At 41.6% G+C, this 144,179-nt stretch overlaps 1 protein-coding gene across 1 annotated transcript; it reads left to right on the top strand.

Annotated features, from left to right (window-relative positions):
• Positions 1–50,185: 50,185 nt before the first annotated feature.
• Positions 50,186–116,496, top strand: YES1 (YES proto-oncogene 1, Src family tyrosine kinase). The gene is made up of 12 exons (XM_063451506.1): positions 50,186–50,585; positions 90,341–90,598; positions 95,739–95,838; positions 100,405–100,503; positions 101,357–101,460; positions 103,079–103,228; positions 105,311–105,466; positions 108,372–108,551; positions 110,691–110,767; positions 110,860–111,013; positions 111,468–111,599; positions 114,732–116,496. The coding sequence occupies exons 2-12, from the start codon at positions 90,346–90,348 to the stop codon at positions 114,938–114,940; spliced, it is 1,614 nt and encodes a 537-aa protein (XP_063307576.1). The 5' UTR covers positions 50,186–50,585; positions 90,341–90,345; the 3' UTR covers positions 114,941–116,496.
• Positions 116,497–144,179: the final 27,683 nt, after the last annotated feature.

Raw genomic sequence — 144,179 nt, 5'->3', positions numbered from 1 at the left:
TGTGTCAGTGTTTATATCTGTGTATCTACATTTGTGCCAGTTTGCATATCAGTGTGTCTGTGTAACTGCATGTGTGCCATTGCTTGCATCTGTGTGTCTGTATCTCTGCATGTGTGGCAGTGTTTGCCTATACATCTGTATGTGTGTCATGCTGTGTTTCTTTGTATTTGAATGTGTATCAGTATGTATATCCGTGTGTCTGTGAAATTGTATGTGTCAGTGTTTGCATCTGTGTGTCTGGGTATCAAATGTGTGGTAGTGTTTGTGTCTGTCTGTACATCTGTATGTGTGGCAGTGTGTGTATCTGTGTGTCAGTGTTTGTATCTGCATGTGTATCAATGTGTGTGTGTGTGTGCAATTGTATGTGTGGCAGTGTTTGCATCTGTGTGTCTGTGTATCAGCATGTGTGGCATTGTTTGTGTCTGTTTGTACATCTCTATGTGTCAGTGTGTGTATATGTGTGTGTCAGTATGTGTATCTGTATGTGTACCAGTGTGTATACAGTGTGTCTGCATGTGTGTCAGTGTGTGTATCCATGTGTTTGTGCAACTATATGTGTGTCAGTGTTTCCATTTGTTTGTCTGTTTATTTGCATGTGTGACAGTGTTTGTACCTGTGTGTCTGTACATCTATATGTGTGTCTGTGTGTGTATCTGTGTATTTGCATGTATGTCAGTATGTGTATCAGTATGTCTGTACAACTGTATGTGTGTCAGTGTTTGCATCTGTGTGCATGTATATATGTATGTGTGGCAGTGTTTGTATTAGTGTGCCTGTGCATCTGTATGTGTGTCTGTGTGTCATTGCAATTGTATGTGTGTCAGTGTTTATGTTTGTGTATCTGCATGTGTGGCAGTTTTTGTATCTGTGTGTCTGTACATTGGTATGCATGTCAGTGTGTGTATCTGCATGTGTGTCAGTGTTTGTATCTGTGTGTCTGTGTATCTGCATGTGTGTCAGTGTGTGTCTGTGTAGACCACATCGCCAGTAAGTGTCCCTGGGCAAGACACCTACATTATCTAGAGGTATTAGTGTCGTGGCTGCATGTATATTTAGACATAATAGTCTTTGAATATATAAATCATTTAAATTAGAATATCCAAAGTATCCAAAGTATGCATACATGCCAGAAAGGTGCAAAGTAAACTTTCAGTCATTAAGATTATCAATATTCATCTTTTCCCTTTACCTGGAGCAAATAGGGAGTTTTATTATAAATAATTATTAATGCTGCTAAATTAATCAAGATTTGCATTTTAACTGTAAAGCCAATTTGCCTTCACATCATATTAATTCAAGTTAGACACAATTAAAATAAATGGCATAAGCTCTTTCACAAGACTGCAATATTATTTATTATAACTAATTTGTATTAATAGATAATGTTCACTGAAACAAATGGTTATTTCACCAAACACCAAGAGGAGGGAGCAAGGAGGGATGTGCCATAGTTAAAAAAAAAAAAAGTGAAATGATCATGTTTATTATGATTGATATAATAGTCACCATTTAACAAGCTGATAATATTTTTAATAGGGTTATTTCAAGCAAACAGTAGACTTTGGTTCCATGTTTAATGACGCTGCAGAACTCTTGCCTTCAGACTACCCTTCTTTACCACCCCAGTCTATAAGTGGATGTCCAATCAAACTTCCCAATACAGTCTATTGAAAAGTCTTTGCAAGGCAGGTGCGCTGGAAATTGCCTGTCTTTTGACCTTAAACAACCAGGGAGTAACAGAAACAGTTGTCTGATTGACCATTTTTTTGTTAAATCATACCAATTTTTTAATCCTAGATCCCGCACATATAAAACCCATTCACATCTCTTATCACTATCTCTCCTCCTACTTCTAGCAGTTGGTGAAGTCTCTCTCCTAACCCAGGGCCCTTGACCTTGCCTACTCACATTAATACAACTAGAAACCATGCAAACCTCATTCAAATACCCTGCAGTTTATCCTCCTCTACCAACATTCAGTGTGCACTCTGGAATGCCTGTTGCATCTGTAGCAATATTAAATCAACAGCCATACACGACCTCTTCATCTCTAATTCCGTCACACTACTAACACTCACTGAGACCTTAACCTCATCTTCACCAATCTCTGTACTACCTCTAATCTCTCCAATGTTCCATTTCCTCTATCTGACCATCATCTGCTGAACTTTGACATCGGCATACACCGTACCAAAATTTCACCACCCTCAACTCTCCAATCTTGCAGAAACCTCCACTGCCTTGATCTCCAGCATCTCTCCACCAAACTCTCCTTTTACCCATCTCAAATCTCACCTTCCCTAACTCTGCAACCTCACTCTACAACTCCACTCTCTCCTCTCAACTAGACATCATGGCACCTCCTACATTTAAACGCAGCAAGCGCTCCCAATTACAACCCTGGCACACCAAACTGACCCGAAATCTCAAAAAAAGTTCCAGAACTGCTGAACACTGTTGGAGAAAGTCTCACTCTGCACCTGACTTCAACACTCTGGCTCTTTTCTCTGCAAAAGTAAATTACTTCAACACACTCCTCCACCAACCCAAATGCCTATTTCACACTTTTAATGCTCTCCTTCACCCTGTTGCTCCCCCTCCTCCTACCACCCTGTCCGCCTCAAACTCTGCAACTCACTTCACTGAGAAGATTTCTACAATCAGGCAAGAGATCTCCCTCCCCTTCCAATGCATCTTCCAATACATCACCCAACCCCACTCACTTCACTGTTCTATGCTCATTCGCACCTACTACAACGAATGAGGTTTCTGCTCTGCTTCGGTCCTCCCGCCCCACCACCCGTTCCCTCAAGCTTATTACCTCATATCTCATTTGCATCGAGTCTCCCTCTCTTGCTCTTCTAAAATTTTCAATCTCTCCCTTTCCTCCGGCACATTTCCTTCACCCTTTAAACATGCAACCATAACGTCAATTCTGAAAAAGCCCAACCTCGACCCTAACTCCCCATCCAACTACCGCCCAATATCGCTACTGCCGTTTGCCTCCAAGATCCTTGAGAGAGATGTGTATGCGAGATTGACAGATTTCCTCCAATCCAACTCTCTGCTTGACCCACTTCAGTCTGGATTCCGCGCTCGTCACTGTGTTGAAACCAAAGTATCCAACAATTTAATCGCTGCTAAATCTCGCGGCCATTACTCTATCCTAATTCTCCTAGATCTTTGCCTTGGACACTGTTGATCATCAACAGCTTATTCTCATTCTCCGTAATCTCGGTCTACGAGATATTGCTCTCTCTTGGTGCTCCTCCTACCTCTCACAGTGCTTTTTCAGTGTTTCTTTCTCTGGCTCTGCCTCTTCTCCCCAACCCCTCTCTGTTGGCATTCCCCAAGGTTCTGTCCTTGGTCCCCTACTGTTCTCCATCTATACTACATCCCTTGTTAAATTCATCAGCTCCTTTGGCTTCCATTATCATTTATATGCAGATGACACGCAAATCTACCTGTCCTCTCCTGATCTCTCTCATCCCATCTTGACTCATGTCTCTGGCAGCCAGAAAGGAAACCATTTGAGGTGTGTTATGCATTGCAGGGTCACAATTAAAGGGCCAGTGCACCCAGACCACTTCATTGAGTGAAAGTAGTATGGGTACTCTTAGTGTTCCTTTATAATGGTGTGAGAGAGTTTCCAGTGGTGAAAGTACTTTGCCTGTAAAGGGTACAATTTTTTATAGCATTGATGAAGTTGTTTTACAACTTTCATAACCGTATGAATGGCACTGAAAATTATACACTGCTATCATCATAACAACTTTACATATGTCAATGTACGTCAATATCATACTTGGTCCCAAAATAAGTGCTCTTCTAAGTGATGGGTGTGGAACAAAAGTACTTAACTTATTTTGGTAATTTGAAATAAAGCATTCCCAGGGGATGTCCCATTATAGAAACAGCCAAAATATAGAAAAAACTTTTTTGGGGATACAGCTGTTAGTCTAAAAAGCAAGAAAGCAATAGCATAGTGTAATAAAGTATGACAAATTGATACACTGCGCAGATAGATATCCACTCACAAAATGGATGATGACAATCTTGCCTCTGGGTGTCTTCCTTTGATTCCTGGGGGGGAATCCAGTGTTCCTTCCTACTCTGGATCATAATCAACTTTCCAGGATGATTACCAGAACTCAGGATGGTGTGCAAATTGCTGCTTTATTTACCAATTAAATATATATATAAAAACATATAAAATCAAATTTGGACTTCTTCATAGGCCCGAAATAATATAAAATAAATTAAAATACAAAATAAATTATCCTCAAAGGTTTATCTAGATTTTGGCCAATTCTTCACCAAGAATGAATCACATGAGAAGGATCCTTCAATTTTAATACAATGAGACATCTACCATCTTAATAATAGGTCATGGGTGTTAGGAACAGAAGGAGTCAGTGATTATCATCATCTATGCAATTTGCTACCATGCAATAACATTCACTCCAATGACAATATCCATGAGTTCCACTTATAAGCTCCTATTACAAAGTAAAATCATTTTAATAAAGTAAAAAAATGCTATTTGCAAGATGTGCTGGAATCATTGTCCCATTGGATCTTGGAGGCAAACGGCAGTAGCGATATTGGGCCGTAATCAAGCCGAATACTTTTTTTTTTTTTTATTATTCTTTATTTTGTGTTGACAAAGAGCATTTATGTGGCTTGTACGAAAGCCGTTTTTCAGTGCAATTAACCATTAATATTTACAGAAAGTAAAATTGGTTAGGTTGTAACATTGAACATATGATAGGCTTGAGGCATTCGTGTAGATTTTGGTTGCTGTCACGGTTTTTCGTTGTTTTTTTCTTTTTAAAGGTGTTATGTACCTCGAATGGGGTGAAAGGGTGGGTGATAAGGGTTGTGGGACATGCTTTTCGTGCCGCCGGTGGTTTGTGTGCAGTGTTTACTGCCTGTGGTGGGCGGCTTGGCTAGTGTCCTTGGTGGGATGTATACGTCTGTTTGTTAATTTTGCTCATGGGGTTGCGTCTATGTTTGGTCCGGAAAGTGTGTCCCGGGGGGGTCGAGTTTCGAGGCTCTGATCATGCCGGGGGTTGTCGTCTGAGGCCCTTTGCCTCGCCAGGCCAAATACTTCTGGCCAGCCGTTTTTAATTTTCTCACAGGACCAGTGCATGTGAACTGTGTTACCTTTACCTTTTGTACAATTCCAACATAGAGGATTATCAGTAGCTGTAAATTTATACAGATTCTCAGGTGAATAATGCCATCTGTGTGTTATTTTATAGTGGAGCTCTTGCATTGAAAGACATTGAGTAATTTTTGCTATTTGAAGACAGCTATTTCACCACTGTTTCTTATTTAAAGGAATTCATAATTCCCTGCTCCATGTCTCCAAGGATGATTTATTTTAATTTGAGGATCACATGAAATTGCTTTTTATTTTATTTTTTAATTTCCAAATACCATTTTTTCTCTTATTTTCTTTGGACTTGCAGCTCCTTAGCTACTAGCCTGTCAATTCAGGTTAAATTATCAATTAGCGTCCGTCTTGGGCCTTCCGTGTTGAGATTCAGTCAGTGAGCAGTAATGATTCTCCAGAGAGTAATTTATTGACTCTGTAAGAGCAGTGAAAGGATTCAGTGTCATCATCATCATTGTTCCCTGCTCTTTCCTAGCCTTCTGATGTTATGTTGTCTCTTTGTGAATATTGTAGCTTCTCTCCATGGTAGAGAAGCAAATGTTTTTCTTCTTTTTTTATTTTTTCTTCTTTTTTTTTCTCTTTTGGAGAAAACTAGAGGGGGAAGGAAGAGAAAGAAAAAAGGGAAACATGAGGACGATGAGAAACAGTACAGGGTGGGGAGGAAAAAAAGAGAAATGAAAGTGAGAATGAAGGGAAGAAGGAAAAAGGAAAGATAGAGGAAAAGGAGGGTAACAAAGATCTACAAAGTAAGAGAAACACACATTCATCTGCAAATAAACATATTGTAGATATACTTTTACAATTATTAGCTCTATGATTATGTTGAACTCTATGTATTCTTTTTATTTATTTTTTTGGTTGATTACTTGATATGCTCTAAAATATGTACGCTGTTGTTATAAAACTATGCTGGAAACAAAAAATTTAGATAAGATTTAGAAAAGCTTAGGGATACTTTATATTGTAAAAACCAAAGAAAAACAAGTTACCTGCGCTCTCTCCTTAATCCCTATGTATTTTTAAACAAATGGAGGTTTTTTAGTTACCTCCAATGGCCATGAGAGGATGAGCCCACCTGCCAACATCAAGGCAGACCCCCCCTGGGTGGGTCCTAACTCTAACCATTCACCTTGCTTCCTTGAGCCTCTGGCAAAAATCTCTAATGAGACAGAAAGGGGTATTTTTTATATACACCCCTATACATTATTAGGTATACATTATTAGGGATACTTTATATTGTAGCCAGACTTTAATGTATAAAAAGAACTACTATTTATGTGTTGCTGTTACAATAATAAATGACTGAAAAATTAAGAAATGTATAAAGAAGTAAATAAGAGAGAGATAAATGGAGAAAAAGAAAGAAAAAGGAATGAAATGTGACTATACGTTTGGTGAAAATGTAAAACATGTTTGATATTGTAACGGATTATTACTATAAAGTCAATTCATAAAACAATAAAATATTTATTAAAAAAAAAAAAGAAATAATAGATCAAACCCACTGTGATTTATGCCTACATACATGTACATGAAGGAAGTTACAAAGAGATACATAAAATATATTCTTTCATCAACTGAATAATGATGTGTAAATGCTGATTTTAAAGGCAAAACTGAATTTTCGGGTGTATTAAAGGTTCAATGGCAGTAATGCACTGAATTCTTTTAATTGCCTACAGATTCCACCGTTGCCATTTGTTGTATTGCTCACAATGTCCCATATCTGCAGTCAGTGACAGATGGAAGCAAAGAGTGCATTATCAATATTGGCAAGAATGTTCTTGTACAATTCAAGAATTGACTTGTTAGACATATGGTGAATTTGTGTACAATCCACCAGTCATCTGACAGTTTATGATTTAGGAATGACAATGATTTGCTGAATTAGACACCTACATTAATAATTTTTTAAAAGGTGTGAATTGTAGATTTGCAGGGAATGTTTAGAAATTCAAATAGAATTTAAACTTTTAGGCCAAAATAGCCAAAATTTTGCATAAATTAACATAAATTACTTTTCCCAAATGTACCAATTCAGCTAGTGTGTGCATTGCATTAAATAGCGTTTGTTTTTTTTTTTAAAAAAGGTAAAAATTCCCTATCACCCTCCCCTCACTGGCTCAGTATGTGCGCATGCGCTCTGAGTTGGCGAAATGGTCTAATCACAGGCTTCACTATGAGAAGTTTTTTAGTGGAGCGTGTGAGAGCAGGGATGCCGTCAGACGGGGCATGGAGGTGAGTGCTGGGGAATTTGCCCAGTACTGGATTCCAGGTAAGTAAAAAAAAATCTTACTTTACGTTTACAGATATTATGGGGGGAGGTGGAGGTGTTAGTCATGCCCAATAGGACATTGTATATAGCAAAATAACAATTTTTAAAAAGGATTTGACTAACCTGTAAGATAATGCAATTCTGTCATTTAACCAAAATATTTTTGGTCCTCTACAGTTTTGCCATGTTTTACCTGATTAGTAGCCTAGTTCATTCTGTAGATGTTTACCCTGATTTCAGACTTTTTTAGATTGCAGAAACAATATAGTATTAATGGTGAATAAAATCAGACTGTCGAGCACCAACATCTGTCTGTCAGAAGATGATTAAAAAATACTACAGGTTACAGAACTTGCTTTAAATCCATGATTACTTACCTTTCTTTTCTCACCACCAAAGTTTCAGAGCTAAATGTGCGGTGCCTGGCTAAAATTTATGGTATTTGGATAACTTCATATAGAGCAGGTTTGCCAATTCGTGTCCCCCAACATACCCAATATACTGAAGTCTATGAGCACTCATTTCAAATTAACATGAGTTCAAATGAAATATGAGGACTTGTATTTTGAGAAAATTGGTAGAATTTTGGAATATCTAGGCTGGCTAGTCCCCATCTGAGTTTCTCCAATTTCCACCATTTTTAAAAAACGTTTTTGATTGAGTAAAGAAGCTTCATTTTCACTGCTTCCAGAGGCAGAGATCTCACATTTACCCTGACGGGACTGAATAATTACTTCAAGGTATAATTACAACTAGAGCAACTATTGGGTTTGTGCCTCTCGATCTAACCCCTGACTTGAATTAGGAGCCTCTTTCAATAAAAAAAATATGGACTCAATGGCTTTAAAATGGATTAACATATAGATACAATTATTTCACAGCAGTTTTATCAAATTACTACCCTCATCAAAATGAATAAAGAATAATATGGAACTTTAGATATAAAATTCTAAAATTTTATTTATTTGAGGTATATCATTAGAATCAGGCAACCACAAAGCTATTCGGTGCATTATATGTTACTTGTCTGTTATACAATTAAATAAAAGTACTTTGGTGCACAGTAAACTGTGTCCTTTTGCTACAATATATTCTATTTGCAATTGATCATTCATTTATTTTCTGTTACACTATAACAAGTATTTACCTGCAGAGATGTAGAATTAATACAACAATTGTAAAGAAGGAATAGAAGAAAAATGAAAAACAGACCTTGTTCAACTTATCCCAAAATGCAAAGATTGTTTTATTAAAGGAACACTATCACTTATACTAGTAATACAAATATTATTATACTATTTCTAATGCTATAGTGTTCCTGTCCATACTTGCATGCAATTAGTTATCCGTCCCTGAGCAACCCTTCTTTCTGGAGGTCGTTGCATCCAATTCTGCACAGAAGCTGTGACATCACAGAGAGATGTTAAAACATAGTTATTACATCATATGGCCTTCTATTCTATACAAATTAACAGATGCAAAATCCAATTATGAGGTGGGAGACAAGGAGATATTAGCCTTCAAGAAAGCATTTGAAGAATGGCGACACCTACTACAAAGTATAAGACGGCAATTCTTGTAGCCTTATCTTCAGCAAGACATCAAGGACTATAACAGTTCCTGTGTCCCTTGTTTCAGTGCTAAAACAAACACATCCAAAACTGCTGGATTATTACAACCATTACCTGTCCCATCCAGACCATGGAGTCACTTTACAGTTGACTTCATCGTAGACCTACCTCACAAGGATACGATATCATCATTGTTGTTGTAGACCGTCTTACCAAAATTTTGTTCGAGTCAAGGGACTCCCTACAGCCAAACGGGCTGCCATCCTTTTTTTCAACAACATCTTTAAACTGCATGGAATTCCCGAATCCATCCTCTCAGATAGAGGAACTCAATAACTTCCCACTTCTGGAAAGCCTTCTGTCAGTCACTTAAAATATCCATAGATCTATTCACTACCTTTCATTCCCAAACTAATGGATAGACCGAGAGAACAAACCAAACACTGGAAGCATATCTCCATTGTTACTGTACTCATTTACAATCCGATTGGAGAGAGTTGTTATCTACAGCTGAATTTGCCTATAACACAAAACAACATGATTCCACCCAAGAATCCTCTTTTATGTTGAATTATGGTTTCCATCCAAATACCCTTCCAGGAAGTCCCTCACTTACGCCTGTTCCAGATGTCATGGTCCATTTACAGCAACTAGCTCAGGGTTGTACGAGCCCAATTGACACCGCAAGAGAGTCAAGAAACCTATGAAAAATATGCTGACCTCAAAAGACAAACTCTGCCGACTTACCAAGAGGGCCGACTACAAGATACTTGAAATTACCCTGTCCTACCAAAAAAATGGGACCCAAGTTCATTGGCCCTTTCGTATTTTCAAACTTGTCTCTCCTGTCATTGTATCACTAGATCTACCACGTCCGTATCGAATACAGCCTTCATTTCATGTTTCTCTGATCAAACCTGCCATAGCAAATCCTTTTCCCAACAGAGATATAACACCCCCTGATCCCATAACAGTTATTATTATTATTATTATTATTATTACCATTTATATAGTGCCAACAGATTCTGTAGCACTTTACAATATTATGAGAGGGGGATATAACTATAAATAGGACAATTACAAGAAAGCTTACAGGAACGATAGGTTGAAGAGGACCCTACTCAAACAAGCTTACAGTCTATAGGAGGTGGTGTATAAAACACATTGGGACAGGAAATATCAATCAAATGAGATGGGAGTTAAGCAGAGCTGGAGGAGAGAGTAAAGTGCTACCCTTTAGGAGAGAGCAAGGGACAGGTATGTGAGTTAGAGGTTACTCTGGGAGGCCATAAGCTTTTCTGAAGAGATGGGTTTTAAGGCACTTCTTAAATGATTGAAGACTAGGGGAGAGTCTGATGGTGGTAGGCAGGCTATTCCATAGGAAGGGAGCCGTCCGCGAGAAGTCCTGCAAGCGTGAGTTGGCCATACGGGTGCGAGCAGCGGAGAGGAGAAGGTCATGGGCAGAGTGGAGAGACTGAGAAGGGACATACCTATGGATCTGTGAAGAGATATAAGAGGGGCTAGAATTGTTCAGTGCTTTATAGGCATGGGTTAGCACTTTGAATTGACTGCTATAGGATACCGGAAGCCAATATAAGGACTGACAGAGGGGTGAGGTGCGAGAGGACTGACTAAAGAGGTAAATCAGTCTGGCGGCAGCATTCATCACAGACTGTAGCGGGGCAATACAGCTTTGTGAAGACCAATTAGGATAGGGTTACAATAATCAATGCGGGAAATTACTAGAGCATTGACAAGCTCCTTGGTAGCATCTTGTGTAAGAAAGGGGCGGATACGGGCTATGGATGGAATCTACAGGATTTGGCAACATACTGGATGTGAGGCTCAAAGGTGAAGCTAGAGTCAAGTATGACGCCAAGACAGCGCACTTGCAAGAATGGACTTATGTGGATACCACTAACTTGAAGGTAGAGCGAAAGAGGAGAATCAGTATTAGGAGGAAAGACAAGGAGCTCAGTTTTAGAGAGATTGAGTTTCAGAAAGTGGAAGGACATTCAGTCAGAGATGGAAGAAAGGCAAGCAGTGACACGTTGCAGGACATCAGGGTCAGAGAGGTCCGGGGAGGAGAGATTTATCTGGGTGTCATCAGCGTACAGGTGGTAGTGGAATCCAAATGAGGTAATTGGTTTTCCAAGAGAGGCAGTATAAATAGAAGGAGACCAAGGACAGAGCCTTGGGGGACTCAAACCGAGACAGGATGAGGGGAGGAGGTATCATTAGAAAAGGAGACACTGAATGAGCATTTGGAGAGATAAGGGCAAAACCACAAGAGGGTCACAGAGACTGAGTGATTAAAGAGTTTGAAGAAGAAGAGCATGATCAACGGTGTCAATGGCAGCAGAGAGGTCAAGAAGAATTAGTATGGACTAGTGACCTTTGGATTAAGCTGCAATTAGGTTGTTAGTAACTTTGATAAGAGCAGTCTCAGTAGAGTGGAGAGGGCACAAGCCAGATTGAAGAGGGTCAAGGAGAGAGTTGGGATTGAGGAAGTGAGACATACGGGTAAAGGCATGTCTTTCCAGAAGCTTTGAAGAGCAGGGATATGGGAAGATAGTTAGAGGGGGAGGACGGGTCAAGAGATGGTGTTTTCAGGATAGTTACTACAGTGGCATTAAGGTCAACAGGGACAACGAAAGAGAGAGAGAGCAGTTAAAGATGTGTGTTAAGGAAGGCGCAAAACAGGGGGAGAGAGATCTGATAAGGTGAGATGGGACAGGATCGAGCGGGCAAGTGCTGGGGTGAGAGGAAAGGAGAAGCGCAGCCACCTCTTGTTCAGTAGCTGGGGAGAAAGTCTGAAGTGTATGAAAGGCATGATCTACGTCTGGTTGAGAAAGGGTGCAGGATGTCACAGCATGGTGCCACAGCAGGGTGAAGAAAAGAGTTATGGGAGCATGAACTAGTGAGAGAGGAAAAGTATGACTGTTTGGCAAGGGCTGCGCTGTATGAACACAATATGAATCTATAATGGAGATAGTCTGCCTGGGTGCAAGACTTCCTCCAGGAGCATTCAGCACAGCAGAAGCATCTTTACAGGTAATATGTTGATTTAGTATGCCACAGTTGGGGGCGTGTCCTCCTCGAGGTACATGTTTGGAGCGGGGCTGCAGCGTTCAAGGCAGAGGTGAGTAGTATCATATGTGGAGATGGCCAGTGAGGGACCGGAGAGGAAAGGGATGGATAGCAGTTGTGAATCAATATCAGCTGACAGCTGCTGGAGGTCAATAGAATTAAGGTTCCTCCTGAGTTGAGGGGGGTTAGGCTGAGGTTATTGTGTGAGGGGGTACTTGAGAGTAAACGATAAGAGGTGGTGATCAAGGAGTGTTGCAGATATTAGATACTGTACATGCAAAAGAGAAAATGAGGTCAAGGTTATTGCCAGCTACATGGGTGGGAGAATTAGCACACTGTGATAGCTCGAGGGAGGACATAATTGAAAGTAGTTTAGAGGCTGCTGAGGTCAAAGGTGGGTTAATGGTAATATTGAAGTCCCTGAGAATTAGGGATAGAATATTAGAAGAGATGAAGTAGAGTAGCCAGGCAACAAAGTGGTCAAGGAAGATGAGAGGGGAACCAGGGAGGCGATAAATAACGTCAATTTTAGCAGAGAAGGGTTTGAAAAGGTAAATCAAATGAAATTTAAACGATGGGAAAGAGAGGGAAGGGGAGGGTAGAGGTTTGAAGGAGCAGTGAGGTGAGAGGAGAAATCCTACACCACCACCTTTACATTCAAAGTGTCTTGGGTTGTGAGTAAGTTGGTCAAAGTAGAGTGTCCACCACCATTACTTATTTAAAACTCTCTCACACAATGCCCATGAGTGAGGGTATGGGGGGGCTATGTATCAACTCATGTTATTTCACAGACCCCAACCCCATGGGCTAACTCTAGGCTTTTTATGATTTATTTATTTTTAGCTTTGCTTTACCTTTTAGAGCTGTGCAAGGCAAAATATTTGTTTCGGTTTGGAAATTCGGGACTTCGGCAAATTAGGACATCGAAATTCGGCACTTCGGTTCGGCACTTCCGAAATTCGGGACTTCGGCAATTTGGGATGCGGCAATTCCGCAGTTCAGGAATTCAGCAATACCCAAACCCTACCCCCAACCCTAACCCAAGGCTAAAAAACCTGCATATAAAAGACATTCTCTAGTGGGAGGAGATATTGCTCGTTTGAGAAAGCCCCAGGAGGAGGGGCGAAACGCATCACGTGACCACGGGACCAGGAACAAGGAAGTGGATACAGCTTGCACACCGGCAAGGATTGCTACAACAAGAGGGAGGAAGACGGCGATTACTGCTATATTGCACTTTACTCCCCATAGGTTGGTGAGCAGACGGTGGACATTTATTTTTTGCTGTTTTGCTTTTTTAATTCTACAATAAAGTATTTTTTTACCTGTTACCCGGGTCACCAGAGCATATATTGGATCCCACGTACTCTAGGGACTGATTACACCACTCCTAATTTGTGAGTTTTATCCTACTAGGGGGTTTTAGCTGTTTATGCATTTTAAATGACTTTATTGCACTAGGAGTGCTTCCCGTTTTTTTTTTCTTCTCCTTTTTACAGATACCTACAGTGCATATTGCCCAGTGCATATTGTACAGAGTATACGTATATGCATGTGTGTGATTGGTATAGGTGGTTGTCAAATGGGATAACACCCACTCCACTTATGTAAGCACTTTAAGATATCAATTACCACTTAAGGTTTTATAAATATCTTTTGCGCATCAGCATTTTACACTTTTGTCTTTTTGTACCTCTTTACCAAGGTTTACAGCTGGTGCTGCATATCACAAAAGTTTTCTATCATTCTGTTTTAATTATTTATGGTTGCGCCGATTTTATCTATATTGTGTTATTGTCTCCCCCTAACCCTACCCCTACCAACCCTAACCCTACCCCCAACCCCAACCATATCCATCACCCTAACCCTACTCCTACACCTAACCATACCCCTAACCCTAGGGTTAGGGGTTTCCCAACCTTTCCTGTTTTGCCACTTTTCAGGAATCGAAAGACCTTCGGCACTTCTGAAATTCAGTACTTCGGCAATTCGGTTCAGCACTTCCGAAATTCGGGACTTTGGCAATTCGGCAATTCAGTTCGGTTCGTTAACTCCGAAATTCGGCACTTTGGCAATTCGGCAATTCGGAAGCATCCTATTAATTTTTAATTAAGCACCTGGCTAGTAAGTGCTACCCATACATTACATAACTAACCATCACACTGGTCAGGGTTTTATAACTATTTTCCTATTGGCTGCATAAAAGCAAGTGAATGATAATCTGCAAACGTGCACCATCTCAGATGCATTGGTTCCCAAATTCTTTTCAGACTGGTGCTTTGTAGATCTTTCATATCCTATACTTTGTATAGGATTCAGATGCGAAAGTACTGATTTTAATCCAGACACTGAATGCATCCAGGCGAATGCTACTGATTTGCTCAGGGAGAAGTGAGTATTGCCAATGCGGTCTGAATTTGGTCATTTCTTTAGAAAATAATCCCGTATGGCAAAAAAGGAGACAAAACAATCATTTTGAGAATGTTTGTGAACAAAAGAATTTCAAAATATCTACAGTGGACAAACATCCACTTAACAAGAATTTAAGTCTATGCTAAATTTATTCATAATCAATTAATATAAGTTAATCAACAAACAAGAAGTTAAACTTAACTAGATAGAGACCTTTCATAGCAGCACTGCTTCTCTATTCACAAACAAGTAAATGTCCTTCATTAACCCTTGTCAGGAGAATACCAAGTTCTGTGACATTTATTTATTTATAATGTATTTTACCAGTAAGACAAAAAGGTCAACAAAGCCATGCATGTGTTTGTATTTACTAAGATTTCACTAATTTGTGAACGTATATGTCATGCAAAGTGTAGCTGTATGGCCTAACATGACTTGGGGTCACTTTAAATAGAATTACATTTCATCTGTACACTGTGTGCTAGAAGAATTGCGTGTATGTGTGTGTGTGTGTGTATGTATGTATATATATATATATATATATATATATATATATATACAGGGAGTGCAGAATTATTAGGCAAGTTGTATTTTTGAGGATTCATTTTATTATTGAACAACAACCATGTTCTCAATGAACCCAAAAAACTCATTAATATCAAACCTGAATATTTTTGGAAGTAGTTTTTAGTTTGTTTTTAGTTTTAGCTATTTTAGGGGGATATCTGTGTGTGCAGGTGACTATTACTGTGCATAATTATTAGGCAACTTAACAAAAAACAAATATATACCCATTTCAATTATTTATTTTTACCAGTGAAACCAATATAACATCTCAACATTCACAAATATACATTTCTGACATTCAAAAACAAAACAAAAACAAATCAGTGACCAATATAGCCACCTTTCTTTGCAAGGACACTCAAAAGCCTGCCATCCATGGATTCTGTCAGTGTTTTGATCTGTTCACCATCAACATTGCGTGCAGAAGCAACCACAGCCTCCCAGACACTGTTCAGAGAGGTGTACTGTTTTCCCTCCTTGTAAATCTCACATTTGATGATGGACCACAGGTTCTCAATGGGGTTCAGATCAGGTGAACAAGGAGGCCATGTCATTAGATTTTCTTCTTTTATACCCTTTCTTGCCAGCCACGCTGTGGAGTACTTGAACGCGTGTGATGGAGCATTGTCCTGCATGAAAATCATGTTTTTCTTGAAGGATGCAGACTTCTTCCTGTACCACTGCTTGAAGAAGGTGTCTTCCAGAAACTGGCAGTAGGACTGGGAGTTGAGCTTGACTCCATCCTCAACCAGAAAAGGCCCCACAAGCTCATCTTTGATGATACCAGCCCAAACCAGTACTCCACCTCCACCTTGCTGGCGTCTGAGTCGGACTGGAGCTCTCTGCCCTTTACCAATCCAGCCACGGGCCCATCCATCTGGCCCATCAAGACTCACTCTCATTTCATCAGTCCATAAAACCTTAGAAAAATCAGTCTTGAGATATTTCTTGGCCCAGTCTTGACGTTTCAGCTTGTGTGTCTTGTTCAGTGGTGGTCGTCTTTCAGCCTTTCTTACCTTGGCCATGTCTCTGAGTATTGCACACCTTGTGCTTTTGGGCACTCCAGTGATGTTGCAGCTCTGAAATATGGCCAAACTGGTGGCAAGTGGCATCTTGGCAGCTGCACGCTTGACTTTTCTCAGTTCATGGGCAGTTATTTTGCGCCTTCCACACGCTTCTTGCGACCCTGTTGACTATTTTGAATGAAACGCTTGATTATTCGATGATCACGCTTCAGAAGCTTTGCAATTTTAAGAGTGCTGCATCCCTCTGCAAGATATCTCACTATTTTTGACTTTTCTGAGCCTGTCAAGTCCTTCTTTTGACCCATTTTGCCAAAGGAAAGGAAGTTGCCTGATAATTATGCACACCTGATATAGGGTGTTGATGTCATTAGACCACACCCCTTCTCATTACAGAGATGCACATCACCTAATATGCTTAATTGGTAGTAGGCTTTCGAGCCTATACAGCTTGGAGTAAGACAACATGCATAAAGAGGATGATGTGGTCAAAATACTCATTTGCCTAATAATTCTGCACTCCCTGTATATATATTTATATACATGCACACGTAGCTCTTAGAATTACATTCCATCTGTACACCTGTACACTGTGTGCTAGAAGAATTTCTAGCACACAGTGTACAGATGAAATGTAATTCCATTTATAGTGACACCAAGTCATATTAGGCGATACAGCTACACTTTAAATGAGATATACGGTCACAAATAAGTGAATTATTCAAATATATATATATATATAAACAAACCAGAAAAGTGAACTGTTCGTATTCGCCTCCAGGATAACTGTCATAGAGGAGCATTGAGCACCTTAGGCGCACTGCCTAAGAGAATCATTAAATACAGTTTTTTCTATGGCTTACAGTGACGGCACTGCACATGCGATGTTATAGAATGTTACGATATGAGAATCTGGAAGTAAGATGTTTAGCTCTCCTACCCAGAGGGCTTGCAGGAGTGGCGTGAAGCAGAGCTTCAAAGCCCTCTAATTAGTGTACTGCAGGGATTTGGGGGTAGGTGAGGGGGAACAGGACTGCTGGCACTATGACAACTTTGATAAAATAAAGTTGTTGAAGTGCCTATTGGATCCCTTTAAAGAAGCACAGTCATATATCCTTTTTAACATTTAAATAAAAGTTTATTTGCCTCTGAGAGTGTTTGTCAAATGAATCTCTAAATTGGAAACAATTGTTTAATTTTACAACTCTCCTGGCTTCCCATCTTTAAGGACCATAATAGTCACTCAGACCACTAAATCTCACTGAAGTAGTGTGGGTGCAGTGGTTCCATCATTTTAACCTTGCAATGTAAAACATTGCAGTTTTTAAGAAACTGCTCTGTTTACATTGCAGAGTTAAAGGGACTCTCCAAACCCCTAAGGAACTTTAGCAGATTTCAGTAGTAATAGTCACTTTTATAAATAATACACCTCTTGGCTGTCAGTCATACAACTTCCTGGTTGCTTAGCTCAGTGATACTAATCTCATGAAGCAGACAGTTGCTCCGAGCACCTGCCTTGCAATGACTTCTCACTGAGCTGCATTAGTAAGTCTGTGATTGGACAGCCACAGAGAGTCTTTGAAGAGTTAGAAGGGGAGGGCTTAAAAAGGCTTTACTGTGTGTATATCTACTAAACAGTGATTTCTATAAGATTTTTATTGGGACAGTGGACACTTTAAATCCTTCAGACTGAGTAAAATTCAGTCTGGGAATAAAACCCTGCTGATAGCAGCATTTATCCTTTCTCCTATACAAGACTTGTCTGGCTCTCCTATGTCTCTTATTTTGCCAAATAAAATCGCCTATTGCGCTCTGTAACGGTACCAGTTGAGATTTTGTGACTCGGACAGGCAGAGCCTGAAATAGGAACAGGAGACGGGGTAGAATGTTCATTTTCACAGAGTTAATTTGCCCTATCCAGGAGATAGGTTTATCCGTCCACTTGTCTAGGTCACCTATCAGCGCCCGTAACATGGGTTCATAGTTATCAGAGTACAGCCTTCCGGGGTCTGCCGTTAGGTGGACACCTAAATATTTTAAAGAGTTCGGTTCCATCCGGATTTGATACTTTTCCTTTATCAGGGAGACATCGGCTACCGGTAATCCTATTGACATTGCACTGGATTTCTAGATATTCGCTTTGTACCCGGAGAGTTCCCCGTAGACACGTATCACTTCCTGTAATGCAGACAATGACTCAATCGGGTTCGTGACTGTCAGAAGGACGTCGTCGGCATAGGCGGAAACTGTAAATTCCTTATCCCCCACTCTGACCCCTCTGATATTCGGACGCATACGTATTGCCTGTAGTAAGGGTTCTAGAGCCAGCACGAATAGGAGGGGAGAGAGAGGGCACCCCTGTCTGGTTCCGTTGTGCAGCCGAAATGAGCGCAGTGGGGCCACCGTAATCTGTTTTTGAGCCCGTACGTTGTGATACATTGCTCTGGTGACTTGCATGTATTCTTCCGGGAAGCCAAGATGTTTCAATACTGAGAACAAGAATCGCCACCTGACCCTATCAAAGGCCTTCTCTGCATCAATGGAGACCACTAGAGAAGGTACTCCGGTGGCCACTTGTTTCCAAATAAGGTCAACGTTCCGCCTGGTGTTTTCGAATAATTGCCTACCTGGAATGAATCCGACTTGATCCGCATGTATAAGTGAGTTCAGAAGCGGATTCAGCCTTTCCGCTTGTATCTTCGCCAATATTTTCAAGTCATGGTTTATCAACGATATAGGTCTGTAGTTTTCAGGATGAAGTGGGCAATAATACAATAGTGGCCAGTGCCATCTCCGGGCCTAGATGTTCCCCGTGTCTCAAACGGTTGAATAGCGTAGTCAATTGAGGCGCAAGCTCCTCTCTGAAGGTCTTATAGTATGTCCCGTCGAAACCGTCCGGTCCCGGCGCTTTGTTACCCTTCAGGCTCGAAATAGCACTGTCGACCTCATCCTCGCTGATTTCTGCCGCTAGATTAGCCGCTGCCTCTCCGGTCAATTTGGTCAGACCGAGGCCTTCCAGATAGCGCAAGATGTCGTCCTCCCCCTGACCCACACGGGTGCTCTCGTCTGGTGTGTGATTGTATAGTTGTTCGTAGAATTTCTCAAAAACCTGTGCGATATCTGCTGGATTAGTTTTAGTCGTGCCGTCCGGGTGTCTAATGGCCGTGATGTGGGGCCGGGATTGCCTAGGCCGTAGCGTCCTAGCCAGAAGGGTGTCCATTTTGTTGGCCTTGTCAAAGAAAGTGCGTTTCGACCATGTCATAGATCTGGCCGTGTCGTCTAGCAGTAGGGTACGTATGTTCCTCCTAACTGCCCCCAACTGTTCGTATGTCGCAACATCCGGCACGGATTGGTGTTTCTGCTCAAGATTCCTCAGTTGTTTCAGTAGAATTTCAAGCTGATGGTGCTTCATTTTCTTCCTCCTTGTGGCCAACTTAATTAAGTTCCCCCGTATCACTGCCTTATGTGCAGCCCATACAGTGCTGATGCTTGCATCCGGGGTGATATTTGTGGCAAAGTATTCTGTTATGTCCTTCCGAATTTGTTCCAGTATCTCAGTGTCCCTTAACAAAGATGCGTTTAGTCTCCAGGTCCAAGGGCTCGCCACACATAAGTTACCAAGTATAATGGAGACATCCGCGTGGTCCGACCAGGAAATATTTCCAACCTCCGATCTCACTATCCTGGACATACCCGTTGCATTGACCAGGAACAAGTCTATCCTGGAGTAGGTGCCGTGGAGGGCCGAGTAGAACGTGTAATCCCGATCTATTGGGTGTTGTGCCCGCCAGACGTCTACTAATCCTGTACCTGCAATAAATTCCTTCAGTATCCGGTCCTGACCTCCCCTCCCCTGTGACCTCGGGCCTCCGTCTCTCGAGCTCCTGTCTATCGCCGGACACGGGGCAGCATTAAAATCCCTCCCCATGAGAATCATGCAATGAGGCAGCGCGGCTACCTTGCCTCGATCAAATCCCAAAAAGCAGCGTCTGGTTGGTTCGGTGCGTAAATATTGATTAGATGAACGCAGTGTGAGTGCAAAGTGCCAGAAACAAATATATATCGTCCCTCCGGGTCGACGTCTTGAGTTAACATCTGGAAGGGGCAAGTACGTTTAACCCCTTAAGGACACATGACATGTGTGACATGTCATGATTCCCTTTTATTCCAGAAGTTAGGTCCTTAAGGTGTTAATAACAATGGCAACTCCATTACGCTTACGATGTGATCTAGCTTCGAATGAACCCGTAAACATATGGTCCCGTAGTCTAAAGGCGGCCTGTTTAGGTAGGTGTGTCTCTTGTAAGTAAGCTATTTCCGAGTTCATCCTCCTTAATTCCTTAAATAAGAGGCGTCGCTTCTTGGGGGCGTTCAGACCCTTAACATTCAACGTGACCTTGAGCTCCATCATGGAGTATGTTCAGCACTACCAAGCTACTGCTTTTCTGTATATGTCTGGTGAGCCCCAGCCGCGCTACAGGGCACTCACATGGTACCAACACCCCGTACGCCACCCCCAAGAGTAAGGATACAGGATAGAAAGAAATAGAGGAAGATAGGGAAGGAAGATAAGAGAAAAAAGATAATGGCATCTGGACCATGCCCGATGCAACGGTAATTCTGGACTCACTAATCGCCAGAATATAGTGGGTAGCGTGTGCCCACGTCTCCGCCACGATCAACGTAAGGAGGAAACTGAGGATCCCTAAAGCTCCGTCACCTACGCGCGCGTCCGATCCTATTTTGACCTCTAGGCGTCATGGAGCCCGACCCAATCCCCTCTTACGTGTCCACCCTCTACTGCGGTAGTTGCATAGGGAATTTCTGGGTACCAATGCTCAAAATCCCTACTCCCCATAGGGGGAAAATAGGGGGAAATGGAGGTGTGATGGCAATCCAGACTCAACCTCCTCTCCTGTGCCACTATACTCTGTCTATCCCCTTACCTATGGAAACATCTAAACTCCCACTTGGCAGGGGCGCATTAAAGTGAGTAAGGCAGGCTAGGGCTCCAATCTTGTACATTATCATATATAACAGTAATAGTGACCTTGTGCGCGGCTTTAGTAAAGTCAAATCAAGACTCTTGGTCATCAATATAGAGATGGAAATAAAACAAAACCCAATAAGCTCAGTGAAACAGAGACCACAATGGTTTACATCAAGGCAACATTTTCATTAGAACATATATGACCTAATTCGGGGCAGTGCCCCTACTCCATTCGGAGGCGGCTGGAATCGGTGCCGTACGCCTTAATAGGGGTCCCTACGAACAGCGTGTGTGTATGGTCCCCGGCCCAGCCATGCAGGACCTCAGTGAGGGCTGTCGTGAGTTTACATTTGTCCCTCCTCCCAGTGGCCCCCCTTGGCATCTGACCCACCCGTCAAAGGGCAACCCAAAGCTCCCTTAAGAAAACAAAAGTGCTCCAGCTCAGGGACGGGGTGTAGGGCATATAGCAGTAGGCGGTGGGATTAGGGGTGTCTCAGAGTCGATCTTGGAAATGTAGAAGTAGGTAGCAATATAAGGTTGTCTCACAGATTGGGTTATATATTGTAGGTTCCTTACTTCCCTTTGACCCTTCTAGTGCTAAGAGTTACGTGTATTTTCAATGCATGGGCAGTGTATGGTTCTAAAACCTGTCTTATCTTAGATGGGGTAAAATGGAGTGTCAGCAAAATTCGTACATAACTATAAAACTACAGATTTCAAACCAGTCGTGTGTCATCTCCCCTTCCATTGCAATGTGCTACCTGTGGTCACCCCCCCTTGACAACAAAGCAATAGTAGAATTTTGTGTTTTGTGTTTTCTCCCTTTGTCATCATATGAAGTAGTGTAGTAGTGCTTATCCCTTCACGATGTGCGGTGTCTATGGTTACATTTGTATTGTCGCTGTATATTATTTTTATTGTTATTTTTATTTTTTATTATTATATATTTTTTATCTTTATTTATTTTATTTTTTTGTGTTTCGCAAATTGCTATTTTTGTTTTTTGTGTGTTTTTTTTTTTTCCATTTTTTTTTTGTGTTTGTTTTTTGGGGTCGCCTAACTATGTTAGCAAAGCTCAAATCCCCCGTGGGTATGCGAGGGTCCTATGCTACCCTGCTGCGATATTAACTCTGTAGCTCTCAACGAAGTGGAGGGAGGGTAAGAGCCCGTAAAGGCCGTGGCAGACGAAAGGAACGCATCCCAGGGGGGAGCCGCCATACATATCCCAGAGACAAGAGAAATAAAGAAAAAAAAAAAAAACTGCATAACAATAACTATATAAAGCTAAAGTCCCACATGGAGGGGCATTCCATATTCAGCATAGTCCCATAGCTTGTGGCAGAGTGTCGGTACCCAGTCCGGGCGGGCCAAAACATGGGCAGCTTGAGCAATACCCCCCCGTCCCCCTCCCAACCCAAATGGTCGCCACCCCAGCTGCTCCACTGCGGCCTGATCAAGTCCCCGTATGGAGGAGGTGTAGGACCGGAGTCCCTCTGCAACCCACGTATATCAGAAAGGGAGGCCTCTTCCCGGGCCTTCATTATTATTATTATTATTATTGCAATTTATATAGCGCCAACAGATTCCGTAGCGCTTTACAATATTATGAGAGGGGATTTAACTATAAATAAAGAGATGGGTTTTAAGGCACTTCTTAAAAGATCCAAGATTAGGGGAGAGTCTGATGGCGGTAGGCAGGCTATTCCATAGGAAGGGAGCCGCCCGCGCGAAGTCCTGCAAGCGCGAGTTGGCCGTACGAGTGCGGACAACGGACAGGAGGTGGTCACGGGCAGAGCGGAGAGACCGAGAAGGGACATACCTATGGATCTGTGAGGAGATATAAGATGGGCTAGAGTTGTTCAGTGCTTTATAGGTGTGAGTTAGTACCTTGAATTGACTCCTATAGCATACAGGAAGCCAATGTAAGGACTGGCAGAGGGGTGAGGTGTGAGAGAAACGACTAGAGAGGAAAATCAGTCTAGTAGCAGCGTTCATTATGGACTGTAGGGGTGCAGTACGGCTTTTGGGAAGACCAATCAGGAGAGGGTTACAGTAATCCATGCGGGAAATTACTAGAGCATGGACAAGCTCCTTGGTGGTATCCGGTGCAAGAAAGGGGCGGATGCGGGCTATGTTTTTAAGATGGAATCTACAGGATTTGGCAACATGCTGGATGTGAGGCTCAAAGGTGAGACCAGAGTCAAGTATGACGCCAAGACAGGAGGAGGAAAGACAAGGAGCTCAGTTTTTGAGAGATTGAGTTTCAGAAAGCAGGAGGACATCCAGTCAGAGATGGAAGAAAGGCAAGCAGTGACACGTTGCAGGACGGCAGGGGAGAGGTCCGGGGAGGAGAGATATAGCTGGGTGTCATCAGCGTACAGGTGGTAGTGGAATCCAAAAGAGGTAATAAGTTTGCCAAGAGAGGCAGTATAAAGAGAAAATAGAAGGGGACCAAGGACGGAGCCTTGGGGGACTCCAACCGAGACAGGGCGAGGGGAGGAGGTATCATTAGAAAAGGAGACACTGAATGAGCGTTGGGAGAGATAAGAGGAAAGCCACGAGAGGACAGAGTCACAGAGACCAAGCGATTGAAGAGTTTGAAGAAGGAGAGCATGATCAACGGTGTCAAAGGCCGCTGAGAGGTCAAGAAGAATTAGTATGGAGTAGTGGCCTTTGGATTTAGCTGCGATTAGGTCGTTAGTGACTTTGATAAGGGCAGTCTCTGTAGAGTGGAGAGGGCGGAAGCCAGATTGAAGGGGGTCAAGGAGAGAGTTGGAATTGAGGAAATGAGACACACGGGTAGAGGCAAGTCTTTCCAGAAGCTTTGAGGAAAAAGGGAGCAGGGATATGGGACGGTAGTTGGAGAGGGTGGATGGGTCGAGGGATGGTTTTTTTAGTATAGGTACTACAGTGGCATGTTTGAGGTCAGCAGGGACGATGCCAGAAGAGAGCGGGCAGTTGAAGATGTGTTAATAAGAAACACAACTACTAACTGTAATAGAAAACAGAAAAGAGGGAGTCAGCCTGTTAGACAAAAGCTCTGAAACTGGAAAGGTATAGGGATTCACCAAAAAACCTAGGAGAGAATATAGACAAATAATGGCTACTATGCAAGATAGTAACCGTTTATCCAGGAGCTTACTTAGTAGTGTGAGTGAAATAAAACAAATGAAAAATAGATAGAAAATTAGTCAAATTGAACTGAAGAGTGAGAAGAATGAGAAAAATAATGATCTAAATAATGATCTAAAGTGCAGGTTACGTGACTTCCTTTGATATACTTAATATGGATTAACCCTTAATCGTTTGATTTAATCATATAATTAGACCCAGTTATGTGGGACCCAAATGGGTAGGGAAGGTATACAAAGAGAATGAGATAAAATGTAACTCCAATACTTAGTTATAGAGAAAAGTAAGAATAAGTATCTATTTAGAGGATACAGTAACCAAATGGTTAAAATGTGTCACAAAGTATCCAATATCTTCTATTTAAACAAATGATTTCTTAGAGTGAATAGGCTTAGTATAATAAAACTATTCTGTATTAGGCAATATAGATATATATCGCTAAAGACAACTGTAGGTATAAAAGTATTATTTATTAAAAATATAAAAAAATCCAAATATTCAAAAAATAAAATTAATAGCACATCCAGTCTATTATGGGTAAAAAATGCAAGACCACCGTGTTAAAAAGTATGGATGGATCCGGATGCTGTAAGTGATCCTCTTGCCCAGATCCTGGTTGCCGGTGAGGACGGCGTGCGTTCCACCTCGAGCCTCACTTCGGGGGAACAGTACTGCTCTCGCGGCGGTGTCAGTAATGCGCCTGGGATCCGGGACAGGTGAGTGATTCTGCAGAAGTACCCTGGCTGGATACAACTTGTGTGGATGTTCCTTCTTGCTGTTCTAGCTGTCTAACGCGTTTCGTAGAGAATAGCTCTACTTCATCAGAGACGGATGAAGATGTGTGTTAGAGAAGGCATGAGACAAGTGGAGAGAGATCTGATAAGGTGAGATGGGACAGGATCAAGCGGGCAAGTGGTGGGGCGAGAGGAGCAAAGAAGAGCAGCCACCTCTTGGTCAGTAGCTGGGGAGAATGTCTGAAGGGTAGGAAAGGCATGATCTATGTGTGATTGAGAAACAGAAAGGCAAGGAGGGGAGAATTCTTTCCTTAGCTGTTCAATCTTGTCAGTGAAGTAACATGCAAAGTTATCAGAAGTAAGGTTAGTTTTGCGGGTGGCCACAGCAGGGCGAAGAAGAGAATTAAAGGTGTCAAAGAGACGCCTGGGGTTGCGGGAACATGAACTAATGAGAGAGGAAAAATAGGACTGTTTGGCAAGCGCAAGGGCTGCACTGTATGAACACAATATGAATCTATAATGGAGAAAGTCTGATTGGGTACGAGACTTCCTCCAGGAGCGTTCAGCACAACGGGAGCATCTTTGCAGGTAGCGCGTTGATTTAGTATGCCATGGTTGGGGGCGGGTCTTCCTTGAGGTGCTTGTTTGGAGTGGCGCTGCAGTGTTCAAGGCAGATGTAAGAGTAGAGTTATATATGGAGATGGCCAGTGAAGGACAGGAGAGGGAAGGGATGGTCAGCAGTTGTGAATCAATGTCAGCTGACAACTGTTGGAGATCAAGAGAATTAAGGTCCCTCCTGAGTTGAGGGGGGTGAGGCTGAGGTTGTTGGGTGAGGGGGTACGCAAGAGCAAATGATAAGAGGTGGTGATCAGAGAGTGGATATGGAGTGTTGCAGATATTAGTTACTGTACATGCATAAGTGAAGATTAGGTCAAGGGTATTGCCAGCTACATGGGTGGGAGAATTTGCCCACTGCGATAGTCCGAGGGAGGAAGTCATTGAAAGTAGTTTAGTGGCTGCAGAGGTCAAAGGTGGGTTTATTGGAATATTGAAGTCCCCGAGAATTAGGGATGGAATGTTAGAAGAGAGGAAATAGGGTAGCCATGCAGCAAAGTGGTCAAGGAAGAGAAGAGGGGAACCAGGGGGACGGTAAATAACAGCAATGTTAGCAGAGAAGGGTTTGAAAAGGCGAATTGAGTGTATTTCAAATGATGGAAAAGAGAGGGAAGGGGGGGTGGGAAGAGGTTTAAAAGAGCAGTGAGGGGAGAGGAGAAACCCAACACCACCACCTTTACATTCAGAGTTTCTTGGGTTGTGGGTAAGTTGGAGACCACCGAAGGACAAAGATGCAGGGGTGGCAGTGTCAGAGGGGGAGAGCCAGGTTTCTGTTAAGGCTGGTATATCTATTGAACGAGAGATAAAGAAGTCATGGACAGCAGTGGATTTAGTTATATTGCAAACAGAGAGTGCGTTCCAGAGGGCAGTATTGAAGGAGGATCTAGAGGAACATGAGATGGGTATGAGATTAGTGTGGGTCCTTGGGTTAGTATGTGCTGTGTTAAATGGCTATGACCCGGGCCTGGAACACCCGCAAGAAAGGCCTTTACCTCCGCTAGTTTTGCCAGAATGGTGTCTTGGCCACTTGGGGATGCCTCTCTATCCGCACAAGGCGAAGACTGCGGTGACTGGTCGGCGCCATCTTGGGTCCCTTGTCGGCCCAGCCTTTGCGCCGTCATTAAATCGAGGACAGTACGCCCGGATTCGGTACCCCTCCTTGGCTGTTTCTAGGAGAGTCTCTTCTCCATGGCAGGGATCACCGTGGGGAATTTTGCGGATGAAAAAGGTCGCTTTTGTTAGCTTTTTATGCGCGGTTGAGCGGAGCTCTAGTGAGACACGTCTAGTCTCATCGACGGTCAGACCACGCCCCCCGTTAGTTTTTAAAAGCAAAGGAAGATGGACAGAAGGGAACATAGTTTCCCAAAATAGCAATTGTTATTTCTGGCACTGTAGGTTTGCTTTAATTGTTCTGTCTTGGGAGGACTTGCTACCCAACTGTAAATCATTCAAGTAACCAAGTACTGACTCATTCACCAAGCGATGATTCCATTCGCAATCAGTGTTATATTGAAGATTGAATGTGTTATATTAAAGCTAGCTCAATGCAATGTTTGTAAATTATATTACGCAGAGTAGGGATGCGCATGGGCAAAAGATTCGGTCCGGTTCGGTTTGGAAATTCAGGTAAGTGAAAAAATGTGTCTGCTTCGGCAATTTGGACCAATGGCATTCGGTTCGGTTCGGCACTTCCAATCTACCGAACTTCGGCAATTTGGAACTTCTGCAAGTTTTCTTCACATTAGTCATTTAACATTTGAACATTGCTGAATCTGCCGGAACCTACAAACTTTCAATGAATGCAACCTTGAATTCTGGAGATTCTATATATTTAAACGTTATTACCCTATCAGATTTTGTTCTGTTTTGTGTTTTTAGGTATATCCTACTTTTGCTATTTGTATTTAAAGATTGAGAGGAATCCTTTGTATTTGAAAGGGGTAATTACCTTCTTGTATTTACTGTATTCACGCTGCACCTGGGTGGTCTATATATTCACCTTTTAGCTTTGCATAATTTAATAGTATGTGTACATTTTCCAGTACACTGATAGAAGCATTTTCCCGCCACTTGGTCAATGATCACAGATCAAGTGAGAAAAAGTAACTAATAGAAGAAAAAAGAAGAGGAGAAGTAAAAATAAATAAATTAATTTAGAATCACAAATCAAAAAGTTAAGAATCTCAAATTAAAGCAAACATGCTCAGCCATTGTGCAAGTCTTATGTTTCGGTTTAGGCTTAAGTTTTTGGAATTCATCCAATCACATGATGGGCCCAAATTCGGACAAACTGTAGTTCAGACAAAACGAATCTCCAATATAGATATATAGAGAACGATGGATGTTGATAAGGGGTTTCTGTGTTCTGAGGGATTGGCTGAGGGAGGTGTGTCCAAAAGAAGGAAGGGCTATCCTGGACTATCCTGATAAAAGCCCTGTGAATACCACAATCTCTCTCTTATATTACTCTCATCAGATGATCAATGGAGTGGTAACTGTATTACGTGTCTACGCCTGTTTCACTATGTTAATTTAGTTTACTTTCCATTTACTCAATGACTAGTTTTGGTAGCAACATATTCTAGCCTATTTCAAATGTATATGTATTGTTTATCTGTTTGATTAGCCTCTTAATAACTATTATTGAATTGCAGAAAGCAAGGAGTGTGGACTTTGACTTTACACTCGGTTTTTAAGTTATTATTTTTGGTTATTAATTTTATTATTAATTCCAAGTTTTCTCCAACTAGCGAGTAAAGTTTACTACAGTTTCCATAATGGTTTTTAAGGCAAGCTGCACTTGCGTCACTGAAAAGGGAATCCTGTGACAGTTTTCATTACATCATATATTGTTAAGCTACACATTTCCATGTGTAAAGATTTTTTAAAGGTACACCTACAGGATTTACTACTCACTCAATACAGTGAAACTAACAACAAAGAAACAAATAAATATAGAATGTGACAGTAGATAAGAACCATTTGGCTCATCTAGTCTATTTTCTAAATACTCTCATTAGTCCCTGTGCTCATCTTAAGTCTAAGGTAGCCTTGTGCCTATCCCACACATGCTTAAACTCCCTCACTGTGTTAACCTTTACCAGTTCAGCTGGAAGGCTATTCCATGCATACACTACCCTCTTTGTAAGGTAATACTTCCTGATATTATTTTTAAACCTTTGTCCCTCTAATTTAAGACTATGTCCTCTTGTTGTGGTAGTTTCTCTTCTTTCAAATATAAAATGATGTGGTATTTTTGCTGATAAGTTGCTCATACTTCTGCACTACATAGTGAATTGAAAGGAGTTTTACTAAAATAACCAAGCTGGGACTACAGTGAAGTTACTGCATTTATCAAATCAGCAATTTTTACCTAAATTTGGCAGTTTGGTTTCTCATTCACTACTATAAATGGTTTATCAAATAAAATCCATTGTGTTCGCTTTTAAAATAAATACACACATGTAACAAAATAATGTAGCAGTTGTTCTATCATTTGCAATAATGTACACTGTGATGAAACCCAGAAATGGATCTTAATCTGCGTTACCAGTCCTTCTCTCTCATCTTTGACCTCAGCACTGACTATACCGTGCTCTGAGTACAATCATATAAACTTTTTGTGATTTATTTTCTAAGTGTGCATTTATTTTGCCATTTGTTCAGAATGATGCATTATTTGTGACGAGTGATTGATCTTAGCAGTAACTCACAGTTTGTAATTGACATAGCTGTAATTTAAGACAAGGGAAACAATATATTGTTTTTTGTTGCTGGACACATTACACAGTAAAACAGAGTGACACCATAATTTAGTGGTTGTTTCATTTTTGATTTTTGGACAAACATGTAATCTTCAAGAGTTATAACGTTATTACGGTAGTTTGACAACCCAATGAAAGGGATTATTACAGTCAACTGTTTGAATGTATGGTAAAAATAAAATCAGGGCATGTGATTTATGGCAGAGACACAAAACAAAAACCTTTACTCCTCAAGAAGAAATAAAAGTGACATAGTGGTCAAGCATAGTGATAGAGCAAAGAATCTATATACAACACACGTGCTCCCCAGTGGATAAAAAATATAAAATAGATTTACCACATGTATGATTGTAAGAAGAACCTTCAAATCGTCTTGATACAAATATAGAAAAAATACTATCTACAAAACGAAATGAACATAGAAGAACATAGTGTATTAAATTAAAACACCAGAAATGCGCTGATTTAAATTGCACTTACAAAATAGAAGTGCAGTAAAGGCGTGTAACAGTCTTGATGACTTGACGGATAGCAGTTATCTTCTTTTAGGACCTTATCAGAAATGGAGAGACACACCGGACATAGTGCACCAGTATAATATAAAACAGTAATATTTATTTGATTGCACTTACAAGAAAATAGTAGAAATCCAGCAAATCAATCACTTTTAGGAATCCTCCCAAAAATGAATGTAGAAAAAATAGCCAGTTAAAAGCCATAAAAACAACAAAAAATGAAAAAAAATAAAACAAAATAATTTAAACAGTGAATAAAATAAATGTTCAAATGAATATGGTCGTGGACCCTCCGCCCTACGCGTTTCGTCTGAAACCGGACTTCCTTAGGGGCAAAAAATAAGGTCTGTAGTTTGAAATGTTTTCTGTCCGTCTTTTAAACCGGGTGTTGGATATCCCGCCTTCCGGATAGCCAATCACGTCGGCGCTGCCAATAGATTACGTTGTCCTTACACCTGAGTTCCAATTAAGTGTGCCAAGTCTCTTTTTCATGTTGATGACATGTATCAGCACTTCCGGTATCTCGTGGAACGCAAGTGTTCGCAATATATACATAATGTCAGGAAAGAAGGAAAAAAGGAGTCAAATCTTATTCAAAACCAAAAGTAAAAATATAAATATGATATAAATCTAATAAAAATGATCAAATAATGTAAAAGATCAATCAAAATTCATAGATACATATTACAAATTATTTTAGACTTTTAGATCGTAAAAAAGATGGTGATTCAGTATAAAACATTCTAGATGTTAAAAAATTGCATACAAAAAACTAATAAAAGATTACAAAGGTAATTTTTTTTTTAAATCATGTTAAGATTATTATAATAAAACAGAAAAAACTTTATAAGTTTTTGTTTGATACATTAGCAAAATAATGTCACTTCATGAACAAACAAGCATTTTACGCTGGATCCCACAGCAAGACATCGGGGTTATTCACTAAACGAATTCAATTTCACGTTGTAAGGCAAAATTTGTGAAATGTTAAAAATCTCCAACTCCTATATCTATTCAACTAAGATATTTTAACCTGAACAATTCTCTGGTCATTTCTTAGTAGTACTTGACCTAACAAATAACTCTGTCTGATTTGATATAACATTTGGAATAACCAAGCGAAATTCCACAAAGATGTTGCAGAAGAACTGGAAACAAGCAGTTCGTAATCAAAACCCCACAGATGTTAATCATTAATGTCCACCATCCCACTAAATCACACCATTTACACGTACAGACACGTTCACACATGCATACATTTACATACAGACTCACACACAAAAGGACACACACACACATACATACAGACTCACACATAAAAATACCACACCATACAGACTCTACAACGCAGAGGCAGACACACGTACAATGTGGATGTGCAGGGTGGGCCAAAATGCAGAGCAGGGTTTGAGGAGTCAATAATCTTTTTATTAATGAACCAATTTCAATGATATTACATATAATGAATGCTTACCGTATGGAGATTTGCATTGTTCATAACATTAGTTAATTTTTGAGGCTCAATCACTCAAACTTCTGCATGGATAGTCTCCTTGAGCTGCTCAAATGTACACAGTTTGTTCATGTACACCAAGCATGTCAAACTCGCGGCCCACGGGCCGCATGCGGCCCACAAGGACCATCTTTGCGGCCCAGCGAACCGCGAGTGCATGCTCAGTGCTATAGCAGAGTAGGCACCTGCTTTCCCCATACTGCAGGTGTCTACTCTGCTAACATTTACCAGGCCGAGGAGAAGGACCGCGAGGGAGCTCAGTGTTCCAGTTCCTCACTGCTCCCTCGTGCGTGCCGACTGAAGTGAAGCCGGGCGCCGGAATATGACGTCATCACTATACGCGCGCGGGGGCAGTGAGGAGCAGGAAGGACCCCAGGGAGATGAATTTTCAAAGAATCAGTTATAATATGTACCTGCAAGATCAATTTAACTATTAGCAGATAAGTTATTTACCGGTTATATCCTACTCAGAATTTTGGCCCACCCTGTATATGACTGCAGCATCTGACAAACCCCAGGTAAGAAGTCAAATCATTCTAAAACAGTTTGACTATTTATATTACCACTACTACAATCTTGTATGATTCACAATCCATTTTCTTCTTTTGAATCTCCTGGACTCCCCATCACTCCATTGTATATGTCTCTGTCACTCCATTTTGCAAGTAAGACACACACAAGGGAAGGGGCCACTTGCAGGGCCAGTGCAAGGATTTTTGCCAACCGAAGCAAAAAAGATTTTGCTGCCCCATTTGCTTTTTTCAAATTTTATTTATCTTTTTACACTACTTGGGGGGGCAGGGGGAGCTGAATCTTTGTACGGTCAGAAGCACTATAGTTTTTGGAAAACATGTTTATATTCCTAACACTATAGTGTTCCTTAAAAAGTATTGTTTTGTTTTTCTAAATTAAAACTGTAATTTGTGCACAAATGCAATCACTGACACATACATACATACACACAATCAGTGACTCATGCGCGGATAAATTCACTGACCCATGCAAACACACACACACACACACTGACCATGTAGACACACACACAGTGGCGTACATACCGGTATGTACCCAGTGTGGCCAGCTTCTTCTCCGGGCGCGCGAGGGAGCATTCTCCCCTGAGTGCTTCCTCTTCAGCTCCCTCGCGCTCAGCACTGATACCGGAGCGGAAGATGACGTCACATTCCGACTCCAGCATCAGTAAGCCCACAGGACCGGCCGCCCAGCAACACCACTGGACCGCAGGGAATCCCTTAGCTCTCCCAAAGTTAAGGAGGCAAACGTGTGTGTGTGTGTTAGTGTTAGAGTGTGTGTTAGTGTGTTAGTGTTAGAGTGTGTGTATGTATTAGTGTGTGTGTTAGTGTGTGTTAGTGTTTGTGTCAGTGTGTGTGTTAGTTTGTGTGTGTCACTGAGTGTGTTAGTTTGTGTGCGTCTGTTAGTGAGTCTGTTTGGTGTCTGTTAGTAAGTGTGTGTTTTGTAAAAGAGTGTGTATGTGTCTGTCTGTCAGTGAGTGTTTATGTATGTCTGTCACTGAGTGTGTGTGTGTCAGTAAATGTGTGTGTCTGTTAGCTAGTGTGTATGCGTCTGCTCGTGAGAGAGTGTGTGTGTGTCTGTTAGCTAGTGTGTATGCGTCTGTTCATGAGAGTGTGTGTGTGTCTTCAGCACTTACCTTTCTCCAGCGCCGGACTCCCTTGGTGCTGGGGATCCCTCCACCCGATCCGCCTCTCAGCTCCGAATGCGCATGTGCGGCAAGAGCCACACGCGCATTCATACCGCCCATTGGAAAGCATTACTCAATGCTTTCCTATGGACGTTCAGCGTCTTCTCACTGTGATTTTCACAGTGAGAATCGCGGAAGCTCCTCTAGCGGCTGTCAATGAGACAGCCACTAGAGGCTGGATTAACCCTCAGTGAAACATAGCAGTTTCTCTGAAACTGCTATGTTTTCAGCTGCAGGGTTAAAACTAGATGGACCTGGCACCCAGACCACTTCATTGAGCTGATGTGATCTGGGTGTCTGTAGTGGTCCTTTAAGTGTATGTGTATCTGCATGCACTGGCGTACATACCGCGGTTGCAGGGGTTGCAGCCCTGCGACCAGGTGCCCGCCACCATGTGTTGCGGCCCCGGCCCGCGCAGAGTAAACACGGGGCGGGGGGCCCACGGATCAGTTTTCGCACCGGGGCCCCATGGGTTGTGTGTACGCCACTGCACACACAAACTGACCCATGTAGACACACACACACTGATCCATGCAGACACATACACTGATCCATGCCGACACACACAAACTGATCCATGCAGTCACACACACACACAAACTGATTAAGCAGAGACACTAACACATGCAGACACACATACTGATCCATGCAGACACACACACACTGACACAAACATATACACTGAGCAATGCAGACATATACACACTGGCCCATGCACACACACACCCTGACACAAACACACACCCTGAAACAAACACACACTGATCCATGCAGACACACACACTGATCCATGCACAGACATACACACACACAGACACAAATACACACACTGATCAATGCAGATACACACACTGACACAAACATATACACTGACCCATGCAGACATATACACACTGACCCATGCAGACACGCACCCTGACACAAACACACACACTGATCCATGCAGACACACACACTGATCAATGCAGAGACATACACACACACACAGACACAAATAAATACACATACTGACCCATGCAGACATACACACTGACACAAACACACACATTGACCTATGCAGACACACAGTTACCTTCATTTCATATATCAGTTGCATGTTCACACACTCAAAGCATCTTGAGGGCGCCTAGAATCCTGTCACTCCCTGCATCCGCCCCACTTAATTTTGTGCTCCTGCCCACTTTTCACCAAGTAAAGGGCAGAGGGAGGGAGCAAGTGAGAAGTAAACCCTACTGGGACACTCTGTGCCATCCTGCCCCACTTCCTGAATCCCTCCCTCCCATGTCCCCATGCACAATGAAGGGGGCGGGAGCGCATGGACGCCGGGCCCCCGCGCTACCTTATGGGATGAAGATCAAGTGCAGAAAAGTGCCGGTGTTCTATCAAATTTCCCTACCTCGTGAAAATCCCCTACCCTCGTCACTTCTGGTGAGGGGAATCAGCTGGATCCTGTGCTGCACATGCGCGCTAGCACTCCTGCTACTAGTTTTACACTTTCATTATAGTTAGTGCATTCACTAAGCTTAGGCACACGGGACATTTACGGTTAAGTGAGGGTTCAAATTAGGGTTAGGTAAGTTATTTTAACCTCTCTCACACTCTATTCTTACCCTAACCCTTGGGGTAAGGGTTCAAATAAAGTGTGAGAAATCACTATTTATAGATATTCCTCTTAATGTGAAATATCACTAAATATGAACAAGTCCCTAATCCTGACCCTAATTTGAACCCTAACATTAACCCTAAATGTCCTAAGCTTAGTGAATGCACTAACTATAATGAAAGTGTAAAACTAGTTTCCTTACCTTCCAGGACCTTGCTGTGGAGGAGTAGCAGGAGTGCTAGCATGCATGTGCAGCACAGGATCCAGCTGATTCCCCTCACCGGAAGTGACGAGGGTAGGGGATTTTCAAGTGTAGGGGAATTTGATAGAACACCGGCCAGGAGGTAATTCAGCATCTTGCTGTAACGGCCCTTGTGCCTGGCTGCCATGAATTTGACTGTTTCTGGACATTTGCCCAGTTTTACAACCCGTTGCCGGGTCTGTCTGGGTGATCCAGTTGCTCCAACAGACCCAGACACCATCAGCTGGAGGTTTGCTCAAGGCACCTCCAGGGAACTGGCGACCTGGTCCTAATGTAAGTGCCGGCCCTGTGCGTATAATGGAGATGGATATGGGGTGGACTGGAGAAAGAGGACCAAAAGTCGGAAGCAATGGAAAATCAGTGTCACAAGTGGGGTTGGGATGGAGACAGAAGTCTTAGATAAGAGTTGCACAGAGACAGATGGTCAAAATGGGGATTAAATGAAAATGGATATACAAAACTGCATATGGTTTGAAAGAATAGGGTCAAAAATGGGGGAGTCATGGCAGAAAGAAGCTCATAAGTTGGTGTGTGATGAAAACCGGGGCAAATAGGCATGGCCAGCGCTTCCATTAGGCCACTTAGGCAGTGGCCTAGGGCGCCAGTTCCCGATAAATAAAATCTGAAAAAAGCTAATGGGGCAGCTAAATGTTTTTTTTTTTTCTAGGGGGGCAAAAATACTTGCACCGGCCCAATATACCCCACTTATGTGTATCTTTTTTTATAAACCTCTCTTTACATCTCTCTGCATCTACAAGCTTTTGCTAGGGCTTGCAGTGATGGTCACACTGTAACTGGCAGCTTTAGCCTATTCACTTGTACTGCTCATGGCTGGTGCTCGGAATGAAGGTGACAAAGTTATGATGTAAGCCTGCTCTCATATTAACAGCTAACAGAGCAGCAGCCCATGCTGGGATTGTAATATTAAGAATGTAAAAAAGCCACATTGCCATCTACATAATTCCCAGAGGTGATCAATCTGTAGACTGAGATTAACCTTTTGGGCACTCATAATCTACTTTATCTTATAACTATAGATATTTCAATCATCCTTGTATAATATAATATGACAATTAAAATTATTATTAAAGTTACTGTAAATGATGCTATATAGCCTAAAATCTGCAATACCCTTATTAATTCCCAACTGTTCCTCATTCACATTTTTTTTTAATTCATTTTTTTACAATCTTCAAAGCAACCATGATAATGCATTAAAAAGGCAAAAATCATCTGCTGCTCCCTAAAACAACATTTTAGCTATACAGTTTAAAGCAGCTCGGATGCTCGCATGCAGGCACGCACGCACGCACGCACACACATGAAAAAAAACAACTTATTTACTCAACTTCTATATAACTACCTTTGCCTGAAATTCTTTTTTTTTCCTGAGCGGTCTACTTTTTATAAAATATATATTCATATATAGAGGTAATGCTGACAAAATTTGACAATGGGCAGAGCTTAACCAAGGTTGTGTTTCAGTTACCAAAACAAAGCAGACAACAGACATCATGGGCAGAGGAGAATAAAATTTCAGCGCCCATATAGTGAGATCCTGTACAAGAAAAAAAGATAATATATATAAATAAGGACAAGAGGCAAGGGTAAGAGTATACTCCTTAAGATCCAGAGCAGTGGCGGATCCAGGGGGGGGCAACGGGGCAATTGCCCCCCCCGAGATTCTCCCCTGCCGGCTAATGCAGGGCTGACATTGCCCAAGTGCCAGCCCTGCATTGTGCCTGCAGACCGGGGAGGGAGATCAGTGATCTCCCTCCCCGGTCCGCAGGCACATTGCTGACAGCCGACCGGCAGGGGAGGGAGAGAGGACCCGGGAGCTGGGAGTTACCAGCAGCTCCTCCGGGTCCTCCTCTCGCGAGATTTGGAGCGTTGCCGCGGTTACCACGGCAACGCTCCAAATCTCGCGAGAGTGAACTCTAGCCCTGGAGCGCGGGCTAGAGTTCAGTCCTACCACTGGGACCACCAATGAACCCCACTGGGACCACCATGGAACGAAAGATGTCCCCCCTCCTCCCAGTAAAGGTAAGAAGGGAGGGGGGACATAACATTTATTTAATTTAAAAAAAAACAAAAACACACACACATTAAAAGAAAAATCCTTCTTATCACACAGACACACATTGCCCCTGCCCCCCATACACACACACACACACACACACATTGCCCCTGCCCCCCATATACACACACACACACACACACACATTGCCCCTGCCCCCCATATACACAAACACATTGCCCCTATATACACATACACTGCCCCCATACACACACACTGCCCCCATACACACACATTGCCCCTGCCCCCCATACACACACACACATTGCCCATGCCCCCCATACACACACACACACACATTGCCCCTGCCCCCCATATACACACACACATTGCCCCCATATACACATACACTGCCCCCATACACACACATTGCCCCTGCCCCCCATACACACACACACATTGCCCCTGCCCCCCATACACACACACACACACACATTGCCCATGCCCCCCATACACACACACACACATTGCCCATGCCCCCCATACACACACACACACACATTGCCCCTGCCCCCCATATACACACACACACACATTGCCCCTGCCCCCCATATACACACACACATTGCCCCCATATACACATACACTGCCCCCATACACACACATTGCCCCTACATACACACACTGCCCCCACACACATACATTGCCCCACACATACACTGCAATACACACACACACACACACTGTAACTGTCACACACACATACTGATCCACACACCTTCACACACACACTGCTAATACACTGTCCCCCTCACACACACACACACACTGCACCCCTCACACATTTCACCACTCACACATACCACTGCTCCTCTGCCCTACTACAGCCCCATTTCCCAGACGACCTCAGGTAAGTTGTCAAACAGTTCTTAAACAGTTTGACTACTTACTCTGGGAGGGGGTCTTGGCATTATTGGCACTATAACCACTACACTGAGCTGTAGTGGTTATTGTGTCTGGATTATTTATTTAAATAATCTACAAGTGCCCCTCCCGAGATCAGGCTCTGGATCCGCCACTGATCCAGAGGGCATAAGTAAAGGAAAAACCAGAAGAAAAAATATGACGGTTACTTTAAGTACAATGTGTAATCGAGATGGTACAATATGAAAGTGTCACATATCATAATTCCATGACAGGTACACTTTAAAAGGAAAACTGTAATTTCCCAGGGTTTTAATGTTAGATTTACTTGTCTTTGATATTTATCAATGTTGTTAGTTATCTACAAATATTGTCAGGTTCCCTTTTATGTGTTTGTCAGTTTTGTACACATGCTGCATTTTCTTATGTATAAAACAGTTACTCCACACTTTATACAGTGCTGCCTTGTCATCTGCTTTTTCTGTAGTGCGCCAAAATAACACATTTCCTGGCCATATCCATGGCAGCACAACAATAGGTAGCTCCTCTCATCACTAATTACACAGGAACCTAATTAATATAATTCCTCAGCCTTCTGTCCTTTTCTTCCTGTCCTATCCCCAATAGGCCACATTTGTTTGGGGCCATTTTGGCATTTGTTACCCCCTGCCCTAATGAAGGTCAGCCTCTCTCTTAGGAAGCTTTAGGACATGGCCCTGTGGAAATGTGTCCTCCTGAAATAAACCCTTTAGTGACCAGGGGTAACTTGTTGTGACCATAGTGGTAGCAAGTGTGGATGTGCACTGTGATATACCAACCGGCAACTTGTTTTTTTTGCTCACTCTTAGATATACCAATTTGCAAAATTAGCGCCAGTCTGGGGGGATCCATCGAGTGGCCCATGCTCTTATGTACACCTGAAAGGTATTGCTGTACAGGGGTTCGGTCTGGCGTCGCAGACCATTAAGAGTGCAACCGGACCGGTAGTCTCACCGATGCTGGAAGGAAGTCGAATACATCCTCCCAGCTTCACACAGAGAGAGCTGCGTGGGAGGGAGGAAGCGGCAGCGGCACTGACTGCATGGGAGGGAGAGGAGCAAGAAGAGAGAGCTGCACCAGACACCATACTCCCATTAACCTCAGCCAGCAGCAGGACCCCAAGCAAGCCACCCATCCCCTGCACACAAATGTATTATAAAAGGAGGGAATTTGCAAATATAAAGTGGTGCAACTATAAAGACCAAAATCTATTCAAAATAGAGTTAAAGGAATAGCGCGCACACAAAACAAGACAAAACTATTTTTTTCACATTTTTACAAGGCTACTTTACAAACAAATATGGGGATTCAGTTACACCATTTGGCAATATTGTGCTAAGCCCAGCACTGCGTCACAGTATCACAATTTTTAGTGAGACCTACACTAATTTTAACATGGGAGATTTACATGATAACTTGCAATAAAGCATAAATTGAAAAGTCTCTGAAAGCAGTTAAAGATGTAGGTATTGTGTGTGCACTGTTCCTTTACATATAAAACCTATGACATAAGTGAGGGGAAAAAGTATTTGATCCCATGCTGATTTTGAACATTTGTCCACTGACAAAGAAATGATCAGTCTATAATTATTTGGTGACCGGTGTATTTTAACAGTGAGAGACAGAATAACTAAAAAAAGAAAATCCAAAAAAACGCATGTCAAAAAAGTTATAAATTGATTTGTATGTTAATGAGTGAAATAAGTATTTGAACCCCTATCAATCAGCAAGATTTCAGGCTTCCAGGTGTCTTTAATACAGGTAACAAACTGAGATTAGCAGCACTTAAAATGAGTGCTCCTAATCTCAGTTTATTTACCTGTATAAAAGACACCTGTCCACAGAAGCAATCAATCAATCAGATTCCAAACTCTCCACCATGGCCAAGACTAAAGAGCTGTCCAAGGAGGTCAGGGACAAGATTGTAGACCTACATAAGGCTGTAATGGGCTACAAGACCATCACCATGCAGCTTGGTAAGAAGGTGACAACACTTGATGCGATTGTTCGCAAGTGGAAGAAACACAAAATAACTGTCAGTCTCCCTCGGTCTGGTGCTCCATGCAAGATCTCACCTCGTGGAGTTTCAGTGATCATAAGAATTGTGCGGATTCATCCCAGAGCTACACGGGAGGATCTTGTTAATGATCTCAAGGCAGCTGGGACCATAGTCACCAAGAAAACAATTGGTAACACACTACTCCATGTGGGACTGAAATCCTGCAGCGCCTGCAAGGTCGCCCTGCTCAAGAAAGCACATGTACAGGCCTGTCTGAAGTTTGCAACTGAACATCTGAATGATTCAGAGGAGAACTGGGTGAAAGTGTTGTGGTCAGGTGAGACCTAAATCAAGCTCTTTGGCATCAACTTAACTCGTCATGTTTGGAGGAGGAGGAATGCTGAATATGACACCAAGAACACCATCCACACCGTCAAACATGGAGGTGAAAACATTATGCTTTGGGGGTGTTTTTCTGCTAAGAGGACAGGACGACTGCACCACATTAAAGAGACGATGGACGGAGCCATGTACCATCAAATCTTGCATGAGAACCTCTTTCCCTCAACCAGGGCATTGAAAATGGGTTGTGGATGGGTATTCCAGTATGACAATGATCCAAAACAGACAGCCAAGGCAACAAAGGAGTGGCTCAAGAAGCACATTAAGGTCCTGGAGTTGCCTAGCCAATCCATTGGGCAATGGCCAATGTAGAACAGCTTCTAGTTTATGAGGGTCCATCCGAAAACCAGAGGCAGAAATGTTAGACCCCAAAAACTGTACTTCAGTCTGATCAAAGATGCATTTTTCCAAATTACAATAAAGTTGATTCTTAAGTAAAGTTTGCAATACTTGTTTAACATGTTTATGGTGAGTCTGAAGGTCAGGGGAATAAATAAGGATATCATCCAGATAAACTAGGACAAATTAATAAATATAGTCCCTGAGTACATCATTAATAAAGTCCTGGAACATGGCCGGAGCATTGCACAGCTCGAAGGGCATCACAAGGTACTCATAGTGCCCACTTCTAGTATTAAATGCCGTTTTCCACTCATGATTTTCTTTAATCCTTACCAAATTGTACGCACTCCTGAGGTCAAGTTTAGTAAGGATTTTAGCCCCCTGGAGCCTATCAAATAATTTGGATATGAGGGGAATGGGATAGGCATTTTTAATGGTGATTTTGTTTAATGCCCTGTAGTCAATGCATGGGCATAATTCACCATTGTTTTTTGGTTACAAAAAGGAACCCTGCACCAGCAGGCGAGGATGCTTTACGTATGTGGCCCTCCCTTAGGGACTCAGTAGTGTATTCTTCCATTATTATACTCTCCTGTGGAGATAAGGCATACACTGCTCCCTTAGGCGGCATAGCGCTGGGTAGCAGATTTATTGAGCAGTCATATGGTCTGTGAGGAGGTAGCATATTGGTCTGATTCTTACTGAATACCTCCTTTACCTCCTAGTATTGTATGGGAATCTCAGGAGTCTGAGGCGTAGTAGTGGGTAAAGTAACAATGCCCACTCTTTTGGTAATGGGTAATACACATCTCTCTGAACATTCTTTACCCCATTCCAGTATTTCTCCCTTTGCCCAGTCAATATGAGGATTATGCTTAGTGAGCCAAGGAAATCCTAATATAATGGGACAAGAAGGAGAAGCGATTATCTGGAATGTAATGTCTTCCTTGTGTAAAGCTCCAATAGAAATGTTAATAGGCAAGGTTTCATCGGTAATCAAGGGTTGAGAGGTCTCCTGTCAATAGCCACAACAACAAGAGGTGATGATCTCTCCTTGAAAGGTATTAACTGTTTCTTAACAAAATGTATGTCAATGACGTTTCCTGCTGCACCTAAGTCCATCAGAGCTTTGCATGAAAAGTTATTTTTGTTACACAGGACCGTAATATCAAGGAGAAACCTATTTTGGTTGTTACCAGAGGACGTATCCATCACACATAAGACCCCTTAAGGTTCTTAGGTGCAAAAGTTTTTCAGATGTATGGGACAAGCACTCCTCATATGTCCCTTTTCTACCGCAGTATAGTCATAGACCCTTTTTTCTCCTATATTGTCTTTCTGCCTCTGACAGTCTAGTGACCCCTAACTGCATAAGTTCGGGTTTGGACTGTGTAGGGAGGTCAGGAACAACAGGTCTGGAGAAACGAGGTGCCAATGACATAGTCATACATCTAGTTATGTTTCTGGTAATTTCTCTGGTTCTTAATCTATTATCAATTTGCATAACAAATGTGATAAAGTCATTTAATTTTTCAGGTAGATCTTTTGGCAGCAATCTCATCCAGAATTGCTTCAGATAATCCTTTTTAAATGCAGAGCTTAACCCGTTATTAGTCTAGTCTACCTCAGAAGCCAAGGCGCGATATTCTATGGCATAATCTGAGATAGACCGGTTCCCTAGTTTAATATGCATTAGGGCAGTGGAGGTGTCATCCTCCCTGCCTAATGGTTTGAATGTTAATTTGAATTCTGCAATGAATTCCTGGTAATTATGTGCAATACTCCTATTACTCTCCCATAACGGATTGGCCCAAGCTAAGGCTTTACCTTTAAGTTGGTTCATTAGGTAACCAATCTTAGCTCTATCTGAGGGAAAAGATCCCGGGGAGGTCTCAAAATGATACTCAATTTGATTCAGAAATCCCCGGCATTCTTGAATATTACCATCAAAATGTGGGTGAGGAGATAGGGAGATAGTAGGTGTACAATAGGTGGTGGAGACATAGTCAGAGAAGCCTCAGGTTGTAGATGTGCTGTTTGGGTAAGAAGCGTACTGAAAGCCTTGGCAAATTGATCAATACAGTGTTTATTCTCCTCTAGCTTTCTCTCGCAAGCTGTTATATGCTGACACAATTCTAAAGGATCTATGGCCCTGTCGTAATGTCAGGATTACTAAGTGATCCAGCACGTAGAATTGTATCGCGCTTAGGACTAGAAGGTAACGTCTTACCGGGCCTTAGAATGGCCGGACTTAACGTACCAAAGAATAGTCAGAATACTTGCCGAGGTCAGGGACACAGAATGGGACACAACGATAAGGAAAAACGAAAGTCAGGGATACCAGAATGAATACAGGGAGGTCACAACGAAGCCAAAGTCAATAACCAGAAGTAAACTCTCAGGAACACACTTTCGGAAAACCACTAAGGGAAACCACGACAGGGCAATGAACGTGCCCTTTGACCCTAGTACGTGTGTGCGCGACATCACACGCACGCCGATGTTGTCATCAATGTAGGCGGACGTGGGGCTATAATTTGGCATGGATCCACAGCGGCCGGCATCCATCAACATGTTGTAGGAGTCAGGTACACAGACGCATGGCTGCTGAGTGCAAACACCGCAAGGTTACACTTAGAGAGGATCTGCAAAGAGGAGTGGGACAAAATCCCTCCTAAGATGTGTGCAAACCTGGTGTCCAACTACAAGAAACATCTGACTTCTGTGATTGCCAGCAAGGGTTTTGCCACCAAGTACTAAGTCGAAGGGGTCAAATATTTATTTCACTCATTGACATGGAAACCAATTTATACCATTTTTTTTTTTTGTTATTCTGTCTCTCAGTGTTAAAATACACCTACCATTAAAATTATAGTCTGATCATTTCTTTGTCAGTGGACAAACGTTCAAAATCAACATGGGATCAAATACTCCCCCCCCCCCCCCCCTCTCACTGTACAGGGAGTGCAGAATTATTAGGCAAGTTGTATTTTTGAGGATTCATTTTATTATTGAACAACAACCATGTTCTCAATGAACCCAAAAAACTCATTAATATCAAAGCTGAATATTTTTGGAAGTAGTTTTTAGTAGTTTGTTTTTAGTTTTAGCTATTTTAGGGGGATATCTGTGTGTGCAGGTGACTATTACTGTGCATAATTATTAGGCAACTTAACAAAAAACAAATATATACCCATTTCAATTATTTATTTTTACCAGTGAAACCAATATAACATCTCAACATTCACAAATATACATTTCTGACATTCAAAAACAAAACAAAAACAAATCAGTGACCCTCATCATTAAAATCTCTCTATCATTTCACTTACCTGTTCCTGCTAACACCATCTTCATTGCTCCCTCCCTGCTCCCCTCATCTCTGTATTCATCACATGCACTTTACTCATATTTATCCAGCCTTTCTCCACACACCCCTCCTAAATCCCTTAAATACAAGCTCTCATCCCCAACATTTAAATCTTACTCGCACCTTCTCTTCCTTTCCATCCTACTACTCCTAGCAGCAGGTGATGTCTCTCCAAACCCTGGTCCCTCCACTACTCAGCCACCTGGTTCAAACACCAGAAACCACTACAACCTAATACCCATTCCATGTAATTCTCACTATAATTCCTCTTTTAAAGCTGCCCTCTGGAATGCACGCTCTGTGTGCAGCACCTTTAAATCTACTTCCATCCATGACCTATTTATCTCACACTCCCTAAACCTACTTGCACTAACAGAAACATGGCTCTCTCCCTCGGATACTGCTACCCCTGCCTCACTGTCCTTTGGTGGTCTTCACTTTACCCACAATCCAAGACAAGCGGAGATTAAAGGTGGCGGTGTAGGTTTTCTTCTCTCACCCCACTGCTCCTTTAAAACCCTGCCCACCCCCCCCTTACCTCTCTTTCCCATCATTCGAAATTCATTCAATTCGCCTTTTCAAACCCTTCTCTGCTAACATTGCCGTCATCTATCGTCCCCCTGGTTCCCCTCTCCTCTTCCTTGACCACTTTGCTGCCTGGCTACCCTACTTCCTCTCTTCCAACATTCCATCCCTAATTCTTGGAGACTTCAATATTCCCATTAACCCACCTTTAACCCCAGCAGCCTCTAAACTACTTTCAATTACTTCCTCCCTTGGACTATTGCAGTGGGCTAATTCTCCCACTCATGTAGCTGGCAATACCCTCGACCTTATTTTCTCCTATTCATGTACATTATCTAATATCTGCAATACTCCATTTCCTCTCTCTGATCACCACCTCTTATCGTTTGCTCTCAATTACCCCCTCACCCAACAACCTCAGCCTAACCCCCCTCAGCTCAGGAGGAACCTTAACTCTATTGACCTCCAGCAGCTGTCGGCTGACATTGATTCACAACTGCTATCCATCCCTTCCCTCTCCTGTCCCTCACTGGCCATCTCCACATATAACACTACCCTCACATCTGCCTTGAACACTGCAGCCCCACTCCAAACATGCATCACGAGGAGAACACGACCCCAACCTTGGCATAATAAATCAACACGCTATCTGCAGAGTTGCTCCCGCTGTGCTGAACGCTCCTGGAGGAAGTCCCGCACCCAGGCAGACTATCTTCATTATAGATTCATGTTGCTTTCGTACAGCGCAGCCCTTGCCATCGCAACAGTCCTACTTTTCCTCTCTCATTAGTTCATGCTCCCGCAATCCCAGACGTCTCTTTGACACTTTTAATTCCCTTCTCCGCCCTGCTGTGGCCACCCCCCAAACTAACCTTACAGCTGATAGCTTTGCATATTACTTTACTGACAAGATTGAACAGCTAAGGAAACAATTCTCCCCTCCTTGCCGTTCTCTTTCTCAACCACACATAAATCATGCTTTCCCTACCCTTCAGACTTTCTCCCCAGCTACTGAACAAGAGGTGGCTGCACTTCTCCATTCCTCTCGCCCCACCACTTGCCCACTTGATCCTGTCCCATCTCACCTCATCAGATCTCTCTCCCCTTGTCTTGTGCCTATCCTAACACACATCTTTAACTGCTCTCTCTCTTCTGGCACTGTTCCTGCTGACCTTAAACATGCCACTGTAATACCTATCCTGAAAAAAACATCTCTTGACCCGTCCTCCCCCTCTAACTATCGTCCCATATCCCTGCTCCCTTACTCATCAAAGCTTTTGGAAAGACTTGTCTTTACCCGTGTGTCTCACTTCCTTAATTCCAACTCTCTCCTTGACCCTCTTCAGTCTGGCTTCCGCCCTCTCCACTCTACTGAGACCGCTCTTATCAAAGTGACTAATGACCTAATCTCCGCTAAATCCAAAGGTCACTACTCCATATTAATTCTCCTTGACCTCTCTGCTGCCTTTGACACAGTTGATCATGCTCTCCTCCTTCAAACTCTTCAATCACTCGGTCTCTGTGACTCTGTCCTCTCTTGGTTTTCCTCCTATCTCTCCCAACGCTCATTTAGTGTCTCCTTTTCCAAGGATACCTCCTCCCCTCGCCCTGTCTCTGTTGGAGTTCCCCAAGGCTCTGTCCTTGGTCCCCTTCTATTTTCTCTTTATACTGCCTCTCTTGGAAAACGTATTGCCTCTTTTGGATTCAACTACCACCTGTACGCTGATGACACTCAGATATACCTCTCCTCACCGGACCTCTCCCCGGCCGTCCTGCAACGTGTCACTGCTTGCCTCTCTTCCATCTCTGACTGGATGTCGTCACGCTTTCTCAAACTTAACCTCTCTAAAACTGAACTCCTTGTCTTTCCTCCTCCTAATACTGATCCTCCTCTCTCACTCTCCCTTCAAGTCAGTGATATCCACATGAGTCCATCCCTACAAGCGCGCTGTCTTGGCGTCATACTTGACTCTGGTCTCACCTTTGAGTCTCACATCCAGTTTGTTGCCAAGTCCTGTAGGTTCCAACTCCAAAACATAGCCCGCACCCGCCCCTTCTTACGCAAGATGCTACCAAGGAGCTTGTCCATGCTCTAGTAATTTCCCGCATGGATTACTGTAACCCTCTCCTGATTGGTCTCCCCAAAAGCCGTACTGCCCCGCTACAGTCTGTAATGAATGCTGCAGCTAGACTGATTTTCCTATCCAGTCGGTCCTCTCACACCTCGCCCCTCTGCCAGTCCTTACATTGGCTCCCGGTATCCTATAGGAGTCAATTCAAAGTGCTAACCCATACATTTAAAGCACTGAACAATTCCAGCCCCTCTTATATCTCTTCACTGATCCAGAGGTATGCCCCTCCTCGTACCCTCCGCTCTGCCCGCGACCACCTCCTGACCACTGCTCGCACCCGTACGGCCAACTCACGCTTGCAGGACCTCTCACGGGCGGCTCCTCTCCTATGGAATAACTTGCCTACTGCCATCAGACTCTCCCCTAGTCTTCAATCATTTAAGAAGGGCCTTAAATCCCATCTCTTCAGGAAAGCGTATGGCCTCCCAGCGTAATCTCTCCCTTACATACCTGTCTCTTGCTCTCCTATGGGATAGTGCTTTGCTCTCTCCTCCAGCTCTGCTTCACTCCTACTTGATATTTCCTATCCTAATGTTTCTAATACCCCACCTCCTATAGACTGTAAGCTCATTTGAGCAGGGTCCTCTTCAACCTATTATTCCTGTAAGTTTTCTTGTAATTGTCTTATTTATTGTTACATCCCCCCCTCTGAAAATATTGTAAAGCGCTACGGAATCTGTTGGCGCTATATAAATGGCAATAATAATAATAATAATAATAATAATATAGCCACCTTTCTTTGCAAGGACACTCAAAAGCCTGCCATCCATGGATTCTGTCAGTGTTTTGATCTGTTCACCATCAACATTGCGTGCAGAAGCAACCACAGCCTCCTAGACACTGTTCAGAGAGGTGTACTGTTTTCTCTCCTTGTAAATCTCACATTTGATGATGGACCACAGGTTCTCAATGGGGTTCAGATCAGGTGAACAAGGAGGCCATGTCATTAGATTTTCTTCTTTTATACCTTTTCTTGCCAGCCACGCTGTGGAGTACTTGGACGCGTGTGATGGAGCATTGTCCTGCATGAAAATCATGTTTTTCTTGAAGGATGCAGACTTCTTCCTGTACCACTGCTTGAAGAAGGTGTCTTCCAGAAACTGGCAGTAGGACTGGGAGTTGAGCTTGACTCCATCCTCAATCCGAAAAGGCCCCGGACTGGAGCTCTCTGCCCTTTACCAATCCAGCCACGGGCCCATCCATCTGGCCCATCAAGACTCACTCTCATTTCATCAGTCCATAAAACCTTAGAAAAATCAGTCTTGAGATATTTCTTGGCCCAGTCTTGACGTTTCAGCTTGTGTGTCTTGTTCAGTGGTGGTCATCTTTCAGCCTTTCTTACCTTGGCCATGTCTATGAGTATTGCACACCTTGTGCTTTTGGGCACTCCAGTGAAGTTGCAGCTCTGAAATATGGCCAAACTGGTGGCAAGTGGCATCTTGGCAGCTGCACGCTTGACTTTTCTCAGTTCATGGGCAATTATTTTGCGCCTTGGTTTTTCCACACACTTCTTGCGACCCTGTTGACTATTTTGAATGAAACGCTTGATTGTTCGATGATCACGCTTCAGAAGCTTTGCAATTTTAAGAGTGCTGCATCCCTCTGCAAGATATCACACTATTTTTGACTTTTCTGAGCCTGTCAAGTCCTTCTTTTGACCCATTTTGCCAAAGGAAAGGAAGTTGCCTAATAATTATGCACACCTGATATAGGGTGTTGATGTCATTAGACCACACCCCTTCTCATTACAGAGATGCACATCACCTAATATGCTTAATTGGTAGTAGGCTTTCGAGCCTATACAGCTTGGAGTAAGACAACATGCATAAAGAGGATGATGTGGTCAAAATACTAATTTGCCTAATAATTCTGCACTCCCTGTATGTGTATGTATGTTAGTTTGTGTGTATGGGTATGTGTCAAGGTGTGTGCATGTATCATTGTGTGTATGTGAGTGTGTGTGTATAGCTGTGTGTAAGTGTGTGTATCTGTGTGTCTGTGTAGGCACCTGCTTACCTGAATGGAATGTCCCTATGCTGCTGAAATACAGTGTATCCAGGGAGGGCTGGGCATGGGCAGAAAGGGATTACTGATGTTCCTGCTTTTCCTCATTGACAGTGAGAGCATGTTTCCATAATTGCAAGTGTGTTTTGACAATGACTGTGTTGATATATGTGTCAGTGTATGTATACCAGTGAGAGCATAAGGGTCCTTCTTTGATTCTAGTCCTGGGGCCATGTTATTCCAAGTGGCAGCCCTGAGCACAGCATCTCCGCCTGGCAGACATCCCCATAATCCACACCACGCTGCTCCCAAGATGCACTATTGTGCGCAGCACAGGCAAAGTTAAAGGTTCACCAGAACCACTAAAGCTTAATGTAGTGGTTCTGGTGTCTATAGCCCTGCAGGCCTTTTAATGTAAACACGGTCTTTTCAGAAAAAAAGGCAATGTGTACATTACTGCCTAGTAACAACTCTAGTGGCTCACTCAGACGACCACTTGAAGTACTTCATTCTGGCATTCAGCGTCTCCATGCTCTCCATGGAGGCGCTGAATGTTCCCCATAGCACTGTACTGTTTCAATAAGATTCAGATTGGCACAGAGACATGTTTTGTTTTGCATGTGCAATAGCCTCCCAATGCTTTCATATGGGATAACATTAGATTGGCTGAGATCATCAATATTGATGATTTCAGCAATGGAGGCAGGATTAGCCTTTGCGAGACCGGCATGGCATGGGAAAAAAGGTGAGTAAAAACACCTTTTCCATGAGATCGGCAGGGTGCCGGTCACCTAAACAGACACACAAACTAGCAAACACACTCACTGATAGACACACACATTCTCAATTATTTGTTTTAATTTAATATAAGGGGACACTATAGGCACCAGAACAACTACAGCTTAATGCCAAGTTCTTAATTTAGCCAAGTACTAAATTTGAAGCAATCAGATTGGAAAGCAGAAGGACTAGCAGGCACATTCCATCAGTGACCCCTGCCATGTTTCTATTTCTCATCTCCCAATGCAATGTGTGCCCTGACTGTGCTTGGAATAACAAGACGTTATTTGCTACATCTCTAAACAAGACAACATATGAAGAAAATGTTAACACAAGTTATAGGTGAATTTAAATGTTTACTCGAAGGTGTAATTTCCAGAGAAGCAGTGGTTTTCCTTTAAATGGACTAATTTTTACAGAATGATTTAACATTGTGTGCTATATCTGTAAACGAAGAGCAGGTCATATTAAGATAAAATAGCGACTCAGAATTCATTTGTGGCTACGGTTTCCATTGTTAAAGAATCTTTCTCCCTTTCTACACTAATTCACATGTCTTTTTCAGTATGATAGAGGCAGCCATGTTGCATGGTATGCTTTTATTTAGCTCAGCTGCCCCTCCTCCTCTTCCCACACAGAGCTGGGAGCAAACCACGCACAGGGAAAGGAGGAGGAGGATCTGCACCTTCCACTCACACCAATACTAAGAGCCGGCAAGTTTGCACCGTGCCACCACTTGCTCCTGAGTGTGCTGCAGCCCGTGTACCCTGTCAGTGATTCATCTGCTTTCCTGCTCTCATCCCCGCCCCCTAGATATGTGAGCCTGTGTGCTGGGAGGGTGGGAGAGATCAGGCTGCAGGACCGGACCCTGGATGTGTCAGCCTCTGATTTCTGGAGGAGGAGGAAAGAGATCAAAGTGCACGGGCCAGGGATTCATCGGGAACATGGAGTGGCTGCAGCAGAACCGCACTTCCTATGGCTTCTAGATCCCTACTGGTGTGAGAGAGCGGAAGAGATTCCCTACTCCTTATCATCTGGATCTTCTTTCTCAGGGACAAGTAACTTATGTGACGGGTCTGGGGGCACACAGGTAAGAGCAGGGGTGAGAACCATGAGGCTGCTTCTCCAGTGTTGTAAATTGTATCCTGTTGCGATACATAACATTCCATGATCAAGAATCAGAGCTGCTCCCCTGGTGATTCCTCGTGTTCTAGTGTCCTGAGCTATGGCTTAGATCGGGAACTCGTGAGACAGACTAGGCCATGTATCCCAGCCCTTCCTCTTTATTCCTTCCTGATCTTATCCTCCGGAAAACCACCTCCCTAGGCCATATGGGCTAGCACGAATCCTCCAGTTTGGAAGCAGCAGGGCCCTCCTCCCCGTCTGTTTAAACTGCCAGTCGGTGTGCAGATTTTACAGTGGTGGACTGTGTGATGGTGCTTCGTAAAGGAATTAAAGGTAATTTGTTTACCCCAAATGCTGTGGTATGGGACCGGAGAACAGCGACAGGAACTTCAGGGCAACTCCTGTGTACTAGTTTTAGCATTGCTTGTGTTTGTGTTGCACAGTATGTAATGACCCTGCCTTTAGCAGACTAACAATGCGTTACATGCACTCCATGCTTTGACAAGTAACCTTCAGAACACACTGAACATCTCTGTGACTTATTTTCTGGGATATTTATGCCCCACTCATTATTAGTGCATTGTCCTCTGTATATCACTTTCAATGTTGTCATATATTATTGCTATTGGATGAATTGCAATATTCAGTTATTAGGGCAAGTTTATTTTATATAGTTTGTTTGCCAAACAATGACACTCGATTATGGCTTTTTTTTTTTTTTTTTTTTTTTATTATTAAGCAGTTAATTATCTTGTGGTTTGGAAGAGGAAATAATTCATGTAATCCTGTTTCTGACCCCCTTCCACATGAATAGCCCTTTTAGATGAGGAGGAAAGGGATTCATTCATAATAAACCCTTTCTCCCCCCTCCTATTCTATTCATACAAGTGGCCTGCTGTCCTGTCTGATGATAGCTGAGGACAACTGTTGAGAAAGAATCAGTGGTCTCTTTCTTCCCAGAATTTGATTGAAGAGGACAGCATGAAAATATTTGTTAGAGCGAAAGAGGAGACCTCTAATTGAGGTTCAGTAGTTGCAAAATGCTGAGAGTAATTGGTTCTTCTAATGGTAAATGCTTTCATTAGTATACACTTGTAGTCATATGGTGGATTATGACGTAAGGTTATTTGAAGAGATAAGGCACTTCCTTTACATGCCAAAGGCCGGTGACCAATATACATTTGCCAATTTTCTGGACATTTTGGCCTTCACGGGAGGTGAAGGAAGTGTTACTATTGTACTCTTAATGATAAAAGCAAATATTCCAGAACAACAATATATAGTCATCAGCAACTGATTTTATATATTAGTATTAAATTGACTTGCAAGAATTAATGCATTGTAATAACTAGAAAATATAATCCTGTTTTTTACTCGACTATTGGATAAAGTGAATTAAACTAAGGAAACGTAACTCCAGGTCCCTATGTGTCACATGACAACAAAAAGAAAAACAGTCGAGTAAAAAAACAGGATTGTATGGGTTTTTAAATAAAATATTCACTAGATTGAAATATTTGACAATTGTACAAAACATTATTTTTACAGTTTTAATATAGTGTTAGAATGCTAGACACTTTTGCAATCTTGACGTTTGTGGCTTGGATGCACAGCCATAATTTCTCCCGAATTCTCAGTAATAAATCTGTGTTTTGACACAGAAGATTGCATATCAGTTTTAGCTTCAGGCTTCCTAACAGGTGTGTGAGCCACAGGTATTGTGAGCTATTGTTCTGATCAACAAAGCAGAATACTGAATACAATATCTTTCAGAAACTAATATGTAGTCCATTGTGAGTCTGTTATAACGAGTAATCATTTTTGAGATAAGATGATTTTCTAATCAACTACCTGTATTTCCTTTTTGTTAAGATGACCCATTTTTGGGGGAGTCATCAGTTAGTCTGCCATCTAATTTATATAGTTACTTTCTATTATTAAAGTAGCGATTAAATCCATTGTGATATATTGTCTTGCCTCCTGAGTCTATCAGATTTGTTTATTACCTGTATAAATTCTTTACACATGTGAGCACATTGCAGAAATGTTAAAAAAAAAAAAAAATAATAATAAAAAAATAAAAATGACCTCACAATGTATTTTTGTGCAACTTTTTTTTTTTTTTTTTTTTACCAGCATTCTACGGTAAATAAAAACTGTTTGGGGAAAAAATAATAATAAAAGAATCTGTAACAAGTTGGGAGTCACCAGTTATATTGAACCCTTAAATGAACATTGAGAAACCATTCATTATCACAATGCAGTTGTACTTCGGCAGCGGAAACTACTTTTCTTATATAGCATTAGCTGCTTTGTAGTACATTTAACATCTCTAAGTAGAATGATTGTGTGGCACTGACTTTCTTTGTTACCTCAGCTGGAGTTGCATGTCTTACTTCTGGTTATATGACATAGTTACAATTCAGTCCTTGGCCTTAACATTTTCAAGTTCTTCTCCAATGCTTGGCAAATCCACAGTGCAAGGTCATAATTGCTACAAAGAAGTTGTGCCAGGCATTGAGAATTTGCAACCCTGTTTGTCAGGGGAGATCAAAAGATTCTTTCACTCCCACTTGGCATCCTGACTGGAAGTGATAATGACTTGATGTCCTCTCTGCAATCTCAGTAAGGATGCAGCAATGGATTGCAAGATAGCACTGAAGCTGTCTCAGTGGTTAAAGCATGTGGATACAATGTGCTGGAGCTCATATGTTTGCAAATACAGGGGTAGATTTGCAGTCTATCATATGACTTTTGACAGTTGTTCCCCCTTGCTATGTCAGTAGCTCTCCCTTATCTACTAAGGCTAACGGTGTAAAGATGAATATGACTTTTCACCAGTGATCTGCTTAAAGGGAAACTCCAGTGCCAGGAAAACAATCCGTTTTCCTGGCACTGCAGGTCCCCTCTCCCTCCCACCTCCCAATCCCTGGTTGCTGAAGGGGTGAAAACCCCTTCAGTCACTTACCAGAGGCAGCGACATGTCCCACGTCGCTGCTTCTTCCGCCGCTCCTCCTCTGCATTACGTCGGCTGGTGGGCGAGACTGATCAAGCCCACCGGCCGAAGAGACCAAAGGCGCATGCGCGGCAATACCGCCCATGCGCATTAGAGCTCCCCATAAGAAAGCATTGAAAATGTTTCTCAATGCTTTCCTATGGGGTATTGAGCGACGCTGAAGGTCCTCACACAGCATGAGGACGTCCAGCGACACTCTAGCACAGGTTTTCTGTGTTATGAAGCAGGAAGTGTCCTCTAGTGGCTGTCTAGTAAACAGCCATTAGAGGTGGAGTTAACCCTGCAAGGTAATTATTGCAGTTAAGGGTAGTGGGAGTTGGCACCCAGACCACTCCAATGGGCAGAAGTGGTCTGGTTGCCTGGAGTGTTCCTTTAATTATAAATAGGGTTTGGTCCTGTGAAACAAAATGCATCTGCCTGCATTCAAGCAATATGTGTACCCCTATTGCAAAATGTAGTAGGTGGTGTAAATTACCTATCCCAGGTATTGATGAGTTTATTGTGGCAAACATCTTGGTGTTCTTTGTGTGTGTGGGTTTTTTTTTCTCTCTTCTTCAACAGATATTTTTGAAGTAAAGTGAAACGGGGATAACAAATTCCTGTTTCAGGACAATGACAAACAGATATTGTCTTCACGGTGCTTAGACCTTCAGGCATGGAATTTGATTTCCTTCTCTTGGGCTGGGTGTGGAGTTCCTGAACATCTTCCTGCTTTAAAAAAAGAAACCACTGGTATATTGCTGTTACATGTGGACACAGCATTTCACATTGCAAACCACTTTCAAAGGGGTGTATTAACTGAACAATAAAGCAGGAAAAAAAATAATTGAAGTCCAAAAACATATCTAGTGATATATTCTTCCACTTCAGTTATGTTAGATTGTTGTAACACTCCCTTATTTAGTGAACCGTAGATTACTAAAATCAGACCAGTTCATCTCAATGAAGTGGTCTGGGTGCAGTGGTCCTGTCATTTTAGCCCTGCGGTATAAAACATTGCAGTGTTTTAGAAACTGCAATGTTTACATTGCAGAGTTACATCAACCTCTACATCAACAGTTGGCTGTCTTTCTGACAACCCAGGAAAGCTTCTTCTCCTTCAAACCCCAGTGAAACTCAGTCCTGGCATTTTTGATTGGTGGAGTGCAGCATTTGGCCTCGCATCCCTAATCCATTCCATTGTTGCTCTACAAAAAAAACAAAGGATTGGAAGAGATTGCGGGTGATGTCACCATTCAAGCTGACATCACCAAAGGAAGAGCTAGACTGCTAGAGGCTGCAGTGGATAAGTTACAACCCTGGAAACGGTGTTATAATTTTTTTTTTTTTTTATTATATATTTTTTTTTACTTAATTATATTAAGCAGAGAATCTATAGCTCCAAAATAAGGATTATTTTCGGGACTATTGTTTCTTTTTAAGTGAATAAACCCCAACGCACAATGTGAACATTTTCCACCAGATCAGAACACGCTTCTTTAAAACCGTCTATTTAAATGTTGTTTTTTGCTTGTTTACATTGTATGCCTCCTACTATCTGATAAAGTTGCAGTCAAGCATTCACATCTGCCCAGCCTTTGCTAATTCTTTTATTAATAGTTTATGGTTTGTTTTTGGTTTTTCTAATACAAAAAAAGACCAGTGATTTTAATCTAAATAAATATACACATTAAAGTGTTTAATTTTCTCCTTTGTTTTTATTCCTACAAACATAAACACTCAAGTTCAGTTTAATATTTAAGCAAGTTCCCAGTGTCCTTGAAAGCTTTAGACCTTCAAGTTGGCCAAGCATGGGTTAAGAGCAGCGTTCTTTACTAGCGATGAGCATTCCTGTGTGTGGGATGTAAGCATCACATAATCTGAGATCTTCACTGTATTTCTATGGTGACAAGTGTCTCTTTAGCCACAGTTGTATGTTCAGATAACAAATTGTATTCCATAACATGCAATTCTTACTGGTTTCTTTATTAGAAGCTATGCCTATGTGTCTTATTAGACTTGTAGAGAAGCAGCAAGCATATTTGTCAGGCATGAAATGGATAATCAAAATGGATTACTAATGCCACTGTGTAAAACTCCTTTCAACTGGTTTAGATCTCACTTTCTTGTCTTTGCAGTCACATTTAGGAATACCCCCTGTTCAAGTGTTTGCCTTGTTTTTGCATTCTTTCATGCAAACTGACTAAAGGAAATTAATTATAAATAGGTGTGTCTTGCTGCAGGATAATAGCTTGAGCGTTAAATCACTAACAGAACACTAGCGAACTGGCCAATTACTACTAACAGATCACAAGCAAACTGGCCAATTACTTCTTTGTTTTTGTGTGTGTTTTTTTTTTTTTTGTTTTGTTTTTTTTACCTGCAGCCATTTTAACTAGGCAAAAGTGCTATTCCAGTATGGCCATATAATAGAATAGTTCTAGTAGATCTCTTAAAGCAGTCATAAAAATAAAACCGGTTAGAGCAAAACTGAGCTGGGAAATCCTGTGAAATCATCTGTACTTTCCATTGCAGGAACCCCCCCTTCCTTTTCCAGGCTTTCTGTTTGAATGGACAAGGGAACAATAGAAGTTCCTGTAGGTTAGGTCTACATTCTGTGGCATTGGACTTTAATGACATTCCGTGACATCATTCATGCAGCCAGTGTATCTCTGAAACCTTAGGTCTCACTACTGGCTTGCTTTGTTCTGCTCTAAGACAGCATAGGGGTTTGAATTCTAAATAGCCATATATTGTTATAAACATTTATGTTCAGGAGTCAGAGGTTGAGGTCTTGATATGTTGAGTGGAGTTCATTACAATGGATGCAACCTTTTTAAATAGAGAGCACTGTAGTGGTTATAGTGCCTGGTGCCATCTGACTATGAACGATCAACTGTTTAGTAATGATTTAACACCTACCTATCAGGCACCCGTACTGCTTCCATTCTGAGCTAGTATGGTAAAGCGGGTGTATATTTTGAATGTGCTGTGATTGGTTGGAACTTTTTTTTTTTTTTTTTTTCTCTTTCTGTGTCGCACTGTTTGTTTTCTGTTTCGGTGAAGATACTCTTGTGATATATTTAATGGACGTTGGCTAGCTTGCAATGTTTCAGCTTCATCTAGAGTAAAAAGGTGTGGTTCCTTTTCTGCAATGGAAGGCAGTCTCCATTAAACTCTTTCCCTTTTCTGATAATTCAAGCAAATAAACTGAGCAAACAGTGTTTATTTTATGCTCTGTTTGCCTTAGTTAGCCATGATTAATTGGGTGAGCACAAGATTTCAAGGTCTGTGTTTTTATGATAATTTTGTTTAGAGAAAGGTTTTCTAATTGTTGAGCATTCTCTGCATACATTTAAAATTTCTTTACCATTTAGTAGTGAAGGCCAACATTCTCAATTACTATACGCACTTTTGAGCAATGCTCACACACAATGAAATACCTAGTTAACCACCCCAAAACCAGGCTGATGAGAGTAGATGGGGAGCTCCAGCACATTTTATCCACATGCTTTAACCACTGAGACAGCTTCAGTGCTATCTTGCAATCCATTGCTGCATCCTTACTGAGAGGACATCAAGTAACTATCACTTCCTACTAGAACTTTAAGTCAGGATGCCACATGGGAGTGAAAGAGAGTGGAGAAACCAAGATCGTACAGCACTGACCCAGGAAGCACCTCTAGTGGCGGTCTGGATGTCTCCCAAGGGAGCAATGTAAACACTGTCTTTTCTCTGAAAAGACCATGTTTACATGAAAATGACTGCAGGAACTGACTTTACTCACCAGAAAAACAACATTAAGCTGTAGTTGTTCTGGTGACAATAGTGTCCCTTTAACAATGAAATGTAAATTCTCTAAAACTGCACTTTTTTTTTTTTTTTTTTTACATTGCAGGGTAAAGGGAAGAGGGCACTGCACTCTAACCACTTCAATGAGATGAAGTGGTCTTTGTGCCTATAGTTTGCCTATAATAGTGGTTAAGATTTGGGCAAATTATTACCCTGTATTCCTGTATGAGATGACAGTCAATTCAGATCACTATGTGTGTTTCAGCAATTTGGAAGTTGATCGGTCCCTTGAAAATAATGTGGTCGAGCATGAATATACATACACTCCTCACTTACCAACCGGTATTCCGTTCCTACTACCTGGTCGTAGAACGAATTGGTCGGTAAGTGAGGAGTTAAGGGATTCCCTGCTCTGGTGTGTTTGTCTATATTCGGGGAAATTTCCCTGAACATAGATAAGAGGGATTCCCTGCTCTTGTGTGGTCATCTATGGTCAAGGAAGTTTCCTCGAACATAGACATGCGCAGGGGATCCCCACGACCAGGCATAAGTGTGAGCCATCATAAAACATGTAGGTCGCTAAATGAAGACCACCTGTACTGTTATTTTACATGATTTTCAAAATATTTCCCTTTCTAAAATACTTATCGGGTTCATCTGACTCATGAATTCCAAGTGAATTTCAAATCTAAGACCAAAATAGCCTTTAAACATCCTCTAAGTGAGGTATGCCTCTAGTTTGGCTATTTTGGGCTTACATTTGAAATTCACTTTGCATTCATATTGAATTTCAAAAAATGCCCACTTTAGTGAATAATAAAAATAGAAGAAACCACCCAGGTTAGCTATTGGATATCTGTCTGGCTCCCAAATTCTAAAAGATTTGTTATTTCTGGCTTGAAGTAGCAGGTGCAACAAGCATAAAGGATCCTTCTAAGCCCCAAAACATGTAGAATTAAAAGAATGCATCTGTGTTCAGGACAACTGCTAGTGAATAATGGCTCTTATTTCTGACTCTGTTGAACTGGCAACATGTAACATTTTTGTTTAGATGAGAAACGCATCTTAAAAAGGAATTCTATGTTGGATATGACCCCACATAGATAATGCATTAAAATGAGTGAAAAACAATAAATGAAAGAATATAAAGCTGATACTATTACTTAAGGGGACACTTGATTCATAAAGAAACTTTAGCTTAATGAATCAATGTATTTGTGTATAGACCAGGGGTGCCCAAAAGGTAGATCCCCACTTGTTGTAGAACTACAACTCCCACGATACTTTGCATGTCTTTAGAATGACAAAGCATCATGAAAGCTGAAGTTTTAAAGCATCGGGGGATCTACCTTTTGGGCATGGTCTGATATAGACCATGTCTCACTGCTCAGTTTAGGTTCTGAATGGCTCTGCCATTTAGGAGTTAAATCACTTTAGAGATCTAATATTTAAACGTCCTTTACTACATATTCTATTTATTTAGACTATATTAACCCTTGCCTGATAATATCCTGCTAGACTGTGCAGGAGCCTCCTGCTTGTGATTTAAAATTGAATTTACAGAGCAGGAGATAACTTACTTTAGAAATGTTTAACATCTACAATTTAACCCATTTTTGTTCTCATGCAGGCCATGTGAGTCACATCCAAGGAAGGCATTTTTAGGGCTGCATAAACTGAAACTTCTAGATAGCCAAGATTTGAGCAATGAGACTGCAAGAACATGATATATACACACACACAAACTGCCTGATTAAAGGAACATTATAGCGTTAGAAATATAAATATGTATTCCTAATGCTATAGAGTGACTAGGCCCCCATTCCGCGGCATATAAATGGTTAATTAACCATTTATTTGCTTACCTTAATCCAGCGCCGAGCTCCCTCAGCACTGGTGATCTCTCCTTCTTCATTGACATCAGCTCCTGAGTGGAGCCGAACGTGCGGCCAGCGGCGCATTCAAACCCGTCCATGGGAAAGCATTACTCAATGCTTTCCTATGGGAATCTTTTTTGACGCTGGACTCCGTAAGATGTGATTTACTCTGTGTAAATCGTGGAAGCGGCCTCTAGTGGCTGTCAGGGTTTTCAGCTGCAGGGTTAAAACTAGGGGGGCCTGGCACCCAGACCACTTCATTGAGCTGAAGTGGTCTAGGTGCCTATAGTGGTCCTTTGAACTAAAGTTGTTTTGGTGAATTTATTGTCCCTTTTACGTTTCTGCAAAACCTTATGTTGGGTAACTTTGAACTCCCAAACCAGGAAGTCCCTTAGCCAGTCAAACTCATGTAATTTTCTATAGCACTGCTGAGATTATCTAAGCTTTTGTCGGTAGAACATTGTGGCATTAGTTTGTAGCAAATGGTACATACTGCAATAGGATATTCAGGTGTTTTGTTTTTTCATATCCAGAAAAACTATAATTTATTAGAAATTGAGTAATAAAAAACATCATAACTATAACTTAACCTACACATTGCACCTAATGTGTGGGTGTCTGGAAAACTCATTCCATATAGTTAAAGTTCTATTTTATTTATATTTAGTCTTGCGGGCTGGACAGTTAGTCTTACAGCTCCTTTCTTATCTGCAAGGGGTAATGTCACTGAACTTTGAAAATAATCAGTGTTCTAAAGGAAGCGCTACGCAACGTATAACAATCGTTCGTCACTGTGAAACCTGCGGTGTTGCCGGCAGTGAATGACCCTTATGGCTGCAGTGAATGGCCCTAAATGTGAGTGAATGTATCTTGGTGGTTCGTTTTTATTGCATGATGGAAGATGTAGTGTTTTTATTTTTACATTTTTGTCCAACAGCTGCTTGCATGTGGGCTCCAACTGCAGGGAGAATAGTTTAAAATACAGCTGTATATTTTCCATGAGAATTATGGGAAACACAACCTTCCTCATAGGTTTTCTTTGAGTCCGTTATTCATTGTAGAAAAGATCCAGTGAAGGAAAAAGCATGGACAATGGTGGATCTTCTGTTGCCACATCCTGACATTTCTCATCGGCCTTCACAGATTGCTGATGACAAGCATTTTCTAACGCAGTGTACAATGCCTAAGGAAGAGACAAATAAAGGGGAATGTGGTGGCAAAAAGTAGGGAAAGCTTAAGGTAGATTTCACTTACCACCCCAACCCGAGCGCCGCCAGGCAAGAGGAAATTATGCCTTAGGAGTCTTTGCAAAAAAAAATGGAATTCAGAGACTGAAAACCCCTCAAATGTCAGTGAGAGACAGGGAGAAACATTTATTTGCAAACAAGCCTGCATACAAGATACAAGTGCATGAAATCTGACCTCAATAGCAATCTAAATCTATTTCAATCAGCAGGGTTCCATTACTTTGCACATTGTTACATTAACTGTGGCGTGTTATTTGAGTGGTACAGAGCGTTTCCCTGTCATAGAGTAGCTGTGTAAATTTCTTTAAAAAGCAATAGTTTAACACTGTGATAATGTGTTCCTGCTGGGAAAAGCGGATAACACTTTGCACAAACTACAAATTCAATTTTTATTTTTTATTTGTGTAAATAGAAAATATACGGCTGTGTTTATTCAGCAAATAAATTTTTATTGGCTACCAGAGAATCCTGTTTGCTTGGGAATGTCTGTATATTTGTTTTGTGTTTTGTCAGCTGCAGTACTATCGCTGACCCCTCCCTCAAATAATTTTACAATAGGCCTGGATGTGACGAAAGAGAGCAATAGCAAATGTCCCATGGCTTGACTTTGAACTTTGTGGTGACATGTATGCTTATATGCTTGTATGCTTGTGACACAATGGGAAGGAACTGCATCCTGGTTTGAAACTTTTTTTATTTTTTTTATTTTTTAACCTTCAAGAAATATAATACGACTAGAAAATAACAGCCAGAGTAGGAAGGCAGTGCATCAGTTGTTTACTTTGTTTACATACAGTCACAACTTTTTGCTATGTTTTAAATATGAAATAAGTATGCACGTGTGTTACCTATGTTACCTTTCTTGCATTTTCACAGGTATGTACCAGCATGTCTGTCTGAGTTATTCCTTCTGTTAACGGGGCATTATAAGCACCATATTTACCACAGTTTATTAAAGGATTTCTGATGCAGTGAGGTTATGGACCAACCCACTTTTTTTATTTATTTTTTTTAAATTAACGGTCGAAAAACAAACCTTTAAATAATTATGTATGCCTTTGCTAGATGCTCACAGAAAAGTGTGTGTGTGTGTATAATATATACATGTGATATAGCCAAATATTCAAATATGTTGAAAATCAGGAGTACGACCCTCTCCATCCCAGTCGTGCTTGGTGTGCTTATTTAAATTGTTGATGTAAAAAAGAGAGGAGAAAAAAAAGTAATATCAAGGGCATCAATTTTGTAAAAGGACAAGTGCAGTGGAATGCTGACATATATGACTTAAATGGTTACTCCGAGTGGGCGCTATGCAACAAACGGGGAAAAAATGGAGGGGAGGGGACGGGACCTATTGTCCTCTCCCCGTCCCCACCCATGAGTGGCGGGTGTGGGGCCTTAAATGAAAATGGGGGGGGCAGTGGGTGGAGACACCTATTGTCCTCCCCCGGGCCTCCACCCATAAGCGGCGGGTGGGGGCCCTTAAAGTTAATGGGAGGGAGGGGGTATTTTCGTCTTTTTTTTTTTTTTTTTTTTACTCAGGACAATAGGTTCTTCCCCTCCCCCATTATCATGATCAGCCGGTGGGGGCTTGTGAGGGGGGACACTAGGGGACTGCTCACTGTTTAGTAGACATGCCCGTACTCGCAATATTGCAAGTATGGGGCAGAATTTACTAATACTAAGTAATCTTTACTTAGTATTAGTAAATTTGGCTGAAAGACCAATTTAGGTCTTTCAGCCTTGTAGTAGATAGCCACGGGAATAACGGAGTTATCTACTAAGCGGCTGCAAGATGCAGTCGTGGCACGAATCAGAATTTCATTAATTCAAATGAAATTTCAAACTGAAAAAAAGTCCTGAATTGCATCCTAACACGAATGGAGAAACTTTTCTCATTCTGTTAGGACGAAATTCGGTAGTTTCACCGGCGTTCTGTCTAAAATGACAGGAGGCATTGCGAGATCACGGAGGAAAGGTGAGAATTGTGGGAGGAGAAGGAGGAGAAATCGCTTTGACCACAGAAAATGAAGCACACTTTGCTCCTTGCTTGTCATAGCTGGTCAGGCGTAGGAAACCTACGTAAGACATAATAGTCCCTACTTTGTCTTATGTTTTTTAAAGAAAACTAGAGCAGAGAGGAATAAATGAACAGATCCTGAGAGAAGAGGAATCCATTGGGGAAAGGTAAGTTCGGCATGACAGTGCCGCTTTAAGGGTTATGAGTCCTTTTTCATTCTAACTCGGACAGTAGCCCTTTACAGTATTCATTTCCACCCCAGACTCATGGCTTACTCGTGATATTTGTGAAATTGTACCACAACACAAAGTTTTGCACAGTCATACGATAATTGCAAAAAGCAATATTTTTGAATTAAAAAAAAAAAAAGTGTGTCCTCTATCCAAAAGCAATTGCAGTGTATTGCAATAATGAGCAGAATGTGGCTGGTGTCAGATAAGCTGGAATCCAGGAAGGGACAGAACTGCACCCAAACTGATGGAAACTGAAGCTGTGAGCAAAACAACAGATGTCCATTTCAGAGTGCAGACACGTGATTTAACCGTTGGCAGAAGGCTAATTTAGTAAAAACAAATGCTCATGTGCTGGAATGAGAGATCTATGTAGTTGCTGAGATTTAGATCATTGGGAATTGTACATAGACCTCTACAAATTGCTCTTCTACCCTTTTAAGTGCCTTGTTTAAGTTTTTAAATAGAACCTGAGCATTGTAATGCAGTACAGAAAAGATACACAAAAATGAAATCATATTTATTATTATTATTATTATTATGATATTTATAGAGCGCCGTCAAATTCCGCAGCGCTTTACAATGGGTGGACGAACAGACATGTAGTTGTAACCAGACAAGTTGGACACACAGGAACAGAGGGGTTGAGGGCCCTGCTCAATGAGCTTACATGCTAGAGGGAGTGGGGTAAAATGACACAAAAAGGTAAGGATAGTATTAGACTAGTGACAGTTGCAGAAGAGGAATCAGTTGGGAGCTATTAACAGTTTAATTGATACGCTTTTATGAAGAAGTGGGTTTTTAATGATTTTTTGAAGGAGTGGAGACTGGGTGAGCATCTAACGGAGGAGGGAAGCGAGTTCCACAGGATCGGTGCAGCCCTCGAGAAATCTTGAAGGCGAGCATCAGAGGTGCAAATCCCTAGGCAACTTATTCAGTGATGTCTGCAGAGAGGCCAGGACGTGGCTGGTATCTTTCTCCTGCCATTTGGTTTTGATTTAATTATTGGTAGTTGCCTATTCAGGAGTTTTTAAATTGTTGAAGTGTTTACTCCGTTGTGCTATTACATGTTTTTATTCCATAAGCATATCAAGATTGTGTCTACCCACAGGGGTAGTCTTTCACGTGTCCGAGACAAAACATCCCCAAACAATCTATAGCATTGTCTATAAAGTATTGTTAAAGCTACTCTAGGCATACTAAAAAGGAGTCCTCATCAGTATTCCATAATCCTACAATACGCATTCCATAAAGGTGTGAAAGGAATCCTGGGTTCAGTCTTCAGCTCCTAGAGCTTGATCTTTTAGGGTTTGGCATGACTTTTGTTCAACTGTACATTCACAAGAGGTATGTGGAAGATCATTTAGGACCACTAGATCCTCTATGGATCTACTTGCGGAAAATTCTTTCACAGGCCTTCTCTAACATGACTAGGGAAAATCCTAAAATTTGACCGCTGAAGCTCTGACTTTTCCACCTTTTGTAAACCTCAACTTGGCCCAAAACACAAATTTGTCCATACTTAGCCTTATGTTATCTATTTATTGCCTTTGAATTTAAATTAATTCTGTTTTGAAATCCTTAAAAGTGACTTACCTACTTTAAAATAGACTAAACATTTTCAGAATTTTATAATTTTGGAAAAGCAGGGCTGAATTGATTTACATCAAGTCCATTTTAAATCCTCAATCAAATCAAGTCAGAACTCAATTAATATCATGATTTGTAAACATAAAGACTCATTCATGCTGCTTGTCATCATCTTTAACCCCTTAAGGACACATAACATGTGTGAAATGTCATGATTCCCTTTTATTCCAGAAGTTTGGCCCTTAAGGGGTTAAAGGGACACTATTGTCACCTGAACAACTTCGGCTTAATGAGGTTGTTCGGGTGAGAACTACAGCTCCCTGCAGCCTTTCTCATGTAAATACTGTATTTTCTTAAAAAATACAGTGTTTACATTGAAAGCTAAGAACACCTCCAGTTGCAGTCACTCAGAGTTAACCAGAGGGACTTCTGAGTTGATGGAGGCATAATATGCCTCCATCCACTCAGATCTGCTGTGCAGGAGCATCCTGTGATTCAGTATCTCCTCCCACTGCATGCAGACACTGAACTTTCCTCATAGAGATTCATTGATTCAATTCATCTTTATGAGGAGATGCTGATTGGCCAGGGCTTTGTTTGAATTGTGCTGGCTCTGCCCCTGATCTGCCTCCTTGTCCGTCTCAGCCAATCCTACGGGGAAGCACTGTCATTGGATCAGGCTATCACATGTCAGCAGACTGCTTGTTTTTCCTGAGTCTCAGCATGCAGATTTACAGCTTCTGGCTTGAATACAGAAAGATTTTTACTATATTTATGGAGGCATGAGGGGCCCAGGGGGGCTAGATGGTCGTGTTAACACTATAGGGTCAGGAATACATGTAGTTGCACTGGTGACTATAGTGTCCCTTTATTTTCAACCAGATGAAGATTTCATATTTATAATAATAATTTTTCCAATTAGTTTAAAGGGATACTGTAGTGCCAGGAATACAAAGCTGTATTCCTGGCACTACCGATCCCTCGCACCCCCTCCTACCCAGTAAATGAAGGGTTAAAAACTCTTTATTTACTTGCCTTATATCAGCGCCGCTGGGTCAAAGCTCCGCCCCCTCCTCCGCCAGCGACAACGACCAAAAGCCCGTTACGATTGTGGAAGCCCTCTAGTGCCACTGAGGGCAGACGTAGAGCTGCAATGTTTAACATTGCAACACTAGGTGCAAAAGATACAGCACCCAGATCACCTCAATGAGCTGAAATGGTATGGGTGCCTATAGTGTCCCTTTAACGGTTATACCAAAACTAATTTTAATACAATTTTTTTTTTTGTATTTTTTTTTTTTTTTGTATACCACTAGAAATGCATAGCTAATGATGAAATTAGTGAAGGATGAGCTAATCTCCAGTTTTTTATACGTTAAATTTTATGTTTAAACATCTTTAATTTAACTTGTTCTCCATTTTGTGTGTGCGTGTTTATAGATTTGCAGAATAAAAAAGGGATAAAGTAAGTTCATTTTATGGTTTTTACTTTTTTGCTTTATAAAAAGTGCATGGTTCTCTCTGCAGACGCAAGTTTAACGGAATTCATTTACCGGAAATGTAAACCTATACAGCCTCATTCTACATAACTAATTTAAAATATCATACAAAAGCATTTTATTTAAAGAAGCCTGTTTTTTGTAAAGTATATGTATATGTGTATGGAATGTGGAATTGATGTCGCCCAACACCCGGGACATGCAGTTTTCTATTCTTTAGCACTGACGCAGGTCTGCTGTAGGATTATTGCAGTGGAAGGACTGGATTCAGAAGACATTGTGGAGCAGCTGCTCCTCGCGATACACAGAGCTTATGGCCACCGAGATACAGTATGAGGTCATATCCCTGCGGCCAGCACTCTGCGCATGGAGGAAGTAAAAGGGAATCTGTGAATTGTGCTATGTTTCACAAATTAATGAGCTTCACACTGAGCAGAGTCTGGGCCAGAGAGGGGTTGAGGTGTCCATCAAAGTTGTAAGTGTGGCATAACATTCATGGTTTGATAGTGTAAGAGCAATGTTCTAGAAACAGAATGTTTTGCAAACTGCTTCAGTTATAGGTAACATGAACATTGTGATAGACTCCATATACCACAACCTATGCAATGATGCAAGTTGTTATAGTACTTGAATCTAAATGTTTATGCATTGTCAGTTTCCATTACTACATGTAGTGAGTGTCTCGGTTTTAAATTGAATAAAAATGGAGTCCAAGCAATGACTCCGGTATTCATTTAATAAGTTAACAAATATCTCTCATTTTCTAGTAGCAGTGAGGCTGTTGCCTCGCCAACTGCTGCTGTTAGCTATGGTATGCCCTGATGTTGTCCGTAAACACCCCCAGCCTGATCAGCTGTCCGGCAGCTGTGAGCCATGGGGAATATAAAATGGCATGCAAAAAGACTGAACCTGGTTTTGCTTTCCTCAAATAGCTCTATATTTGGTTTTGACTTTTGCATCTTAAAAAAATTAAAAGAAAAAAAAGTTTAATTTCCTATTATATAGACAAATAAACGTAACTGGGAAGTATAAAGGAATGTGCAAAGTCAATTACTTTGATCAAAATACCTTTAAAATGGCTGAACTGATCTACAAACAAACCACACAATGAGACATCCACTAGAGGCTGGATTAACCCATAGGTAAACATAGCAGTTTCTCTGAAACCATGTGTACAGCAAAAAGGGTTAAACCTAGCTGGACCTGGCACCCAGACCACTTCATTAAGCTGAAGTGGTCTGGGTGCCTATAGTGGTCCTTTAAAAAGCCCCCAGACTACATTATCTCCATGCATTATTAACTCTGTTGTGTAAAACATTGCAACGTTGAATACACCTCTAGTGCCTGTATATGTGTGTGTGTGTGTGTGTGTGTGTGTGTGTGGGGGGGGGGGGGAGTTCTATAACTAAATTCAGGGAGAACATTATATCATTGGGTATGCAAGTTTGTATAACACTATAGTGTACCTTTTTCAGGTTTAAAATATAATATTGAAAACTGGTATAAACTGTCTAAGGAGATGTTCTCTCGGCTAATGCTAGAAAGTCAATGTATGTATTGTATGGAGCATGTGTGGCCAAGCTGGCCACAGCAGATGTGTGTGAGTGTAAATTAGATGGTCAGTCTGCATTGCCATGGTTTTCTGTCACTGGTATAGCTTTCTAAATTTCTCGAACAATTGCATTATTATTATTTATATAGCGCCAACTAATTCCGTAGCGCTTTACACTGGGTGGACAAACAAACATGCAGTTGTAACCAGACAAGTTGGACACACAGGAACAGAGGGGTTGAGGGCCCTGCTCAATGAGCTTACATGCTAGAGGGAGTGTGGGGTAAAGTGACACAAAAGGCAAGGATAGTATTAGACTAATGACATTATGGAACAGTATGCAAAGGGGAAAAACCCTCCTGGTTGGATTTCAATACCCATTATTTGCATGCATTATTTAGATATACTGCAATGCAAGAATAAAGTGACTTGATCCTCTTTTTCCGACAGAGCACCGCAATTATGGAATAACCTCAGGGACACAGTCAAATCTTCTTCATTCAATCTAAAAAAAATGTAAGAGATCTATGGCAATATATCTCCGCACAGAATGCACCTGTGTGTGTATATATATATATATATATATATATATATATATATATATATATATATATATATATATATATATATATATATATATATATATATATATATATATAAAAATATAATATTCCTATTGTAACAATGCAATGTTTTGTGGACAAAGACCCAGGACATACTTGAAAATGAGAGAAATCTCAATGTATCCATCCTGGTAAAATATTTTATAAATACATTTCTTCTGAGCAAACTCCTGCTTTAAACCGGAAGTTGCTGGATTGATTCCACCATCAATTTTCCTCTGCAGCACACACCTTCAAAATACATTCTTAATACTACCTCAATTTAAATGGAAACTATAGTCACCAGAGCATCTACGGCCTATTTTATTTGTTCTGGTGAGTATAATCATTCCCTTCATGCTTTTTGCTATTTATAAATGATTTGATGCACGTTGAGTTCCTGAACATTCATACACTATGTTAGAAGACATTAAAGGAACACTATAGTCACCTAAACAACTTTAGCTTAATGAAGCGGTTTTACTGCTCAATTCACTGCCATTTAGGAGTTAAATCACTTTGTTTCTGTTAATGCAGCCATTGCCTCACCTCCCCTGGCTATGATTTACACAGCATGAATGAAAAAAAACTGTTTTTACTTTCAATCAGATGTAATTTACCTTAAATAACTGTATTTCCTGCTCTGTAAATTGAACTTAAATTACATACAGGAGGCTCCAGCAAGCTATTGACATAGCAGGGGATAAGAAAATCTAAATCAAATAGAACTTGCAGTAAAGAAAGAATAAACTTGATGACTCTTTACAGGAAGTGTTTAGGAAGGCTGTGCAAGTCACATGCAGGGAGGTGTGACTAGGGTGCATAAACAAAGTGATGTAACTCCTAAATGGCAGAGAATAGAGCAGTGAGTCTGCAGGAGCATGTTCTATACACCAAAACTGCTTCATTTAGCTGAAGTTGTTTTGGTGACTATAGTGTTCCTTTAAAAGAACACTATAGGTTCAGGAACACAAACTTGTATTCCTGACCCTATAGTGCTAAAACCATCATCTAGGCCCCCTGCCACCCTAAATATAGTAAAATCTCACTTGTATTCAATTATGCAGCTGCTGCCTCTGCCCTGATCTGTCTGCTTGGCTGACATCAGAAGTTACTCTTTGAGCCAATCACAATGCTTCCCCATTGGATTGGCTGAGACTGTCAATGGGGCAAATCAAGGGGAGGACCTGCACAAGTCAAACAGTCCAAAAGGCATCTCATCAAAGCGACACATTAAGTTAATACTTCCTCTATGAGGAGAGTTCGGTGTCAGGGTGGAGACACTGAATGACAGTGCTGCCCCAGGTAGCATCTCTAGTAGCCAGTGGCGGTATCGCTAGGCTGTAATGTAAACACTGCATTTTCTCTGAAAAGACAGTGCTTACAGCAAAAAGCCTGAAGGGAATGATTATACTCTGCAGAATAAATACAATAAGCTGCAGTTGTTCTGGTGACTATAGTGTCCCTTTAATCTTTTGAGGGTAGGCAATTTTCCTTTACAGAAGACTCATGTGTACATATAATTATTTTAATTTATTCCAAAAATGTTAAATCATTACAACAAAAGATAATCTCTGAAATGTGATCATCTCTATTTTTGAAACTGACTCATCTGCAAGCTTAAATGCCTCACCTTCTCACATCTGGTTCTGTCATTTAGAAATTTGCATTCAACAATGCGAATCGACATGAGCATAATATGTAAATTTACAGGGTTAAGCAACCTTCAGGACTCCAGATGTTGTGGACTAAATCTCTCCTGAAGCTTTTTCCAGCATTATGGTTGTAAGAGCATGTTGGGAGATGTAGTCCACAACATCTGGAATGCCGTAGGCTTCCTACTCCTTGCTCTGAAATGTTAGCATTTATTCCAAATAGCAGATGCAATTATTATTTGTATTAACTGTAAATATAATCTGCATTATAATGACAAATTGTATTGTGATATTATTGAAAACATTTTGGCTTTACACTATGCTGGCTATAAAAATAATACATTTCTCATTAGTTTTTATCCTGCAAAGCAGTTTTTACCTACCTTAGTGGGTCTTTGCTAACACACCCATGGTATGTAAAGGCATTACATTAGTTTCTTGTGGTTTAGTGTGGCAGAAAATATACATAAATTGTATATTTTGTGCGTTTAAGTCCGTACATCTAACAATAAAAAAAAAAAAATATTTTTAAATCTAAATGTTCTTGTGAACATCTTTTAAAGGAACACTATAATCACCTAAATTACTTTAGCTAAATAAAGCAGTTTTAGTGTATAGATCATTCCCCTGCTATTTCATTGCTCAATTCACTGTCATTTAGGAGTGAAATCACTTTGTTTCTGTTTATGCAGCCCTAGCCACACCTCCCCTGGCTATGATTGACAGAGCCTGCATGGAAAAAAAAAAACTGGTTTCACTTTCAAACAGATGTAATTTACCTTAAATAATTGTATCTCAATCTCTAAATTGAACTTTAAAGGACCACTCTAGGCACCCAGACGACTTCAGCTTAATGAAGTCGTCTGGGTGCCAGGTACCTCTAGGATTAACCCTTTTTTTTATAAACATAGCAGTTTCAGAGAAACTGCTATGTTTATAATGAGGGTTAATCCAGCCTCCAAATCCTCTAGTGGCTGTCTCATTGACAGCCGCTAGAGGCGCTTGCGTGCTTCTCACTGTGAAAATCACAGTGAGAGCACGCAAGCGTCCATAGGAAAGCATTGTAAATGCTTTCCTATGCGACCGGCTGAATGCGAGCGCGGCTCCTGCCGCGCATGCGCATTCAGCCAATGACGTCGCGATCAAGATGGAGAGGAGGAGGAAAGCTCCCCGCCCGGCGCTGGAAAAAGAGGTAAGTTTAACCCCTTCCTCTCTCCAGAGCCCGGCGGGAGGGGGTCCCTGAGGGTGGGGGCACCCTCAGGGTACTCTAGTGCCAGGAAAACGAGTATGTTTTCCTGGCACTAGAGTGGTCCTTTAATCACATACAGGAGGCTCTTGCAGGGTCTAGTAAGCTATTAACATAGCAGGGGATCAGACAATCTTAATTAAACAGTACTTGCAATAAAGAAAGCCTAAATAGGGCTCTCTTTACAGGAAGTGTTTATGGAAGGCTGTGCAAGTCACATGCAGAGAGGTGTGACTAGGGTTCATAAACAAAGGGATTTAACTCCTAAATGGCAGAGGATTGAGCAGTGAGGCTGCAGGGGCATGTTCTATACACCCATACTGCTTCATTAAGCTAAAGTTGTTCAGGTGACTATAGTGTCCCTTTAATCACTTCATGCCGCCACTCGTCGTGTATACACAACTTTAACTATTGCAATTACTTTTGTTTGTTTTTTTATTACAAAAACTACTACTAAAACGAATTGTTTGCTATAGCTGCTAGGACAGCAGAGTCGGCACTACCATTCTAGTAGAACTCTGTAGCTTTCTACAGATTTCCCTGCATGGCCTTGCACTGCTCTCTATGCAGTCTGCACCTCTGGCTGGGAGCCGCTCTCTGGATTCAGAGGGATTTGCTCCCAGACAGCGGTGCATCCTACTGGACCACCTGGGAAACTGCTTAACCACAAGGAAATGATTATCAGAGCCCCACTTACTGCAGGAAAGGTAAACAGGAGGGCAGCGCAGCTAAAGGAAAAAAAAAATGCAAATTTGGAAAGTGTGGGGTGGGTGGACAGAATATACAGCCTTCCTACACACTATCTTCCCTTTAACCCCTTAAGGACACATGACATGTGACATGTCATGATTCCCTTTTATTCCAGAAGTTTGGTCCTTAACCCCTTAAGGACACATGACGTGTGTGACACGTCATTATTCCATTTTATTCCAGAAGTTTGGTCCTTAAGGGGTTAAGGGGTTAACCACCTTGCCAGTCATAGTCACCCAGTCACACTCACACCACACACAGACAGCTGTAGCGCTTGCTTTCACCTGTACCCTCCTACATTGGCACCTCCATCTCCATAGACTGTAACTTTCATACACACAAAATAGCCTCGCCATGAACACAACACACCCCAAAACCACAAGCATCCCTCCAAAGCTCCACACAAATACACATGTCTATGGAGATGCACAGAAACTGATATGCATTCCAGACACGGTGACAAATGCGCACTGCCTGACAGACACTCTCGGGAACATACACAGTTACACAATGCATGACATGCACACACAGGTTAGGTGTCTGTATCTGGCAATGTATGTGTCTCTCTGCATCTGTGTGCGCGTGCATCAGAGTGTATACACTGATCAACCACAACATAAAACCTCTGACAGGTGACGTGAATAACATTGATTATAGTGTTACAATTGCACCTGTCACAGGGTGTGATACATATGAGACCGCAAGTGAAGAGTCAGATCTTTTTGCTTACCCATTTTTCTTGCTTACAACACATGAAATTCAAGAACTTAGTGACTTTGACGAGGGCAAAATATTGATGGCTAGACTATTATTTCAGAACATCTCCAAAAGTCTTGTGACATGTTGGTGGTATGCGATGGTTAGAACCTATCAAAATAGTGTGAAAAAAGAAAAATGGTGACCCACCGGGCTCAAAGATGCACGTGGGGAGCAAAGCCTAGCCCTCTGATTTGATCACATTTCTGAAAAACATTATGCTGGCCATGATAGAAGGGTATAAGAACACACTTTGCATCACAGTTTACCGTGTATGGGGCTTTGTAGGCACAGACCATTCAGAACTGACGATCCCTCTCCTTTAATAGGCAATTTAGCATTCAAACTGGACCAGGGAGCAATAAAAGAAGGTTGCCTGGTATGATGAGTCAAATTTTCTTTTATATTCGTTGGATGACTGTGTGCATGCTTTTACCTGGGAAAGAGAAAGTAGCAAGATGCTCTATGGAAAGAAGGCAGGTCAGCAGAGGCAGTGTTATGCTCTGGGCAATTTGTTCCTGGGAAACCCGGGATCCTTGCATGCTAGTGGATGTTACTTTGACATGTACCACCTACATAGAAATTGTTGCAGACCATGTACAATGGTGTTCCCTGATGACATTGATCTACTTCAGCAGCACCCTATTTTCACCCTTCCATACTGGAAAAAATGTTCAGGAACTGTTGAGAAACATGTCCAATATTTCAAGGTGTTGCCTTGGCCTCCAAATTCCCCAGATCTTAACAAATCCAATCCATGGAAGCCCCATCTTGCAACTTGTAGGACTTAAAGGACCACTCTAGTGCCAGGAAAACATACTCGTTTTCCTGGCACTAGAGTGCCCTGAGGGTGCCCCCACCCTCAGGGACCCCCTCCCGCCTGGCTCTGGAAAGGGGAAAGGGGTTAAATCTTACCTTTTTCCAGCGCTGGGCGGAGAGATCTCCTCCTGCTCTCCTCCTCCGATCCTCCTCTTCTCCTCCCCGTCGGCTGAATGCGCACACAGCGGCAAGAGCTGCGCGCGCATTCAGTCCGGTCACATAGGAAAGCATTCATAATGCTTTCCTATGGACGCTTGCGTGCTCTCACTGTGATTTTCACAGTGAGAATCACGCAAGCGCCTCTAGCGGCTGTCAATGAGACAGCCACTAGAGGAAATAGGGGGAAGGCTTAACCCATTCATAAACATAGCAGTTTCTCTGAAACTGCTATGTTTATGAAAAAATGGGTTAACCCTAGAAGGACCTGGCACCCAGACCACCTCATTAAGCTGAAGTGGTCTGGGTGCCTAGAGTGGTCCTTTAACCCCTTGAGGACACGTGACATGTCATGATTCCCTTTTATTGCAGAAGTTTGGTCCTTAAGGGGTTAAACAATTTGCTGTTAATGTCTTGATGCCAGATACCTAAAGAAGCATTCGGAGGGGTGTGTGTGTGTGTGTGTGTGTGTGTGTGTGTGTCTCCCAAGAGGAAATATGGCTACAGTGTGAGGGTGATATTTTATGGGGATATGTGTATATATGAAAAGCCTGAGGAAACCGGTCTGGTAGGCAGCTAGTATTAAAGGCACACTCCAGACACCTAAAGCACTTTAAGTTGTTGAAAAGCTGTGTGTGTGAAGTGTTTTTGCCAAATGAAAAAAAAAAAAAGTGCAGACCATCTGCCTTGTAAAAACCTCTCATTGAGCTGCATTGGGAAGTCTGTGATTGGACAGCCACAGAAAGTCCGGGCGCTGTTAGTAGGAGAGGGCTTGCAAAGAAAGCAGACAAGAGAACTGCAGGTTTTGCATTATGCATAAAGTCTTCATGTACTGTTTATTCTTGGTGTCAAATTATCCAGTCCCTTTCCAAGAAACACTGCCATACTATGTTTGCATCATGTCCTCTCTGCATTGAAAATGTAATTGTTAAACAAAAATGTATGGAAAAAAAATAATGATCTCTCCGCCATGTTATTACTGATTTACTTAATAAATAATGGTTCAGGCACTCCGAGATAACACAAATAGCAGTTTTATTGGGGGCTAAAGCAGCAACGTTTCGACCCTCCCAGGTTTTTATCAACCTCGATAAAGAACCAGGAGGGTCGAAACATTGCTTATTTTGGCCCAACAAAGCTGCTATATTTATTATCCCGGAGTGCCTGAACCATTATTTATTCTGCATATCTTGGAAGGGTGGCCTGGCTTTCTAGCACCTGGGCTATTTGGTTAATGCGGTATCCAGTACATCTTTTACTGATTTACTAACTTATTAGTTTTAGTGTGAAAGTTTCACCACTTATTGAAAAAGGATCAGTATCATCTGTATTTGTACATAAAAACACACAATGAGCAGATATATTATAAAATACAAATTATACGTGTTACTGAAAAAGTGTGAGTTACACACGTTGCATTGGGGTACATTATATATTGGGGATTAAAAGGTAGAGTAGTATTCAACATGAGCAATTAAAGGGTTACTCCAACCACCATGACCACGTCTGCTTTCAGCAGTAGTCCTGGTGGAAGATGTCTGTATGTACAGCGTTTCAGCTTGAAATGCTGTAAGTATAGAATATTCTGCACTTTTGTGCCAGGGGCTGGTTGCACCCCCGGCACATGTGACGTAGGCAGCCTGGAACTGATGGTGACATCAGATGCATAGATACCAGCTTTGAGGAACAGTAGGCCATTTAAAACTAAAGATTTTATGCAAGAGGTTGCAGTCCTTATTTTAGCCCCCTCCTCCCACATCCCCCTAGAATGGCCAACCGCTTTAGTGTTTGTACAGGACCATTCTGACGTCTTTCCGTGCTTGCCTTTTATTGTGCTTGCGAATCCCAATCATCATTTTTAAAGGTCCTCAGTTGGGGATCACTACAGACCTTAAAACCACTTTAGCTAGCTGAAGAGCTTTGTTTGAAAATTGCCACTGAAAGTCTGACTGGATAAGAAGGGGGGAGGGTTTGTAAAGGCAAACAGTGTTTTTTTTTTTTTTTTCCCCAGAAATTTATTTTACTTTACGTTGTGTTTTTGGACCGTGGAGTGTCATAGTCCAAGTTACTTTGATCATATTTATTCCTCACACTGATTAACAACTAAATGAACCTCTTAAATACAAAAAGGCTAATGTGGAGTTGCATTGCTGCCACGTGGTTGGCTGATGAGAAATTTACATTAATAAGCTGGTGTAATTAATGAAATAGTTAATGCATGCATAATTGTCTATATCCTATTTACATTAGAGCATTTGAAATAGAATGGTGAATCTCAACTTTACTAATCCATGTTTCATTATAAATACACCATAATCTGTTCTATAAGGTGCCAACTGCAGTCTTAAAATTCAAAGACTTATGCTGTGATAAATGTTTTTTGAGCCCTTACATCCCAAAACTAAACCGTATATGGCGTGTGGTTGGTCACCTTCTTTAAGAAAGATGCAAGATACTTGAAATGCACTGTTGTTTGAGACTTCTTTTGTAGGTTTTCACGTGTGCACGTGAGTAATGGTGACTCATTCTCCAAGGCACATATCTGTGAGTCATTAAGGGTGAAGTTCATTGTGCCTTTATTTTCCTAAAGTACCTAATGCACAATGTAAAATGCCTGTTCTAATACAATTTATATATGTTTCTTTTTAAAATGATCACTAAGAGACAGTTAACTGCCCTTTTCACCTAAGTTGCGGCGTGATAACCAGTTGGTGTTGCCACACCATTCCTCCCTAAAAATGGCATAACCCTGAGACAATATCAGCAGAAATAAAAAAAAATGTAAATAAATTTTGAAAAAAACAGACAAATATCTTGTGAATTCTCTCAGGCGTTCAGATATTAGCGTTGGGTACTTCTCCCTCTGCTATTTTAAGTGACTACTAATAAAGATTGAAATGGTTTTATGATACTCCACCTTTTTCCCCTCTTCATTCCTAGATCACAAACCAGTTTGACATTGGTTTGATTTTCTTTTTTCTGGTAATGTTTCTTTTTCCATCTGCTAAACATTTTCAACTATATGCATATTTGTTTATTTATTTTGGAAAAAAGCTCTAAAATTAAACACACATGTTTGTTTACCATGAATGTGCCTGTAGCCCTAAATTCTGTAAATTACAGGTCCAAAATGATTATACACTTTAAATTAATTCACAACAAACCACAAATATAAGAAATGCTCACAATATTTTAACTAGGTTAACAATGTATGACTTCGATTTAAGATTTCAGGTAGCCTACTGTTATATTGATACTAAGAGTGCCTTCAGACAGTGGTCATTATAGGGTATAAATACTGACCACAGAATGGTCAGTGTCCCAAACGTGGCCCAGCTGAGACAGTGGGGAGAGTGTAGAAGTGAAAGGTTAAGGACATCAGACCCCTGGTTACTTGTTGCTAGTCCCAGCAACCACTAAATTAACCCCTGCAATCCCTTCTACACTAACACCCTAGTACACACTTTACTGCCACCACCAAGACTTTATATTCAGGCGTCTTAGGTTACTCAACACACAGTGGAATTATAGTATCACAACCTTACTTTACTGATCAGACATATGATTAACCCTTTTGGTAACGTTTATCTGAGCTTTCCTCAAAAGAATGAGCTCATGGAGAACAAAGACACAAGCTGATTAAGTAAACATTTAATCTGAAAAAAAGGATTCACCGTGCTGGGTACAAAAATACAGAAATAAATTACATACAGAAACAAAGATAACAAATTGCAAAACAGTCCATAAAATAAAATGGGAGAAAACACAAGAGATCCTTGCATATATTTACCGCTTATATATAATTCTTGTGAGAGATTCCGATGTTAAAGGTCTCCAAGTAGCTGTTAAAAATAAAATCTCTCTATCGATCGTCCAACATCCTCAATATATACCTTAAAACTAGTTGTTTCTCAGTAGGCAGACCCCTGGGTGGATCAGAGGGGTTTGGCCTGGCAGTTTATTGCTCACTCCATATTTTCTTAAATTATGTTGTCTTTCGAAGAACCCAAAGTCAGAGCATACGCATCAATACCTTTTTAGGATGCCCTGTGTCCAGCTCTGGTGATGGTTATACTAGTAGTTTTATGGCTTAGGCCTGGTGTAAGATCAAAGCCTACAATAAAGGTTATTCAAACATGTACAAAAAAAAACTTATTACATATATCAAATGTGAACTCGTGCTTTGGCATGACACTCTGGTTTAATAAAATAATGAATCACACTGCTAAATAGAAATACTAGTCTCCCAAATTTTTCTTACCGCAGTGCCAACTTTTTTTTTTTGAGTAGATCTAAATATTTTCATTTTTGGTATTTTGATATACTTGTTGATGTAAAGTTTTATAATGGTGTACAAACTTGTATTTTTTTTTTTTTTCAGTTTTCTTGTACAAAAACACTTTGCATTTGCCTAATGTATTCACTTAAAACATGGAGATGCGCATTCTGCATTGAGTGCATTGTCTCATGCTTGGACTACTTGCTCATGTACACTCTGGTATCTCCTGAGGAATGTCATTTGAGCCCATGCACACTTCTACATACCTTCCATAGTTCCTGTTACAGAGGATCATTTAATAAACCAAGAATTACTCTTTGCCCATCCCTGGTGTCCCATCACCTACTAAGTGGCCATAGCCTGTCCACACACTCAAGATTCTAATTAACCGGTTGGTAAAATACCCCCAAGAAATATCAGGGAGAGACTCGAAAGTTCAAAGCCGGTCACATATAACTATACACCAAATTGTAACTTTGCCAAAGTAAAACCTCTAACCGAGTGGTGATTGAACACCATATGGACAATCGGGATGCTCATTGGACAGAGGGTAGCTGAGGGGGTGCGCTATCCAGGGATACATTTTATTTATGGGTACAAATGTCCTGGTGAGGGATCGATCTCTAGGCGACCTAGCTGAAAGTAGCTCAGTGGTTGGTAGACTGTAATCGACCTCAGACCTGGAGGCACCAGGAAAGGATTCTGCTTTTGCCTAGTTCAGGGGTGGGGAACCTTTGGCCCTCCAGATGTTTTGGACTACATCTCCCATAATGCTCTTACAGCCATAATGCTGGCAAAGCATCAAGTGAGATGTAGTCCAAAACATCTGGAAGGCCGAAGGTTCGCCACCCTTGGTCTTGTTAATCAATCCTTGAAGGTACACATTCTATGCTGTAAAAATTATTCACCCTTTATCAAGTCTTGACTGATGATTTATGGGTAGGCTACTATAGTCACTCTAGACATCTGAGCTGAACAAGGAAGGGAGATTAGCGCGTACTTTGTTTTAGTACTAGAGCTCCACTACAGTTCCATATAGTATAATGAGAATTAAATCAGTTTGCATGGCATGCTCTAGCTATGCCAGGACAGCCACACAATCCATGACATTTTAAAAGTGAAAATCATAAATAAATGGACACTATATAAGCATGAAAACCACTTTAGTGTAAAGGAAGGGTTTTGGTGTATACACCATGCCTCAACAGTATAATTGACTAATTCTATGCCATTTTGCTTATGCAAGTCTAGTCACACCTCTTCTGCATGTGAGCTAAATAGTCTCCCTACTCATTTCATGTAAAGAGAGACCTAATGCTCTGTCCATTGCAATTGCCTACAAGAGCTATATGCAGTTTTGTGTCAGAGGCTGCCTAATATAAAATCTGTACTAAAATGAGGTTGGTCGTTGGGACCCTGGTGACAGGTGTAATGAGCAACAAGTTAAAGCTTCAGTATCCACTCCCTGCCTTCCTCTATTTTTGACAATTTTTTTTTTATTGTACTTAAAAGGCCTCTATAGTCCCCAAAACAACTTTAGCTTAATGAAGCAGTTATGGTGTATAGATCATGTCTCTGCAGTCTCACTGCTCAATTATCTGCCATTTTGAAATTAAATCCTTTTTTTTTTTTTTTTTAATACAGCCCTAGTCACAGCATGTGATTTACACAGCCTTCCTAAACACTTCCTGCATTGAGCCATCTAATGCTTACACTTCCTTTTTCATTGAAAATTCTATCTCCTGCCCTGTTAATAACTTCTAGACCCAGCCGGAACATCCTATGTGTAATTAAAGTTCAATTTACAGAGCAGGAGATAAAAACTTTTAACCCCTTAAGGACCAAACTTCAGGAATAAAAGGGAATCATGACATGTCACACACGTCATGTGTCCTTAAGGGGTTAAAGTAACTTCTAATTGAAAATGAAACCACATTTTCATGCAGGCGTGTTATTTGCAACCTGGAAAGGTATGGCTAGTGCTAGATAAACAGAAACAAAAGTGATTTAACTTCTAAATGACAGCGAATTGAGCAGTGGAACTTCAGAGGCATGATCTATACACCCAAACTACTTAAGCTAAAGTTGCCTTAGTGACACTAGTGCTCCTTTAATTTAGCATGAACGTCCTCCCCTTCTCTCCTCTCTCCCCCTTCTCTCTTTCCCCTCACTGGTTTAGAGTGCACACATTTTTGGAGAAGCAGATATTTCGGTTTGGCAGTGTAGCAGTGCTGACTAGATCGTTTTAATTCAGATAATCACAGTAACAAAGCAGAATAGAGCAAAATAAATTATATTGTATCCTTGTGCAGATGTACACTAGAATCTGGAAGAAATACAGTTACAAGCTGTGATGGTTATCAGACCCCACAGGACTTCTTAAAAGTTCTGCCAACTATAACAGAAGAAAAAAAAATGATTTTCTTTGCATGTGGATGTATCTGCCAAATATAACAAAACAAAATGCAAAACTGCAAAAGAAAAATGAAAGAAAGGGCAAACTCCTGTATTAATGTACAAACTCTTGGATGCAGTGTTTTATAGAATAGTCATGATGGCACCATTTCAGCTGAGTAAGAATTGAGTTGACCTGAAAAGCCTGAACTTATTTGTCTATGGATGTAAACTTTTTTAAATTATAGTGACACTGAACTCCTATTTAATTTCTTATGGAAATAACCTTTAATAAATCCTCTAAAAAAAGGTTTATAAGACGTAGTACAGCACAGCCAGGTAATTGCATTTGTGAAAATATGTGAATGATACTAATATTGCATTTAATAGATGGCGCAGGATAATTTTGTTTTTCTTTTGCTGAGGAGCTTTGCACACCAGGTACCATAAGTGTATCAGTAGATAAATTAAAGGGATACTATAGTCACCAACACAAATTTTGCTTAATTACGCAGTTTGGGTTTCTAAATCATGCTCCTGCAATCTTACTGCTCCATTATCTGCCATTTAGGGGTTTAATAACTTTGTTTATGCAGCCCTAGTCACACCTCCCTGCATGTGACTCACACATCCTTCCTAAACACTTCCTGTTAAGAGATATCTAATGTTTAAACTTCCTTTTATTGTTAATGTTTCATTTAGAATGTATCTCCTGCTCTGTTAAACCTTTAACCTTTTAGATCCTGCTGGAGCCTCCTATGTATAATTTAAAGTTTGATTTACAGAGCACGAGATTAAAAAGTTCTTATAAAGTAAGTTAAGATCGGATTTAAAATGAAACCAGAATTTTCATGCAGGCTGTGTGAGTCACAAGCAGAGGAGGTGTGGCTAGGGCTGCATGGGCAGAAACAAGAGTGATTTTACACCTGTATGGCAGCGAAATGAGTAGTGAGACTGCTGGGGCATGATCTATACACCAAAACTGCTCCATTAAGGTGAAGTTGTTTTGATGTTTATAGTATGCCTTTAACCCCTTAAGGACACATGACATGTCTGACACGTCATGATTCCCTTTTATTCCAGAAGTTTGGTCCTTAAGGGGTTAAGTCAGCTTTGTGCTGCAGTTACTCATTTCCAAATTGTTTTAAATAATAAGTTGCGGGCATTTCAGATCTGGACTGCCTGTATGGGTGGGACCAGTCTGATATGCTTCAGATAGATATGTTCTCTCTGTAATGGCACAAGTTGAACTAAAACCATCTTGAGATCTGAGTGGGGACCCACCGAAGGGCAAGCTAATTGAGCTGTTGTTCATTCTCACCTCCCTTGCTACCTATTTTTCTGAACAAAAATCAAGTTACAGAGACTCCCTGAGGTTTGTATCTGGGCCACGTTGGGGAAGGGGTGAGTATCTAGCAGGAGAGGAGAAATCTATGGTTAGCCCTCGTCCCCGTGCTCTCCCAAGCTGCTCCTTTGCTACTCCTGCTCAGCGGATGGTGTAACGCACGTATGGAACCTACACATCTACTCCAGTCTTTGTCATTGCAGCAGAGTTCAAACACCAATGCTTTGACATGCCTCCCGATCTTTTTCTTCTTCTTAGACACTTTGGTGACAATTTCAGTCATCGGTTGCTCTAGTCGTTCATTCAGCTTGGCAGCAGGCATGAAAAACAAGTACAGCATTGAAACTCCCTGGGACAGCATGGTGATCTCCAGTTTGTGTTCATCAAAGAAATAATCAAGAAACTGCTTTAATGTCACCTTAATTCTCCTAACTTCAAACCGGCCCCAGAGGGTCCAACTATTTTCATAGTACTTATTCTTGTGAGCTCATAATAATAATAATTTTAAACCCAAGAAATTGCTTAACATATTTAACACATTCATTGTATAGCTTTTCAAAAATGACATGATGGGTAGTGATATTGTTAATATTTTGCTTCTTTCTTGAATCCTACAACTTGTTCTAGGTATATTAAACTTGATAGAGATGATTTTACTGCAACAAAACTTTACAATGTGCAGTAACTGCTGCATAATTAGTTTGTCCTGTCCTGAGCTCACCTCCTTTCTTCTCCGTTCTAATTCTAAAACTGTCAGGAGATATCCACTTCCAGTGGAGCAGAATATAATGAATGGGCAGGAATAATCATGTAAATCGGCTCCTGATGAATGCTTCCAGAGAGATGAGCATTTGCGATAATCAGTGCATTTCATTAAAAAAAAAAAATGTAAATACAACCTTAAAAGTTTTGAATGTCCTTTAGAAGTATGTGTGTATGTATATATTACAGAATCCAGCGCACTCGGTTATTAACTAAACAGTGATTTAAAATCTTAGAGATTGTAATAGTTTTATTTAAAAACACCTCAGCTAGGCAAAAAATAATGGGGGTTTGGTTACATAATATGATCATACATTGCATAAGCATGCCAACTACGTCAAAGTACCCCATATTCGGCAGGTCCTATCCTAATAGCAGCCTAATGCTTGCTCTTATGAGATTAATCCACTTACTTGGGAAATACTTCCTTACTGGGACTCTCTGCAAGTCAAGGCTAAATAGGGTCCTGGAATGAGGCACCTGTAACAGGGAGGGGTGCAAAACCAAGGAGTTTGCCTGGGACTCCCAAATATATAAAAGAAACCAAGAGCCCTCTTGGTTTTTCTCTCTCTCTCTCTCTCTCTCTCTCTCTCTCTCTCTCTCTCTCTCTCTCTCTCTCTCTCTCTCTCTCTCTCTCTCTCTCTCTCTCTCTCTCTCTCTCTCTCTCTCTCTCTCTCTCTCTCTCTCTCTCTCTCTCTCTCTCAAACATTTTTTTTTATTATTTTGTGTGTTTTTATGCCCATTGTACAGCTTTGTGGAATATGCTGTGGTTCACAGAAAAAAAAACTAAAGCAAAATGTTTTACAGCTACACTACATCTATCCGCAATTACTATTTATTCCTCCAGTAATTGTTAGCCATTGCTGTAAAGTGGACTAAATTACTGGACTTCTTCCTTTTCCTTGTATTATGTCAAACTCCAAACCAATTAGCAATACATGTATGAGAGAGGAAACTGTTAAAGTTCTTATTGTGCAAGCTTTTTGAAACTGTGAGAGATAACAAATTGGTTTGGCTGGCAGGCTCTAGTGCAAGCATGTCAAACTCAGTCTAGCACGGGCCACATAAACAAGGTTTAACCCCTTAAGGACACATGACATGTGTGACATGTCATAATTCCCTTTTATTCCAGAAGTTTGGTCCTTAAGGGGTTAAGTTTGTGGGCTGCAAAAAAAAAAAAAACACAAACTTAAATTTTCATAGAAACGTAGGTTTATTTTGAAAATTAGTTTAAAAAAAAGAATCCCCTACTACTAAACCACAGCAACCCCTATACTAAAGCCCAGTCTCCCCCACCCTCCTCCCCCCAATATACTAAATCCCAGTCCTCCCCCTCTACTAAATCCCAGCAGCCCCCTCTAGCAAACAGCAGACTCCACTCACATTGCGCGGCCAGTATGCGACCCGGCTTCTGGTATACACCCAAATGGCGCCGTCCGCACCCTGTGCCAAATCTGATCCTCCCGCTACTTCTTGAAACCATGTGAAGGTGGAGCATGTTGATGTCACTTCGGAATTTGACGTGGCGTTGCGTGCCTCCATGCACCTCCAGGTACTCCACTGTCCAGTCGCAGCCAATGCAACACTGACACACACACACACACGTCATATTCTGGCGCCTGGCTTCACTACAGACTGCGCGCGTGAGGGAGCAGTGTGGAGCAGGACCGGGTAAGCTTTAACAGAGTAGGCATCTGCAATGTGGGGAAAGCAGGTGCCTACTCTGCTTTACCAACAAGGCATGTACTCACGGCTCGCCGGGCCGCAAAGATGTCCCTCGTGGGCCGTGAGTTTGACATGCTTGCTCTAGTGGTTAGGGTGCTTACGCTATTCCTTTAAACTTCCATCCAGTCCCAGAAGTTAATATATCTATAGGTCCTAATGAAATTAAAAGGGGTTCAAAGATGGTTCATTACATTTAAAGTAAAAATGGTTAGTTGCCATACAATTAATATATACTTTGTACACTTTTGTAAATCTTTGCAGAATGAAAACATGCCAAAACTTGGGTAACAGCCGTGGGGAAAGGGAATTCTACACAAAATTTAAAATGCATGAGCGTTACAACTTCAAATTTCATGGGGAATTATTAGCATTGCAATGTTTTCATGTTTTAACATTTAAAGTGTGCCTGCCATGGGACACACAAGCCAAGTTTGAAATTAAGCAGAACATTTCATTCTACATTGTCTTTAGGCAGAGCCACATCAGAGACTTTCCAGTGATACTGGTTTAGAGGCAGCAAGTCAGTTTGAACAGGAGCTTTCCCATATAGGCAGAAATGCCTACATTGACACTACACACGTGATTTAGGTCCCATGTAGTCCTGGACAGGTGGAGGTTGCTAATGACACATTACCAGGGCTTTCATAAATAATTGGGGGGGAGGTTTTTTTTGTTTGTTAAATATGAATGGTTCAAAAGACATTATCCCATGACAGCAGGTGCTGCTAGTTTAAAGATGCACATCCTTTAAATGTTTATGGGAAGCGTGATTCTCCTGTTAAAAGTAAGTTATTCCTGACCGCAGTAACAAATGGCTATGTAAACAGAACCGCATCGGTTATCCAAATACACAAATGTAATGGTAGCCTGAATTGGTGAGATGGGTGAGAAACATATCATGTTACGTTTAAACTTCACCCCACTAAACAGACACTTCTTTCACCATAAATCACACATTTGTCTTCAGGAATTTCAACAGCAGCTGTAAATGGACATCAAGATAATGTGTGCCCTGCTGAGAGAGGGCTATGCTTGGCTGTGCTACTTGGCTGCACAACTGTATGCCGTCTGAACACCTAGGAGGGAATAATATATACTGTATTTGTTTGTGCGTGCGCAATAAAAGGCTGCACATCATCACATATTAACTCCAGATTTAGGATTTATATTGTTAAATTTACTATGGCTTGAAATGATTTGATATATATCATCTTGATGGGATACAAACTGAAAATGTATAGATAGATGGATATAGATATATATATTCTCTATTTCTTATTTTTATTTTTTTTATTTAATTGCGTGGAGAGTGTGATCTCAAGCAGTTTCTACTTTCCTTCACAATGGAATGCTGGAAATTGGTTGACTTGTCTCTTTAAATTTTGGGTTCGTATTACTTTTTAAAATGGGATGAAGATAAAAATATTACAGTAAAAATGTTTGGCCTATAAAGTGCCACTTACACACTGAAACACTTCCAGATATTGTGTGACAATTACAACTATATCTATTATAGTTTGTCTAGATGAAAATAACAAATTGTCTGTGAGATTGACTTGACCTTATTTATGCATGTGATTTGTCTACTAATGGTTGTTGGGGATTTAGGCCGCGTTGTTGTTGTTTTATATAATTTTCCTAGTTCCTTTCCATGCAGAAGGTAATCAGCTTTAGTGTTACATAAACCTGTTTATTCTTTTGCCAATTGTTTAAAAAAATAAATAAAAAAATATCTTGGATTGTTGTAGAAGCAAGTTATTTATGTAAGGACGTTTAGAATCAACAAATGACAAGATAGCCATTTTGCATACGTGTTAATTGCTCGTGAAGGATTAGAGACAATGTGGATGACTTTTCTGATTAGAAAGTAAGCTCCTTAAATGATAAGTCTCAAAATCGTTTTCTTGAGTACTGTATGGAATAAGGTTTTAGTGAATACTATGTGTGTATATTACATTCAAAATACCTATATTTTCTCTCATTAGGATGTTGGTTTTCTTTCTTTAGAAGTCCTTTTTATTGGTGAGGATTATTTCTGATGTAGCAGGCAAAAAAATGATTTGCCAATTACATCAATAGTACTATTAAAGTGATATTTAACTCATATTTGATATTTTTCCCATTGCTGCAAGTGTGCAGTAGAATGGTCATGTGTCTTTGAAATACAAGCTATTTTACTGACTTTGGCTAATCAGCAGCTGCTATTATTGAAACAGGTGAGTGTACTGAGTCACTGCTTCGGAGGCAGAAACCCTCATCTTGATATCAAAAGTTTGAGAACTCCTCTATTGATTCCAAATAAAACTGAGCAATAAAGGATCACTATAGTGTCAGGAAAACAAACTCATTTTCCTGACACTACGTAGTCCTTAGGTACCCCCCTCCCACTGGGCTAAAGGGGTTAAAACACCTTCGGCCACTTACCTTTATCCAGCACCGGATCCCTCGGAGCTGGTGACCTCTCCTCCCCCCACCAACATCAGCTCCTGAGTGGAGCCAAATGCGCATGCGCGGCCAGAGCACACGCGCAATAAAAACGCCCATAGGAAAGCATTTCTCAATGCTTTCCTACGGATGTTCTGCGTGCTCAATGCAATTATTATTTTTCGCACTGAGCGTCGCAGAAGCGCCTATAGCTGCTGTCAGGAAGACACTAGAGCAGGGGTAGGCAACCTTTTAGCAGCACTGTGCCGATATAGGTTTGTGATGTCCCGTAGGCATGTATGCTGCCTTGAGGCATGTATGCTGCCGTATTCTGCTTGTTATTTTTACTGTAATTGCTTTGTATCGTTGTATTTGTGCGTAAATGAGCTATTATATTGTATATGTTCATTAGTAGTTTATGGTATCGTGTATGATACACATGAATGTGGGCTGTGTATGAGGGCTGCTTGTGGAATTGTGTGTGGATGGATATGTCACATTGCGTGTTTGGTAGTGTGTGTGGGCTGTTTGTGGTATTGCATGTGAGAGGCTGCATGTGGGATTGTGTGCATGTATGTGGATTGTTAGTGGCGTTGCGTTTGTGGGGATTATGTGTGTTTGTGTGTGGGCTGTTCGTATTATTTGTATGAGGGGAGGCTTATTCTGCATTTCTGTGTATATCTAGCAGTGTGGGTGGCTTCCCTGGGTTCCAGTGGGGACCAGGCTGGCCAGGTACAGGTCAAGGACAAGAGCTGCAACAGCAGCTGCGGGCTGCTCTACTCCAGTGTGGATTCCCATTCATAAGTGCTGGGAGGAACTGATTTGAGATCACTTCCTCTACGTTCTGCAATGCATAAATTGAGGATTTTCCTTCACCACCTTTTCGTATTGGCAGATATCTGAAGTTTCACTGAGACTCCTGATAGGCCAGAGCCTGTTTGGCTCTAGCAGCCTTGAGTGCCGTGGAAAGACACCTCGAGTGCCGTGCATGGCACTAGTGCCGTAGGTTGCCTACCCCTGCACTAGAGGCTGGATTAACCCTGAAATGTAAACATAGCAGTTTCTCTGAAGGGTTAAAACCTGGGAGTCCTGGCACCCAGACCACTTCATTGAGCTGAAGTGGTCTGGGTGACTATAGTAGTCCTTTAACTGCAGCAAAGCAGAGGCGGCCTGTATGCTTAATAGCACGGAAGCCCCCTTTACAGGATAAAATGGCATGTATCCTAAAAAGGTTTGTGCTTTCTGCATTCAGTATATGCATTTAATTGCAACACACTCTCTTTATACTTTAAACGTTTTACTCATAATTTATTCAGTATATTACAAATGTGAGACAGGTGCTACGTCTCAGACATTAGTCCAGTCCAGTCAACAAAAACAGATATACATTCATCTCTTCCTGTGATATTATTTTAGCTGTTGGTACTGTTGTTTCTTGTGTTTTTTGGTGTCTTGTAACTCAAGTATTGTGAAGTGACATCACAGAACAATTTAAGCTCTGTAAAATAAATACCGGTAGATGTTTCAGTTTAACCTGATCTGGCTGACGCATGCAGACCATGTGTCACCTCCATGTCCTGCTGTATTCACCGGCACACATTATAATTCATCTTGTTGTTCTCTCACACATGAGCGTGGGTACAGCACTTATGACACTCCTGCAACGTTAACATGGTGGTCGCGAGGGAAAGCTGGAGGCAAGTAAAACTCACAACTCCGGCATCCTATCTGTCAGTTTTGGGGATCTTTGCAAAATATACAAAGACCTATGAAACTAACAGATCCGCTTTGAAGGTGTTTATTGTGTGGACATAAATTTTCAGAATAACAATGGGAATAAAGTCTTCCCTAACTTTGTATGCTTATTTTATAACCTTTTCGCTTTGAAAAGTGTGACTTCTGTGCAGACACAGGTTCCGTTAATTTGTATTAATGGAAATAATTTACGGGAAAAAAAATATTGCCTGATGCTACATAAGCAAGTCCTATTTCTTGCTGAATAACGTTTGGAATATAATGTATCTTAAATAGAAACATTTTTAAATGGTTTTCTACGGAAGCAATTTATTAAAAGAAATCCAAATTTGAAAAATAAATAAATGCAATTATTAACCCTGATAGATATATATATACACACACCCCTTAAAAAAACCTTGGTGTGTATGCTAGCTTTGACTTGCAGTATGTATGTGGGACTAAAAACTGCAAATTTTGATTTAGTAATCCTAAACATTCTGCTAAACCTTCTAAAAAATAAATACATATGTTTACAAAGTGTATGTATATGTATATGTGTATATAGATATAGATATAGATATATGTGTGTGTGTGTGTGTGTGTGTGTGTGTGTGTGTATATATATATATATATATATATCATTTTTTTTTTTTATAAATACTCCTTCACTTTTATGATGGTGGAAGTGACCAGGTGTGTGTGAAATTTTTTCTAAGCAAACTTGTGTTTAAAATTAACCTGTCAAGAAGGAGCCATTGACATTTGTGAGTCTTGATAATATACCAGTGGTTCCCAAAGTTTTTAGGTTCAAGGCACCCTTAATATTTTTCCAAGGCGCCCCAAGTCAAAAACCTTTTTTAGGTTGTATATATGTAGAGCGCAGCGGCATATACTGGGCCCCTGTTCATGCCGTTCAAGCGCAGATCCAGAACCTAATCTTGGGAGGGGCACTGTTAGATTTAAAGAAATCATCCAAGCACAATAACCACTACAGCACTTTGTAGTGGTTATGGTGCCTGTAGTGCCCTCCCAGATTAAGTAGTAAAAATGTTTAAGAACAGTTTGGCAACTTACCTGGGATCTGCCAGGATATGGGCTGTAGAAGGGGATAGGGGCAGTAGTGTGTGTGAAGGGTACAGAGATTCGGAGCGTTGCCGTGGTAACCGCAGGGGAGAGGGAGGCACAAAATATCTTGCGGTGCCCCAGGGTGCCGCGGTACACAGTTTGGGAACCGCTGTTATATACTATATGTTGGTCTAATTTAAATATCTCTTGGAAACATGGCAACATTATAATTATAATTATTTGATACAAACTGATTACATTTAGACTTTTAGGGTCTTGTACTGGTTGTATTCTTCATATTTTTTATTATGTTGGCACTTCAGACTGTATTTAATCGTCCATTGTTTGCTTGTTTTTTTTTTCTTCTTCTTCAAATGCACTCTAGGTACCCCACAACATTTCCTCTGATGCTTTGCCAGCATTATATGAGAGGTGTAGTTCATAACATCTGGAGTACCAAAGGTTGCCTACCCCTCAACAGCTCTAGATTTATCATCTGTTTTTAAACTGCTCTTTTATATATAAAAGAGAAACTATAGTCACCAGAACATCTACAGCTTATTGTATTTGTTCTGGTGAGTATATTCATTCCCTTCTGACATTTTGCAGTAAACACTGTCTTTACAGAGAAAATTCAGTGTTTAACCCCTTAAGGACACGTGACATGTCATGATTCCCTTTTATGCCAGAAGTTTGGTCCTTAAGGGGTTAAATTACAGCCTAGGAATATCTCCAGTGGCCACTGCTCAGATGGCTACTAGATGTGCTTCTTGGGGCAGTGCTGCAGCACAGTCATTCAGTGTCTCCACCTTCTGCATGCAGACACTGAACTTTCCTCATAGAGATGCATTGATTCAATTCATATCTGAGGAGATGCTGATTGGCCAGGGTTGTGTTTGGCTTGTCCTGGCTCTACCCCTGATCTGTCTCCTTGACAGTCTTAGCTAATCCTATGGGAAAGCCTTGTGATTGGCTCAGAGAATCACTTCTGATGATGTTTTCCAAGCAAGCAGATCAGGGACAGAGGCAGAAGCTGCATGAATACTTGATTTTATTATATTTAGGGAGGGTAAGAGGGACCCAGGGGGGCTAGATGGTTGTTTTAACATTATAGGGTCAGGAATTTGTTTGTGTTCCTTTTAAGCATTTTTTTTTCTTTATATTATTATTTACATTTTGACTTAGATGTACTTTTTCATACAGGTATCATGGGCTGTATCAAAAGCAAGGAGGACAAAGGACCATCTATAAAATACAGGTCTGAAGCCAAACCGGACCCTATCAGCCAATATGGTGGAGAACCCACACAAACTACCCCTTCAACTGCTGTTAAAGGACCACCAACTAATTTCAACAGTCATTCCATGACGCCATTTGGAGGCTCATCTGGGATAACTCCTTTTGGGGGAGCTTCATCTCTGTTTTCTCCTGTGCCAGCTACTTATCCAGGAGGTATAATAGGTAAGCTTTATTCACTGTAACACACTAGGACAGAAGACTCAGTACTACATTGTATACATCATATAAAGCATCATTTACATATTTACAGTTAGGGAGCTATGTGTTATGGAAACACAAGATTTTAAAAAGGGAATCTGGTGAGCCTTCTAGTAGAAGACATAGACTAGTAAACATTCTATTCGACAGGTTTTGAATCTCTGAATGAATATATGTGCTGTTTTGTTGTTAATTCCCACAGGAGTCAAGCCGGCAAACTATATAAATGGTAACATTTTCACTTTGTATAAGTGTTTTGTTTAAATTAATATTGCAAATGTTGCTTCGAGGATTCCGGTCTCTCCTTACTACAGTCTAAATATATAAATAAGTGTTCTTGGAAATTGCCCAGTGGGACTCAAATTAGATCAGTTCTGCATTCAAGCAGTTGTGGTTGCAGTGGAGTCGGGTCTGAAAAAGCTCTGAGCTCATTGCAGTACATGTATGCAGGCTGCAACATCAATCTGCAATGCCATGTATAATGTAGGTAATTGTGTTGTTTCCTTTTTTTTTTTTCCTGTGAGTGTTTAGTTTGTTTTCTTTTAGCATTTTGTCAATAAGATTAGACCCCTTCAGGCAGTGGTGTATCTTGGTTTTGTGCTGACCTAGGCGAGGCTAAACTCAGGCACACCCCTAATCAGTAAAAATCAACAGACATAGCATCAATAAAAATCAACAGACATGGTGTCTAGGGATGCACCAAAATGAAAATTCTGGTCCGAAACCGAAAATTCTGAATGCCCTTGGCAGAAAAGCGAAATCGAAAATGACTTTTTTTTCCCCCAATGATTTTTTTTCCTATAATTTTATTACTAGACTTTTTAATGAATTTAATTAAGCTAATATGAAAGACTTCCCTTCTCTTTTAGTGCCCCCCCCCCCTAATGTTCCTCTTTCCCCCCTCTAGTGTTCTTCTCCCCTCCCTCTTTTTTAGTGTTCTTTTCTCCTCTCCTCCCCAGTCCCATAGTGTTTTTCCCTCCTTCCCCCGGCCCGTAGTGTTCTGTGTTTGTTATATTGTGTTTGTTTTGTTTTTAAACAGCGACCAGGGGTTTAGTAGAGGGGGATTGGGATTTAGTAGGGGGGGGAGGGGGAGGGAGGAGGGAGGGAGGGAGGGGGGAGGGAGGGCTGGCATTTTGATAGAGGGGTGCTGGGGTTTAGAAGAGGGATGCTGGGTTTGTTTTTGTTCTTTTTATACTGTAATTTTCAAAATAAACCTACATTTCTATGGAAATTGAAGTTCTTGTTTTTTTTGCAGCCCACATAAACTTAAACCTTGTTTGTTTCACCCGTGCTAGCTTTTGAGTTCGATGCTTGCTTTACAGTCTCCAAATCTTGTCTTTGTAATTCACAACATTATCATTCAGCAAGGCGTCTGAAACATTCTGTTGCCTAGAGTTCTGTAAGAATTAAATATATTTGTCTATTTATTTCTACTGATGTGATTTACCTAAATCATGTGAAAGGTGATTTTAAGGTCATTTTTGTTATGTTTATTTATCCCTATGGTTAGATTTATAAAATAAATTTAAATCTTGAAATCCACACATTTTATTCTGCAACTTGGCGCTTACATCTTGGCTCCATATCATTCACTGTATGTTCAGTAAGAGTTTATTGAAATTGATTTGTAGACAGAATGAAGAGGTAACGAAACAAAATACAGCAGTAAACATTCCCAACTAGTGTAAATAAATATTGCATATGTGTACATGGAGAAGGTTCAAACAATAAAGTGTATCGTTATGTGGGATGAATGATTGCATAATGAAATCATTATCTTGATATGAAGTTAAATAGTGTATAGTCTTGTTATATCATCACTTGATAACCCAACCCAGGTATGAAGTCAGGGAAACTCCTAATCTAACCCGGGTGATACAGCCGCAAGTAGCCGTCAAAATTAGAAGAAAGTGAGAAATTAAAAGGTATCCAGGTAGGAACGAGGCCAGGGAAGACCCTCTGGCAAAGAGATTCTCCTGTACACAACCAGAACCCAGCAGTAAGAACCCTTGTCTTTTCCGCTCAAGGCTTTTATTGCACTGGTCATTCAGCGGCCTGGCAGCCACCGGGGAGGAAAGATACTCCAGCTAGCAGAACCATTTCAAAGTACAATATTCTCGAACCTGAGCCGTTATAGCTGCAAGATCCTCGCACTGCCTAACATCATCAATCTTCTGAATCCACCTGGACACAGATGGAGAACGGAGAAGAGAAAGATGAGTGCGCCAAGGATGAGTCAGGTTATTGTACAATGCAAAATAAAATACTTAAAAACACAATTGATAATAAAACCGGTACCCAAATAGGAATAAGCAGCAGTCCCAAAAAATACAAGTCTTGAGGGTGAATGAGGATTCTTAATGGTATCTTCCTTCTTGGGATAGTAGGTTACCAAGGGCACTCAGGATTAAAAAAAAAAAAAAAAAAACTCCAATAGTGTAATAAGCCTGTAAAAGAATTCCAAATACTAACATGTTCTAGAGCTTTAGCCAGCTCTGGTGTATTGCGCATGCAGTGGTATTGTTCCCTCACTTACAGGATATCTTAAAATGTAGAGATTGTTGTCACCGGATGAGTGCCGGACCAGAAACCGAAATAAAAGAGAAACAATAGTGCTTACTGTGTAAATTAAACATGCCAGGAGTAATGCTAGGTAAAACTTACTCACATATTCCTGAGCAGGTAACACTGCTCAGTTAATAGAGCATAGGTGGTATAATCCCCTCACTCAGGATTCTCACTCAGGATTCCAACGCCCACGCCTCACAACCCCTCAACTAATGACGACACGCCTTTCAGATGGAGAACAGGACTGAGGCCAGTACAACGGAATGACTGCTTTTGCTGTGTTACAATTAAGCAATCCTGTCAATCACTTCATATACATTCTTTTGCATCTGAAAAATGGAATATTGCTATATGGCACTCCAAAATATTCCATATGTTTATGCTTGTGGCACAGGAACAGGTTCCGCATTACCCACTTCTGTAACCTTAAAGGGACGCTATAGTCACCAAAACAACTTTAGCTTAATGAAGCGGTTTTGGTGTATAGATCATGCTCCTGCAGGCTCAATTCTCTACCATTAAGGAGTTACATCACTTTGTTTATGAACCCTAGTCACACCTCCCTGCATGTGACTTGCAGAGCCTTCATAAACACTTCCTGTAAAGAGTCATCTACAGTTTATCCTTCCTTTATTTCAAGTTCTGTTTAATTTAGATTTTCTTATCCCCTGCTATGTTAATAGTTTGCTAGACCCTGCAAGAGCCTTTTGTATGTGATTAAAGTTTAACTTACAGACAAAAAGATACAATTGATTAAGGTAAATTACATCTGATTGAAAGTGAAACCAGTTTGTTTTTTTTTTCATGCAGGATGTGTCGGTCAGAGCCAGGGGAGGTATAATTGTAGAAAATAATCCAGGCACTCCAAATTGTTCCAAACGATAGGCAATTTTCCAAGAATCCCACAACGTTTCGACCCCTTTGGGCCTTTGTCAGAGCCAGGGGAAGTGTGACAAGGGCTGCATAAACAGAAAGTGATTTAACTCCTAAATGGCAGAGATTTGAGCAGTAAAACCTGAGAAGCATGATCTACACACAAAAACTGCTTCATTAAGCTAAAGTTGTTTAGGTGACTAGTGTTCCTTTAATCAAAATACTCAGCATAGCGAAGAGGAGAAATAAAATCGTGTTTTTAATTTCTGCTCTTCATTTGCATAGTTTTCCCTGGCTTTGTCAAAACTGGATTATGATGTAACTTGCCAAAAAAAAAAAATGTAAAACAAAACTTCTTGTGAAAAAACATCAATGGTATAAATCCCATATAACTGACAGCTTCCCTTTGATGAAGTACCAACAATTTAGACATTTATTTTACCATCATTTTTACATTGTGGTTCTGTATTTTTTTACCACTTATTTGATACTTTTCTTATAACAGTTTATTAGTTTATAGGCTTTTGTATTTCATGTCTACCTGGTGCTCTGTTTTTAGAATGGAAACTACCAGCGGCGTAAGTTTATAATTCTTTAGAACATCCCCTTAAGTTGTTTGCGAAAAGCCAGCCATTTAGATAACAAAGTGGGGAATCCCTGTTCATCTGGAACATAAACTGAACCTTTAGCACCTGCCTGATCAGCTGAGCTAGATAAGGAAAAAACCAATACTTTTGGCATTCTGTGAGAACCTGAGGCTGCACACACAGGCTTGTTGTTAACTCAGATGACTGTATAGAATAAAATGGATTCAGGTGAAAATTATTGGCTCTATTTATATTTAGGATAAACATTTATTAGAAACTTCTGTACATTTTAGTAGAGCATGGGCTGCAGAGGAACATTCTTAATTTAATGGGCTGCTGTGTATATCCTGGTTTTATCTTTAATTTCTCTACGTAAAATCTGTAGAGCCTGGAATTGGCTTAATTGATGTAAACGGATTAGAGATGCACTCTAAACCCCATAACCTTGTAGTGGTTGTCATTGTGTTTGTGGTCCTTGATGACTATGGTCCCTGGCTTGTATATCAAATTGTTTTTGAGCTGTTTGATATAAATCAAGGGGCTTCCAGGTGCCAGCAGTTTGGTCCCTTAATATGGAAATTCTACTTCCTCATTACCAGTGCCAAATTTGGACAGCCTTTATTTGCAGGAAGCCGTCCGTACCATCCACTTCTTGTCAAAATGGACGTTGCTAATTTGCAAATGGAACATCTGCACTAGGAATTGAACACCAGTCTAGGCCTTTTAAGCACTTGGAGTACCCTCCATTTTGCCAAATCATTTGTAAATAGTTTGACATGGATTTTTCGGGGAAAGCAAATGTTTGCAGATAATATACAGGATTGGGAAGGAAGGCTTTAACCCCTTAAGGACACGTGACTTGTCATGATTCCCTTTTATTCCAGAAGTTTGGTCCTTAAGGGGTTAAATACTGTGGTGTTTCATCAGAAATCCATTTACAGTGGACTATTAAAGATACTTGGTTAATTTTATTTCATAAATAAAGTTCAAAATTAAAAGTAAACCTAACATGTGAGAAGTTCAATGCATTTTGCTTTAATCTGAGCTTTTTTTTTTTCTTTTTTTTCCTTCTTTAGGTGGTGTTACTGTTTTTGTGGCCTTATACGATTATGAAGCTAGAACATCAGAAGATCTTTCATTTAGAAAGGGAGAAAGGTTCCAAATTATAAACAACACGTAAGTAAACTCACTGAGGTCAATATTATTCTCTGTCCGTTGTACATTATTCACATGTTTGGTCATCAGCATCAGAATTGACAATCTCCACCAATAAAACGCTTTCCCATGCAATGCTTTTCCAGGGGGCCTGGCCAATCCGCATCTCCTCATAGAGATGCAATGAATCAATGCATTTCTATGAGGAATATTCAGCATTGTGCAGCATGCACCTCTAGTGGCTGTCTGGAGGTGTCCTTAGGGGGCCATGTAAACACGACATTTTCTCTGAAAAGTCAGTGTTTTACATGAAAATGTCTGCAAGGACAGTCTATACTTACCAGAACAACTACATTAAGCTGTAGTTGTTCTGGTGAATACAGTTCACATTTATTTTTTGTTCTTTACAAAAAGTTTTCAAAATACAAGTTAAAGGGACTCTACAGTGCCAGGAAAACAGGGCACTGCAGGTCCCTTCTCCCTCCCACCCCAAGTTGCTGAAGGGGTTAAAACCCCAGTGACTATTTACCTGTATCCAGCGCTGCTGGTTCAGGGTCTGCCCACGTTCGTCATCCGGCAGGGGAGACCTATTGCGCATGCGCGGCCGGCTACTGGGGAGATCTAATGCGGCCGGCGACGCACATTAGACCTCCCCATAGGAAAGCATTGAAAATGCTTTCCTATGGGCATTTCAGCAACGCTGGAGGTCCTCACATAGCGTGAGGACGTCCAGCGACTCTATAACACAGAAAATCTATGCTATAAACCTGGAAGTGCCCTCTAGTGGCTGTCTAGTAGAAAGCCACTAGAGGAGATGTTAACCCTGCAAGGTAAATATTGCAGTTTATGAAAACTGCAATATTTACAGTTGCAGGGTTAAGGGTAGTGGGAGTTGGCACCCAGACCACTGCAATGGGCAGAAGTGGTCTGGGTGCCTGGAGGGTCCCTTTAAGGATTTGACAGTTTGGTTATCACATAAAACTGGTTGAAATGTAATTCCTTAAAGGGACACTATAGTCACTAAAACAACTTGAGCTTAATTAAACCATTTTGGTGTATAGATCATGCCCATGCAGCTTCACTACTCAATTCTCTGTCATTTAGGAGTTAAATCACTTTGTTTATGCACCCTAGTCACACTTTCCTGCATGTGACTTGCACAGCCTTTCTAAAAAAACTTCCTGTAAAGAGTCATCTACAGTTTATCCTTCCTTTATTGCAAGTTCTGTTTAATTTAGATTTTCTTATCCCCTGCTATGTTAATAACTTGCTAGACCCTGCAAGAGCCTCTTGTATGTGATTAAAGTTCAATTTACAGAGCAAGCGATAAAATTGTTTAAAGTAAATTACATCTGATTGCAAGTTAAACCAGTTTTTTTTCATGCAGGCTGTGTCAATCAGAGCCCGGGTAGGTGTGGCAATGGCTGCATAAACAGAAACAAAGTGATTTAACTCCTAAATGGCAGTTAATTGAGCAGTGAAACTTCAGAGGCATGATCTATCCACTAAAACTGATTCATTAAGCTAAAATTGTTTAGGGACTATAGTGTCCCTTTAATAGCTTGCTAAATGACCGTGCAAGAGCCTCCTGTGTGCAATTAAAGTTCAATTTACAGAGTAGGAGATAAAATAGTTTAAAGTAAGTTACATCTGGTTCAGAGGAATCGATCTTATGTTTTGAACAATGATCACATATCTTGATTACAGGTCTTTAGTGACACAGTCATCATCATTGATTTAGAATAGGGGTGTCCAAAAGGTAGATACCAAGATGTTGTGAAAGTACAACTCCCATGACTCCCTACTATAATGCCTTTTAGAATGACAAGGCATTATAGTAGTTATAGTTTTAAAACCTCTACCTTTTGGGCACCCCTGGTTTAGAAGATATCAACATGTTCTGTAGCGTTGTTCTTATACGATAGCCCTGAGGACAGGACACGTGAAACTAATGGTCTCTTAATTTAAGTTTTGTGTTTGAATGATTGATTTCTCACCTGACATTAGAGGTGTACCTTTATACCTCTGTTATGCGGCATCTGGGGCAGAATTGCCTGTTGCCTCCCAATAAATAGTAATGATTTTTGTGTTGCTCCCTTTTGTATGTCTATTTGCAACCCCCCCACCCTCTGGTGTGTAACTCCCGAACCCCCTCATTCCTTTGTAGTGACTCTAGACTCCCCCTTAGCCTAATGTTTGTCTCTCCTAATCCACAATTCTCTACTTGTGAGTCTCCGTCCAGGGTTTTGTATAAGATAAAGGACTGGTTTGCCCCACATAAATTGATGGTCCTTCACTGTGCTTGAGCTATTAAATATAATATTAATATAAAATTAATATTTAAAAAAAACTTGTACAAATATTAGGGGCCTTAATATGAAGTAGTACTGTTCTCAAAGTTGTTTTGTATTGGTTTGGTAGTCCTCTTATAGCTTCTAAATAGCCATTGTATACTTCCATAGCTATGTGATGTTTTAAAAATAAAACGGCAAATATATATATTTCCAGCTGGGCATCAAGAGTGTGGATGTGGGGTCCTGCTGGGAACATGGTTACGGTATATCAGCTACAACTGACACAGGGTTATTTGTTAAAATAATTCTGTATTGCACAGCTGAATTTAATTTAATTTGACATACACCACTCAAATACAATACAATTTAAAACGGGGTCATAATGGAGTACCTTACATATATGCACACACACACACCCCCCTTCACCCTAATGGCCGTTGGGTACCAGCGGTCAGTGCACGTAGTTGGGGCCCAGTAAGCTGTTTGTAATCCACCTGATGGGTCTGGAAAACTGTAGAGGGCTTCCACTAATCAGTAAGAATAGGGGTCCAGTCTCTAAACTGTGCAGCCCAAAGTCAGGGTGCCCTGCTGTGCACAGGGGGAGAGTATGCAGGTTTACCACACCAAATGTAATCATAGCCTGTCAGAAAGGGAACACTGCTTCTTGCTGCTTCTGGGATTTTCTCTCTCCTTCCCTGACAAGTCTCTGCCAAAGAAACCGCTCTGTACCTGAGTCAGGATGTAGATGCCTGCTGAAATCCTCCTTCCAGAGGGGTTTCACACTGGACCCAGCAGCTTTCACTCCGGAAACTTCTTTCTCCCGCTTAGTAGGGTGCCTTCCCCTTCCTTCTCTGAACTGCGACTGCCCAAACTTCCTGACAAAATTCAAATTAAGACCTACATGTATCTGGCCAGGTGCTGCTGGAGTTCCCCCTCTGCTGGTCACTCTATAGCATCTGCAGGATTGTTCTTAACCCTTTGGGGACCCGGTTGCGGTGGGGGGGACTCATCTGACATCCCAGGAAGTACCCCCCCCGGCTTCCATTCCGGCCCTCTTGGGCCATGTGATCGTGAGGTCCTTGCGATGACAATTAAGTGAATTGGTATTATCTGGTGTCTCATTAACCTATTATATGCTTTATGGGCATTGCAATGTGTGTTGTTTTTTTTTTTTTTTTTGTTTTTTTAAGGTACCTCATGACTTACATTTCAGATATTGTGCTCCTATATGTTTGTGTTATATTTGTTTTGCGGTGTTCTATTGTAGTTACAGTACTTATTAATCCATTAAACCGATTAAAGGAAAAATATAGAATCGTTGGGTGGTGCTATTTGCATACATCAAGTTAGGAAAGGTGATTGTGTTGTTCATTATGCCCAATTTGATCATCTTGGGGCCCTTTTTTTTACCGATCCAATAATGTTGTAAAACATTGTTTACAACAATTTTGCATTTGTATGCCTCTCAAAAAATATTTCAATAAAAATTGATACATGGTGTAATAAAAAAAATAAAATGAGTTTATGAGTAGTGCAACTATGATCGCTTCAACATTGGTAGTGGCTTATTATCTGCCCCTCCCCATAATTCAGGTTATCGCTTGTGTATAACAAATGTGATTGTGAGCTCTAAAATGTAAAATACTGAAAATTCTTTCTCTATCCTGGACATGTGTGCCTCCATCTTGGCTCTCTGTTAATCATTGCTATTGTGTACCCTAGCTGTGCCAGGATTTAGCTGGATTGTAATATAAGTTTCTAAATATTTAATATAATTTTCAACGAAAATTTAGCAGAATAACTTGTTTGTTTTTTTGGGGGGAGGGGGGGGATTGGTGGTGTAATTTCCAGAGAAGTCATAGATTCCTTTTTATTGCACATGAATTAAATGCATATTTGCCAATGTGAATGCTTTTTTTTTTTTTTTTTTCCCAATTTCTAAAGATAGATTGACATCAATTTTGAAGGATGAAAAGTGCCGTTCAATTAATATAAAAGCTTCTTTTTTTTTTTTTTTTTTATTCCTCCTTGAAAGATGAACAGCACAGATTTTCTTTAATGAAAAACTGATATTGGAAGGGGGGGAGGTGGGAGTTAAAAATAAATAAGCGGTTGCTTTTCACTGTTACTAATTCCACAACTATTTTTAAAGCCATTTGTATGTGAGCACATTAATTACTCATCAGCAGTGGATTTTATTATTGTGCAATTCGTTTGGTTGATTTCCAGGATGGAAAAATATATTTTGCTACTAGCATTTCCTGTGAATTATTTGTATTTTTCTCTCTTGCAGGGAAGGAGACTGGTGGGAAGCAAGATCCATTGCCACTGGGAAAACTGGCTATATACCTAGTAATTATGTTGCTCCAGCAGACTCCATACAGGCTGAAGAGTAAGACATAATATTAAGAAGTTTTATGCTCTGCGAAAATAAAAATAAAATATACACTGAATTGCAACTTTCCAAATAGAGGCACTCATGCTGTATTTTCTGTAAGCCTTGGTAGAGGTTTTATTTCATTAATATTATTCGCCTGCCTGCCTTTTACAGACCATTCTATGTGTGCAGGTTTTTATCATTATTATTATTAATTTTTAATTTGTTTTTACATGAGTAACTTGGCAGTTAACTGCATGATCAGTCATTTGTAGTAGGGGGAAAAAACAGTACTATAGCTACACTTCATCCCTCTAAAACGGGCTTCCCTAAGCTCCAGCCCTCCAGATGTTGCTGAACTACAACTCCCATGATTCTATGAATGAAATATGCTGAGAATCATGGGAGTTGTAGTTCGGCAACATCTGGAGGGCCGGGGTTTGGGAAAGCCTGCTCTAAAACATCTGTTTTTAGTCTGAGTGAAACCTTTTTTTACAAGTACCGTATTTCTTCTTGTGATGAACATTGTAGCACATTTTTCTCATCCACTGGGTCAAGTAATGGTTGTTTGGAAATGGCAAGATGCAACACGCAGAGGCTGATTCAAACTCTGCCTTTTGTCTGTGTATGTGTGTAAATTCAAGTGGTGTTTATATCTCTTAAATGCATGATTCACTTAAATTTCTTTGTGACCATGTTGTGTGTTTTTTTTTTTTTAATATAGTTCTTAAGTATGAGCCTTAGACAAAAATTCGTTTTAATAGTGTTCACTTTTAACATGCATCTAACAATTCTATACCTTGATTTTCTTTGCTTTTATTCTTTGTGTAATGCTTGAAGATAATTGGGCTTTTCTTTTATTTTGCAGGTGGTATTTTGGAAAAATGGGAAGGAAGGATGCAGAGAGATTACTTCTAAACCCTGGGAACCAGAGAGGAACGTTTTTAGTACGTGAAAGCGAAACCACTAAAGGTACTGTCTCTCCCATGGCACCCTTCTTTTTATTGCATCTGTGTGTTTTAAATGAGTCAAATGTGAAAAAGCACACACCTAAAAATAGCTTAGGTTTAAAGGGACACGATAAGAACCAAAACAACTTTAGCTTAATGAAGCAGTTTTTGTGTTTAGATCATGCTACTGCAGTCTTTCTGCTCAGTGCTCGACCATTCAGAAGTTAAAGGGAAAATATCGCCTGACCTTCTCTCTGCTCCGTCACCATAATCTCATTAAAGTGGTGGGTGTTACACTTCTGTAACTACCACCTCAAGTCTGGCCACGCTCCTCCTGTGCATATCATTTAACAAGGTTTTTCTCCAAATCTATTTCTAGCACAATATATAGGTGGCTTTTCAAGCTCTTTTAAAAGAGCTAAAGTAGTTTTAGCCTTGACAGTTTCACTTTTTAAATAATTTTGTTAGTGCAGCCCTAGCCCCAGCTCTCCTGCATAGACATACACCAAGCATGTCAAAGTGAGGAGCAGGAAGAACAGACTGCACTGCCGCCAGCTTCCTGATTCCTCTCCTCCCGTCCTGGTAAATTTAAGCAGAGTAAGCACATGCAATGTGGGGAAAGCCGATGCCTACTCTGCGTTAACAGTAAGCACCTCTTCGGGGGTGCCCCTAGGTGGCCAGCTGCCCACCATTTGGGCCCCATGTTACAATCCAACTTCTCACGGCGCCCCCCACCTTCTGGCCCAGGATCAGTCCTGCCCCCGCCCCCTATTAGTAATGAATATCTTTGGTGAGCCGCAAAGATATTCAGTTTGGGCCGCGTGTTTGACATGATTGACACACACCATTTCCCTACACATCTCCTTTAAAGAGAGATCTACTATTTAAACTTCCTTATATCACAGTCAGTTTATCACACCCATAGTTTAATATCCTGCTGGAGCCTACATGATCCTCCTGTGTGTTCAATTGACACAGCAAGAGATGCAAACTTCTGAAGTGAACACACTTTGCTGATTAAAAATTAAAGCTTTTTTTTTATTTTATGAATGCTGTTAGTCACAGCCAGGGGAGTTATGGTTAATGCTGTATTAACAAAAATAAAAAGTATTGAGGCATGAGACTGGAAGAGGCATGATCTATGCACTAAAACCGCTTCATTACGCTAAAGTTGTTTTTGTGCTTAGAGTATTTCTTTTAAGCATTGATGGAATTAATATAATAGAGTATTTTATGTGTATTCGGGTGGCTCCTGTCCACTTGCGGTATAAATAAGTCACTTTTCAAAGTAACTTGATGTGGTTACCTACATGATCTCCCTTTATGTAATACACCATATTTATGGCAGAGAAAATATATTTTGTTTATATTACTGTGTTGTTTTTTATATAAAGTGAAGCAGGCAATACTGTTTTTTGTGTGTTTTTAATCACTTTAATTATTTCAAGAACTGCTGAGCTGATCTGATGTAGTATGATTTGGACATTATATGAATCTAATTTATTGTTATATGTGGGTTTTTTGTACCTTGAAACATTGTACAGCGCTACGGAATTTCCTGGTGCTATATAAATAATGAAATAATAATCAATGATCATATTAAAGATTACAGTGATCTGAGAATCTCTTCTACCCAATAGGTGCCTACTCCCTTTCTATTCGTGATTGGGATGAGGTGAGAGGCGATAATGTGAAACACTACAAAATCAGAAAGCTTGACAATGGGGGATACTATATCACTACTAGAGCACAGTTTGAATCACTACAGAAACTGGTTAAACACTACTCTGGTAAGAGGTTTTGTTTGCATTGCCACAAAATTGTGCTGAAATATTATATATTTTATTATTTTTTTATTTATTTTTTTCCCAGACATTGTCACTAAATCTTTAACTGGCTTTCATGTCCCACTGTTTTTTATAGCCTGTTGTACTTTTTTTTTTTTTTTTCTTTATCAGTGGCACTGCTAGGTTTATTTTCTCCCTTAGACCCTTCTGTCCTTTCAGCCCCCTCACACAGAGCCCTTTCAGTTGTTTGATGTATGGTGTTTAGAAATTAGTTCTGCATGTAATAGTGTTGTGGGTGTTGTATAGGTAATATGTGTGTGGGTGATGGAATGTATTTATTCTTCAAGTATTTTACATAGCAGACGTACCTTCAAGCTACAGCATGCAGAGGAGGAGCGTTTAGTGAGGTGATGCTCCGGAGTATCTCTGCATGATTATAAATGGGTATAATGGGTATAATGGGGTATTGGATAAATTCACAGAAACCCCTTGTGTACTGCCATGACATTAGATTAGAAGGAAAGCACATGGCTGAATTTATGGCGCCTGTCTGAACTCCGCAAGAACATACTGGTGCAAAAGTCAGTGTAAACAATGTATAAAGGTGCAAGAGCTAAATCTGCACCACTTTGTAAACAAGAAGGTTGCATGGAGAAGAAGGAAAATAAATGATCCGTTATAAAAATATATATTTTTCGGTTTTATCTATCCTAATCGCCTACAAGGCAGTCATGTGGTTCATTATACCCACACCAGCAACATAATGGTGACCACTTTAAATCTATGTATGTTACTAATTTTTATTAGCTTATTGACTCTCCTTTGTTTATTTACTTGTTCTGGCTCTTCTCAACCAATCTGCACTTTTGACTCTCGGGCACATCTGCTATTCATGACACTTCACTCACCCCTGCCTTCTCGAACAACATCAGTTGTTTTAAGTGTTAACCTCCATCATATTGATCCGTATTGCTTCAGACCTGAGGAAGAGTGGAAAACTTTTGAAAGCTTGTATTTTAAGTATTATGTTAGCGCAATAAAAAGGGTATCATTATATACTGCAATACTCTGATATTTTAGCATCTTGTCTACTGGACTAATATGGCTAACCCAAGCTAATTTCATTTACGTAGGTAAAGTTTGCTTTGAGCGGATTTTCTGGTGACATCTAAAGTCTCATAGTATAGCATTTTTTAAATTTGCCATTTAATCCCTAACTTTGTAACTGTCACCCATAACTTTCAACAGGAATGAAGAACACATTGGCACTTAAATAATAATATAAACACAAGCTTAGCTTGGTCTTCTTTCACCTCTAATGGTTGTAGCACCAAATGATCTATTGAGAAGGAGCTGCTAATGCTCTCACTCCTAGCATCTATTACTTCCACAGTTGCTTAAACCAATGTAAAACTGCAGAAAGAGAGAACCTCTTCTGCCACCGCATGTAAGTTCAGCAGGAAAGAGGAGCATAGATTGTCAGCCCCAGTGACTTTCAATATTACACCACTGTCTCAGACTAAGCAAGGCCCTATTTACATCTTATTTATGTTGACAATTTGTCATTATGTGCTATTTTATTTTCCAATTGTAAAGTGTTGGTGATTCATAAATGATTATAAAATAATTGTAATAATGTGTCAACATCTGGCTATAGCAGACGTGCCTTAAGTGTCTCTGACGATGTGTTAAATTATCCCAGCATATGTATGTTAGTCAGAGTAGGCCATCAGGGCTGAAATGACTTGTAATTCATCTCTCATGCAGGGTGAACATGTTTAAACATGGCTATGTGCTGCAGTAGCTATTATATATGTCATGGACTCTGTCAAGGCTCAGAATTTGCCCACTAGCCATTGACATGAAAAATTCAGCCCTGTGAGTAGAAATTCACACTTGGTGAGTGAGCCATAGACTTTTCAGACTTGCAGTGGTGAGTTGAATTTCAGGGCTCTGGCCTCATCAATAACTGATCTGTTATTGTCATGGTCTTGCCCTGAGAACTCTAGGTAGAAAGCTAATTTTGTAACTGTACATATGACTTGCTAAATGGTTTGTTTATTTGTTACTGTTTTATCTGTTCAGAGCATGCAGATGGCCTGTGTTATAGATTGACAACAGTCTGTCCCACTGTAAAACCACAAACTCAAGGACTAGCAAAGGATGCTTGGGAGATTCCTCGAGAATCATTGCGACTTGAAGTTAAACTGGGGCAAGGATGTTTTGGTGAAGTATGGATGGGTATGTATTCAAATTGTTTGCATTGTATACGTTTGTATGTATATATTTGTAACTGTAGCATTTTTGTTATGAGAAAATATTCTTGTCATCCAAAGACCTGAGATGGAACCCTACAGATTATTAGGCATACATGAATAGATCAATTTTTCTTTTTAGAATAACTATGCTGATAAAAATAGTGGTTTAAGCATTTCAACTTCAAATTGTCAGATTATGTTTTGCAATCTGTTTTGTGTGAACGTTTAATACTTTGGATCCAATGAAACGTCAACATCACTCATTATGGTAATGCCATCAACCGTAAAAAGAAACAACATTACATTAAAAATGAATATATTATGAACGCCTACATTATGAAGTGCAGTAGAACCATTAGGCATCAATACTGGGAAAGTGCCCAGCTCAACGCAAAATAATGTACGTTTCTGTAGTTCTTTGTATTGCTCATGTCTCAGATGGTTTTGTACATTTGATTCATATGTACTACGTGCTCAGAACTGAACATACGAAAACAAGGGTTTAAAATGCTACCCCAGGGGCTTCCGGTCTAGCAACGGACGAAGACAGTCGCATGGCCGCAAAGCTCCCGACTCCAAACTTGATTAATCGCGGCAAACGACACCCGATCACAACCCAAACACCCTCCAGAGTACCCCACGACTTACCCGACCCTCATGGGCAGAAAAACAAAAAAGCAAAAGCGGGACAAGCCCCGTCTGGACATGAACATTGGGGATATGTGGAAGCAGGCCCACGAGACGGCCGGAGCAACAATGGCGTCCTTGCACGGTGGATGCTCCGATTTTTCGGATGGCACGTCAGATGACTGAGAAGGGAGCTTCATGCCGACCAGAGCCCCACCGCCGCTAGTCAGGCCACGTGTGCTTGCACCAGCTCCCACACAGGTGACTATGGAGGCTATTACAGAGCTTATGGCTGCCCATCACGGTAAAATATCTGCAGAAGTGGCCACGATAAGAGAAGATCTGAAAAGCCTCTCAACACGACTTGGGACTGTGGAATGCACTGCAAGCGGCCATACACGCCAGATAGGAGAGCTACAAGCGGCAGTCCATGACCTGCAGCAACTAGCATCCCTTCATGAACAATAACTGGCTTCACAAGAAGACAAGCGATGTCAAAACAACATAAAGCTATGGGGGGTCTCGGACTCTATACCAGAAGCCGAGCTTCCGCACTATACCAGGCGGTTACTCACTGCACTCCTAACCCCGAAAGTGGCCAAATCCGTCTTTCGTATACCACGGCCAGCTACGGCACCACCAGCTGCCACAGGGGACGTTGTCCTCCGATTTCAAAACATGAGGGACAAGAGGGCCGTCCTAGAGGCCACCAAGGGCCTACCAGCCTACACTTTTGAGGGCACGACTCTATCATTTTACGCAGATCTCTCAAGTGGAACGCTGAACTGGAGAAGATCTCTCAAACAGCTCACTACTTCCTGCTGCAGAAAAAAATCGGATACCGCTGGGGCCCAGGCCGTGCCCTACATATAGAAGGTGCAAGCGGCCCGCTGGTGGTGCGGAACACAGAAGAAGCCACAAACACACTGGAGGACTTGAGACTACCACTGATGGCAATAGACGCCACGGACCCACCGACTGGAACCACAAGTAGCCTGGGGAAGAGCGTGGTCAGCGCACCGATCTTTGTGCCGCGACACCCTCCCGCAGGACCGCACACAGCTGCCGCAACATGAAGTGGGACAAAAACCACTGGGACGCTCTCCCGCATTCTTCTTCTACCGGGCACAAGCCAAGCCCGCAACCCAACGACTGCGAGAACCCTAACACAACAAGAGTAATCAAGACTGTCCGATAACAAAATCTCTCATGCTCGTTTCTTACTTTTTGTTCTTTATCTGTTGTTTTGTTTTAGTTGTTTTATGATGCCGACTCGTTTTAACTGACAAAACAAGATTGCATAGACACCCACGACCACAACTGGTATCCAAATACAAGGCCTGTACCAACCCTGTTTTACTGGGCCCGTACTAACACCATACGCTACATCTACATGTTGTTACACAATGACACTCATAATAAATCCCCAGTTTGTGCTTATCACGACCCCAGCAACCTTTTAATTATGCCCCAGCCTGCACTTATTAGGCTCCTAGCAAATGAATACGTGACAAATACCCACCTGATATGGCTGACGAGCACTCTACGGGCACTTACCACGACCCGTAAAAGTAAGGTTCATTTTATATTAACACAGCAAAATTCGCAAGGCAAAGTGATGAAAAGTTTATTATATAAGTTAGCTCAAACATGCGCAGAGTACTAGCTATACAAAAGTTTGTTTTTTAATTCGCTACTCGGGTGCAAAGCCTTAGACTTGATGTAGTTTACAACCGTTAACTAAAAGATGTGTAGTCTCAGTTGCGCAAAGACTCGTTACCTATAATATTTAAAATTGTGTGATCCTTGATATGACACAGCCTATATAGCCTAGTTTATTCTATCGAATGCAATTGATATGTTAAACTTGTTTCAAATGAAAATAATAATAATGTGCATATACTCCTGCCACGGTTTACCTTGCATACATCTATGTACGCTGTTGTGGCCGTTTTACTTATGCTTTGTACTCACCTGCACAACAAAAATAAAGAATTCAAAAAAAAAAAATGCTACCCCAAATCTGTAACTTGCCTAGGATCCTAAATCAGTAACTTGCCTAGGGCCCTGGAGGATCTTAGTCATTCTCTGGTAGCTTTGTGATAAATGTGCAAATTGGTGGTATAAAAACACGCACCAATATATATTGTTAACGCTATATATGACTTGCTAACATATAGTATTCTCTTGTTTTCTTTCTGGTTATTTTTCTTTTTGATCATGTTTTTATGTTTTCTTTACTTATTTTTATTGCCCTCTAGGAACGTGGAATGGAACAACAAAGGTAGCCATTAAGACACTAAAGCCTGGGACGATGATGCCTGAAGCTTTCTTACAAGAGGCACAAATTATGAAGAAACTTAGACATGACAAACTGGTTCCTCTTTATGCAGTTGTTTCTGAAGAACCAATTTATATTGTTACTGAATTCATGAGCAAAGGTAACTTATTTTCTGTATGACCTCTGTAAACAGTGACCTAAATCTGTTACTAGGCACACACATGTTATTCTTGATAAATGATCAGATTTTGCTGGTTTATTTATTTACACATATATAGAAAATAAAATTGTCCAAAATCTTTAGCTAAAATGTTGTAACCACTGGCTTTTAGAAAAAAATAGAAATTCTGTTTTGATAAAATATTAGTCATTTTCTTGCACATAGATTTGAACTTTGTTTTTTCTGTAACTTTTAAGATACTTTATACATCGGAATGGAAAGTAAGTTTTACTTTTTAAATCTCAAATGCCATAACTCATCTTTATTCTAAGGGTAAAACTAATTTCTGTACAAAGGGTGTATGTAGTTCTTTCTGCTTTTCAAGTCCATCATATGGTCTAAATGTAAAAAGGACATTTTGTAGTCGCCAAAACAACTTTAGCTTAATGAACAGGTTTTGATGTAAAGATCATGCCCCTGCTGTTTTACTGCTCAATACTCTGCAATATAGGAGTTTAATCACTTTGTTTGTTTATGCAGCCCTAGGCACATTTCCCTGCATGTGACTTACACAGCTTTCCTAAACACTTCCGCTAAGGAGTCATCTAATGTTTACACTTCCTGTATTGCAAATTCTGTTTAATTTAAAATTTCCTATGTCCTCGTATGTTAATAGATTTTATATATATATATATATATATATATATATATATATATAAAATCTATTAACATACGAGGACATAGGAAATTTTAAATTAAACAGAATTTGACTTACACAGCTTTCCTAAACACTTCCGCTAAGGAGTCATCTAATGTTTACACTTCCTGTATTGCAAATTCTGTTTAATTTAAAATTTCCTATGTCCTCGTATGTTAATAGATTTTATATATATATATATATATATATATATATATATAAAATCTATTAACATACGAGGACATAGGAAATTTTAAATTAAACAGAATTTGACTTACACAGCTTTCCTAAACACTTCCGCTAAGGAGTCATCTAATGTTTACACTTCCTGTATTGCAAATTCTGTTTAATTTAAAATTTCCTATGTCCTCGTATGCTCAATACTCTGCAATATAGGAGTTTAATCACTTTGTTTGTTTATGCAGCCCTAGGCACATTTCCCTGCATGTGACTTACACAGCTTTCCTAAACACTTCCGCTAAGGAGTCATCTAATGTTTACACTTCCTGTATTGCAAATTCTGTTTAATTTAAAATTTCCTATGTCCTCGTATGTTAATAGATTTTATATATATATATATATAAAATAAACACTTCCGCTAAGGAGTCATCTAATGTTTACACTTCCTGTATTGCAAATTCTGTTTAATTTAAAATTTCCTATGTCCTCGTATGTTAATAGATTTTATATATATATATATATATATATATATATATATAAAATCTATTAACATACGAGGACATAGGAAATTTACACTTCCTGTTTACACTTCCTGTATTGCAAATTCTGTTTAATTTAAAATTTCCTATGTCCTCGTATGTTAATAGATTTTATATATATATATATATATATATATATATATATATATATATATATATATATATATATATATATATATAAAATCTATTAACATACGAGGACATAGGAAATTTTAAATTAAACAGAATTTGCAATACAGGAAGTGTAAACATTAGATGACTCCTTAGCGGAAGTGTTTATTTTATATATATATATATATAAAATCTATTAACATACGAGGACATAGGAAATTTTAAATTAAACAGAATTTGCAATACAGGAAGTGTAAACATTAGATGACTCCTTAGCGGAAGTGTTTAGGAAAGCTGTGTAAGTCACATGCAGGGAAATGTGCCTAGGGCTGCATAAACAAACAAAGTGATTAAACTCCTATATTGCAGAGTATTGAGCAGTAAAACAGCAGGGGCATGATCTTTACTATATATATATATATCTCTATCTATCTATCTATCTATCTATCACCACATTGATTGATTTAACTCCTAAATGGCAGAACATACACCAAAACTGCCAGAAAAACCTGCGACTCTGAGATATTGCTGCTATAGGCACTATTGACTGCATTTCAGAATGCCTTATAATCACAAATAGAAGGTTCATATTTTGTGCTTGACATTTTATAGGTAGTTTACTGGACTTCTTAAAAGAAGGAGACGGAAAGTATTTAAAACTTCCACAGCTTGTTGACATGGCCGCACAGGTAAAGCTACTTGTACTTGTTGGTTATTTTTTTTTTTTAACAGTACTTGCAGAATCAAATGATGACATACTAATGTATTCTGTCTTCTTTAGATTGCTGATGGCATGGCCTACATTGAAAGAATGAATTACATCCACAGGGACCTCAGAGCTGCAAACATTCTTGTAGGGGATAACCTTGTGTGCAAAATTGCTGACTTTGGTTTGGCAAGATTGATAGAAGACAATGAATATACAGCAAGACAAGGTAAGGATTTCCTTATCAGAAGTAAACGGATAGCTCTCCTCTCATTTGAAATGCAGGTACTATGAATGATTGATGGTACGTTCAGCAACAAGGTTTATCAGATCTCAGATAATTCACTTTAAAAATGTGCTTGGCTGGTAAAGTTTCAGAAATTTGGTAACGCAAATCGAGGTTTCATGTAAGTTATTTGCCGCCCATGTAATAAAGTTGAAGATTTCAATGCCGCTTTTTAATCATTCTGAATTATTTTAACTTGTAAATCAAGTCAAGAGTAACATTTAAAATTACCCTGGTGTTTGGGAAAAAAATAAATAAATAAGGTGTAAAAAGGCTCTTCAACGTGAACATTGATGAACTTCACTTGATCTTTTCTTCATAAATATCTCTGTGTACAAATGCGGAGTAATAAACTATTGTTATATTTTCTATTTGTTGTGTTTTTGTTTTATCTTAGGAGCTAAATTTCCAATCAAATGGACAGCCCCAGAGGCTGCCTTATATGGAAGGTTTACAATCAAATCGGACGTGTGGTCATTTGGAATTCTCCTTACAGAGCTGGTCACTAAAGGAAGAGTACCTTATCCAGGTACTTATTAGCGGTCATTGGTCTAATTTTCAACATTTTCTTACTAGCCGCAATTGTTGTCCAATTTATTTTGTCCTATCAGTAGGAGTCCTTAATGTGAGAAATACAAGTAATGTTTATATTTTCTTTATTTGAAGAAAATGTATGTAGAAAAAGTTCATTTGCTCCTAAAGATCTTAAAGGGACACTCCAGACCTATTTTATAAATTCAAATGGTTACACCCCCGACTTTCAAGCAGGCAACCGGTCCTGTAACTTTTTTTCTGCATAGCTCCTTAGAGCTAAACTCAAGGAGCAGCAACTGTCCAGAGCACCTGCCTTGCAAAGTCCTTCCCAGTGAGCAGCACTGGGAAAACTGTGATTGGACAGCTGGGGAATCTCGGCTGGGTTAGAACAGGAGGGCTTGCAAAGGCTGCAGGTTTTACAAGCTGTCTTTAGATATACCCCTAATGAAAAAAATGCATGAATGTTTTCATTGGGGGTATATCTTCTAAACAGTGATTTTTATTTATTTTGTGTTTGGGCAGTGGAGTTTCCCTTTAAGTCATAGATGCTCACCTTGACATTGCCATGTATCTTAAGAGATCATTTCCAGTGTGAATCATGGGATGTTGTTATCCATTTAACCTTTGCAGAAACAGGGCAGGGTGCTTACGTTTCCCATCCTAAAGCTGATTGAGCATCTTGGGAAACTTTACTATCCCCTAATTTTGCTTAGGCTTTTTTCATTGTGTATGATCTGTTTTTATGTAACCTAGTTATTAGAATATATTTTTAGAGATTGGAATATACTTGCCATGTTTTTGATCACTGTATTTACCCAGTCTTGTGAGGAGAAGAAAGTGGAACTCTCATTGTGTGTATGGTTTTTGTTTGTGTTTTTAAACATTGTTGTCATATGTTTACAGTTAAGGGTGTCTTTTTTTTTTATTTTATTTTTAAACCGTACACTCTCTGAAGGAACTGGTTGTAACTGTTAAAGGGACACTATAGTTACCTGAACAACTTCAGCTTAATGGGGTTGTTCAGGTGAGTACAATAACTCCCTGCATCCTTTTTCATGTAAACACTGCATTTTCTGAGAAAATACAGTGTTTACCTTGGAAGCTAGGAACACATCCAGTGGCAGTCACTCAGACGTCCACCAGAAGGACTTGCATTCATCACGTTTGACGTCTTCACGCTTGGCTAAAGACCTCAAAAATGCTATCAGGACACAGGAGGCACTGTGAACGCGCCTCCTGTGTCCTGTAGTAACCCAGAGCCGACCGTGTGAGAGATCAGTATCTCCTGCACACAGCGTGGGCTCAGGCTAGAAGGCAGAAGGTAGGAGACAGAGCAGGAGGATCTACTGACTTCAAACAGTAAGTAAACTAAATTTTAAAAATTGAGAGTGAGTGTGGCAGAGAGTGAGTGAGTGTAGATGGAAATGGATAGTGTAAATATTGTTAAACATACATACACACAATGTGTGTGATCTCTCTATATATAGTGTTTGCATACAAACTTTTGGCTTAGGAGGGGGGCGGGCATAGACAGTGAGCAGTTAGTCAGCTTGCAAATGCGCGTACTGCGCACATGCGCAGTAGAGTGCTCAGTGTTCATTCATAGGGCTTTATTTAATGCCGCTATATGAATAACGCGATTGGTGCAGCGCGAGGCTGCACATGCGCACTATATCACTATGACGCTTCTCTAAGAGAAGCGTCTGAGCCTTGCTAGTCTGTCATTTTGACTAAAAAGGGGGCGCAGCCTGCCGAGGATCTCAGCGCTGGAACGGAGGTAAGTTTATAATATAAAAACCTTTTTAATGACAAACTTAATAAAAAAAAAAAAAAAAAAAAGGAAGAAGGCTAGGGGCAGAGGAGGAGCGACTGACGTTGGCAGAGGAGGAGCGTGGGTGGAGCTGAGCCAGGGACAAGGGACCCAGGTAAGTGACAAAAGGGGTTATAAACTCCCTTCTGCACCACGGGGGTGGGCCTTGACAGAAGGGGAAGCTACAGTGCCAGGAAAACGAGTTTGTTTTCCTGGCACTATAGTTTCCCTTTAATTGTTGAAAAAAAAAAAATATATAGACTCCAGAAACTTAAAGCACATCAGCAAGCTGTGTCTGGAGTGTTCGATTACATACGTTATACAAAAAGGGTTGGGCTTCAATTTATTGTGGAGTACTGGTGCATTTAGTTGTCAACCATTCTCCTCATCACCTACGTTCATTTATTCCTTCTTAGAACTATTTACTCTGTGTTTTTGTCTCTCTCATTTAATTCCTGGTTTCCTGTTCCTTTTATCTGGTATGTCCTTGCTTTGGACTCTTTGCATTTGTTCATGTCCTGACTGAACTCACAAGCATCCTAATGCATCTGTGCTGAATTTGGAATGCTATTTCAAAAGGATTTTTGTAGAATGTGTTTTTTTCAACAGGCAAGGAATGCTTTGCCTAATTAACATTTTATGTGTGCAAGGTTATTCACCAAACTCCTAATTGTAGGAAATTGAAATAGGAATACAAATTTTAAGCTAAATGTTTCCAGTAGTTTTTGGAGAAATAATAGCTAGAAGGAATAGTGTTTTAATGTAAGCAGTATTTTGTGGGGTTTTTTACACAAAGGGTTGAAGCAAAATATAATGTAAAGGCTGAGTACTCTAGGTAGAACATACACACAAATAAGAAAATGATTTTTACAAATACAATATTTTCACTGATAAATCATCTTTTTGTCGGTTTGTTCTTGCCATGGACTGTAATTCATATCATTCACTGACAAAAAAAAAAAAAACTTCCAATAGTAGTGCAGTATGTCTGGTAGAATAAATATTGCACAACCTTTATGATTTCACTCACAAAGCTTTAATGCTCCCTTCTTAGAGAATATTTCCAATTCGGCTATTGCACTCTGAAATTACCATTTTCTGGTAAATTTCCTAAAAATCAGGTTCTTGAATTTCTTTGAATGTTTATGAATTAAAGACAATGAGGTTTCTGCTTTTTCAAGTATGTTCTTATTTTACAAGATCGTTTCAGCAGCACATCAATTTTTATTTAAAAGTTGTGAATTGTTTCATTGATGCTAAATTGCTTGAATTTAAGAATGGTTTTGTATGATTTCTAAAATGTGTCAATTTATCTAGGGATGGTAAATCGTGAAGTTCTGGAGCAGGTAGAGCGTGGGTACAGAATGTCGTGTCCTCAAGGATGCCCAGAATCTCTGCACGAATTAATGAAACTGTGTTGGAAGAAAGACCCTGACGAAAGGCCAACCTTTGAATATATTCAGTCATTTTTAGAAGACTACTTTACTGCAACAGAGCCACAATATCAGCCTGGAGACAATTTATAAAAAAAACTAAATCAAATGCACAAATCTGCCAAAAGTGAAAGAGACTCAAAAGTTCTGACTATTTCTAATGGGAAACGCAAAGAAAGTTGCGATCACTCTGCATGCTTACAGCAAACTGGAAAACCAGAGTACGGTTGCACAAAACCACTTTTAAAGTATTGTTATCTAACGGACAAATTAATGTGACTCTGTATAGGTCCCACAGACCGGTTTAATGGAAAGGAATTTCAAGGCTAGAAAACAAAACAAAACATGATAAAGCAAGAGTATGGTTATCCGTGTTTTAATACTGATCGTAAACACTTCAGGATGACACAACGTAGTCTAACAGTGTGGACCAAACATTTCACCTCTGTTCCCCAAAATTCTCCCATGTCAAATTTAGTAGTACAGGACGCAACATCTTTTTGTTACCAAATCCGCAAAAAACCCTTGTTCTGTGTGCTCCAAGTCATTTTCAGGTAAAACATGAACCTCAAAATATAGAGCTCAGTACTGAAAAAATAAATACTGAACTAGCCATCATCAACTAATGTAGTTGGGAACAACTTCTTATATTGGTATGGACAGTTCAGTCTGGAGGGTATTACTTAACAAGTGGTTACTTTTTATATAAATAGATGACAGTGTGTCACTGTTAGAAAATAAAAAAGAAAAACTCAACACGCAATGAAAGGCTAACTTTTTTTTTATAATTCTTTTGGTGACCTGCATTATAATGCGAAGGATGAAGTCTGCAGTTATTCTTTTAGCAACAGATGTGTACAATCATGGTGTTAAGACACATGATGTTGGTTGCCGTTAGTTCAGGGATTTCAATGATAGCACTTTGCTTTTTTTTGATCGATTAATTAGAAAGTATCTTGCAGTGTGGAGTGATTGGAAATAAAATGTGAATGCTTTAACAGGCTGTATGCAGGCATATTATTATTATTTTCTTTTTGTTTGTTTTTTTTGTTTTTTATATATTATTATTATTATTATAGTATAGAATCATCGGCAATGCTGACTGGCCTACTTGCTTATGAAAGAGTTTATGATTTCAGCTGAAACATATCTGGCAATAAATTACCTTTAATTTTTTTTTCTCTTTAAAAATAAAATCAGAAATTCTCATCTTTATATCACAAGTCTTTAAATTTTGTGATTTGTGTTTTTTTTTTTGTTTGTTTTATAAATCTTTTGAACATTTTGTCCTGTTCAATCCGAGCTTATTAGTTGGGGGGAACAGAAAAATGAATTCTGTTTACAATACGTGTTTAATCCATTTCACCAATATGGTTTCATTTTAAAGGCTGTGCCATCATTTTCCATTCTTACTATCAAGCAGTTTTTTTTAAAAAGGGCTTTATATGAACACTATGGAATTGTATCTTTTTATAAATCTTTTCAAGCCAATATAAATTTAACTCTGTAAGTTGTATGTACTAAATCAGTAAAGGCAAAGCACTGTGTATGGTAGTGTTGCTGCCCATCATTGTGTTTTCTTTACGAAAGAGTTCTGTAATAACGTTTGTATAGTAAAAAAAACAGAAAATTAAAGAAAAAGAAAACAATTGCGTGCATTTATTTTAAATGATCATGTGAATACACATATCTAATGAAAGGGGAGATTGTGGGTTCAAACATTAACACAATTATCTGTCAGTGTTCCATGTGTTCAAAATACTGGTAGGCACATGTACTAGTTACCCTTTACATTTTTACTCTAGTGGATCGAACAAGAACATTTGAGCTTCGAAATACATGGTTGGTTCACACTTTTCTATGGTGCCTTAATATTGCTTGATAAAACATGTTTCAGTGGATTTCAGGGATTGGTGATACATGACCCAGTTTGAGCAATATTTAGCAGACATTTCTCTATTCCCTCTACTTCACAAGTGCCCCACAGAACAAATTATTCTTTCTCTTCTGTTTTTCTACATGTTTCAGTGACTGCCTGATATCCAGCGATCTAGCTATAGTTTACCCACCGCCAGCACTAACAGCCAACCATTTTTATCCAGATTGGTATTTAAGTGCACATTCCAAATTATCACTGTAGCTAAAAGAGATGTAGGTTACAGTTGCTTGGGGGAGAACCATTTTTTGGCAAACCATTCCCAAACCGTTTAACAAAAAAAGTGGAGGTGGTAATTTTTATGAATTGTATGTTTTGGGTGGGATAGTTTTGCTATATATTTTTTTGGCCAATTTTATATAGTTTTGATGATAACCTGGCCTCCTCTGTCCCAATTCCTATTCTAAAATATTTTCTTGCTATCCCTGTACAGCTGCCTTAAGTCCATCCAAACTACCGAGCAGTGTGCAATGACATACTTCATCAGGTAGCAGGAACGTTTTGTGGATTTAAAGTTTACAAGTTGAAACCTGATAACTGAACTTTACTTCCTTGAAGCCCTCCTCTAACTAGAACTGAGGCTGTGCACAGAGCTTTGAAATCTGCTAATCAGTCCCTTCACTTTAACTGCTGCTTTAACCCCTTAAGGACCAATCTTCTGGAATAAAAGGGAATCATAACATGTCACACATGTCATGTGTCCTTAAGGGGTTAAACATATCTCACAACTTAAAACGCCATAGACAAGAATAAGAGGCTCCTTTATGGAGAGGAGGAAGTTCCAAGTATATGATGTAACATATGGGTATTTGCACAAGAAGGAGGGGCATTAAACAGTATAATTACATTCCTCTTTTATTAGTTTATCAGACTGGGTCAATTGTGTTTGACTATGTATTTTAACGCAAAAATATGTATCAATTGCATAGCTGAGCTCCCATCTTTAAGCATAAAAAAAAATTATATATATATATATATATATATATATTATCCATAACACATTTTATACTGTGCACCTAATGTGTCATTTACTGGAGTAGGAAGAATTGTAAACTAACTGCTGTTTCTGTCATTTGTGTGCTCAAAACCATTTACCACTTATTGGTTGATCGGTAATATTCCTGTGCTTTTTCAATGGCTCCAAACTTCTAGAAAGTGACACTATTGTGGCACTCTTGGGTAAAAGAGTGCAGTGCATTGTGCCATTTGAAGGGTACATATATGATTTGGATAAGTTACATAAAAAGTATATTGGGTACTTACCTTGCAGTGGCAGGTAAGAGAAATATGCAATACAAGGAATACACATGCGTTGGGCTGGGTGTCACACATTGATGTTAAACCTGAGCAGTGCCAGGCAGATGCAGTGTGCCATTCACACAGGTTAGGAACCAGAGTTGGGGCAAGATGTCCTTGCTGTGATGTGGCTGATAATGTGCTGGGTGGTCTGTCAGTCCATGGATTGCAGTTTCACCAACTCATGTAGTGGGGGGTAAACCAGGGTTCCTTTGAAAAAGATCATAAACATGATGGTGCAGGTAAAGCAGGCTTTGGCAAGGGTGGACAGGTTGGCCAGCATGACTCGTGCAGCCATTCTATAGTATGCCTTGCCTGCTTTTAGGCTTGTGAAAGCACCAGAGTACCTTAAAGTTTGCAAGATATCACAGAGGTTGTACTACAGCAGCCATGGTGCTAGTGGAGCCACACATGGAGGCAGAAGGGGCGTTGTGTGTAGCAGGCTTGCGTCCAGGGAGCAGCAGAAGAGCGCATGTAGGAGAGTGCCTAACTAGCGCAGTACATCACATTTTGTTGACCTCTACATATATGAAAGTGGAGCACTGCCCCCATTAGGGAGATCTTTGATCTCACCACTTGCCTAGCTGCCCCGAGGTCAGCCCAGCTAAAAGTAAAATGTTAAATGGATCATCTGCAGAGCTGAAGACCTGTTGGCTTTGGGAGATGCCATCTTGCAGCCAGGCAGCAACACATATGTACATCATGTCTAAAGGCAGGCCCTAAAAACTCAAGGGGGAAAAGCAAATACTTTGTGGACCCTGTGAGAGAATAGTGTTAGATGGGCTGTGCCTTGACCAGAGAATGGATATTTATATTTTTATTTTTTGTTATTATTTAAACCATGTATAATGCATTACTGGAATGGGTTAATGGCCATGAGAGAGATTTGTAGAGCTGCAACAACTCATAGATAATTAGAATTGTTGACAAAGATCTTCATAATAAACTATCAATTTATTTGATTAGTAGTTGCAGCTCTAATGTATACTCTTACTGGAAGTCTGAAACCAGAGCATGAACTGGGGTATAAACAAGATTGTATGTTTTAGAAAAAAAAAAAAAAATGGACTTAGACGTCAGGACAAATGTGTGTAGTAAGCATATGCAATTTGTTTCATCTTGAATTGAAATTCGTCAAGACTGCTTCATCTCATTGTATTGGTTACAGTACCTGGAGTCATTAGCACAACCAGCACAGAAGGAATGGGCTGTTTAGCATTTAAACATTAAAAATCATTTACTGCTGAATGGATAGACAGTGCTAGGGGACTCCAGACACTATAACCAATTCAATGAGATGAAGCAGTTATGATGCCTGCAGTGTCCCTTTAAAGAGCTACCATAATAGTAGAGAAACTATATCTTAAATCAGGGATAATCAACCTTCCTCATTTCAGACAGCAGTGGAACTACTGCTGGTGTGGCTCCACCGGGGCGGCACGTTTAGAGGATCCATGGGGTGGCCTATGCATTTAACAGGTAGTACTGAATGCTGGGAGGAACTGAGAACCTGTCACTTCCTCCCAGCTACAGAGGGAGCCTCGCAGGAAGCACAAAGGAAACTCCGGAGGAGAGGAAGTAGCAAGAAGTGAGCCTCCTCCAGCTAGCCCCAAACTCCCATCAGTCTCCAACACCATCAGGACCCAGGGATGCCACCCTCGAGAACATAAAAAGGTATTTTAACAAGAGGGTGGCTAAAATATAAGGATTATTCAATGTATGTGTGTGTTTCAGTATGTATATATATATATAGGTTTGTATGTGTGTGTGACTGTGTATCTATGTAAGTATGTGTGCATGCATCCCAGCAAGTGAATACTAACATTACATGCAAACATAGCCTTGCAATCACACACTACATACAAACACACCCCTGCAGTCAAATGCTAAAATTATATACAAAACAGCCCTAAATTCAAATACCAATACCACACATAAACGTACACCTGCATTTAAAAGCCCACACTATATACAAACACACTACTGCATTCAAACGTTACACACAGAATTTGCTGGTGCTATATAAATAATATAATAATAATTCATGCACACACATACTCCATACCTAAAGATGAGTAAATCCAAACGCCGAAATCCAATGATGGTTAAACCGTAGCTTTCCCAGCTGGCATAGCATTGTATGTAGTGATGTCGCAAACATAAAATTTTCCGTTCGCAAACGGCGAACGCGAACTTCCGCAAATGTTCGCGAACGGGCGAGCCGCCATAGACTTCAATAGGCAGGCGAATTTTAAAACCCACAGGGACTCTTTCTGGCCACAATAGTGATGGAAAAGTTGTTTCAAGGGGACTAACACCTGGACTGTGGCATGCCGGAGGGGGATACATGGCAAAACTCCCATGGAAAATTACATAGTTGATGCAGAGTCTGGTTTTAATCCATAAAGGGCATAAATCACCTAACATTCCTAAATTGTTTGGAATAACATGCTTTAAAATATCAGGTATGATGTTGTATCGATTGGGTAGTGTAAGGGTTACGCCCGCTTCACAGTGACAGACCAAACTCCCCGTTTAACGCACCGCAAACAGTCCATTTGCACAACCGCAAACTCCCCATTTGCACAAGGTTGGATACCAAGCTAGCCATGTCCCGTTCCTTGTCCTCACTGATGTCATTGAAGGTCTCTTCCTCCACCCAGCCACGTACAACACCAAGGGTCCCCAAAAGGTGACAACAAGCCCCCTGTATTTTTTTTTTTTAAATGTACACTACTGTTACACCAGATATGAGTTGCACTGGTGTGACACTGTGCCCTGGCAGGCCCTGAAATGCATACGTGTGAAGGAAACTGACTGCTATTATATTACAGTCAAAAAAGTTGTTTTTTTTTTTTTTTTAAATGCAAGCTATTGTGACACCAGATATGAGTGGTGGCACTGGGACCACCTTAAACATATTGGATATCGCTAAAAATCATGATCACTATATACTTTCTCTACAAACCTCTAAAACGAACCAAACTACTCATCCATCCGCTATACCACTTTATCCCACCTAAAACTAGTGCCCAGTTAAAATACTTGACTCTTACTTACCCACACTCAGTCATGCCACACACATTTCACCACTACTCTCACTGAATGCCTCTGACTACGGCTAAATTCATCTTCACATTAGAACACTACTCCTAAGATTGGGTTGTATCCATGTCTCGGGTCTTTCATTTAGAATAGGGGCAACTTCGGTCTCCTTCAACACTGACACTCCAGTGCATATTATTAAAAGATTGGGCAGATGCAAATCCTCAGTCTACAACCGATATATTCCTCATCCCGAGAAAGAAATGAGGAAAGCTTTTAAAAGTTTGGCTTTGTAAATTTGATGCAATAAGTGTGTTTTTCTTTAATACCTTTTCACCCTCTTTGCATGAACCCGATTTACATATATTACTAATATGTTTCTGAACATTTATATTATATTATTCACTCACTCACTCTCTGGGCGGGCCTAAGACATCATGCTGCCTAGGTCCAACAATAAATGACTATGGGGGATAATGTATAATAAACACAGGTTACTGGCTATGGGGGGGATAATGTATAATAAACACAGGTTACTGGCTATGGGAGGGATAATGTATAATAAACACAGGTTACTGGCTATGGGAGGATAATGTATAATAAACACAGGTTACTGGCTATTGGGAGGATAATGTATAATAAACACAGGTTACTGGCTATGGGAGGATAATGTATAATAAACACAGGTTACTGGCTATGGGAGGATAATGTATAATAAGCACAGGTTACTGGCTATTGGAGGATAATGTATAATAAACACAGGTTACTGGCTATGGGAGGGATAATGTATAATAAACACAGGTTACTGGCTATGGGAGGCTAATGTATAATAAACACAGGTTACTGGCTATGGGGAGGATAATGCATAATAAACACAGGTTACTGGCTATGGGAGGCTAATGTATAATAAACACTGGTTACTGGCTATGGGAGGATAATGTATAATAAACACAGGTTACTGGCTATGGGGAGGAAAATGCATAATAAACACAGTTTACTGGCTATGGGGGGATAATGTATAATAAACACAGGTTACTGGCTATGGGAGGGATAATGTATAATAAACACAGGTTACTGGCTATGGGGGGATAATCTATAATAAACACAGGTTACTGGCTATGGAGGGATAATGTATAATAAACACAGGTTACTGGCTATGGGGGGGATAATGCATAATTGTAACGGACCGTTTCAGCAGAAAAGGGGTAAAAATCCGTTTAGGCGATAATCCCCTTTTCACAGACAGGCACAGCTACTGTAAAATCACCAAAACTTACGAATTGGATATAGGTGAATGCATCAAACTCCCGAACTGCATACAAGGGAATAAGGTAGCACTCCAAACTCCCGAACTGGAACCTCACGAATAGCTGCTAGCAGACGAACAGGAAAAGCATACATCAGCTTACACTCCTAGCAATCAATCTCCAACAGCATACAGTGATTCCCCCCAAGAACGAGACAAGGCTCCGTGTTGAGGGTCAAGCAGTGGTCTGTTTATTGAGGGCTACCTGCCCCTGTATTTATGCAGGTCTCCCACCTGGTGGACACTCCCCTAGGGGACCAAATGGAAGACTGTAACACAGACAGACATGTATCACATTACAGACTTACAGAAGTAAAACATCCCCACAATGCATCCTGGCTTCCTCCCTTCTGCCCTGGAGATAATTGGAGAAGTAATTCAATTATCTCCCAGGACAAAGGCAAAACTCCATTACACACGTGGGGACACAAATACAGTAATATGCTTTAAAATATATAAAGTTACTTTTTATACATTAAACACAGACATGTAACATATCCCCAGATAGCTCAGGTCTGAGTGCACATTATTAGGTGAATGGCATGCAGACCACACAAATACAGTTTAATTGCCATGGAGCCAGAGTCTTTAATTACACTAATATGCTCCATGGCATGGCTATCTGGGTTAAAACATTCACCTATACAAACTACCGAATTTCCCTGCATTCACCAAATCCATATGAATTAGAACCAGGGGCTGGAGGTTCAGCGGTGCCTGCACGTAAAAGTGTCCGATTTTGGTGCATGAAAGCCGGGCAGAAAAGCGCGGGGAGCTCCAGAACACCGCCACCTAGCGGCCGCTAATTAACCCTTTAGCTGCCGGTCCATAATCCAAAGGCAGCAGGCGGGCAACCAGGCTCCTGCAATGCAATGTGGCGAGGTTGGTCTCGTCACATCTCTCCCCCTTTCCAAACAGACTAATAGGGTACCTGACCTCCTGCCGGTCAGTGCCCTTGTTAGTCCAGCAGCCCACCCACAAAGCAGAAAAAACAGTACAGCCCACCCACAATAAATGGTTACTACACCTGGGTAGAGGAGAAACTTGTCCGTGTCCAGGTGCCTCACCACGGCTGTGTGGGGGACTGGTAGGCTGCCTTGGTGGGTTGCTGAGTGGGCAGAGACCAGCGGTACTCTGTTCTGGTGCCAGTACTACCACCGGAGTAGTCTGGTTGGAGCCTGGTTGCTGGAGACTGACTGTCTCCCCTTTAGGTGCATAGCTCTGCTGCGGAAGGGGAAGACCGACTGTCTCCCCTTTGGCTAACCAGCCCTGTCGTGGGGGGGTAGGACCGACCGTCCCTACCCCCTGTGTGGTAAGTGCAGAGACCACGGTCCCATCTGCACAGCTGTGGGGCTTACAGTCTCCCCCTGGTACATTAAGCTGTCGCTGGGGAGAGGGGGTAACAAGCTCCTCTCCCGATAGAACACTCTGCCGCTGGGGAATGGAGACTGAGCTCTCTATTCCCTGCCCATTAATGATCCACCGCTGGGGAGAGGTGGTAACAAGCTCCTCTCCCATACATACTTCCAGTCTTTGCGGAGGGAGACCGACTGTCTCTCCTCCCAATACAGAGTCCTGCTGCTGGGGAAAGGAGACTGGGCTCTCTATTCCCGGCTGGATACTCTGCCGGGAATGGAGACTGGGCTCCCAATTCCCAACAAATAACCCTGCCGTTGGAGAATGGAGACTGGGCTCCCAATTCCCTGCTGTATCTCCCGCTGGGGAATGGAGACTCGGCTCCTAATTCCCGGCACATCACACTGCCGCTGGGGAATGGAGACTGGGCTCCCAATTCCCAAAAAATCACGCTGCCGCTGGGGGGGGGGGGGACACACTGCTCTCCTCTCCCTGTACTTCACACTGCCTTCCCGGCATATCACTCTTCTGCTGGGGGGCAGGAACAACTACCTCTGCCCCCTGTAACTCAGCCTGCCGCTGGGGAGGGAGGACGCTGCTCTCCTCTCCTTGCACTTCACACTGCCTTCCTGGCATATCACTCTGCTGCTGGGGGGCAGGAACAACTACCTCTGCCCCCTGTAACTCAGCCTGCCGCTGGGGAGGGAGGACGCTGCTCTCCTCTCCCTGCACTTCAAACTGCCTTCCTGGCATATCACTCTGCTGCTGGGGGGCAGGAACAACTACCTCTGCCCCCTGTAACTCAGCCTGCCGCTGGGGAGGGAGGACGCTGCTCTCCTCTCCCTGCACTTCAAACTGCCTTCCTGGCATATCACTCTGCTGCTGGGGGGCAGGAACAACTACCTCTGCCCCCTGTAACTCAGCCTGCCGCTGGGGAGGGAGGACACTGCTCTCCTCTCCCTGCACTTTACACTGCCACTGGGGAATGGAGACTGGGCTCCCAATTCCCTGCAGGACCGGTGGAGAGACCTCGGTCCCATCTCCACTGGCCACCTGGGGTTCTTCCCAGTAAAACTGTACCATCTCGTCCCCTCTGAATGGGTCTGGCGCTGGGTCTGTCCTGCTGCTCTCCTGCTGAGCCTTCTCATAATATTGGAACAGCTGCTGGTAGCCCTGTTCTAGCTCCATCTCCCGGGTCACCAGGTGGACCATGTCTTGCTCAATTTCGTGAGCGTCGTCCCAGTCATACCTGCTCTCCCTCCACTCCAAGAGATCACTGAACCGGGCTTGTGTAGGGCTCCCAAATTCTAGCTCTGAAAAAGACTGCCATAACAAGCCAGGACCATCAAACTCCTCTCCCTCTGGCTTGTCATGCTCGGCTGTCCAGGGCAGGTACCGTGCAACATACCACCAAAGCGCCTGGTAGGCATCCTCCAGCCACATCTCCTGCCATACCCGGAGCTCCAATTCTTTTACCCATTCCTCCCGGGGCTGCTCCCCCAGGAAGGGCATACGTAGGGCTACTCGCTTCTGCAACCGCTGGTCTTCCTTGGGGAGTCTCTCACCCTGCTGGTACTCCACAATGCCCAGTGCCTGGTACCAGATGCCTTTACGGACTGCATCTCGGTCATCCATGGCACCCTCATCGAACTCCACTGCTGGTTCCATGCTGGTGCTGTCAGGGTCGCTGTACTCAGACATGTGTTGCCCTCAAATTGTAAATCCAAAGAAATGGTGTTCTGTAGCTGTCCTTCTGGCTGTAGGAACGATCCCGCCGCTTGCCACCAATTGTAACGGACCGTTTCAGCAGAAAAGGGGTAAAAATCAGTTTAGGCGATAATCCCCTTTTCACAGACAGGCACAGCTACTGTAAAATCACCAAAACTCACGAATTGGATATAGGTGAATGCATCAAACTCCCGAACTGCATACAAGGGAATAAGGTAGCACTCCAAACTCCCGAACTGGAGCCTCACGAATAGCTGCTAGCAGACGAACAGAAAAAGCATACATCAGATTACACTCCTAGCAATCAATCTCCAACAGCATACAGTGAATCCCCCCAAGAACGAGACAAGGCTCCGTGTTGAGGGTCAAGCAGTGGTCTGTTTATTGAGGGCTACCTGCCCCTGTATTTATGCAGTTCTCCCACCTGGTGGACACTCCCCTAGGGGACCAAATGGAAGACTGTAACACAGACAGACATGTATCACATTACAGACTTACAGAAGTAAAACATCCCCACAATGCATCCTGGCTTCCTCCCTTCTGCCCTGGAGATAATTGGAGAAGTAATTCAATTATCTCCCAGGACAAAGGCAAAACTCCATTACACATGTGGGGACACAAATACAGTAATATGCTTTAAAATATATAAAGTTACTTTTTATACATTAAACACAGACATGTAACATATCCCCAGATAGCTCAGGTCTGAGTGCACATTATTAGGTGAATGGCACGCAGACCACACAAATACAGTTTAATTGCCATGGAGCCAGAGTCTTTAATTACACTAATATGCTCCATGGCATGGCTATCTGGGTTAAAACATTCACCTATACAAACTACCGAATTTCCCTGCATTCACCAAATCCATACGAATTAGAACCAGGGGCTGGAGGTTCAGCGGTGCCTGCACGTAAAAGTGTCCGATTTTGGTGCATGAAAGCCGGGCAGAAAAGCGCTGGCTGCCCGGGGAGCTCCAGAACACCGCCACCTAGCAGCCGCTAAGTGTAACAGCGGCCACCCAGTAACAAGCAATTAAGCTGCGGTTAACCGCAGCTTCAGGGAGGTAAATTGGCAGCACACTCCAGCTTCTGGGTGGCCAATTAACAGCGCCGGCCGGCTTCCCACGGCTCTGGAGAGGTTGCAAACAGGCTGTTTGTTCGGTAGATAGAATCTACCGAACGGCTGTGCAGAAAGGGAGAAATAAATCCTTCTGCACAGTAAAATTAACCCTTTAGCTGCCGGTCCATAATCCAAAGGCAGCAGGCGGGCAACCAGGCTCCTCCAATGCAATGTGACGAGGTTTATCTCCACTGGCTATGGGAGGGATAATGTATAATAAACACAGGTTATTGGCTATGGGGGGATAATCTATAATAAACACAGGTTACTGGCTATGGGGGGATAATGTATAATAAACACAGGTTACTGGCTATGGGAGGATAATGTATAATAAACACAGGTTACTGGCTATGGGGGGATAATATATAATAAACACAGGTTACTGGCTATGGGGAGGATACTGTATAATAAACACAGGTTACTGGCTATGGGAGGGATAATGTATAATAAACACAGGTTACTGGCTATGGGGGAGATAATGTATAATAAGCACAGGTTACTGGCTATGGGGGGGATAATGTATAATAAACACAGGTTACTGGCTATGGCAGGATAATGTAAATAAACACAGGTTACTGGCTATGGGGGTATAATGTATAACAAACACAGGTTACTGGCTATGGGGGATAATGTATAATAAGCACAGGTTACTGGCTATGGAGGATAATGTATAAGAACCACAAACACCAAAATCAACATCATAATAATAATAATAATGCAAAAAAAAAATGAATGCAGCTTCAGAATTAATCTAAATTGTATGCTGTCTAGGAGGTGGAAGGGTCTGGGAGGGAGGGTCTGCTTTTGATTGGCTGGAATGTGTCTGCTGATTGTGAGGTACAGGGTCAAAGTTTACTCAATGATGACGAATAGGGGGCGGACCGAACATCGCATATATTCGCCATCCGTGGCGAACGCGAATACGCTATGTTCGCCAGGAGCTATTCGCCAGCGAACCGTTCGAGACATCACTAATTGTATGTGTTGCATGACAAATGGTGACGTACCTTCTGGCCACCCGTACGCTAGAGGAATGCCCCCAAAGATTTCTTGACCAGGGCCCTCACTACATTAGTTCCACCCAGGACTGGCCCGTCCATAGACAGCTACGGCTCCAGGCAGCACTCTGACAAGTGCTGCATTTTGCCGCCCCTGTCATAATCTAAAACACGATTTCCCAAACTTTGGCGGCGGTGCAGTAGCACCGAATAGGTTGGGAAAATGTGTGAGGCCGCTGGGGGGGGAGGACACTGCTCTCCTCTCCCTGTACTTCACACTGCCTTCCCGGCATATCACTCTTCTGCTGGGGGGCAGGAACAACTACCTCTGCCCCCTGTAACTCAGCCTGCCACTGGGGAGGGAGGACGCTACTCTCCTCTCCCTGCACTTTACACTGCCACTGGGGAATGGAGACTGGGCTCCCAATTCCCTGCAGGACCGGTGGAGAGACCTCGGTCCCATCTCCACTGGCCACCTGGGGTTCTTCCCAGTAAAAGTGTACCATCTCGTCCCCTCTGAATGGGTCTGGCTCTGGGTCTGTCCTGCTGCTCTCCTTCTGAGCCTTCTCATAATATTGGAACAGCTGCTGGTAGCCCTGTTCTAGCTCCATCTCCCGGGTCACCAGGTGGACCAGGTCTTGCTCAATTTTGTGAGCATCGTCCCAGTCATACCTGCTCTCCCTCCACTCCAAGAGATCACTGAACCGGGCTTGTGTAGGGCTCCCAAATTCTAACTCTGAAAAAGACTGCCATAACAAGCCAGGACCATCAAACTCCTCTCCCTCTGGCTTGTCTTGCTCGGCTGTCCAGGGCAGGTACCGTGCAACATACCACCAAAGCGCCTGGTAGGCATCCTCCAGCCACATCTCCTGCCATACCCGGAGCTCCAATTCTTTTACCCATTCCTCCCGGGGCTGCTCCCCCAGGAAGGGCATACGTAGGGCTACTCGCTTCTGCAACCGCTGGTCTTCCTTGGGGAGTCTCTCACCCTGCTGGTACTCCACAATGCCCAGTGCCTGGTACCAGATGCCTTTACGGACTGCATCTCGGTCATCCATGGCACCCTCATCGAACTCCACTGCTGGTTCCATGCTGGTGCTGTCAGGGTCGCTGTACTCAGACATGCGTTGCCCTCAAATTGTAAATCCAAAGAAATGGTGTTCTGTAGCTGTCCTTCTGGCTGTAGGAACGATCCCGCCGCTTGCCACCAATTGTAACGGACCATTTCAGCAGAAAAGGGGTAAAAATCAGTTTAGGCGATAATCCCCTTTTCACAGACAGGCACAGCTACTGTAAAATCACCAAAACTCACGAATTGGATATAGGTGAATGCATCAAACTCCCGAACTGCATACAAGGGAATAAGGTAGCACTCCAAACTCCCGAACTGGAACCTCACGAATAGCTGCTAGCAGACGAACAGAAAAAGCATACATCAGCTTACACTCCTAGCAATCAATCTCCAACAGCATACAGTGAATCCCCCCAAGAACGAGACAAGGCTCCGTGTTGAGGGTCAAGCAGTGGTCTGTTTATTGAGGGCTACCTGCCCCTGTATTTATGCAGGTCTCCCACCTGGTGGACACTCCCCTAGGGGACCAAATGGAAGACTGTAACACAGACAGACATGTATCACATTACAGACTTACAGAAGTAAAACATCCCCACAATGCATCCTGGCTTCCTCCCTTCTGCCCTGGAGATAATTGGAGAAGTAATTCAATTATCTCCCAGGACAAAGGCAAAACTCCATTACACATGTGGGGACACAAATACAGTAATATGCTTTAAAATATATAAAGTTACTTTTTATACATTAAACACAGACATGTAACATATCCCCAGATAGCTCAGGTCTGAGTGCACATTATTAGGTGAATGGCACGCAGACCACACAAATACAGTTTAATTGCCATGGAGCCAGTCTTTAATTACACTAATATGCTCCATGGCATGGCTATCTGGGTTAAAACATTCACCTATACAAACTACCGAATTTCCCTGCATTCACCAAATCCATACGAATTAGAACCAGGGGCTGGAGGTTCAGCGGTGCCTGCACGTAAAAGTGTCCGATTTTGGTGCATGAAAGCCGGGCAGAAAAGCGCTGGCTGCCCGGGGAGCTCCAGAACACCGCCACCTAGCAGCCGCTAAGTGTAACAGCGGCCACCCAGTAACAAGCAATTAAGCTGCGGTTAACCGCAGCTTCAGGGAGGTAAAATGGCAGCACACTCCAGCTTCTGGGTGGCCAATTAACAGCGCCGGCCGGCTTCCCACGGCTCTGGAGAGGTTGCAAACAGGCTGTTTGTTCGGTAGATAGAATCTACCGAACGGCTGTGCAGAAAGGGAGAAATAAATCCTTCTGCACAGTAAAATTAACCCTTTAGCTGCCGGTCCATAAATCAAAGGCAGCAGGCGGGCAACCAGGCTCCTCCAATGCAATGTGGCGAGGTTTATCTCCACTGGCTATGGGAGGGATAATGTATAATAAACACAGGTTATTGGCTATGGGGGGATAATCTATAATAAACACAGGTTACTGGCTATGGGGGGATAATGTATAATAAACACAGGTTACTGGCTATGGGAGGATAATGTATAATAAACACAGGTTACTGGCTATGGGGGGATAATGTATAATAAACACAGGTTACTGGCTATGGGGAGGATACTGTATAATAAACACAGGTTACTGGCTATGGGAGGGATAATGTATAATAAACACAGGTTACTGGCTATGGGGGAGATAATGTATAATAAGCACAGGTTACTGGCTATGGGGGGGATAATGTATAATAAACACAGGTTACTGGCTATGGGAGGATAATGTAAATAAACACAGGTTACTGGCTATGGGGGTATAATGTATAACAAACACAGGTTACTGGCTATGGGGGATAATGTATAATAAGCACAGGTTACTGGCTATGGAGGATAATGTATAAGAACCACAAACACCAAAATCAACATCATAATAATAATAATAATGCAAAAAAAAAATGAATGCAGCTTTAGAATTAATCTAAATTGTATGCTGTCTAGGAGGTGGAAGGGTCTGGGAGGGAGGGTCTGCTTTTGATTGGCTGGAATGTGTCTGCTGATTGTGAGGTACAGGGTCAAAGTTTACTCAATGATGACGAATAGGGGGCGGACCGAACATCGCATATATTCGCCATCCGTGGCGAACGCGAATACGCTATGTTCGCCAGGAGCTATTCGCCAGCGAACCGTTCGAGACATCACTAATTGTATGTGTTGCATGACAAATGGTGACGTACCTTCTGGCCACCCGTACGCTAGAGGAATGCCCCCAAAGATTTCTTGACCAGGGCCCTCACTACATTAGTTCCACCCAGGACTGGCCCGTCCATAGACAGCTACGGCTCCAGGCAGCACTCTGACAAGTGCTGCATTTTGCCGCCCCTGTCATAATCTAAAACACGATTTCCCAAACTTTGGCGGCGGTGCAGTAGCACCGAATAGGTTGGGAAAATGTGTGAGGCCGCTGGGGGGGGGAGGACACTGCTCTCCTCTCCCTGTACTTCACACTGCCTTCCCGGCATATCACTCTTCTGCTGGGGGGCAGGAACAACTACCTCTGCCCCCTGTAACTCAGCCTGCCGCTGGGGAGGGAGGACGCTACTCTCCTCTCCCTGCACTTCACACTGCCTTCCTGGCATATCACTCTGCTGCTGGGGGGCAGGAACAACTACCTCTGCCCCCTGTAACTCAGCCTGCCGCTGGGGAGGGAGGACACTGCTCTCCTCTCCCTGCACTTTACACTGCCACTGGGGAATGGAGACTGGGCTCCCAATTCCCTGCAGGACCGGTGGAGAGACCTCGGTCCCATCTCCACTGGCCACCTGGGGTTCTTCCCAGTAACAGTGTACCATCTCGTCCCCTCTGAATGGGTCTGGCTCTGGGTCTGTCCTGCTGCTCTCCTGCTGAGCCTTCTCATAATATTGGAACAGCTGCTGGTAGCCCTGTTCTAGCTCCATCTCCCGGGTCACCAGGTGGACCAGGTCTTGCTCAATTTCGTGAGCGTCGTCCCAGTCATACCTGCTCTCCCTCCACTCCAAGAGATCACTGAACCGGGCTTGTGTAGGGCTCCCAAATTCTAGCTCTGAAAAAGACTGCCATAACAAGCCAGGACCATCAAACTCCTCTCCCTCTGGCTTGTCATGCTCGGCTGTCCAGGGCAGGTACCGTGCAACATACCACCAAAGCGCCTGGTAGGCATCCTCCAGCCACATCTCCTGCCATACCCGGAGCTCCAATTCTTTTACCCATTCCTCCCGGGGCTGCTCCCCCAGGAAGGGCATACGTAGGGCTACTCGCTTCTGCAACCGCTGGTCTTCCTTGGGGAGTCTCTCACCCTGCTGGTACTCCACAATGCCCAGTGCCTGGTACCAGATGCCTTTACGGACTGCATCTCGGTCATCCATGGCACCCTCATCGAACTCCACTGCTGGTTCCATGCTGGTGCTGTCAGGGTCGCTGTACTCAGACATGCGTTGCCCTCAAATTGTAAATCCAAAGAAATGGTGTTCTGTAGCTGTCCTTCTGGCTGTAGGAACGATCCCGCCGCTTGCCACCAATTGTAACGGACCATTTCAGCAGAAAAGGGGTAAAAATCAGTTTAGGCGATAATCCCCTTTTCACAGACAGGCACAGCTACTGTAAAATCACCAAAACTCACGAATTGGATATAGGTGAATGCATCAAACTCCCGAACTGCATACAAGGGAATAAGGTAGCACTCCAAACTCCCGAACTGGAACCTTACGAATAGCTGCTAGCAGACGAACAGAAAAAGCATACATCAGCTTACACTCCTAGCAATCAATCTCCAACAGCATACAGTGAATCCCCCCAAGAACGAGACAAGGCTCCGTGTTGAGGGTCAAGCAGTGGTCTGTTTATTGAGGGCTACCTGCCCCTGTATTTATTCAGGTCTCCCACCTGGTGGACACTCCCCTAGGGGACCAAATGGAAGACTGTAACACAGACAGACATGTATCACATTACAGACTTACAGAAGTAAAACATCCCCACAATGCATCCTGGCTTCCTCCCTTCTGCCCTGGAGATATCTTGACCAGGGGCCTCACTACATTAGTTCCACCCAGGACTGGCCCGTCCATAGACAGCTACGGCTCCAGGCAGCACTCTGACAAGTGCTGCATTTTGCCGCCCCTGTCATAATCTAAAACAGGATTTCCCAAACTTTGGCGGCGGTGCAGTAGCACCGAATAGGTTGTGAAAATGTGTGAGGCCACCCGATGGACATGTGCAATAATGGGCCCAGTCGTGCGCTGCGGTACTTTAACAGAGCAACCGGACCCCTTCTATCTGCATGGAGAGCTGGGAGGAAGTGACAGTGTATTGCTGTTACTTCCTCCCTGCTCACACAGAGCAGCCGCACGGGAGGAGGAGGAGGGAGCAGCGAGGATGGGGCTGGATTGGCAGAGCAGGCCCCCAACTCCCACCAGTCGCAGCTAGCAGAAGGTAAGAACCTGCTGTGTGGCCTAATTTTTTTAATTTGTGTGTGTGTATCTGTATGTAGTGTGGGTATCTGTGTGTTTGTATGTGTGTAGTGTGTGTGTCTGTATGTAGTTTGGGTATCTGTGTGTGAATCTGTATGCAGTGTGGGTATCTGTGTGTTTGTATGTGTCTAATGTTTGTAGTGTGTCTTTATGTGAGTAGTTTGTGGATAATGTATGTGTATCTGTATCTGCATGTGTCAGTGTCTGTGTGTATGTCTATGTCTGTGCATCTGCATGTGTGTCAGTTTTTGATACATATACTGACACACATACAGTTGCACAGACACACAATGTGAGGATATTTATGGGATGATAAATATAAAAAAAAAAATATTTTCATAAAAGTTATCAAAATGAATTTAGTAATTTTTATTAGATCAAAATTGATATCTTGGCACTGTTTCCCCGATTATATTTAAAACTGAGAATTACCCACTTTTTTAATTCTCATAGATTCTGGAATACATTTCATTAGAGGATTTTATTTCGCATATTAATCACAAACTAATTATAAAAAAAAAATTATTGTGACAATAATAATAAGAATATGTAACATGCGTGACAATAATCAGTGAATATTTAGGTATACGATAAGTATACAATATGGCAGTGTTTTAACACAATTGATGGTTCAATCTAGCAACAGTTATATCGACATGTATGCAGTTTTCAAAAAGATTTTCAACCGGGCACTTCACTGTAAAATCAGCAGCACAGCATAAAGCAATAAAAACTTTAGCTGACAGTCAAATCACACTGAATTAAATCACACAATGCTGGCTGCATTTCTCATAGGCAAGATATCCTTTTATATTGCAATTTTACAAATACAATATTTCACATACTAGATCATTTGACCATTTCTATGTCCATCCAATAAGAATATTTCTAACCAGATTTTACATTTGCAAAATTTTTACCTTCCTTAATTAACATTCACTTTTTCTAAATTACGTAAGATAATATATCTGGATAATTGCCTGGTACTCTAATTTGAAGTTAAAAGTGATATAGAGTTCATTGGTCCACCTGCAGGAATGGAATTACGAATTCTATATATTAACGAATCATGACTCCTTAATGTTGGAATCACCAGCTTTTAACCAAGTATATTCTACCTTTTAAGTAAAATCAATTAATTAAATTAAATTAAATAAATAAAAACAGAATAATTTCCAATTGTAGAGTTTCTATCAGATTTGTAGATATGTCCCAGGAATTTTGAATGCAAGTATGATGAGAGAATTGTGTGAATTTAGAAAAGTTTTCAGAGTTCAAAGAATTTCAAAGTTACCGTATATACTCGAGTATAAGCCGAGTTTTTCAGCACATTTTTTGTGCTGAAAAACCCCAACTCGGCTTATACTCGAGTCAATAGTCTGTATTATGGCAATTTGCATTGCCATAATACAGACAGGGGCTGTGGGGGCTGTCAGAGCTGTAACTTACCTCTCCTGCAGCTCCTGTCAGCTCTCTCCTCCTCCGTGCCGTCCGTTCAGCACCTCGGTCAGCTCCCAGTGTAAATCTCGCGAGAGCCGCGGCTCTCGCGAGACTTACAGTGTGAGCTGACCGGACGGCACGGAGGAGGAGAGAGCTGACAGGAGCTGCAGGAGAGGTAAGTTACAGCTCTGAGAGCCCCCCTCTCCCCCCCACTGAACTGCCAATGCCACTGGACCACCAGGGAAGGAGAGCCCCCCTCCCTGCCATATATCAAGCAGGGAGGGGGGACGAAAAAAATATATAATAAAATAAAAAAATTAAATTAAATAAAACATAATAAGAAGAAATAATAAAAAAATCTAAATAATTAAACAAATAATAATAAAATTGCCCACCCCCACCAAGGCTCTGCTACACACTCTGCATGCATACACACTCTGCATGCATACACACTCTGCATGCATACACACTCACACACACACACACTGCATGCATGCATACACACTCACACTCACACACGCTGCATGCATGCATACACACTCACACACGCTGCATGCATACACACTCACACACGCTGCATGCATGCATACACACTCACACACATGCTGCATGCATTCATACACACTCGCACGCTGCATGCATGCATACACACTCACACACATGCTGCATGCATGCATACACACTCACACACGCTGCATGCATGCATACACACTCACACTCACACTCACACACACGCTGCATGCATGCATACACACTCACACACGCTGCATGCATGCATACACAATCACACACACGCTGCATGCATGCATACACACTCACACACGCTGCATGCATGCATACACACTCACACACGCTGCATGCATGCATACACACTCACACACGCTGCATGCATGCATACACACTCACACACGCTGCATGCATGCATACACACGCTGCATGCATGCATACGCACTCACGCACACGCTGCATGCATGCATACACACTCACACACTGCATGCATGCATACACACTCACACACGCTGCATGCATGCATACACACTCACACACGCTGCATGCATGCATACTCACACACGCTGCATGCATGCATACACACTCACACACGCTGCATGCATGCATACACACATGCTGCATGCATGCATACACACACGCTGCATTCATTATACACACACTGTAAATAAATATTCAATTAATATATTTTTTTTAGGATCTAATTTTATTTAGAAATTTACCAGTAGCTGCTGCATTTCCCACCCTAGACTTATACTCGAGTCAATAAATTTTCCCAGTTTTTTGGGGTAAAATTAGGGGCCTCGGCTTATATTCAGGTCGGCTTATACTTGAGTATATACGGTAAGTGTTAGTTGGTAAATATACAGAGAATTAGGTGTGTCTGGCTTTGGCTCCATGTGTCAGATCTTAGATATTAGGTGTGAGTCCATCCTCAGAGTGTGTGTGTGTGTGTCTGAGTCTGAGTCTTGGTCTTGGTCTTGAGTGTGAGAGTTCCCCTCTCGCTCCTTTGTCCTCAATTTTTTAAAGGAGAATTTCTCTATACGTCACTAGTTAATAGGACCAATAGAGAACTGTGGGTGTGTCTTCCCTACAAACTATCATCTAGATTTTGGTCAGTAGATGGCGCAATTATATCGCAGAAAATTCTTGTCAGGGGGTCCATTTACCTTTTTGTATAATGGGTTAACTGAATTTTGTGATGCGTTTGACATCATCTTGGTTATCTTTATGGTTACCTATTCATCAAAGACATGTCACTCTTCAAAGCGTTTTCTTTGGTTTCAGCCAGACTGATGTCTGCAGTTCTCGCCATACGTTAGATTTCTGACACGTCCTAAACTCTTCTTCACCTCTCTATACAATTGAACTTTGTAAGATTTTGTTATTTATTTATTTATTTTTAAAAGTAAAATTAATTACTTAGTGTTATATGGCATTGGTAATCCTGGGTCTGGTTTTCTTGTGTGAAACTTGTGTAGCACATAGTAATATTACACATATTCCACCAACGTTAGTTAATAATATGATATTTCTTCATTGATATTATATCAATGAATATTCTATATTATTAATTTAGTACTATTTATATATGATTAATATAATTATAGTAAGTTATATGTGGATTGTGTGTGTGTATATATATGTATGTATATATATTTGTCTCTGGGTTGTTACAGACATCATGTTTACATTAGTCGCATTTCTTAGCTCAGGCTTGAATGAATAGTTACACAGAAGTCTGTCTTTGCATTGTGATACAAAATAGAGTCACCTCTGTTCTGACTTACAGTATACACTTTTAATTTCTGTCTTAGCACAAAATGTCTGCCAGTATAAATATACTGACAACAAACACTGCCACACATGCAGATACATAGACAAACAGATACAATCACTGACACACATACAGATACAGACATACAGATACAAACACTGACACACATGCATATACACAGACGCAGTGTATAGGTTAGTGTATTGGCTGCAGTGCACACACAGACACAAGCTACATCCCCAGCCTACACACAGACACACGCTACATCCCCAGCACACACAGACACATACTACATCCCCAGCACACACACAGACACACACTTACTGACACAGAGACACTAACATTGCAGAAGCATATATATTGTTGTTTTTGTTTTTTTGTTTTTTGGGGGGGGCAGCAATTTTAATACTTGGTCTTGCTTTTGCCTTGCCCCTTATCATACTCTGTTTGCCTTGGACTTTGTTTATACAAATACAAAAAGAGAAGTCCTGCGCTCACTCCTATCACTACTGGGCCGGCAGCAATGACTACAGTACACATCAGCCCCAATATATAGTAAAAACCAAAGAAAAGAAAAAGTTACCTGCGCTCTCTCCTTAATCCCTATGTATATTTAGAAAAATGGAGGTCATTTAGTTACTCCAATGGCCATTGGAGGGAATGCCCGCCTGTCAATGTCAAGGCAGACACCCCTAAAGCGGGTCCTACACTGACCCTTCAGCCTGCTTCCTTGAGCTTCTGGCAAATATATCTCTAATGAGACAGAGAGGGGTATTTTTTTATATACACCCATATATACTTATTAACCCTTAATAGGGAACACATGGGATGAGCAGCAGCATTGTAACAAGGCTGTGTGATACAAAGACTTTGTTTGCTTATTTTACAAGTACTGAATTATGAGTTCCACAACCCCAAAAAGTGACATAACAACTGAGTCATCATCATGGAACTCGCAGACTTGGCAGAAGCTATAAAAAATATGTCCCGCCAGATAAAAGCACTTGGCCAATCCATGCAGGATCTCCAACATGATCAAGCACAACTACATTCCCAGATGTGAGAACTCCACGCCACGCCTCCTAATATATTTTTATTTTTTGCTGTTTTTAGTTCAAAAAAATTCCCTCTTTTTTTTTCTCTTGCTGTTTTTATTTCCCTCCTTGTGTGTGCTGCTTCTGCTGAGCTAATTAGGGGGAGTGTCCCCTAATTTCCACCTGTTTGGGATTTGTATTGCCAATATAACCACACTACTGACTCACAGAGTTTGCTCACTGGAGTTTGCTAGAAAGTAGGCTATTTAAAGTAGTCTCTTTTAAATAGGAGTTATAACAAGAGGAGTTTACACTATATGCAAGTTTAAACCAAGAGGGTAAATATTGTTTTGCTCACTTGTGTTTTTTAATAACTGGGGATGAGTGCTAGCAAGATTGCAAGTTTTACTTAGTGCACATTCTGCTGCATATATGCATGCCTGGATGAATCTGTCCAGGGTCCATACCTCTGAGGCGGCTGTGAGCAAGTGGTTTTTCTGGAAGCTCAGATTCGAGATCTGGAGAGGGAAATTGCAACACTGAGGGAGATTGACAATCTTGAGAGGCACTGTTACAGTCACACACAGAGTACAGTCTCACACACATACAGGCAGACAGTCACAGACAGAGTACAGTCTCTCATACACACAGGAAGACAGTCACAAAGAGAGTACAGTCTCACACACACACACACACAGGCAGACAGTCAGACACTGTTACAGTCACACACACAGAGTACAGTCTCACACACACACACACACACACACACAGGCAGACAGTCACTTACAGAGTACAGTCTCTCTCTCTCTCTCACACACACACACACATAGTCAGACACTGTTACATTCACACACAGAGTACAGTCTCACACACACACACACACACACACACACACAGGCAGACAGTCATACACAGAGAAAAGACACACACACATGCAGACAGCCACACACAGAATATAGTCTCACACACACAGAATACAGTCACACACACAATTACCTCTTTCCCTTATGGCTGGAAGGGAGGAGTGGAAGCAGGGATTATTTTCTGTGCAGCAAGTACCAATAGTCTCCACCACGGCAGACCCGAACGGGCGGTACATAATAGTTTCCGGCACACTACTGTCACACAAGATACATCTTATAAATGTTTATGCCCCCACCCACCCGGACCAAGGTTTCTGGGACGAATTAGCAACCAAGCTTAGCACACTAAACAACGGACTCATCATCCTGGGAGGAGACCTGAACATGGTGCCAAATCCGGCGACGGATAGAAGCGCACACAGTGGTGCCCCAGGGACCAGGGGAAGGGGGGGACAGTAGGCAGCTCCATAAGTTTATAGTGGACACCGGGTTGGTGGATATCTGGAGAGCACATCATCCGAGCACGAGGGTTTTCACTTTTTACTCGGCACCTCACGGTACATATTCTAGAATCGACATGTTCTTGGTCAATGAGCGTTTGCTTGCACGGGTTACGGGGTCAGAGATGGGATCCATTTCGTGGTCGGACCACGCTGACGTCCACGTCACTATGGGGAACTTGTGCATCGCTCCTCCATGGACGTGGAAGTTAAACTCATCCCTCCTAAAGAACCTAGAGACCGTTGAACAGATCCGCACGGACATTCTGGAGTTTTTTAACTCCAATGATACACCGGACATGCGCCCGGAAATCCTATGGGCGGCCCATAAAATGGACACCCTATTAGCGCAAGTCCTCAGACCCAGAGCAAAACGAGGCCACATAACTTCCATCCGACATACCGATAAGACGGTCAAAACGTTACCTAGAGACATAGAGGAGGTGTTTACAGATTATTATAAATCTCTCTATAACCATTCCCCAAACACAGGCCCACAGCCATTACAGACAGACGAGGCAACCCTACGATTTGTCCAAGATCTCAGCCTCCCCAAGCTGTCCCAAGAGGCAGTGGACACCTTGGCAGCAGAGATCACGCCGGACGAAATTGACCGTGCAATAACGCTACTGAAAGGGAATAAAGCCCCAGGACCCGACGGGTTCGACGGTAATTACTACAAAACGTTCCGAGAGGAACTAGTCCCCCACTTAGCAACAGTATTCCAGGGATTTCAGACCGGCGGCACCCCGAATCCAGACATGTCCCTCGCCACCATTGTATTACTGCCAAAACCAGATAAAGATCATCTGACCCCTGAGAGTTATAGGCCCATTTAGCTCATAAACCACGATATGAAGATCCTAGCGAAAATTCAGGCAGAGCGCCTTAACCCATTCCTCGCGTCCCTGATAGTCGCAGATCAAGTCGGCTTCATACCAAACAGACAGCTATTCGAAAACACCCGCAGAAACATAGATTTGATATGGAGACAGGTGGCCACGAAAACTCCAACGCTTTTCGTGTCACTTGACGCGGAAAAGGCCTTTGATTGAGTGTTATGGCCATACCTGTTCACTTTGCTGACCCATCTAGGCTTCCCCGACCAGTTCATGACCTTATTAAACGCAATGTATACCAATGTTAGGGCACAGGTGAAAATCTCAGGGGCCCCACTCCGACCTTTCCAACTTTCCAACGGTACGAGGCAGGGATGCCCCCTCTCCCCTTTGTTGTTCGTACTATCGTTAGAACCCCTGCTGCAGGCACTACGGCGGCATCCAGGCATCAATGGAGTAGGGGTGGGAGGCCGTGAGTTCCTGGTGTCGGCTTATGCGGATGATGTGCTCTTGGCTCTGACCGACCCAGTGCAATCCATGAGGGCCTTACAAGGGGTGCTGGGCACCTTCGGGGCCATTTCCGGGTACAAAGCAAATATGGCGAAATCAGGCGCTCTCCCCATAGGGGTTCCGGCAGCAACCACAGCCATGATACGAGATACATACCATATAAATATAGAGCAACAGGCACTCAAATATTTGGGCATTCGCCTAACAGCCAAGCCAGAACAACTCTGCGACCGAAATTACACGCCTTTAATAAAACAGTTAGTGAGGGAGATGGAGACGTGGGTGGATAGGCCGATTTCATGGATAGGGCATATTCACGCCGTTAAAATCAACATCCTGCCCAGAATATTATTCGTGTTTCAGGCGCTTCCCATTCGCGTCACTAGGGCCTCCCTGCAACTCCTACAGAGGGCGATCGGAGCCTTTATATGGCAGAATAAACTACCTAGAATATCCAGATATATCTTATATAGGCCACGCACGAGAGGGGGACTGGGACTCCCTCACATATACTACTATTACATAGCGACTCAATTATCACAGGTGGCAATGTGGCACTCCCCACCAGGGGACCGCAAATGGGCTGACATAGAATCCCTCATGACGGGTGCTGATCTCCCACAACTCCTCATGTGGGTACCCAAAGATTGCAGACCAGAGATCAGGGCCACATGCCCGTCTATCATTAACTCTCTACAGATATGGGACACCTCCAAGCTCAAATATCAGCTGGCATCGGATCCCGTTGTGCTGTGACAACCCTTATACGCTGTGTAAAGCATTCTTTTTAATTTATTTTGCAAATGCTGCATCCTTTCCGACTTGTAATTCGGTAACATTTCTGCCACTTTCTGCTTATACCGGGGGTCTAGTAGCATGGACACCCAGTACAGGTCGTTCTCCTTCAGCCTTTTTATACGAGGGACCCTCAACAGGCACGACAGCATGAAAGACCCCATTTGCACAAGGTTGGATGCCGAGCTACTCATTTCCCGTTCCTTCTCCTCAGTGATCTCAATGAAGGTATGTTCTTCCCCCCAGCCACGTACAACACCACGGGTACCAGATAGGTACCCTGGGATGCCTGTTGTGGTTGGTCTTCCTCCTCCTCCTCAAAGCCACATTCCTCCTCTGACTCCTCTTCCTCACAATCCTCTCGAGCGTTGCCGCAGGTCCAGCAAGCGATGCTGATAAGGCTGATTCTGGTGGTGATGGTGACCACAACTCTTCCTCTTCACGCTCATCTACGGCCTGATCCAGCACTCTTCGCAGGGCACACTCCAGGAAGAAAACAAATGGTATGATGTCGCTGATGGTGCCTTCGGTGCGACTGACTAGGTTTGTCACCGCCTCAAAAGGACGCATGAGCCTACAGGCATTGCGCATGAGCGTCCAGTAACATGGCAAAAAAATTCCCAGCTCCCCAGAGGCTGTCCTAGCACCCCGGTCATACAAATATTCATTAACGGCTTTTTCTTATTGGAGCCGGCGGTCGAACATTAGAAATGTTGAATTCCAACGTGTCGGGCTGTCACAAATCAAGCGCCTCACTGGCATGTTGTTTCGCCGCTGGATATCTGCAAAGTGCGCATTGGCCATGTAGGAATGCCTGAAATGGCCACACACCTTCCTGGCCTGCTTCAGGACGTCCTGTAAGCCTGTGTACTTATGCACAAAGTGTTGTACGATCAGATTACACTCATGTGCCATGCACGGCACATGTGTCAACTTGCCCAACTTCAATGCCGCCAACAAATTTGTTCCGTTGTCACAAACCACTTTGTCGATATCCAGTTGCTGCGGAGTCAGCCACTGTGGCGAAACCAACTTCGCCACTGTGAACTGGAGAAGCCTGGTTGCTAGCCTCCTGCCCTGCGACTACGGCCCATGGACATATTGCTCTATAAACACTATATTTGGGCATGTAATAATTTATATTGCTGCTACTGGCCCTTTAAAATCTGCGATGGACATATTGGGACTTTTGGGACTAATGTCCCTTTAAGACTTTGTAACATATCACAGTAATACTGTCTTAAATATTATGTAGGTATTTATGTGTTCAGTTAAACTGGGGATATGTAGAAATGTGTGTTTTATGTGTTAAATGTATCAGTATGTAATTTTATGTCTTTTACTGTCTTTTTGCAACCATGTGGTTAATGGAGTCTGACTCTAGTCCTAGATAATTGGATTACTTCTCCAATTATCTCCAGGGCAGAAGGGAGGAAGCCGGGATGCATTGTGGGGGATGTTTTACTTCTGTTTGAGCCAGATTGTGCCATGCTGCAAGCCAGGGCCCAAAAGATACTTTTAGTAACTTTTAAACCCCTGGTCGGATTCATGCCATTTTTTAATATGTTGTTCCCCTGAATGGATTGATTGTGGATATGTATTTTTATGTGAATGTGATGTATGGTTTTAAAGTTATGAAAGTTGTGTAAAAGTATATTTTACTCTGTATGCATAATGGGATTATGTGTCACACTAAGGGGAGGGGATGTGTGGGAGGTAACATCTATGTCATTGGTTCTTTTATGCCTCCCCCTGGGTGTGGCCTGTATGTGTGAGTTGGAAATAAAAGCCAGGCTGGATGAGCCAGTCCAGAGTTCCTGTTTAACCCTCAAAATGAAGTGTCGTCTCGTTCTTGGGGGGAATTGGATTGTAAGCTGACTGCCAAGAGTGTAAGCGGATTGTATGCTTTTCTTGTTCAGCTGTTCCAGTTCGGAGTGTTATTTCGTATCCAGATCGGGAGTTTGGTGTTCTGCAGTAGCTGTGCCTGTCTCTAGCAAAGGGGATTATCGCCTAAACTGATTTTTCCCCTTTTATGCTGAAACGGTCCGTTACAATTGGTGGCAAGCGGCGGGATCGTTCCTACAACCAGAGGGACAGCTACAGACAACACTATTCCTGGATTACAAAGTGAGGGCAACGCCAGTACCCGTACAGCGCCCCTATCTACGAAGGATTTTGGGAAAATGGGCAACACGCACACCTGGGCAACACACACACCTGAGGAAGAGAGTGAATTAGAATGGAGAGATAATGCCCGGATAAGATTATGGTATGATGCCCGGGAAGAAGTCCAGTATCAACGGCAGCAGCGCTTTCCTGGTGCCGCATACCTGTTGGAGGAACAAATGGCCTGGCGGATGCCGCTTCTGGGGGACCAACCCGGAGGGGAGCGGGTAAGACAACTTGAGTACCTCGTGGAAAGGGAACTGAGCCTGGACGTCTCATACCGGGCACTGTGGTGGTGCACTGTCCAGCTAGAGACGTGGAGGGCAGAGGGCATCCAGCCGGAGGGGGATCACTACACTAGCCCTGGCCTGTTGTGAAAGGCCCTAACAGAAGACGCCGACTTCGGCAGTCCAGCAGAGTCACGGTACTGGGCTATCGTGCATTACCGGAGTGAGATGTTACAGGGCCCGAGATCTATTGGACTGGGACGAGACCTCCGCCGTTTCGCTGCCATGGAACAAGGGCTGGAGATGGACTATGTAGAACTATTAAATTCCGGCCCAGATCC

Source organism: Pelobates fuscus, chromosome 4, assembly GCF_036172605.1.
Source record: "Pelobates fuscus isolate aPelFus1 chromosome 4, aPelFus1.pri, whole genome shotgun sequence".
Lineage (NCBI taxonomy): Eukaryota > Metazoa > Chordata > Amphibia > Anura > Pelobatidae > Pelobates > Pelobates fuscus.
The sequence above is the reverse complement of the archived record's forward strand: the minus strand, read 5'-3'. Positions and strand labels throughout refer to the sequence as shown.

What these genes read in the sequence shown, in the direction of transcription:
- YES1 (XM_063451506.1), top strand. Translation starts at nt 90,346, where the DNA reads ATGGGCTGTATCAAAAGCAAGGAGGACAAAGGACCATCTATAAAATAC. An exon ending in TTCCAAATTATAAACAACAC is followed by an intron (nt 95,839 to 100,404) that starts GTAAGTAAACTC and finishes TCTCTCTTGCAG; the next exon opens with GGAAGGAGACTGGTGGGAAG. An exon ending in TTGTTGACATGGCCGCACAG is followed by an intron (nt 110,768 to 110,859) that starts GTAAAGCTACTT and finishes TGTCTTCTTTAG; the next exon opens with ATTGCTGATGGCATGGCCTA.